The sequence below is a fragment of the Pseudonaja textilis genome, chromosome Z, assembly GCF_049901715.1.
Source record: "Pseudonaja textilis isolate UNSWEBS1 chromosome Z, rPseTex1.2, whole genome shotgun sequence".
Taxonomy (NCBI): Eukaryota; Metazoa; Chordata; class Lepidosauria; order Squamata; family Elapidae; genus Pseudonaja; species Pseudonaja textilis.
The window spans coordinates 128,287,822-128,407,462 of NC_142008.1; the positions used below are offsets into that span (position 1 = coordinate 128,287,822).

General features: G+C 40.6%; 4 protein-coding genes and 1 long non-coding RNA gene across 9 annotated transcripts; 1 reads left to right on the plus strand and 4 right to left on the minus strand.

Annotated features, from left to right (window-relative positions):
- Positions 1-304: 304 nt before the first annotated feature.
- On the minus strand, positions 305-21,541 carry KAT8 (lysine acetyltransferase 8). 3 transcript variants are annotated; one of them, XM_087918244.1, is made up of 12 exons: positions 21,127-21,531; positions 17,782-17,856; positions 14,363-14,538; positions 13,539-13,592; positions 12,992-13,156; positions 12,115-12,204; positions 11,088-11,168; positions 8,168-8,308; positions 6,995-7,088; positions 6,530-6,680; positions 5,271-5,425; positions 305-1,874 (listed from the first exon to the last, which is right to left on the minus strand). In XM_087918244.1, the coding sequence occupies exons 1-12, from the start codon at positions 21,386-21,388 to the stop codon at positions 1,810-1,812; spliced, it is 1,509 nt and encodes a 502-aa protein (XP_087774370.1). In that variant the 5' UTR covers positions 21,389-21,531; the 3' UTR covers positions 305-1,809. The 3 variants fall into 3 exon arrangements, with proteins under 3 accessions (XP_087774370.1, XP_026576902.1, XP_087774371.1); XM_026721117.2 differs by lacking the exon at positions 11,088-11,168 and having other exon boundaries at positions 21,127-21,541; XM_087918245.1 differs by lacking the exons at positions 8,168-8,308; positions 11,088-11,168.
- A 5,704-nt stretch (positions 21,542-27,245) lies between these two features.
- LOC113449981 (uncharacterized) lies at positions 27,246-36,584 on the minus strand. Its single transcript, XM_026721118.2, has 2 exons — positions 36,381-36,584; positions 27,246-28,766 (listed from the first exon to the last, which is right to left on the minus strand). The coding sequence occupies exons 1-2, from the start codon at positions 36,433-36,435 to the stop codon at positions 27,571-27,573; spliced, it is 1,251 nt and encodes a 416-aa protein (XP_026576903.2). The 5' UTR covers positions 36,436-36,584; the 3' UTR covers positions 27,246-27,570.
- Positions 36,585-44,253: 7,669 nt separating this feature from the next.
- Positions 44,254-62,131, minus strand: LOC113452774 (apoptosis-associated speck-like protein containing a CARD). The gene is made up of 4 exons (XM_087917117.1): positions 61,756-62,131; positions 52,663-53,064; positions 50,966-51,025; positions 44,254-45,722 (listed from the first exon to the last, which is right to left on the minus strand). The coding sequence occupies exons 1-4, from the start codon at positions 62,024-62,026 to the stop codon at positions 45,439-45,441; spliced, it is 1,017 nt and encodes a 338-aa protein (XP_087773243.1). The 5' UTR covers positions 62,027-62,131; the 3' UTR covers positions 44,254-45,438.
- LOC148124396 (uncharacterized) lies at positions 54,432-60,846 on the minus strand. Its single transcript, XR_015740424.1, has 2 exons — positions 60,677-60,846; positions 54,432-56,874 (listed from the first exon to the last, which is right to left on the minus strand). It is a non-coding gene; the product is annotated as an uncharacterized LOC148124396 (long non-coding RNA).
- An 8,811-nt stretch (positions 62,132-70,942) lies between the features above and the next one.
- TRIM72 (tripartite motif containing 72) lies at positions 70,943-93,849 on the plus strand. Of its 3 annotated transcripts, none has more exons than XM_087918246.1 (7): positions 70,943-71,198; positions 79,370-79,797; positions 81,396-81,491; positions 83,526-83,756; positions 84,424-84,446; positions 89,011-89,129; positions 92,732-93,849. In XM_087918246.1, exons 2-7 carry the CDS (start codon positions 79,393-79,395, stop codon positions 93,301-93,303), a joined length of 1,446 nt encoding a protein of 481 aa, XP_087774372.1. In that variant the 5' UTR covers positions 70,943-71,198; positions 79,370-79,392; the 3' UTR covers positions 93,304-93,849. The 3 variants fall into 3 exon arrangements, with proteins under 3 accessions (XP_087774372.1, XP_087774375.1, XP_087774373.1); XM_087918247.1 differs by lacking the exon at positions 70,943-71,198 and adding an exon at positions 71,329-72,343; XM_087918249.1 differs by lacking the exon at positions 84,424-84,446 and having other exon boundaries at positions 83,526-83,779.
- Positions 93,850-119,641: the final 25,792 nt, after the last annotated feature.

The following is a 119,641-nucleotide window of genomic DNA, read 5'->3' on the forward strand; positions in this document are numbered from 1 at the left end:
GAGTGTTAACACAATTAACATCTTGGTGTGCTGCTGTTAGTCAAACCTTGTGAAAATGAGGAAGAGATGCATTCGTAAACCCCTTCACAACAAGGGTAAGAAGTGTGAACTACCTGTTATGAAAAGGACAGTTTCTGTGACCTAAGCATACTGATACAAATCGGTCTTCATGTCCTGCTATCAGTTTTTCCTCCTTAGAAGGATCTTTTCTCTAGTTTCCTTGTTGCTGGCAGTTTTTTCATTGTGCCACCATTAAGGATCAGCTGTAGTTCTTGTAAATGAGTCATAAAAATGGCACAGCACATGGGTTATGTTTTTTTTTATTAAAATATTTTTTAAGCAGAACACACTATATATATATGGTATACACAATAGAAACTACAGCAACTATGTGACTAGATGTTTCTACCCAAGACATCCACAAGCTTCAGCCTCCCTCCCAAAATCACGGTCCTCAGGACTGAAAGTATGCGAGGACCTCAGCGGAAACGGGTGGTATAGAGACCGGCAAGTTTTTCCCCTTCGGTCCACTTGATCGCTTCAAGAGACTTTTGATCTTTTGGAAAAGTCCCTTCTCATTTGATCACCATCAAATGCGGTTCATACGATAGAAGGAGAAATGTTGAGTAATATCCTACAATATCCTTCTAGACAACTCCCAATCCGGAGTTTGTCTGTTCATCTGGGTAGCCATTTAGAAGGGCACCTAAGTTAAAAGCATGTTTTTTCCTGCCCTAGTTCAGCATTTTGTTCCCAGAGAGAACCATTTCTTTTGAAGCTCTGTAAAAGGAATTAAGTTAATTCCTTTTAGTAACATCATAGAAGCAACACTGCACTATGGAATAGCCTTTTTATTAGGTGCCTATTTCCACTTTTTCCTGAGTCTTAACACCCAAATCCTGACTCTCATGCTACTGGCTACTCAGCTTTCAACTCTAAGAAAGCTTATTTTGGGGGCAGCATTGACCTTAAAAATTGACTCTGGAGCCAGTGATACTACTTCAAAACTCTCTCTCTCTCTTTTCCCACATTGGTAATAGCTATGTGACAGTGGAAGGATTCAAGCTGCTTATCTAGTATACCTAAAAACATGCTTTGATAGAATGTCCAAAGTACTTGCCTCTTTTTGAAGATACGGAGAGTGACAACAGATTTACCAAGAGACTTAAGAGAATTTACAGAAGACCCATTTTTCCCCAAAATTTTGAACCAGGATGATTGTTCAATGTTTCAATGTTGGAGATCTCCAGCATCTCTTTTGGAGAAGTCAATCCTCCTTCCTAGCTTAGTCAATAATCTAGTTTTCAGTATTACTGATAGTAAATGGTGCCTCCGACTTGTGTCGACCATTTGCTGCTCAAATATCCAATCCCTGTGTTTATTTACTGCTCAGATCTTGTTCTACCATAATTCTGCCATATTTAATCACCTGTTAGAACTGTCAATAAGAAATAATAGAATGATTTATCTGCTCCTTTTGTGATAAGAATGAAGGTACCACTTCTACTTTAGAGAAGACACCAGGTTTGGCAAGAAAGAAAAAAACAGTTCTATATCCAGCAACAGAAGAAAACAAAAGGGGGGGGATAAATAAGTAGTTCTTCATTCAAATGAACCCACCTAGGCAGAATTGCTGCAAACTCAAAAAACACCTGTTTTCAGGTGTTTCTCATAACCCCAAACTACCTGTTTCATATATGTTCTTTCAGTACAAGACTGACAGCAATGCTAAATTACTGAACATATTCTAAAATAAAAAAAAGCAGATGTGGAGCCAAAACCTTTCAGTTTTTCAAGTCAGTTTTTCCTTCACTTCTTGGAAATCTTGGCTTGCTTGTGTTTAGGAGGTGCCCATCTCAGGCAGAGAGAATCCACTGGAGAAAAGAGGGAGGAAAAAGGAAATAAGAAAACTCGGTAGGGTAAGGGGGAAAAGAGCAGAGCAGTCAAAGTCCATCACTATCTCGAATGGGCATGGATGTCCCCGCCTCAGCTGAGAATGCTGAAGAAATTTAACAGGTTAACCAAAGTGAGTACTAGAGAAAGCACAACAGATACCACCCTGAATAAAATTATGCCTTGGGTTGGTAACATCAAAAACAAATGCAGGCTTGACTTACAACCATTGAGTGACTGAAGTTACAGCAGCATTAAAAAAAAAAAAAAGACCTATGACCATTTTTCACACTTACGATGGTTTCAGCATTCCCACAATCATCTGAACAAAATCTGGATGCTTGGCAGCTGGCTCATATTTATGACGGTTGCAGTGTCCCGAGGTCATGTGATCCCCTTTTGCAACTTTCTGACAAGCAGAGTCAACGGGGAAGACAGATTCACTTAACAACTGCAGTGATTCATTTAACAACTGTGTCAAGAAAATCTGTAAAATGAAGCCAAACTCACTTAACTGTCTTGCTTAGCAACATAAATTTTGGGATCAACTGTGGTCCTAAGTTGAGGACTACCTGTAAGTGCCATATCAGATTCATTTTAGATTTAATAGATCCTTGCTGGCCATTCAGGCCGTCGTGCAAGAGTTTATGCCTTGTTTGTACCAGCTTCACATCTCTTCAGCTCTGCCCAACAGGCAGTTCCTGACCCAGCCCCCTTCTGAAAAGGAAAGAGATTTGTCCAAATAATCTCCCTGAAGCTCCTGTTATATAAATGACATATTTAGGTAACAGGAGCGATGTCATCAGCTCCCTGGGGGAAAAATAATACTGTCTCTTTCAGAAAAAATTGGCAACATCTAATTTGTTCTAAGATGACTCTTAATAGACACTGGGCATGGTTGCCAATAAACCGAAAGCAAGTTATGTAGCATTTAAATGTTTGCACTCATAATATACAAATATTTGAGTTTCTTTGCGTTTTATGTATATTGGCAAGGGAGGACTGACCACGCTTTCTGCCTAAAACAACCTTGTTCTATGAATGTCTATCACTTGAAACATGCTTCAAATGAAAGGCTAGCCATTTCTCAGCGTCTCTTCTGCATTCCAATATGGGAACATGAATAAATAATCCTGCCCGGCTATCTTATGGGAGTTAAATATTAACTGCCTAGGCTGGTGCAAGGGAAATGAAATCAGTTGCTTAGCAGACTTAACAGTTTGAAGTCCATTCCTTGGAAGGAATCCAAGTACATCAGTTTAGTTGGGATTAAAGGGCACGGCAAAGACTGGACAGCTGTTCTATGAGTCAGGAAAACTAAAAGGACAAGTTTAGGAGCAAGCAGCCCTCAGCACTCCATAAACATGTAGGTGAAAAATAGAAGACGGAATAGAAGGAGTTGGAAGGCACCTTGAAGATCTTCTAGTCCAACCCTCGGCTCAAGCAGGAGACCCTATACCATTCTCAGACAAGGGGCTGTCCAATCTCTTTGACACTCTTCTTAAAAGCTTCCAGTGATGGAGGACCCACAGTTTTTTAAGGCAAGCCGTAACACTAGTTAATTGTTCTCACTGACAGGAAAGTTTTCCTTATTTCTAGGTTGGTTCTTTCCTTGGTTAGTTTCTTTTCCTGCCTTCAGGACCTTTGGAAAATAGGAGTCCCCCCCCCCCTTTGTGGCAGCCCCTCCAATACTGGAACATTGCCATTATATCACCCCTGGTTCTTCTTTTTACTAGACTAGATATACCCAATTCCTGCAAATATTCTTCATATGTTGCTTAAGAATGCTACTTAAGGAAAAACTGGGAAACTGAAGTCACCACAGGAAGTCCTCAACTTACAACCACAACTGGCACAAAAACTACTATTGCTAAGCAATGGAGTCATTGTAAATTGTGTTCACTTTTATGGCCTTTCTACCATAGTCATTAAGTAAATCACATGGACTTTAGCAGATGTAGCTTCCTCCATTGACTTAGCTTTTGGAAAAGCTAAGGAAAGGGAAAGTCACAAATGGCAATCATACAACCCTCGGACATTGCAACTCTCCTGAAAATATACTGGTAGCCAAATGCCCAAATTTTGATCAGAGGGACCACTGCAATGGTCACATGTGCGAGGACTGATCATGAGTCACTTTTTTCAGCACAGTGGTAACACTGAATGTTCATTAAATGAATGATTGTTAGGGCTTAAAAGATCGATCTCAAGAACTTTAGAGCACTGAAGATCAGGAAAAACTACAGATAGTCTTTGACTTACAACCTCAATTGAGCCCAAAATTTCTGTTGTTCAGTGAGACTTTTGTTAAGTGAGTTTTGCTCCATTTTACAACCTTTCTTGAAACGGTTAAGTGAATCACTGCAGTTGATAAGTTAGTAACTCAGTGATTAAATTAAGCAAAGCCCCACTGGGGTTTACTTGTTGGGAGGTCATAAAAAGGGGATCAGGACACAGCAACGGTCATAAGTATAAACCAGTCTCCAAGCATCTGAATGTTGATCACGTGACCGGGGTGGGGTGGGGTGCTAGAAAGGTTGTAACTGTGAAAAACAGTCATAATTCACATTTTTCAGTGCTGTTGTGATTTTGAACAGTCACTAAGCGAATGGTTGTAAGTTGAGGACTACCTGTATATGTTTTAGAGAGAAAGAAAAACAGACATCTCTACACCCACGCAAGAAAGTTAAAAGACAGGAAGCAACATGCATGAAGACGGTTAAAACTGGGAATTTAAAGAAGTGACAGGTGGCATTAAAAAAGGAAGTAAGATCGAGACAATGCAATTGTAAGACCACTTGGAAGCCGCTTCTGGACTTTGTTCTTGAGGTGGAAAAAAAATGAAACGGTGATTTTGGGTTTTACCGATTAGATAGATTTGCTGTTACAGAAATGGCTAGATTATGCTACTATGTAAAAGTATAAGTTGAGGTTTGATGTTACTGCCTTATCCTACTGCATCAAAGGGAGTTGGAAGAAAAAGGCCTTCCCCCCTTTGCTTTGCCCCACTCTTCTCTTCCCTTTTCCCTTCCCTAATATCCCCACTTACTTTTGCATTTTCTTTGTGTGCTGTATTAAAAACTAATATTGTTTAAACCAGAACTGCATAGGCAAACAAGGTTGCGGGTAGGGGGGGGGGCGGGGGGAGCGCTGCAAGCCAAAAAGCTAAATCTAGCAAATTTAAGAAGCAGGCCGGAGATGATTTCAATTCTGCTATCACTGCAGATCTGGAAATGGTACGCAGGCAGAGAGAGAAAAAGAAAGAGAAAAGGGAAGGAGCGCCATGTTGAATATCCCATACGGATCTCAAGACTTTGAGCGAAAGCGGGATGAACTGCTACCGCATCCTGCCCCCCCATTTTCCCATTTGCCGGTACCTGTGATTGGCGGCTTCTTATACTGTGCACTTTTGAGATGCTCCTCCACCAACTTGGGAGTGACGCAAATGACGTGCTGCCCCTTCCAATACTTGACCATGTTCAGGGACTGCAAGGTGCTGATGATGTCATTCTGGGTGATGCTCGTCATCTGGCTGTGCCGAGGGAAACAACACGGTGCGCGTCAGCCAAACAAGGACCAGATAAGGGGCCCTGTTAAATAGGCCTCATGATGTTCAGTGAAGGCTGCTCCATGGTCAAATGCTACAGAAGGGCTCACGGTCTCAAGGCCTCAACACCCACACCCCTTGCTATAGGCCGTCCTCAGCTTACAGCCAGAATTTCCATTGTAAGTAAGGCAGTGGTTAAGCGAGTCCTGCCCAATTTTGTGACTTTTACTATGGTTAACTGAATTGCTGCGGTTGTTAAGCGAATCATACAGTCGTAAGCAAATCTGACTCCCCCCCAACCCCGACTTTGTTGGAAGTTGACAAATGTTGGCTCCCAATTAATTATGGATCACACGACTGCAGGACTCTGCAGCCGTCATAAATACACGGCAGTTGTCAAGCCCCTGGATTTTGACCATGTGACTGTGGGGAGGCTGTGACGGTCGTAAGTGTAAGGACCCGCTGCAAATCAATTTTTCAGTGCCGTTGTAACATCAAATGGTCACTAAACAAATATCAATTTAAGACTTATATTCCGCTTCACAGCCCTCTCTAAACAGTCTGCCCCCAAGATATACTCCTCATTTTACTGACCTTGGAAGGATGGAAGGCCGAGTCAACCTGGAGCCCCTTCAGAATCGAACTCCAGGCTGAAGGCAGAGTTAGCCTGCAATACTTACAACAGCTCATTTAGTGGCACTGAAAAAAGTGACCTATGAACATTTTTCACACGACTATTGAAGCATCCTCGTGGTCATGTGATTTATATTCGGATATTGACAACTGACTCATATTTATGATGGTTGCAGAGTTCAGGGGTCATGTGATCCCTTTTTGCAACAAGCAGAGTCAATGGGGAGGCCAGATTCATTTAACAACCGTGCGACTAATTTAAGAATTGTACTAAGTGAGAAAAGTTGTAAAATGGAGCAAACTCACCTAACACATTTCTCACTTAACAACATACATTTTGGGCTCAATGGTGGTCATAAGTTGAGGACTACCTGTACTGCATTCTAACCACTGGGGCACCAGGGCTCTTTTTTACATTTTACTGCCTGTATGACTAGTAGCCCAATCTCAACTCACCTGAGATCCTTGATGGAAAGGGTGCCTCGGAAGTCCCGAAGAATCTCGAGTAATACCCAGGACCAATAGCTACGGTAGCTCAGCTTGCCAAGGTCCGAAAGGGGCTTTTCGGGGGATCCTACTGTGCTTTCCAGTTTGGAGAGCTCATAGCCTGGGGAGGAAGAGATCAGAAGTCAAGGCCTCAAAGCACCTCAGTTCAGGATCCAGGCATTTCAAGGGCAAGGAAAATCTCAGACCAGATCAAAACTCACACGTTTTAACCAAGTGACTTCGAAATGTTACGGCTAAATATTCAGAATCGTGATTAAGATTAGGTAGCCCTTAAGTGATCAGGATACCAGGGGTGGTAGAAGTTGTCATCAAGGGGACAATGGGTCTATCTATAAATCCAATATCAAGAAGCAATGAAGAGACTGATAATCAACTCTGAAGTTTATAAATTCATGGCTAAGAAAACAAGCTTACTGAATGCAATGAGGAATTTCCCATAACCCCGTCTCTGGTAAGGGGGCAAGGTTAGGATACAAGCCACATTATTTCCATCTGGAGATTCCTTCTCCTAGAGGGGAAAAGAAATCGCAGGAGTCAAATAAATGACGCTGTGGAATCTAACATTAAGCAGAGAAATCAAGATCCAGAAACATGTGTTTTTTTTTTTTTTAAAGTTACCAATTGCATCCGTTATATCTGGCAAATCTAAAACGCTTGCTCTGCTGTCATGGATGAAATCCCTGCTTCCTGTCCTGCTGCAAACTTTCTGCTAAACTGATTTTGGTATTGATTTATTTACCATTGTCTTTCCTTCCTTATGTATTTTTAAATTACCTATAACATTTGTACCCCATCAATCATCCAAAAGCTCAAGGTAGCCTGCATACCATGTTCTTTTCCAATTTAATTCTAAGAGCAACCTAAGTACAATTTCTTCTCTCCCTTTCTGTCAGATGTCAAATAACAACAATTGAACAAATACTGACATGTTTCTGAAACTGGATTTTCTACTTTTGAGCTTTTCTTACCACACACTAATTTTAAACACACGGAAATAAGATTCTAAGTGCTCACTTGGGAATGCACATAAAAGAAAAAAGCAACAGCACTCTTAGTTTAGAAAATTTGCTGAATTATTTGGATCAGCCATGGTTTGGTAGAACTGAAACCCACAATGCTTGGATGGCTGTGTGCAAAATAAGACAGAGGTGGAGTGAATGGGTCCAGTACAAATGGCCTCTCTTGTAAAAAAAAATTCTGATTTTCATTCAGCCCTAATTTTCCAGAGCTTTTCCTCCTTTCCCTCTCCACAACCATTCTTGATATCATCCTTGCCCCTCCCAATCTTCTTAGGACCATCACTTTTCCCGACTTTTTCCCTGTTCACACGAGGACCCAGATTGTTGGGAGCGATGTGCTGACTATGTAAACCACTTAGAGAGGGCTGTAAAAGCCCGGTAAAGTGATATATAAGTCTAAGTGCTACTGCTATCTATCCCAAAGCCCTTGTACCTAGAACAACTGTTTTAGTCCCTGGGACACCACTAGTGCACAGAATATTTTGCACATCCCTAGGGTTTGTCCAACCCTTAAGATCAGAGTTAGTTACAATTCACTCTCCACCCTGTGAACACCTGCAGCCAGTACCTTGGAAAAGTAGCCAACGATATGGGCTCCTTGCCTGTCCACCTCAGTAAGGATGTAGAAGACAAAGGGCTCCACGTCAAAGTAGAGGGTCTTATGATCCAGGAACAGTTTGGCCAAAAGACACAAATTCTGGCAATAAATCTGGGGGGAGCAGGGGGGCGGGGAAGAGAAATCAAGAGGCAGTAAGGACACAAGCAAAAGAATGGAATCCAGGATCAAAGAGAAGGAACACTGGCTTACCTGAATGTTCGTTTTCTATCTATGTGGAGTGAGTCCAGATAGGATGGGTTATCTCAGCTTAAATCAATAGGACTGAGTCTGCCCAAATTCGAGCTCCGCCCCTTTGCTGTGGCCACCCCCCAGCTTTCGACGAAGCATCAAGGCAGACAAGAAGTGATTCAACTACAGCAAATAAGCAGACACACATTAATGCACCCCCCTAGCCCACCCCTGACCAGACCAATCAGGGTGGGGCTGGACTCACTCCACAAAGACAGAAAATGAACATTCAGGTAAGCCAATGTTCCTTTTCCTGTCTATGGTTACTTGAGTCCAGATAGGATGGGACAAAGCCTCCTAATTCCAGGGAGGGCAAAAGTCTGGTCCTACTTACACCAATGTTCATGTACACTTTGCAGGACTCTTCTGCCGAAAACGGCATCTGCCGCAGCAAAAGTATCAATGCGATAATGGCGGATAAAAGGAGACAGAGAAGACCAAGTGGCCGCTCTGCAAATCTCCTCAATGGGGGCTTGAGTAGCCCAGGCCGCCGTTGTTGCTGCACTCCTGGTGGAATGTGCTCTCAACCCTCTCAGAATCGGAAGAGCCATCGTGTAGTAAGCCTTAGTGATGCAGGTCCTAATCCACCTGCCCACCGTCATAGTCGACACCTTCAACCCCAAGGAATTGGATTGAAATGAGGCAAACAGGGCCTCCATCCTTCGGAACAGAAGGGTCCTCCTGATATAAGTCTTCAAAGCCCTCCACACATCCAGAGTGTGCCAAGATCGCTCGAGAGAGTGGGAAGGATACAGGGCAAAAATTGGGAAGGACAAGTTCCTGTGCTCTATGAAATCTGGAATTGATTTTAGAAATAAAGGAGGGATCTAAGTGCAGCACCAGTCTGTCTGCGTGGAAGACACACAAGTCCTCCTTGACAGAAAGAGCGGCTAACTCCGAAATCCTCCTAGCCGAAGGGATGGCTATGAGGAATGCCACCTTGAGAGGAATTACAAGGTTATGGATTTAAGGGGTTCAAAGGGTGGGGACATTAAAGCTTTTAGAACTTCGAGAAGGTCCCAAGTGGGAAATCTGTGAACCACTGGTGGTCTTATGTTGGAAGCCCCTTTTAAAAAATTACGAATAGTCTGATTGAGACAGGGAACCTTTACGATGCAAAAACACTTCCACTTGCGCCGACCATCTGCCTGCCAACTCTTCAGCCAAAACATTCTACGGGCAGCGATGGATGTAGTGATGGCCTTGGAGGCAAACCTGGCGGTATTTAAAGTAGCGTCTGCAGTGAATTCTGTGGCTGCGGCCAATTTATGAATATCCTGATGAATGCGCATGTCAGATGCAGGGACATGGTCCTGCAATTGGCAAAGCCATCATAGAGAGGATCTTGTGAAAAAGGAGGCGGCCGAAGCCTCCTTAACTGCCCAAGCAGCTGTCAGGTGAGTGCATGCATTGGAGGGATTGCTTGATCCTCTCATCTTCAGCTTTTAGTGCCTCTTCAGGATCTGCTGGATTGGATGAGGCAGAGATCATAGCTGCGACTGGTGCATCAACTGTAGGCACCTGCAGGGAGCTTGTTAGCTTGGGCCCCATTGTAAAGAACGCCTCTTGTTGGCCAACAGCGATGAGGAAGTATCAGGGGCTTCCATCTGTTTTTGTGTAACACTGAGGAATAATCTAGGGACCGGCACCATTTCTGGTCTTACAGCTGGTTCATCGAAAAGTTGATCAGGTGGCACCTTGCCATCACCCTGTTTCACCAACATCAGCCTTAGGCCACAACTTTGCAGTTTTTTTGGCTTTGAATAATAAAGCCCTAAAATTCTGTGCATCAAAAATGCCAGTAAAGGAAGGTCTCTCCGGGGCCATATCCTCATCCTCTGAGAAATCAGATTCTTTCTTCTCTTCTTCAAGGGCTCTGCCAGCAATGCTGGATAACAAAGGCACTGGTGAACCTCTGTCTCTGAAGGAATAGGTTTCTCTAGCATGAAAAGACCTGTCTGGATCTGATTGACTGAGGCCTCAGAGATATTTCCTTTGGACACTCGAAGAGCCTCTACCACTCCCCTTCTGATAGCCTTAGCAATAATGGCTTCCAAATGGGCTGGAACAGCCTCTTCCTCTGAATTGTAAGGTTCAGCAACAGGTCTGGTCCTTTTAGGGGGAGGAGGAAGCAGCTCTTCCACAATTGAAGGCTCCCTATCATCCCTCTCAAGGTCTCCCAAGGGAGTTGGATTCCCAACTGCAGAAGAATTATCAGGACACCAAATCCCAGGGCGAGGGGGCCCAGTAAAGGCAGAAGGCCCTACTTCCAGTTGTATAACTGGGGGTTGTGCAGACTGATCTAAACCAGCATCAGGAGGAGGAGATCTCCTGCCCTTCCCCCCAGCCACATGGTGGCGTTTTTCAGACCTATTTCCAGAAGCCTTTGTTTCCTTCTGGACTTCTGGTTCAGCTCTGGCTTCAGGAGCCTTCCTCTTCTGGATTTTCCTTTGGAAGTGGAAGGGCTTGGTTCCCTTTCTTGCTCTTTATCAGCCATCTCACCCGGAGAATGAATTAATTCACAAGAAAGAGGCAGGGAAGGGAGGGGACTTGCTGGAAGGAGGAAGAAGAATTAATAAATCCACCACAAGTAATTAATGCAATAAAAAGGCCAGATCTAGAAACAAAATAATCATCTTACCTGGTAAGCCAGCTTAGCAAGCCTGTGAAGGCAACTGCTGGGCTGCAGCACACCCTGCCGGTCACACACCAGGTTTTGGACCTGCAAAGAGGTCAGAATGGCGCCCACGCCGATTTCCTCAGTGCGGGAGACTCCCTGACGCTGGTCTGCAACCCAGCACTGGCAACCTGGCTGATAGCGCCCTTCGGCTAGGGGTAATCCCTGCTAGCTGGGATCGGGCCGATGCCCAATTAAGCGGCTACTTTGTTTCCTCCAAACATTCAGCAAAGCTCTCGGTGGCTTCTCCCAGATCTTCAAGCCGCTGCTGTAGGCTGCTGTGCTGAGCGTTTTGCAGTCAAGGCGATCAATACAGCAAGCCAGAAAGTGAAAGAGAAACCGCAAGCAGTTTCTATTGCTGCCGCGCTGCTGCGCCAATCAGCTGGCTGCCCTTATTAGGCTGAGTGCCCAAGAGCCGTCCCACGTGGTCTGGCCTCCCTGCACTGAGTCTGAAGCCCTTTGCGCTGTTTCCCGGTTCTGGGAGCTAAAATTAGCTCACTCACCAGTCTCCATCAGATTCCAAGCCTCAAAGATCTGTTTAAAACTTTTTTCCCCTTTTTATGATCAGGCTCTAATTAGAGCTATATGGGAGCCTTGTAAAACACGTAGAGTCCTGGCTAAGACTGAATTGAAAACTGGGGAGTGGCCACAGCAAAGGGGCGAAGCTTGAATTTGAGCAGATTCAGTCCTATTGGTTTAAGCTGAGATAGCCCATCCTATCTGGACTCACATAACCACAGACAGGAAAACTACCTGTAGTTTGGCTTATTTTAAAAGGGACTTGCAAACGTGGGGAGAAGTAAATTATATAGTAGTTAATGTCTGTTTATGACTGTTGAGAGTGACTGGCTTTGTAGCTGAAGAGCCAGATGTTCCAAACAGCGAAGATGGAAAATGCAGGTTCCCAAAATAGCAAACTAGGCACTTAGGCCACAAAAAATGAGCACAAGGAACAGCCAGAAGAAACCCTGCAGCTGAAGTGAACTCTTACCTTGTGATCTTTCCCATCCACCTCATATACTGAAATGTTGTTTTTGCGATAGATTTCTTTCCCTGGAGGTTGCCGCCACTGACATTGGCCCTGGAACAACAAGACGACAACCTATGAGTACCAAAATTGACGTTGTTTTTTTTCCCCTGAGGAATTCCACCTGATGACTTGTTCAATGCAGCTTCTGAAGCATTTATTTGGCTTTTGACCAGGTTATTATTCTCCGGTTTCATTTTAGCTTTGTTCATTTAGATTTTTCCAGCTGATAGCACTGGAAGTACTGAAACTAAATACAGGTAACCCTTAACTTGCAGAAGTTTGTCTAGTGACCGTTCAAGATCATGACAGCACTGAAAAAAAAATGACTTACAGCCATTTTTCACACTCATGATCACTGCAACACCATGGTCTTGTGATCAAAATTCAGCTTCTTGGCAACTCTTGACCTTGGCCTCTTGACTCGTATTTATGATGGTTGTTGGGTCCTGCCATCATGTGATCGCCGCTTGCAACTTTTTGACAAAGTCAATGGGGAAGCCAGATTCGCTTAACAATTGTGTTATTAACCTAACAACTGCAGCGATTCACTTAACAACTACAGGAAAAAAGGTCGTAAAACAGGGCCAAACTCACTTAACAACTGTCTTCACTTAGCAACAGAAAATTTGGGTTCAACTGCGGTTGTAAGTCGAGGGCTACCTGAACGCCAATTCAAATGTACTGATATTCACAGATCCCTGATATTCAACGCAAACACAGCTTGCTCTGCTTTCTGATACTGTCCCATTCCACTTACAGGCTCTCTGGTGCTCAATTCTCTCCCACCCCAACCTTCCCCAGCCTTAGGCCCCTGGCAACTGTCCTCCCCGTTGCGTACGAGGTGATAGCGGTAAGTCTTCTCAAACTTCATATACTTGAGGCAGTATTCGCAGATCCACAGCTTGGGCTGCTTCCCGTAGTCTTCTGGGAATGGTGAGAAATACCAAGCATCAATCTCATAGTTCCCGATATGGATTTTGTCCACGTATTTCACTTTGGTGATCTGAGAAGAGACAAAAGTAAGTGGTGTTCTACAAGCACAATCGGAGCAATAGCACTTAGACTTATATATCAAACCCCTGGCAGTGGGAAGAGACAGCTATAGCAATGGCACCTAGTCTTATATACTGTTTCCCATGCTTAACAGCCGCTCTCTAAGCGGTTTACAGAGTCAGCCTATTGTCCCCAACGATCCGGCCCCTCATTTTATCAACCTCAGAAGGATGGAAGGCTGAGTCAACCTTGAGCTGCTCAGAATCGAACTGGTCAAGTGAGCAATGTGTTAGCCTGCAAAACGGCATCCTAACCACTGTGCCATCACGGCTTGTAATGCTCCCTTTTCCGAAACTCTTTGGGTTTCAAGCCAGGTACGGATAAACACTCACTGCCTCATGTTCCTTCTCCAAAGCTGCTGTGGTGGGGTCCATCTCAGCATACGTCTGTGGTGGGGGAAAAAACAAACTGAGTACCAACAAGCATTTCCTGGAAAAACCACCTTCTACTGCCACCATAAAGATAGCAATAGCATCAAAAGTACAATTGTGTACAGGTAGTCCCCCACTTACAACAGTTCATTTAATGATCGTTTGAAGTTGCAACAGCACTGAAAAAAGTGATGTATGACCATTTTTCACACTTATGGCCATTCCATGATCACATGTTCAAAATCCAGGAAATTGGCAATTGGCACGTGACGGTTGCAGTGTCCTGGGATCATGTGATCCCCCTTTGCGGCCTTCTGACAAGTATAGCCAATGGGGAAGCCAGGTTCACTTAACAAATGTTCCACCTTCCCTAACTTAAGAACTGCAGTGATTTGCTTAACAACTGTGGCAGGAAAGGACGTAAAATGGAGCAAAACTCACTTAACAATGGTCTCATCTAGCAACAGAAAATCGGGGCTCAACTGTGGTCTTAAGTCGAGAACTGTGTTTTTTTTTTCCACCCCACCTCTGGAATGGACAGAGGCAGTCCTCAATTTACGACCGTTCATTCAGCAACCACAGCCTCTCCACTGCCTGAGGTGCCCCATGCTCCACATGATTACAATGGGGAGGCTCGGGATTCCAAGGGTGCCTTGCTTAATGAGAGCAGCAATGGAGTGATTGTAATAATGGGCACAACTGTGGTTTTGTGAGTTGAGGGCTACCTTCACTGTGTAGCACAGCACAAGTTCCACCTTCCCAGCCATCCCTCCCTTGCACATCACCTTTTGGACATGGTTGATCTCATCATGCTTGCGCTTCTGATTGCGTGTGATCTTGCGCTCGGGCTGCTCAGAAAGCTCATTCATGTATTGATCGGTATTCTTTTGCACAGCATCTTTGACTGTCTTGGTGAGGGCCAGGCGGTTCTTATCCACCCACTCATCCAGACGTCGGTTGACTGTGAGAGACGGAGGAGAGATAGGAGATTGCAAAAATCTCACCATTCCCCCCACTCCCCTTCTAGCCATTCCATACAAAATGTTCTTTAGCTAACAACTGAATTTATGGGAACGAGAAGGTCGATCCACCCTGCCTTCCTCTACTTTGAGGTGAACAGAATCTACTGATGGACCTCTAGATCAGGGGTGTTCCACCTTGGCAACTTTATGACCCGAGGACTACAATGCACAGAACTCTGGCAGTTGAAGTCCATAAGGCCTTGTTGGACATCCCTGATCAAGATGATCAGCAAGGATTTCTGACTGCTAGGGATTTATCAACAACAAACAAAAATCATCACTGGAAACAAAGCTTTGGCTGTTGTCCAAAGTTGTGCACAGCAGCTTCAATTCTGGTATTAGAAAAAATTAAAACCCACAATTGACATTAAGCAGAGTCTTCATCCTAATTTCCATCAATAAATTCTCCTTCAGCTTCTTCCTTGAGTTCATTATTGAACTGAAGGCATACAATTTTTTCTTCTGCTTTTTTCTTTCCTCCTACAAACTGGGATAATTGGCACAACATGAGTTATATCACACTGTGCTAAGGCACACTATGATGGTTCTTTATCTAACAATTTATCATTAGTGTGCAGAAAAAATACAACTTTACTTAGAAAGCTACCTAAAGCTACATCTACACTAAATCTCCCTATGCTCATCTAATCTCAAAGTCAACTTAATTTATGGAACAACGGTTCTTCCAGTGGAGCTTCCATCGAGGAGACCATGATCGTGTGTGGCTTTGATCCGTGCTTACCCTGTTGGAAGGGGTCCCTACAGGACTGGAACCATCAGACCCTCCTCGGAGGGGTGGGGGAAGAGGGGGAGACCGACAGCCGGGTTGAGGGGAGCCGCATCTCCCCTCCCTGGCTTGCTATACTACCCTGGAAGACAGGGAGAAGAGGCAGTTTTAATGGCTGCCCTGAAGACAGGAAGCTATCAGGACTTAAGTGTGTGCTGGAGTGGTGAAGTGGTGAGCGGCGTGTAACCAGATAAGAGAAGCCGAACGTTTTGTTTTAATAACCCTGAAAAGCAGAAAGGATTCCTTGCTTGAGAGTGTAACAGCAGCGAATGGAAAATAGGACAATATAAGGTAAATAAAAACTGAACTATAGAAGAGCTATAATCTTCGGGGGATGGGATTGGGAGACCTTGTGCTGTCTTCGTTCACTTCCTTCCTCTGCGGCCACTCTCAGTCAGTGTTGATAGGAGGGGAGAGATCCAACCCTCGCCCACTGCTTTACGGGGTTCCGCAGGGCTCGGTACTCTCTCCGCTCCGTTCAACATTTATATGAAACCGCTGGGTGAGATCATCCGTCACCATGGACTGAGGTATCACTAATATGCTGATGATACTCAGTTGCATGTCTCAGCCCGTGGTGAGTTAAGTGTTGCTGTGTTCTCCCTCTCACAATGCCTGGAGGCTGTTAGGGGCTGGATGGGGAGCAATGGCTTGAAACTAAACCCTTGCAAGACCGAGTGGCTCTGGGTCTGGGGTTCATTGGTTCAGGGAGAATTGCCACCTTTAGTCTTGGATGGGGTGGAACTACCCTAAACAGACCCTGTGCGTAATCTAGGGGTTTTCCTGGACTCACGATTCCTGTTCAAAGACCAGGTGGCGGTCTTGGCCAGGAGGGCCTTTGTGCAACTGTGGGTTGTGCACCAGTTATGCCCTTTCTTGAACCAACACTCCCTACTCACAGTCACTCATGCCCTGGTCACTTTCTGTCTTGATTATTGCAATGCGCTCTATATGGGGCTCCCCTTGAGGAGCATCTGGAAGCTCCAGTTGGTGCAAAATGCAGTGGTCCGCATGGTTTTATGCAGACCCCAGGGTGCACATGTGTCACCTCTCCTGCAGGAGCTGCGTTGGTTGCTGATTTGCTGCCGGGCGCAATTCAAGGTGCTGGTTTTAAAGCCCTTCATGGCTTGGATCCGGGTTATCTGAGGAAACATCTCTTGCTAGTGACTTCTACCTGACCCATTAGAGGGAGGAGGCAGGGAATGCTGCAGGTCCCACCCCTGAGGGAGATACATTTGGTGGGACCTAGAAGAAGGGCCTTCTCTGTGGTGGTTCTGTCCCTCTGGAACAGAGATTAGAATGCCCCCCTCATGAATACTATTCCGAAAGGAACTGAAGACCTGGTTTTGCCAACGGAACCAGGAGAAGGATGGAACCCATCAAATAGCTAGTGTGATCCGCTTTTGTCAGGGTAGGGGGTGGGAGTTGTTGGTTTTTCCCCCCAAATTTTGTTCTATTGTATTTTACTAATTTATTTGATTCTTTTTGTTAGTTCTTATTGTTTTTATTTTTGTTTTAAATATGACTTTACATTGTGTAAGCCGCCTCAAGTCACCATGGCCGAATAGGCAGCAATATAAATCAAATAAATAGATTAATTAATTAATTAATTAATTATTTTAAAAAAAGAAATTAAAACTTTGAAAAGTGGAAGTGATATAGAGCCCCACCTAATGGTACAAGACATTGTTTTCCTGGTTGACTTTATGGAAAATTACTGGTCTTTTAAATGCGTGAATGAGAAAAGATATGAAATAAAAGACTTTAACAGAACAAGAACCCCGGAAGCTTTAAAGAAAAAAAAAGGGGAGATTGCAGCAAGAGGATAAATGAAGGCAATATCTTGGGACTGTTGAGGGTTGATGTGCAAAGGAAACAGAAAGTCCAATAAGGAAAAGAGAAATAAGTGGAGCCTCTTGGCAAGGATTACAATTAACTTTAATAAAATAAAAAATAACACAATTGATTAAAAAATGGAAGAAGCAAGCAAAGAATTTAAGTCGGAACTGCAATCTGTGAAAGAAATTTATCTAAAGATTAGTTGAATGGATAATAATTTGAGATGATATTAATTAAGAAAGTTGAAAATGTAACTATGACTATGTATAAATACTGTAATCTGGAACCACGTTGCTCACGTGAAGAGATGTGTCAAAAATAAAAATAAAAAACTTTGGGAATAAAAAAAATTATGGAACAACTTAATTTATGGAAGACTGCAGGAAAATAAATAAAAGCACAGTTATATTTAATTAGATTAATTCAGATGGTTAGGAATTCAAGGAATCATCATTCCAGTTTATCTGCAGGGCATGAGATTAGGGAAGACTGAACTAGATCAGGTATTCTAATTTTCTCTTTGTTATTCAGATCAGAATCTTAAAACACCACTTACATCCTACATAGTGAACATAAAATTCCTCTCTGGCTTCTTGTTCGTTGAGCCGAGACTGAATCACCTCTGCAGAATCTGAAGGGGAAGCAACCATAAATCTGGTTAAAGGACATTTCAGTTATGAAAAGTGAGAAATATAAGTCAGTAAAAAGACTACAAAGCACATCTTTTTTTTCAAAAGGCAGCAAGCTAGCAAGGAAAAAGCCTATAAAAATTTACTTCATTCTTACCATTCAAGCTTGAGGCATTGATATGGATCTTGTGTACATGTAGTCCTGGACTCATGACCATTCAAAGTTACAACATCACTTGAAAAAAGTAATTTTTTATAGTTCTTCTCACTTACAAACATTTTTCATACTTACAAGTCAAGCATCCCCTTGGTCACACGATGAAATTTCCGTTGCTTGGCAATGCATCTTGGGGTCGTGTGATCACCCTTTGCGTCCTTCTGACAAGCAAAGTCAATGCCCAATTCACTTAACAGCCATGTTAGTAACTTACTATGATTCACTTAACAATTATAAGGTCGTAAAATGGGGCAAAACTCATTTAACAAATGTCTTGCTTAGCAACATGGGCTCATTTCTGGTCATGTTGAGGACTATTTTTAATTAAATTCAGGAATACGAAGAAGTTTCCCCTTATTTCTATAATATGTACAAGGATACTTTAGAGAAGTATAATAGAATAATGAGAAGGCATTTAGTCCATCAATGTTCAATTGCAATTAAATTATAAAATGTTCAGTATATTAGAGGTAATCCTCAACTTACAACTGAGCCCAAAATTTCTGTTGTTAAGGAGACATTTGTTAAGTGAACATTTGCCCCATTTTATAATCTTTCTTGCCACGGTTGTTAAGTGAATCACTGCAGTTGTTCAATTAGTAACAGGGTTATTAAGTGAATCTGGCTTTCCCATTGACTTTGCTGGTCAGAAGTTTGCAAAACAGCATCACGTTAACCCGGGACATTGCAACCATTATAAATAGGTGTGAATCAGTTGCCAAGCATCTTGATTTTGATCACATGACCATGGAGATGCTGTGGAAAATGGCAGTAAGTCACTTTTTTCAGTGCCATTAGAACTTTGAACAGTCACTAAATGAACTGTTGTAAGTCCAGGACTACCAGTATTGTTAATCAGATGTAATAAGGATCACAATCTTAAATGACTGTACTGACACTTGAAGCTGGAAGAACAGACAGAGGCAGCCGTATCAGTCTAGCTTTGTGTATGATGTAATTGTTTATATGAAAATGATCCTTTCATTGGTGGCTCCAAAACCGTGTTATCTGCTTCAGAACCCAATATGATAAGCTTCCTTCTTCTCCTTGTGGAAATGGATTAAATGAGGACACCCGAGCATTTCACAATTATGTGCAGCTCATCTTAATGCTTAACCCTACACAGAATGAATTTGGCTTTAGATATTTTGTGGCATTTTACGAATCTTTAAAGTAATTTGAGATTCTAAGTTTAAATCAATAATTGTCTTTATAAATAATAACTACTATGCCAGTGTTGGAGTTCGAGGACAACTAGTAACAAATGGGCTACAGCAGTTTTGTGGACGGGCACCAGAAGCGGGGTGGGGGGGAGAGGAAAGAGGGGATGATTCTGTGTGACTACAGCTCCATTTACAAATGGAGCTGCACATCTGAGCACACTTGCCACCTTATGAGACCCGATACTGAGCCATGGCCCTTGGACCTCTGGACTATAGGCTTCAGGACTGTTGGCTGAGCAACCAGACCCGGCAGCTGTAGGACAACTGGAAAAAAAGGAGTCTACCCGTCATAAATATACAAAGATTGAAAACAAAGAAATAATGACAAAACCAGTCAATAGCAAAAGGCAGTGTTACTTACAGCGGCTTACAATCTGTGATGATACTTTTAATACCTCATAAAACATCATCATCTGCCTATTCCAGGGTCTTGGGAAGGATTCATAGGTAGACAAAAATGCCAAATTGGGTCTGAATATCTGGCTGATTGGGCAATCAACAACAATAATAACTTTAGAATTCAAACAGGTAAGCACCTGCCACATAACATCCCAGAATTAATAACTATCAATAAGAAAGACATAAAATCTGGATAGTGATTGTTGCAGTACCTGGAGGCTGCAAGAATAGAAGAGAAAATTACAAAATGCAAAAAAACCCTGCAAATAGAGTGACTAGCGACTAGCATAGAAAGCAAAAATGGTATTAATAGTAATAGGCACAAGTAAAAAAGAGGCCATCTTTCCTCACCTCTGGCAGAGGGTCTCCTGTTTGAGCAGAAGGTTATCGGATTAGTAGACCTCTAAGGTCCCTTCTAATTCTGTTATTTTGTCAACACAAGGCAGCATTCACAGCTGCCTTGTATTTTTCTCCACAACAGTCATTCACTAAACTTCCATGGACATGGGTAGGCTTGAATCTGGTCCTCCTTGGCCATAGTCTAATATTTGAACTACAGGTAGGTCAAAAGACCAACATTGAGCCCACATTTCTGTTGTTAAGTGAGAAATTTATTAAGTGAACATTTTCCCCACTTCACGACCTTTCTTGCCACTGTTGTTAAGTGAATCTCTGCAAAGTTGAAAAGTTAGTAACAGAGTCATTAAGTGAATCTGGCTTCCCCACTGACTTGGTTCATCACAAGGTGGCAAAAGGGGATTATGTGAGCCCAGGACCCCACAACTGTCATAAATACATGTCGGTTGCCAAGTGTCCAAATTTTGATCACATAACCATGGAGATGCCGCAAAGGCCATAACTGTGAAAAACAGCCTTAAGTCACTTTTTTCAGTGCCGTTGTTACTTTAAATGGTCACTAAATGAATTGTTGTATGTCAAGGACTGCCTGTACATTTAGTGACTGTTCAAAGTTATATTTGAAAAAAGTGACTTAGGACTGTTTTTCACACCTAATGACCATTGCAGCATTCCTATGATCATGTGATCAATATTCAGATGCTTGGCAAGTGGTTCAAATTTACGACCGTTGCAGTGTTCTGGAGTCACATAATTAGTTTTTCGAATCCCCTGGTCATATACATTTTTGCAACCTCCTGACAAGCAAAGTCAATGGGGAAGCCAGATTCACTTAACAACCATGGCCAGAAAGTCGTAAAGTGGGGCAAACTCACTTAAACAACTTAGCAACGTAAGTTTTGGGCTCCGTAACGGGAGGACTTCCTCTGCTTCAAACCCCGGGACGTCCTAATCGTCGATCAAAGCGCAGTGCGGCAAGCGTTAAGACGACGCGAGTCCTCTCCGACGTGGAATACACAAACGCACGCAAACAGAGCGCTGAAACACAAAAGGGAGGGCGGGGAGGGGGCACTTACGCCACGTCCCGTCCCCTCGCCGACATAGGTAGGTCTCTCCGATCTCCACGGTGACTTCAGCCTCGCGAGAGGGCGGCGACGAGGACGGGCGGCTCTGGTGGCCCAGGCCTCCCGCGCTGCCTTGCCTCGGCGCCTCCTCTTCCTCTCGCCCCCCCGGCCCCAGGCGTCGTGAGTCCGAGCCGGGGGGGCTACCCCGGTCCCCTCCGCCTTCGTCCGCAGCGGATGCCGTGTTGCCTCCTCCGGGCCCGCCCGCCGCTGCCATGACAACCGCCACAGCGACAACAACTCAGGCGCGAGGAAAACACCCCAATCGCATCTAACGGCTCTCCCCACACAACCACCTTACAGGCCCAAACCGGAAGTGCTTTCCCTAGGTCATCATAGATAAAACTTCCAGGCGAGGGCGCATACGTGTGACGTCAACCAGCCCTGGTCACATGATGCCACTCCTTCCTCTTGAACTGTACTGCTGGGAGACCGAGTTTCCTGGCGGTCTATCTCATGGTTGTCTCAAAGGTGCTTTGTTTTTAAAGGCAACTGGCCTTTTTTTTTTTTTGCTAAAGTCCAGTTGCCTTCTGGAAAAAAAAGCACTTTTGGGATGAGTTCCCTGACATTTGATTCACAGTGATATTAAGGTGGAGAAACCTGTGCTTTCTTTTCCAGGGATACCGTGTCAGACACTGATGGACCTTCAGATATTAATTTACAATTCTCAGAAGTTCCAGCCATTATAGCTAATGAGGAGGAATGATGCGAATTGTAGTTCAAGAACATCGCTGCAGCATTGTTTAGCACGGTGGAGGTTGTGCTTCCCCAGCTGTTACCCAAATTAAGTGGGATGCCCTTTTGTTGGCCATAGGGATTATTTTATGTTAAAACTGCTCAATAAAGAGTAAAGTGGGTATAATTAATTTTGCCACGGGCCATTATAGTTATTATTATGCATCATGTCTAGTGAAAAGGACATGATAGCAATGTTCCAATATTTGAGGGACTGCCACAAAGTTCGCATCCAGTTTTTGGTCACCACATTACAAAAAAGATGTTGAGACTTTGGAAAAAGTGCAAAGAACAACAAGTAAGACGATTAAGGGCTTGGAGATAAAAACATGAGTGGTTGCAAGAATTGGGAATGGTCAATCTAGAGGAAAAGAAGGACTAGGGTGGACATGATAGCAATGTTCCAGTATTTGAGGGGCTGCCACAAAGAAGCGGGGATCAACTTATTTTCTGAAGCACCAAAACAAGAAATAAGACAAGAAACAAAGGATGGAAACAAATCAAGGAGACAAGCAACCCAGAAGTAAGGAGAACAATAAAATCAGTGGAAGGGTTTGCCTTTAGGTGCTCTATCACTGTTAAGGAGAGACTGGACAGGCATTTGCCTGAAATGGTATAGGCTTTCCTGCTTGAGCAGGGGGTTGGACTAGAAGACCTCCAAGGTCCCCTTCCAACTGTATTGTTTTGTTATATTGCAAGTATTTAAGATAATTAAATTGAAGGGACTGAATGATCAAAAGATACCACATATCAAGATATACAAAATAAGACAAAGATTAATTAGGAGATAAGACTCATAATAATCTCATGGTCATGTAGGATCCTCTGAATATAAATATTTGGAGTTCCAAAGGAACTTAATTAAAAAAAAATGTCATGCTTCCTATGAGAATTGGGGCTTGTGAGAATATGGGGCTTTTAAAGAAAAGTAATGTAAGTTGTATAATACTACATCAGAGATGCTATAGAAGGATTTAATGCATTTGATTATCTGAAACACTTTCCACTGAAACTTTTTTTGTAAACTTTGATGAAAAGAATATTTTTTAAAATTTTCATAAACCTGATGCACTGCAGACAAAACTTGAGGCTGTATGAAATTACATTTTTAATGAGCTGTTATTGAGAAACACTGATGAAAGCATATGATTAACAATAAATCTTAAACACCATCAGTACAAAATTAATAAAATGCACTAGGGCAAATATTCTATACACAGCCTTTTACTCAATTGTTATTCAAGAGTAACACTAAGGAACTTACTTAACGTACAAAGGACAGGAATGTTTCTATTGTTCTCTATGAAAAGAGCCAGCATAAATGAAAACAAGGCTTTTAAACAATCTTTGATTTCAGACAATTTTTTGATGCCCTATTTGGTGAGTTTTAAGTTAAGAGCTATCATGGCAAGTAAAGCAATGTTTTAAATTTAACATTGCTCTTCAAATTTGTTGTAGAAATTGTTTTATCTTATATTCTAACCAGTGGTGGGATTCAATTTTTTTTACTATCGATTTTGTGGGCATGGCTTGATGGGTGTGGCAGGGGAAGGATACTGTAAAACCTCTAGTCAGAAGTGGTATTTGCTGGTTCTCAGAACTACTAAAAATTTCTGCTTCCGGTTCTCCAGAACTGGTCAGGACCTGCTGAATACTACCTCTGATTCTAACTCAGTTTTTGGTATGCTATTTCCCCATGAGTGCCAGTTTGGTATAGTAGTGAAAGCATCACTACTGAGACTAAGTTCTAGTTTCATGGCTCCTGCCTTAGATACAAAGCCAACTGGATGATCTTGGGCCAGCCACCTACTCTCAACCCTAGGAAGGAGGCAATGGTAAATCACTTCAGAAAAACCCAAGAAAACCATACAGAGTTGACCAGTCTCCAAGAATTGGACACGACTGAAAGGAAAAAAAAAGTATTTCCCATGATGTAGAGTTTTGGAATAACTGGGCTACATCAACTTATTGTTTTGACCCTGTGGGCAATAACATTTTCTTAAAAATTGAGAATGGATTGACATAGAAAAATTGGATGAATGACTTCTAAGAATTGTGCAAGATGTGATGCGAATAATTCATGAAATAGAAGAATGCAGGAGGAATTAGTTAAAGCTTTGAAACCATCCAAAGAGATCTACAGATAGTCCTCAACTTACAATTCATTTAGTGCCTGTTCAAAGTTACAACACTAAAAAGGAAGTGACTTATCATCTTTTTTCACACTTACGATCGTTGCAGCATTCCTATGGTCATGTGAAAACAAGACATTTCTTGACACAGATGTTAACTGAATTGCTGCAGTTGATAAAATTAGTAACCTGGTTTTTAAGTGAATCTGGTTTCGCTATTGACTTTGCTTGTCAGAAGTTCCCAAAAGGGGATCTTGTGACAGTAGGACACAGCAACGGTCATAAGTATGAACCAGTGGCCAAGCATCTGAACTTTGATCACGTGATCATGGGGATGCTGCAACGACTGTGTGAAAAACAGTCATAAGTCACATTTTCCAGTGCTGTTGTAACTTTTTCCAGTCACTAAATTAACAGTTATAAATAAAAAACTACCTGTATTTGTCATACCCCTAGGATTTTCAAGGCTTTTGTTCTACTGTTTAGATGGTTCTCAACGTATGACTCTTAAGTCTGGCCGGTTGTTAAAAGGTCACAAGACTGCGCTCAATTTTACGACTTTTTGTGAGGTGGTTGTTAAGTGGATATGGTGGTCATAAAGCAAGCCATCTATTGTGAAGTGAATCCACTGCCCACAATGGGAGTATTTTTTGCTGAAATCTGGAAGTAAATGCCAGTTTCTAGCACCCCCCCCCCTATAAATCCAGGCCATGTGACCGCAATGAAGGGCCTGGCTATCAGAACTTCAGATCTGGGTTATAAGCACCCCTGGGGCCTGCCCATTAAGCAGTCATAAATTGAGGACTACCTGCCTTCTTTCTGCCCGAATCCATGAAACTCACAATTCACACTACCTTGCAAATATCCCTCCCGTCGATTTTGTTTCGAAAAAGAGTGTGACTTCACCACTGGTATGATTCTCCTGCCCTAACATGCAACTGTCACAATGAAGCAATCAAGCTGAAAACTGGGCTATTCCAACATTGTCACATAGTACTAGGACCAGATCACACCCTATTTTCAAACATGTTATCTGATAGGGGAAATTCAGTCTCAGTGATTGAAACACTAGTTTCTGTGGAAACGACTAAATTACAGGTATGTGTATCAGATAGGCTTCTGGGTTATTTAACTGTAGAATAGCATTCAGATTCATTTTGTTTTCATCCTGGCTCTTACAAATGGAGTTCTGAAGCTAATTCAGGAATATTGACTAAAAAAATACCACCCAAATTTGTCAATGATCTGATGACTTAATTAATGAGACACTCATATGTGACTTTTGGAGTTCAGTACTTCATCGACTGTTCACTTCTTGAGATGAGTTCATAAGATGTCATAGGTCACCACTAACAATGGTTCCTCCTGTCCATGGTTTTTGTAGTAGAGGGTACACAGAGCTTGAAATGAATCCGGTACAAGTCATCAACAGAAAAAGTGAGCAATCCTAGAATTCTGAGCAGTTACACCTCTAAAAAGATAGGTCTGTTCCATAATGATAAAAGGGCATTTAGAAGTTTTTACAATTATTCTAAAATCCAGTCAATAGTCAAAATGTCTCAGTTCTCAGATAGAATTTTACAGTCTTGACAGTGAAAGGAATTCCTTTGAATAAGAACTGGTAGACGCATCAGTATGGAGTTTTAAATCATTTTGTAGTTTTCTTGTAGTTATCATAAACATATCATCTGAATAATGTCAACATTAAACTTCTTTAAAGGGTTAATAGATGTTTTCTAGATAATACTGTGGTTAGCTCAATGAAAAAACATCAAAGTACAATTTTACCTTTACTTCGGATTAAAAAAACACAAAAAACCCAAGGAAAATAATCCAGAAAATAAATTCTACTATGATTTCCTTGGCTATAGAGTATAAACAAAAAAACCCAAGATCCTTAGAAAATCCTTTTGCTTTTCCTCAGAGCAGATGGGAAACTGAAACTCCACGTCATGAGCTGCATGGTAGCAAAAAAACAAAGTTAAGCAAAGTAATTAGCTTTGAGTTTCATATACCAGATAAAATAAACTTGCTCCATGTTGTGTCCGAAAGGTGCTTTTTTCAGGAGGCAACTGGATTTTCTTGTTTTTCTTTGAAGAGGTTTCACTTTTCATCCAAGAATCTTCTTCAGCTCTGACAGAATGGGGAATGGAAGGATTTACATTCCTTACAGACAGCTGTTCATTTGCATCCTTTTAAATGGTTGTTGAAGTACTCCCACACCATTGAAAGAGTGTCCATCCCAAATTGTATAGCTAAGAGACGATTCTCAATTTGGGATGAACACTCTTTGAATAGTGTGGGGGGTAGCAATGAATTTCCAGAGAAAAAAAATGCGGACTATAGGAACCAGGAGCACTACTCAAGTAGCCATAAGGACACTGATAAACCTCCAAGTGGCCTCAACGACCCTCTAAAAGGATGCAAATGACCAGCTGTCTGTTAGGAACATAAATCTTTCCATTCCCCACTATCCAGTCAGAGCTGAAGAACCTTCTTGGATGAGAAGGGAAACATCTTCAAAAGAAAAAACAAAAATCCAGTTGCCTCCTGAAAAAGCACCTTTGGGACAACCACAAGTTGGATGACAGAGAATCTCTACAGATTCTTATGTTGTGTTAGTTAATATATAGGTAGTCCTTGACTTACAACCATAATTGGGACTGGAACTTCTATTTTTAACCAATGTAGTTGTTAAATGAATTATGTGACCACTCCCCATTTTACAACCATTTTTGCCAGAGTTGTTATGCAAATTATGCATTCATTTGGCAAATCTGTCTTCTCTCATTGATTTTACTCGTCAGCAGTCAGCTGGGAAAGTTGCAGAATGGCAATCACTTTAACACCGGGAACACGGCAACTATGTTAAATAAATGCTTGTTGCCAAGAACCTGAGTTGTAATCACATCACTGTGGGAACGCTGTAATTAATCATCTTTTATTCAGCACCATCGTAACTTCAGGGACTACCTGGAATAAGATGTCAAGTTGTTAGCTCTTACCAACTATTGTAAACTGGCTATAATGGGAGCCTTCCGAAATGACATGGCCTCTCTCACAGGGACATTCAAGTAGTCCTCGACTTACAACAATGCATTTAGTAAAAATTCAAAGTGCCTAGTGACCATTTGAAGTTATTACATGAAAAAATTGACTTGTGACCATTTTTCACAATTACGACTGTTGTAGCAAGACCAAAGTACTAGACCAAAGTAGTATTTTTTTAGTTGACACCACCGTGTTACTAACTTACCAACTGCAGTGATTCACTTAACAACTGTGGTGAGCAAGATCATTAAATGGGGCAAAATTCATTTAACTTGTCTTGCTTAGCAACAGTCATTTTGGGCTCGATAGTGGTTTTACATCAAGGACTATCTTTGTAAGTTGGAGCACTTCAGAAATTGCTTGAATCATTCAACAAAAGATGCTATTCTAGGGATCAACCATATTTGGCAACGATTCTGCCTCTGACTGGGAGTAGCCCCCTGGGACTTAAAGGCTAGCCACTGGGCCCTGGGGTTACACCCTAGGAGAGTAGCATATTAACACTGGTCCCCAAGTTAAGGACAGAAACCTGCTCTTCCCCTGGGTGGACGTGGGCCAGGTGACGGGGAAACTGCTGCTTGTATCGGAAAGTTTTCCCACAGGCCGAGCAGGCGTAAGGCTTCTCCCCTGTATGGATCCTCTGGTGTTTGACCAGTTTGGAGTTGACATAGAAGCCTCGGCCACACTGGGGACACTTGTAGGGTTTTTCCCCAGTGTGGATCCTCTGGTGCTCGATCAGAGACGAGCTTTGGGAGAAGCACTTCCCGCACTCCTCACACCGGTAGGGACGTTCTCCAGTGTGGACGCGGTTGTGTGAGACAAGGTGGGTCTTCTTCTTGAAGCGCTTCCCGCAGAGTGGGCAGGGGAAGGGCTTTTCCCCCGAGTGTGTGCGCTCATGCTTCAGCAGGTTGGAGCTGAGCGAGAAGCGCTTCCCGCAGAGGGTGCAGCTGTACGGTTTCTCGCCGGAGTGGGTGCGCAAGTGCTTCACCAGGTTGGAGGTGCGGCTGAAGGCCTTCCCGCACTCCCGGCAGGGGAAGGGGGTCTCTCCTGTGTGGGTGCGTTGGTGCTCGGTCAGGGCAGAGCTGCGGCTGAAGCCCCGTCCGCATTCGGGACAGGCGAAGGGCTTCTCACCCGTGTGGATCCTCTGATGGCCCATCAGGGTGGAGCTCTGGGAGAATCGTTTTCCGCACACATTGCACACAAAGGGCCTCTCGCCTGTGTGAATTCTCTGGTGCTCAATGAGCACGGAGCTCTGCGAGAAACACTTTCCACACTCCGTGCAGTGGAAGGGCTTGTTCACCACCTTCTGGGGTGGGGAGGGCAGAAGAGGAGGTGGCGGTTCCAGAATTCCCAGGAGGTTGATGAAACCTGGCGGATCCTGGGAAACCTCTTTTGTCCGGCGTCTTCTCACCTGGCTTCTCCACCTCTGGTCTTCCACCTTGGCTTGGTTTTGGCAATCCTCAGCTCTTGAATAGCTATTGGGGACATCAAGCTCTGCCTGCTCTTTCTCACCTGCATTAAGAACACCTCTTGGTCTCCCTTCTCTCTCTAGGCTCTCCAGCATTAATGCTCTCTGCTCCAGGCTCAGAGTGGCTTCTAGGTCCTGCTTCTCTAGCCTTCCTTCTGGTGCTTCCTTCTTGGGATCTTCCATCTCAAGAAGACTTCCAACCCCAACACCTGCAGAGAGTAGGAAAAAAGAGTACAGGTAGTTCTCAACTTGCAACATTCATTTAGCAACTGTTCGAAATTACAACGGCACAGAACAAAGTGACTTACGACCAGTTTTCACACTAAATAACCATTGCAGCATCCCCATGGTCACGTGCAAGGGTGGAATTCTACTGGTTCTGACCAGTTCTATAGAACCCCTTGTTAACTTTCTAAGCAGTTCGGAGAACCGGTAGTTAGAAGCAATTTCCTTTTGTTTTTTTTCCACCCTTATTACATTCTTGCCAGAATGCCTAGACTTCTTATCTCCGGATCTTCTGAGGCTTGACTTTCTTAAAGGGGAAGGGTTGTTTTAAGATTTTTACACTGCTGTTGGGAGAAAATGCTTCCCTGGACAATCAGCACTTTGAAGAAATAATTGAATAATGAAGCAAAGCTGTCAGAAAAAAGCTTTTAATGACAGGAAACCAAGATGAATGACATTCAGCGAGGCAGCTAGAAAGATAAACATTCAATCGTGAGTTTATAAACCCTTTCTGAGTTTTGGTCTAAAACTGGTTTTTGGTGAAGGTTAATTCTGTGCTTGGCGACATTTAATCCTATGTTTATTGATGGGATAATTTTCTCTATTCAGCTTCAACAAGCAATAGCTACTGTTGTGATTTAATTATTTGTATTGTGTTTGAATTTTTCCCTGCCTCATAGTTTCTTTTCCTATCTGGGGAGGGGGTCTTCCTTCATTGCTTTAGTGGTATCTGGCACTGTCCTTTTGGGGTGTACTTCCAAGAGGCAGGATGTAAGCTTGGCACTGATTTTTTTTATTGCCTTTCGGGGGTGGGGGGCATGTGACCTTTCCTTAAATTTGGATGATTTCCTGAGGATATCTTGTGAGGTGAGACCAGCTGGTGTATTTAATTGGTGCAAATGGATCTAAGGATTGTTTCACTTTATGAGCAAGAGTTGGCTGCTGATAGTTATCAATGCATTTTAACTACTTTAATTCCTCAAGGTGATCTGGAACCCTGCCTCATCTGTAACTCCGGCTTGCAGGTATTTTTAATCTAATGACTAGTATTTAGGGCAGCTTTTTGCAAGCAAAGAAGCTTTTTGTATTTTTGTACAGGTAATCCTTGACTTACAACAATTCATTTAGTGACCATTCAAAGGTACAATGGCACTGAAAAAGTGACTTATGACCATTTTTATACTTATGACCATTGCAGCATCCCCACTGTCATGGGAGGCCAGGCGAGGAGAAAGGACATGAGTGATGTTGAGTTGGCCACGCCCACCTAGTCACATGACCACCAAGCTACACTTGCCACCTAAGCCACGCTCACAGAACCAGCTGTTAAAAAAATGAATCCCACCCCTGGTGACGTGATCAAAATTCGGATACTGGGCAACTGCCATGTACAGGTAGTCCTAAACTTATGACCACAATTGAGCCCAACATTTATGTTACAAAGTGAGAAATTTGTTAAGTGAATTTTGCCCCATTTTATGACTTCTTATCAAAGTTGTTAAGTGAATCATTGCAGTTGTTAAATTAATAATATGGTTGTTAAGTGAATCTGCTTCCCCATTGACTTTCCTTGTCAGAAGGTCACAAAAGTGGATCACACGACCTCAGGACACTGCAACCATCATAAATGTAAGTCAGTTGTCAAGCATCCAAATGTAAATCACGTAACTGTGGGATGCTGCCATGGTCATAAGTGTGATAAATGGTCATCAGTCACTTTTTTAATGCCATTGTAACTTTGAACGGTCACTAAACAAACTGTTGTAAGTCAGACTACCTGTATTTATGTCAGTTGCACTGTCCTGGAGTCATGTGATCCCATTTATAACTCTGTCAGCTGGCTTCTGACATGCAAAGTCAATGGGGAAGCCAGGTTGGCTTAGTGACTGCATGATTCACTTAACAACTGCACACATCCCTTTAACAACTGCGGCAAAAAGGTCATAAAATGACCTGTCTTGCTGTTGTAAGTCAAGGGCTACCGGTATATAGATATCCCTTTCTCCTAACTGGAGCCATTTTTTGCATGGAAAATAATCTCGTATCCAAAACAGGTGTCTATGATGTACTTGCTGCCTTGACACACAGGGAGCTTGCCATTCAAATCTTCCACTCCAGTATTCATTGGCCAAATCCCATAGTGTTCCTAAATAGGGGCCTATTTGGGAGGAGGGTAGACTGAGGCCTCTCTTTTTAAGACACAAGGAATGCTAGAACAACCTTCAGAAAGCTGTTGTCCCCAGATATGATTGGCTGCATTTCCATAACACCAGCCAGTATGGCTAGTGGCTCAGATGCCTGAAGATTATGGATGTTGTATCTGTGGAGTCCTTGGTGCTCTTTGAGCTTGGTGGCTTTCTTACAGACAATTCATTACAAATTTCATTAAAATAAATGAAATTTCATTTCATTATCAGTATCCTCATAGCAGAGTTCCAATATCTGAGGAGTTGCCAAAAATAAGTGTGGGTCAATCTATTTTTCAAAGCACCTGAAGGCAGGTCAAGAAGCAATGGATGGAAACTAATCCAGGAAAAAAACTAACCTAGAACTAAGGAGAAATTTCCTGACAGCTAGAGCAATTAGTCAGTGGAACAACTTGCCTCCAGAAATTGTAAATGCTCCAATGCTGGAGGTTTTTAAGCAGAGATTGGACAACCATTTGTCTGAAATGGTACAAGATTTCCTGCTTGAGCATGGGATTAGACTAGAAGAACTCCAAGGTCCCTTCTAACTGTTATTCTATTATTCTGCACCAATGATGTTATCTAAGTAGGTAATTAAATGTCTGCAAGAAAACACCAAGATCAGAGAGCATTTAAGGACCACACAGTTCGACTTCCGGTTGCTCGTTGTCAGAGTCGGAGCGGAATCTGCAATTGTGCAGTTTCACTCTGAGCTCACTTGTTGGAGGGTCCTGATTGGAACCTGAACCGCCCTAGAGGGGTGGTGAAGAAAGGGGGGATTGCTTGGAGGGTTAAGGGGAGCCGCATCTCCCCTCCCTGACAAGAAAAACCCCTTCCAGAGACAAGTTGCAGCGGTGGTCTAAAATGGCCACCATGAAGATGGGAAGCAGTCCGGGAAACTAAGACTGTGCTGGAACAGTGAAGTAGTGAGCAGAATGTGAACCAGGCGAAAAACATGGACTTTAAGGTACCTAGGAATTAAGAAACAAAGAACTATTTAGGAGGAAAGTGTGTAGAGGCAGCAACCAGAGAGAGTGGGAAGGAAATTGAAATTTATAAAATTGGCTTGAACTGTTGCAACCAATTAACTTGGAGGAGAAAATTCAGAGGAAAATATTTGACCACAAAAGGCTTGGAAATTAAGTTGGATAACTATTGGACTTTTGGCACTAAATAGGGATAAGTAAATGCTGGAATTGAATGTGTTGAAAAGAAATAATAGCTAATAATTGAAACTAGTGAATTTAACAAAAGTTATATAATAAAAAAAGGAAAGAGTGAAAGAAAGAGTGTAATGTGGAAACAGAACTAAGAGCGCCACCTAATGGTACAGGAAAAAATTCTGTGACTCTTTGAAAAGTGCTTGGTCTTTTTAAAAAATTGGACTTTGGAACTTAAAAGAAAATAAGAGAAACTCCATTATAATAAAATGAAATAAAAATCCTGAAAAGTGATACCAGAATATTACAAGGGGAAAGATACTTGAAAAAACCATCCGATGACTTTGGCAAAAAGTTGGAAAAGGACCTAACAGAAGATCTGGAAACAAAGACTTATGAACTTTGATTGCTGAAAATAAATACAGAAGATGCTGGTTGAAATGACATACTGGATTTTTGGATTGGGTACATTTATTAAGGAAGAAGGGGAAAAAAGGAGCAGGCACAATGAGGGAATTATTTGTTGAAATAAGACTGGATTTATAAGATATGAAGGAAATGATGAGTCTGGAAATGTGCAGCAATATATTACAGAAACTAGAATTGGCGATTCAGCTTGAAGAAGAACAAAGAGAACCAAAGGGGGAGGAATTAAACAAAGAGGAAACCAGTTTTGAAGATCAAGGGGAGCACCGATCATTTAAGCAGGGCGAAAAAAGATTAAAAATTAAAAATTTGTGGTTTGATGTGACAATGAAAGGGGGAATGGTTTGGAAAATGAAACAAAGGAAAGGGAAAAAGCAGAAGAAGGAAGTATAGAAGAAATATCGAGAGAGGGAGGGGGATAAAATGAATAATTGGAATGAAAAATGGAGGGAAATAATAATGGGAAAAAAGGGAATTAAGAGAAAGGACCAGAAAATAAAGAGAAACAGGAAGCAGACAAGAATGAAACAAAAAATTACATTGTTAAGAGGGTGAGAAACAGTGGTGAGATTCAAATATTTTTGACACCGGTTCGGTGGGTGTGGGTTGGTGGGCCCTGCTTTGCACGCGTGCACACACTTTGCGTGCACGCGCACGCCAAACACGTACTTGGTGCAGGTGCAGAGGCATTCTGATTCACCTCCTGCAAGCCTGCACGATCCTGGTCACTTCAGCAGCTGCCGTGTGGCACTTTTCTGTGGCGCGCAAAGCAGCTGCACTTCAAATTCAGAGGATGGGAGCCCAGATGGGCAGGTGGGCTCAACAGCAGAGCAGCAGAGAGAACTGTTTTAGTCTCTGCTGCTCATCGCTACTACCAGCTTGTCAGAACCAGGCCAAACTGGTAGAATACCACCACTGAGAGAGAATGGGTAAAAAAGGATAGGAAAGGAGATTCCGCAAGGTAATCTGTTGTGATATATAAGAATAAGTATTGAAAATAGATAAGATTAGAACTGATATTGTTTTTTCCCCTCTTTTCTTCTTCTTTTTAAGGATTATCCCTGTATTAGGTATGGAATTTAATGAAATAAATATGGAAATGGGAATTAACAATAAGAATATTATATGTTAATTGATAATCACCAATGTATAAAACTATGGGAATCATTATGGAAATATTAATATCAGTTTCTATAATTAATTGATTAGACTAATATTTTTGCAATGTATAGATGATCTATAAGGTGATTGAGAAAATACTATGCGGAAGTTGATTTAAAACATGTGTATATCTGATATGTAGTAGATAGGAAAATATTATTAAAGTAGAATGGTGGTAAGCTCGAATTATCAACTAAATGGGAGAAGTTTTAGAACTAATAGAATAAGGATTGGTAAAATTGCACATACGACAGATAAAGGTAATATGGGTAATGAATATAGAAATGAGACAAGAATTTTAGATAATATTGTAAAGTAAGATATGAGACTATCCTAAGAAAAATGAAATAAGATATGAACTGAAATTGGATAAAATAAGCTTAATGAACTTAATATCAATAAGTAATAATGTGATAGGGAATTGAATAAATAAGATGAATAAGTAACTATGGTCATGTTTGTATTGAGATGTAAAAACCTGGAACCACAATGCTTGCCAAAAGAGAGGGTTTTTTAATTTAAAAAATAAAAAATAAAAGAAGAAATTGAATAATGAAATTATCATATATGTTTAGATAATATGATGATTGGCACTAGAAGAAAGTATTGAAATATTGAATGATTAGACAATGAAGGATTATAATTTAATGCAAATATATATATCAAGAGATATGATTAATGTTATTATTTTTGTTTGCACTAAAATATATGATGCATAGATGCCACACTGTTTATATATTGATGTGTATATGCAGATTAAAATAAAAAAATAACCTTGATTTTCAAAAAAAGGACCATACAGTTCAATCCTGGGCTACAAATATTCTTGTCAAGTTTCCAAATGATGAAACAATTCAAAAAGAAATATGCAAAGTCCATCTTCCAAAACAAATTTATTTTATTTAGGTAAGCATCAAATTGGCAAAGTCTGTTGTAATTCCGGATCTGACACAAACCGGAATTACATCACATAATATTAATATTAGAAACAACCCACAAAAGTCACATTCCTCAATAAAAGGAAATCAACAATGCTTGATGTCTTCAAATTCCACATCCAGTTCTCAGCAGGGAAAGTCTCCGTTCCCACGGGAAGGAAAATCATTTAATCAAAACAATCCTCACTATCTATTCATTCCTCCCACTTTAAGAATGTGGCCAGCCCCAAACCCCTCCCCGTTACACAAGTAAAGAGAAAGGAAAGGAATATATGATTAAAATATAGAGCTGAATAAAATGGCTACACATGTCAATTTTGGGCTCGACAATTCTCTTCTATTGCTCCCATAATCTTTTTACAAATCTACATATTTTTTGTCAATTGTAGAAAGCACAAGGCTGCAGACTGTCAGACAGGGAATCTTGTAACTAAGAATCCAATGTAGGAATCCTTCATTAGGAGCAGAAAATAGAATTACGGAAGGTACATCTCAAACTGGTGGCCGGATGTGTCATGTGTAGACCATGACCATCCCAGCTCCATGAATGGCAAAAATATTGCAATACGTGCAATTGCAATGTGATGCCGCAAGTTTGACACCCGTGTTCTACAGTAAACAGAAGTCAGTGTGTGGCATCATTTTGCTACCATCTTATATTAGCCAATCTAATTTTTGGGGCCTGTACAACAGAGTGAACTGCTGCATTTCATGCCAGGCTGACATGTCATGTTGTGGCTCAGTGCATCATGCTATCAAGAGCTATGAAATTCAGGTCATCTGTAGCTGAAGGCAGCTGCCACCTGGCCTTAAGATGTTGATTGGGTTGGTTGAAAGCGAATGCAAGATGAGCACTGAGCCTGCAGAATTTAATTTATGGGGCTTGGAAAAAAAGCACTTAGTATAGCAATTAAACAAGCAGATGCTAAGAACCATTCCTGAATCTTTTTAGCATAGTGCAGCAACAGGGATAGGTTTCAAAAGAAAAATTTGCAAATTTTGAAGAGCTGCATCTTTGCAATTCCAGGCATGCTGGAGCCTTGGGCAACAAAACAATCTACTTAAATGTTTTCCTGTGTTCAGGTTTTCTAACTGGCCAATTGCTCTTCCACTGTGGTACAAAGACTGTATAAAGAAAGAATTCTAACCCCACACCAAGAGTATAAATTTAAAATATATTATAAATTAATTAATCTGCTGCCTGTCGCCTTTGTTTAAAACACTCAAGTTTTAAAATATCTCTTCCATCTCCATTGTTTCATTTCCTCATTTCTCAATACTCCCCAAAATGCCTTCCTGAAGTTCCTGTCGACTATAGAGCTTAAAACCTCCTAGATAACACTGAGATGCATATTATTCTGATTTCCACTTTCCTGACTTTTTCAAGACTGCATCAAGTTTTCAAGCTGCACATAACCAGCCCGAAGAATAGAGTCCCATATTAAATAATAATAATAATAATAATAATAATAATAATAATAATAATAATAATAATAATAATAATAATAATAATAATAATAATAATAATAATCTTGCATGATTAAGATACTAATAAATTGCACCAGCCTGCTCGGAGTTTTTGCCTTGCAAAAACAAGATAGGTGCTCTTAAAACTGATCTGTTATTTTCAGAAGTTACGATTTCGTCTAAAATGAGCAGCTTCTGGCTGTTTTCTCCGCTCCTCTTCTAATGGCTTCAGGCTCATTAGATGAGATCTTTCTTCCTACCTTTGTCTCTGGATTCCTCCCTTTCCTCCGTCCCTCCTAAAGGCTCCTCTTCCATCTTAAGACCGCCCTCGTATCCTAGAAAATGGATTTTGCGAAATCCTTACACTTTTGCTTTTCGTTTCCTAAGGCGCAATCAAGAGCAGTTGCAAAACACCAGGCAGTTATAACAATCCTGCGGCTTGCAAATTGGTTATGCCGAAGGATAAGAGGGAACCCAGTGATGACGTCATATCCTTGAAGTTCCCATGATGCAGGGGGGAATTAGAGAGGGACGGGGGAGAATCTTGGGGGCAGTTGCTAGGATACCAAAGGATACCAAGAAAAGGACCTAAGGGGGAGGGGTGAAACGAGGACTTTACTTCGGTTACATTAGGAAGGATGAGAACAGCCCCTCCCTTCCACCCTTTTTTTCCTTTTCTTTTCATACAACTGGCAGAAATTCAACAGAAGAATTTACACGGCACAGCTTCGTGGAGGAAATCTGCCTACCTCCATACCCTGCCTGTTTTTGCAGCTGTCAGAAACAAAGTATCGAAAAATAAATGTGTCCTTTTAGAATGTGGGGGAATTTTAAGAATCTGCAGAATCTTAAAAGTTTTGGAGACTTTAATGTGTCTTGCTTGAATAGAGGAATGGACAGACCCAAATCTCTGCACTGCATGGCACAGAAGGAAGAAGGGTATCAGTAAAGGAGAATATTTGTAACTCAGGGTTGCTTTTATTTACTATCTCTGACTATCACTGAGTGTTGTATCTTATAATTTATGATGATTGTATTTTATGATTATGATCATGATTTATGACTTGTTGCTTTTATGTACATGGAGAGCTTCTGCACCAGAGACAAATTCATTGTGTGTCCATTCACACTTGGCCAATTAAAAATATTCTTCTCTTCTCTTCTCTTCTCTTCTCTTCTCTTCTCTTCTCTTCTCTTCTCTTCTCTACTCTACTCTACTCTACTCTACTCCTGTTCTATTCTATTCTATTCTATTCTATTCTATTCTATTCTATTCTATTCTATTCTATTCTATTCCGATTCCGATTCCGATTCTTTCCTTGGTGCTCTCTGAGCTTGGTTGTTTTGTTGCAGACATTTCATTACCGAAATTAAATAACACTACAGTTGCACTGATGATGTAACCTCATTTGGATAATGAAATGTCTGCAATAAAACAACCAAGCTCAGAGAATACCAAGGACCTCTCAAGGAAGAAGAGTTCTGGAGTTGTTGTTTTTTTCTTCAACAGTTGCTGTTCCACAGTTGTAGACAGCTCATTACCGGTAAAATGCTGGTTCAAAATATCCAACACCCTTATTCGCCTATGAATTATTTTTTTTTAAAAAAAATATCCTAGCGCAGGGATGTCAAACACAAGGATCTAGCCCACAGGGCCGGCCTGGAAATAGTAGAGGACTGGTATGCGGTGCCTTTGCTAGCAAAAACAGGGCACAGCAGGGCTACTTGTGCCCTGTTTTCAGACTGGATGGCCTCCTGCAGCACTCTGCCAGCTAAAATGGGATGTAGGGGGGCCTTCCAAGCCAAAAACAGGCCCCATTTTGGCCAATGGACTGGTGTAGGAGGCGTTCATCCCATCTGCCATCAGTCCCGTCACCACTCCCCATGCCAGCCCACAGTAGACAACTACAATATTGATCCACCCCTCGAAGAAATCCAGTTTGATACCCCTGTCCCAGTATGTAAGTTTGTCCTAGTGTATAAGTTTGCTATAAACCTCTGGAACAATTACTTTCTAGTAGCATATACCAACTTATTGATACGATTGTCCCTTATTTCCAGCCTGGGTTCCACACCAGGGGAAGCTTATTTGTTTATTTATTTAGTTATATTTATTTATTTATTTGATTTCTCAATTGCTTACAAGATAATAGGTATAAGTATAAACATGAGTAAGAATACAGAAAATAGGTACGAATAAGTGGGGACATTAGGACAGGGACGGGAGGCACGATGGTGCACTTATGCACTCCCCTTACAGACCTCTTAGGAATGGGGTGAGGTCAATAATGGATAGTTTGAGGTTAAAGGATTTGGGGTTTGAGAATGTAGCTACAGAGTCAGGTAGTGGATTCCAGGCATTGTCCACTCTGTTGCTGAAGTCGTACTTTCTGCAATCAAGTTTGGAGTAGTTAGTTTGTATCTGTTGTGTGCTCTTGTATTGTTGCGGTTGAAGCTGATGTAATCATTGACTGGTAGGACATTGTAGTAGATAATTTTGTGTACTACGCTTAAGTCCAACCATAGGCGGCATAGTTCAAGATTGTCCAAGCCCAAAATTTCAAGTCTGTGATATAGGGTATTCTGTTGCAAGCAGAGGAGTATAGTACTCTTCTCATGAAATACTTCTGGACTCACTCAATTGTATTAATGTCCGATATACAGTGCGGATTCCAGACAGATGAGCTGCAAATTAGTTCTGGTTCTTCATTTATCAAAGCCAGCTTCCAAAAAGAACAAGAACCTGTAACCGGCTCTCAGATTTGTCAATTTATCAGGGTATTAATACACATTGATTAATACATATTGGTCAATAAGATGTTGTATATTGTATCATCACATATAACTACAATTTATGTTGACCTCCCACCATTTTATATAAAATTGGCATGATAAAATAAGGCCAGTAGTCCCATTATGAAATGAAAAGATAAAAGTTATCTTTGATGAGTTGCACAAAGCATATAAATAAATGAAGCAATAATCCCATTTGCAACCCTATAGATTACAATGGGCTATTATATTGCAATGTATTATAATAACACATTGCATTCCACTTAATTAAAAAAAGGAAATCTGTACCTAGCAAAAGGTTGCTCCAAAACTCTTTTTATGCCTTATACTGTTTAGGTTCAAGGCTAGAAAGTGGGAGACTGAGTTCAAGTCCTGCCTTAACCATGAAAACCAGCTGGGTGACTTTAGGCCAGTCACTCTCAGCCCATCCCAACTGCACAAGATTGTTGTTGTGAGGAAAATAGAAGGAGGAAGATGTGCTGGATATGTTCACTGCCTTATTTGTAAAAATAATAAAGGTGGGATACAAATACATAGATAAGTAATATAAATATTGCAACTTGTTGAGATTGAGACACACTGGTTTGTATCACAATAATATAAATAGCAGCTATTGCTGGTACTGATTTTTCGGAGTGCTTACCTAAAATGTCAACTAATAATGTGATAATATTGTCCTTTTATAAAACCAGATTGCCCAGTTGACAGCACAGTAATATCTAGGTTAGGGTTGTTTATTTATTAATGGAATTTCTTCCCTCCCGCCCCCTGGAAAATGAATTTACTCAAGACAGCTCCAGAGACCAACATTTTCTAAACAGTCCTTGTTTGACCCCCTCCCATGTAGCTTCTGGTAGATGAGGACCCTCAGCAGTGGCTCCCTAATTATAGGTAGTCCTCAACTTACAATGCTTTGTTTAATGACTGTTTGAAATTACAACAGCATCAAAAAAATTGAAATATAACCATTTTTCACACGTGTGATTGTTGCAGCATAGCCATGGTAACATGATCAAAATTTAGAAATTTGGCATCTGACTCATATTTATGATGGTTGTAGTGCCCCAGGGTCATGTGATCAACTTTTGGGACCTTCTGATAAGCAAAATCAATGGGCAAACCAGATTCACTTAACAACGGTGTTACTAATTTAACAACTGCAGTGATTCATTTTAAAACTGTGGCAGAAAAATCATAAAATGGAACAAACCTCATTTAACAAATGTCTCAAAGAGAAGTTTTGGGCTGAATTGTGGTTGTAAGTAGAGGACTGCCTGTACTTGGGTAGGATGAGTAGAAACCCAAGTAATGTTCAAAAATGCTAAACAGTATTTCAAGGAAGTAGACGTAATATAAAGTCAATTCTTGAACATTTTTATTTAGTTTTACCTCTATTACAATGACTATAGTTGATCAGAATGTTAAAGGTGAATAATTCTTTTTTTGATCTGATTCAATAATTAAAACGTTAAACGCTGCTATTTTCCAATGTATGTAATCAAATCTTTCTTCAATGCCAAGTAATTGTTTCAACCCATTGTCTTCTGTTTTCTAACAACTATAATGATTCTAAGGCACACTGGACTTATAACAAATACCTCCAGTTAAAGTTCTTTCTGTTATTGGGTTTGTTTGGGTGAGATGTTTCATTGCCCATCATCAGTGCTGGTGGGAATGGCTTTGTGCTGTCCAGACAGTTTATAGGTAATAGGAATTGAGATAGTTAGGAATTGAGAGCTGTCCCCTTAAGGGAATGCATCATGGAAAATGTAGTTAAGGTAACCTGGGAAATGTAGTCCATGTCATGTGGCCACATCTGTAATCCTGATTGGTCACTGAATTGACCCTTGGTGGGTTGGGGGAGGTTCCTTCTCTCTTGCTCAGACCCCAGCAGCATGCTGGCATCTCTCCCCTTTGCTCCACTATTATGGGATGAAAGATCACAATCCTTTTACACCAGAAAGTCAGCTATGCAAAGAGTTGGACATTGAGATGAATCTTGATGTAACTGTAAGTTATATTGAGGATGCCTGATGAACCAATAAAAAGACTTCGTATGGATGCTTTGTGGAGTTATCTATCTGCCCTTATACATTCAGTCAGTAATTATGAAGAACAGAATAGTAAAAGGATGGTGATCTTTTCAAATTCCCAAGACAAGTAAAGGGATGGTGCTTATCTGGGCTCCCTCAGTATAAAGACCATGAGGACAGAATAGGCTTGTTCTGTCAGTGTTATAATAGTCTTTGAGATTTTTGGTTGGACTGTTGGCAGAGGTGGGATGGTGTGGCTTGGTGGGCATGGCTTGGTGGGCATGGCAGGGGAAGGATACTGTAAAATCTTCATTCTGTGCAGGGCAACAAAAGAAGACCCAACCGATCAGCTGGGACTCAGGGGGCAGAGAATAGATGGGGGTGGGGCCAGTCAGAGGTGGTATTTGCTGGTTCTCCGAGCTACCCAAAATTTCCATTACTGGTTCTCCAGAACTGGTTAGAACCTGCAGAATGCCACCTCTTGTTTGACAGGAATTTGCTGACCTCTTGAGTGTAAGTCTGATATTAATATTGGTGTTAATCTATGCTCATGTGGGTGTTGTTTGCTGGTGGAAAGGTGTTTTGGTCTTTTTGTTCCTTTTTTTCCCCTTGTTGGTTGTCTCTTTTGCAGTATGTAAATGTTGTTGACATCTATCTGCCCATTGATGGCCAATTTGTCAGCGTGCCAGGCTTCAAGGAATTAGCTAGGGTTTTTGGATCTGGCTGGGCCTAAGATGATCAAAATTTCCCATTGGAAACTATAGTTAAATCTGTCCATACTTTGCAAAATTAAAGTTTTCATCGTGTGTTCTGACTGCTAATTGGTGCCAGGGGATGCATCCTGTTGGTTTTCTGTCTGTTTGTTCTTGTAGCGACTATTGCGGTCATTACATTGTTTTTTCTTCTGGGGCTGCTGGGTCTCTTGGTTGGCTTAGGATATTTTGGAGGACTTTAGTTGGTTTATGTGCCGCAATGATTCCATTTGCTTGTAAAGGTCTGCTGGGGGTTTCTGAGATGTTTTTGTTACCGTGATGTATCCTTTTTATAGCTTGTGTTAGTTATGCTATATCGGGTTGAGTGGTCAGGCACTTTTTAAATTTTTATTTAGTTATTAAGTTTGTATGCCATGCATCTCCCCTACAAGATGTCTCTGGGCAACTTTGATGAAGTTGTGTGGAAATCAATTTGATTGGAAAATGTTGTATAGATTGTCCGTTTCCTCCTTTTGCTGCTCAGGGATGCTGCAGTGTTTTGCTTGCCTGAGTAGAGATCTTACACAGATCCTTTCGTGGGAAATTGTTATTACTCTGACAACTAGGTTTGGTTATTAAAAAAGTAATAATAATTTATTTATTACCAAAATAATAACCCAACCTCCTATGAGATGCGTCAGTCCACCCAGCACAGGCTGTTCTCGGGAAATCTCAGCCTGGACCCAGGACAGCAGCATGAAGGCTTTCCTTTCACACGGCGGGGCAAGCCAAGTGAGAGGTGCTCTCTCTCCATGGACACCCTGGGTTGCAAGGTATGCAAATGACTCCAGGCCTTTCCCACAAGGCGCCTTCAGCCCAGAGAGGATCCTGGCCAGGTAATACTGGTTTTCTAAGGGCCCCCAGATCTCCAAAGGTGTTTTTATTTTTCTCTTTTCCAGGAAGTGGGAAATCAGAGTTGCTCTACTCCTGAAAAAAATATCCCCACAGTTCCACATGTTATCCCTCCCTCCCATGGAAAATGAGAAGTGGAATTGCCCAGGAGGGAAGGGAACCGGCAGCCATAGTGTTGTCTCCAATTTGGATCTGAGCCTTGTGTTGAAGCCGATGAAGAACTCCAGACTCGAGGTGCAGTTTTTGTTTCCTTTTATTGAAGCGCTTCAAGAAAAGGGGTCCTGGCCAGAAAATGCCTAGGAACCCTGAACAATAGAATTAGGAAAGCATTATACAATTTCACTAAAGCAGAAGGTGGGATGAGGCAGGATATAAGAAATATTATCTAATAAACATTTTAGTAATGATCTAACTGTTGTTCTATTGGTTTCTAGCCGTCTCTATTCCTAAAACTTGACTAGTTAATTCTCTAGGAGTTATCTAATACATGTTATTTCCTCCAGGCTATCCATATTCTTAACTTCTAGCTGTAGTATGCAGGATGTCTAACTTTTGGTACTGTTATCAGACCTTTAACCACCCAAAGTTGTTGCAAGTTTTACACGTTCATGTTCTCTGTGAATAAGCATTCTTTGTTCTTGCCTGTCAGGCTGCATAATTACAGTAGAACCTCTGGTCACCAACGCTTCTGACCACGACCAAATCGGGTGACAAGTAAAAATTTCAGAAAATGTTTGCATCTGGTCATGAACAAATAATCATGTGGCGATCAAACACAGCCGTGGCAATTTCCCCTTCCACGGCATTTTAAAAAATGCGCATGCGCAGTCAGTCTCGCTTTTGGTCACGACCAAATCGGGTTACGACCGAAGTCATGGAACAGATTACGGTTGAGACTGGAGGTTCTACTGTATAGGCTTCCCAGTTTTCTTTCAAGTGTATGCCATAGCCTTGCTTTATTTTAGAAGACAGCCCATCAGTAGCTCCATGGCATGGCTTTGGACCTCTGAACCAATTAAAGACCCTTTCCAACAGCTTCCTGAAGGTGTTAAATAAGAGGGATTAGAGCCTCAGTCCCGAAGCACTTTGCAAATTAAGGACTTTAAGCTTAGCCTTTCTCACCTGTTTGGAACCCTGTTACACTATAATATCATCCTAACAACCCACTCCCCAAAACTGAGCCAGAACAACCATAAGTGATCAATGTTATGGAGAGCTGCTAAGGATCAAAGAGAACCAGGATGGTGGTATCATCTCAATTTTGGATCTGCTACAAGTGATCAACAAGCATACTCAATGCTGAGTCAGTGCTAAAATCATCCTATGTTATAGCAATAGCACTTAGACTTATATACTGCTTTATAGTGCTTTACAGCTCTCTCTAAGTAGTTTACAGAGTCAGCATATGGCTCCTCATTTTGCCCACCTTGGAAGGATGGAAGGCTGAGTCAACCTTGAGCCTGATGAGATTTGAACTGCCAAACTGCAGGCAGCTGACTGCAGCAGAAGTAGCTTGCAGTACTGCACTCTAACCACTGCGTCACCGAGCTTCAGTCATTATCTATAAGGAATCAGGAATTTTCTTTTGTCATACCTTAAGAAGCTTTATTGTGCATTTGTAAATATGGTGAGGTCCTCAGGAGATCCATTTCAGTACTGAACATATCCAAGGAAATGTAAGTGCAGCTCTTTTATCCAGGCCGGATTGATGAATAATACTTTGCTTTATTCTAGGAGAAACAGTAAAATGCTAAAGGAAAGTGGAATAAATTTTTGTTTTTAGACCCCAGAATCCATATATAGATCCCCAAATAGTCTGTGTTTGTGATTTCGAAGAAAAAGTTGCTTAAAAATGTAAAACATCTCAAGGATATCTGAACTTTCATGTTCATAAAACAAGAGAGTCCAAAGGACCGAGAAGCTGGTCAAAATATATGGATTTATCAGTTTGCTCTATAATTGATCAGTTGCCTATGGAATAGAATGAGGTAAGTTTAACGCAATAATATTCTCCCCCAGAAGAGGACGCTCCTAAGGTAGGATTTAATATTTGTTTGACAGTCTTTCTGTATCTTTCTTTGCAGTAGTAGATGATCTCCTACAACTGAGCAAGCTGGTTAGGTTTTGAATGGATTTGAGGATCCCAGTTTCTTATCCTAGTGTGGATCAAAGGAGTTACATGGCGCATAGATCTTTTTTGAGTCCTGAAATGTGTGATGTCTTCCTTGGATGACTCTTCAGATTCTTCTCAGGTCAGTCCAAGGGAGGATGAGCTCATTCCTGGCATATCAGGAACTAGGTTCTGAATGGCTGGCTGAAAGAGAGGGCTTTGGCTGGGGACACCTTGCAGGGGTGGACGGTCAATGAAAAGGAGGAGGAGCTACCTTCCATGGTTGATCTGAGAGCATGCAGGGCAGAGAAAAGATAAGAGCAATGGAGATCTGCCACATTACTCAGGAGAAGGCCTTGCCCATTTTCATGGGTTGCACTGGAAAGCTATTTATCACAGCAGACAGAAGGAACGTGTTAGGTTTCTGGCTGGGTGTGTTTGTTCCTGGTACTTTGGCCTTTGGAGACTTTGAACTTCTCTTGCCAAGTGAACTTCTGTGGGTGTATTTCAGTTTGGCCTGGTGGATTTAAGTTTGTTTGGTGGACTTATTTGCTGGAGCGACTTTCCACTGTTTTATGGACTATTGGCTATTGCCTTGTGGATTAACCTTAGCCTGCTTGTGGCTGGATTTATTTGGGATAGTTCTGAAGCTGAGTGAAGGAAATTGCTGGGGAACATTAATAAACTCTCCAAACCACATTTATGTGTGTCTGTGAGAGAGAGAGAGGGGGGTGGGGGGCAGCACAAAATGGTTTAATTTTCCATCTTCCTTGTTGCTTCATTCCCCTTCTAGGTCTTTGATGAGACACGGATTTACATCCTTCAGTGCATTTTTCAGTTGATCTTTGCACTGGTCGTTCCAGCTAGGAACTAACTTATAAAGCTTTCGCATTTTGTCTTGATTAGTTTCCTGTGAGCAGATTTTTTGGTATTGTTCTTCATTTACGATGGACTTGTGCAACAACTTATCCAACACCTGTTCCACTGTGGCAGTTCGCTGGATCAGCTGCTCCCTGAACTGGTCGATGAAATGCCGGTGAGAAGAACTAGATGGTTGATTCCCTGTCAAGAAATGACAAGAAGAAAAGAACTCTTAATATGCTCAAAGGATAGTCTTAGACTAGCTGCAAACTCCTTCTCTTTGCCTCAAGGCTAACATTCATCCTAAACAGCTCTCAGATGTGTGATCATCCACTCCCAGAATTATCAGTGAAGGCCATTCTTGGCGGCGGCATTTGGGATGTTGAAGTGCACACACCTGGAAGTTGCACAGATTGAGAAACACTGCTGTAGGCTTTGGGAACAGGGAGAGCAAGTTAATGATTTCTAACAGCATTTTAGGTCCTTCCCAAATCGTAGAATTGGGAGAAGACATTCTAACATGTTAAGAAGCATAAAACAAATGTCTTCAGTATATGTACCAATACAGAGGAAGTGTTTTAGAGGAAGTGGTCACTGCAAGGAGAAACAGGCTGTGCAAAACAGCATTCTAGTACATGCTGGCTCATTGCTTGAGTTTGACTTAATGCCTGTGGAAACATATCTGAATTGCTCTGCCTTGGCCAACTTTTGTTATATAGAAATTAGCTTGGAGAAACACCAGGTATTCCTACCTAAACATGCCAGCTCTTGTCCCTTGCTATAGCTGACCGTTATAGCAGTAAACCTTTTTTTTTTTTTTTTAAAGGAGAGCAACTTCTCATTTTTAAATATAGTACATAAAACTTCTTAAAGTTTCTAAGAAACTTTCACATTACTATTGTACCAGTTATTTATGAATGAGTGATAGCAAGCACAATGAGTATGTAGGTCAGGGGTGTCCAACCTTGGCAACTTTAAGACTTATTGACTTCGACTCCCAGAATTCCTCAGCCAGCAAAGCTGGCTGAGGAATTCTGGAAGTTGAAGTCCACAAGTCTTAAAGTTGCCAAGGTTGGACACCCCTGATGTAGGTCATTTTTCATTGGGACTATTCTGTTCAGATAGTGCATAGAATGTACGTGAATAAGTAAGATTTAACGTGGGTACCATTCCAAGAAAGAACACTTTTCTGACAATTGAACTACGAGTGACAGAAAAGGAAAAGAATGCTTTAAAAATGTTTTAAAATCCTAAATGCCACATCCAGAGCAGATGTTGCCAAGAAATCTGGGAAATCCTTCTGAGGCAATTTTGTTCACAAATATTACACACATGTAATCCAGAAGGAGAACAGATTAAAATAAAATAAAAAGCCAGATAAAGTTCCATAGTTCATAAACAGAAAAGAAATGATGTAATAAGTGAAAATAAGAAGGTGAGATTTTACAAAAAGTTTTAAAAAAATGTTTTTCAAATATGATAGGGAATGGTTATAATACTGTAATACTGAATACATTAGCGAAGAATGTCTATACAAGAACTTCAGAAGATAACAAGGGCCATAAGCATCTAAGGAAAAATATTATAAAATATGTGAGAATAAGGGAGCCCACCAAACTTTAAGAAGAGTAAGCAGAAGCCAAGATGATTTTAAAGTTATTTTAGGAAAAAGATGCATACTTTTGCTGTGCTTTTTTTTAAAAAATACGACTTTTTGAACACCTATAATTTTAATGTTTTCTATAGAAACAGAAGGAAGACAGCAGAACTAAAAAAAAAAAACCCTTAGGCGCCAAAACAAAGTATACCGCCTGATAAGTTTACTTGTTTCATTTTTGAATAAGCTTTACCAGAAAAAGTTTTCAAAAGGTGATTTCGGAAGATTTGGCGCTTCGGTTTGCAACAAGAATGGCCACGGGGACAAGATCCTGCAAATGATTCCTCTGCTATCAACCAACCCGGAACAGATCTGGATTAATTCTCTCCCCCCTTCAATCCCTCAGCTTTTACCGATTCCAGAGGCAGCCGCTAGTTTTTCGGCTTGGGGATTGCAGTGGCAGCGTCTCAACACCGCGGCTGTCACCTCTACGGCGTAATCCTGGGTGTAAGAGTCGAGCAGGAGCTCGCTCAAATCCAGCACGTCCGCCTTCTGCAACTGCCCTCGGGGGATATTGTCGTAGCCCGGTTTGACCGGGAATTCGTGGAGGTTCGTTTTGAACTTTCGGAGCTCGTCCTCCGTCAAATCCTCCAGCGTCTTCTCCAGCCGTTGAAGGATGGATTTGGGCATATTTGCTCCCTTCCGGGATCAGCCCCAAACCACGAGTGGTTCGGAGGGTGGCAGGGAATTAACACAGGGAGGAAGTATTTTCGGTTTCGCGCAGTTCAGCGAGTCTTCCTGATGCGACCTCCGGAAAAGGGAGGATCCATCGCTGCCCTGGAAATGCAGATTAATCAGCCTCTTTCAACGTCCAAAAGGTGCTTTTTTCAGGAGGCAACTGGACTTGTTTTTCTTTGGAAGAGTTTTTTCTTTTCATCTGAGGAGCTTCTTCAGCTGACTGGATGGTGGGGAATGGAAGGATTTATATTCCTTGCAGATAGCTGGTCATTTGCATCCTTTTCAGAGGGTGGTTGAAGCACTGGGGTGTTTATCTGTGTCCTCAGGGTCACCTGAGTGGCACTCCTGGTTCTTATAGTCTGCAATTCTGCCCCCCCCCATCCATTTCTACTCCCAAACCATTCAAAGGATATTCATCCCAAATTGTATAGCTAAGAGGATGATTCCCAATTTGGGATGAACACTCTTTGAATCGTGTGGGAGTAGAGGGGAAAAAAATGTAGGCTACGGGAACCAGGTGATCCTGAGGACAAAGATAAGCCTCCAGATTAAAAAAGTGACATGAGAGTTTTTTACACTTATGACAGTTGCAGCATCCTCATGGTCATGTGATTTACATTGGATGCTTGACAACTGATTCATATTTATGATGATTGCATTGTCTCAGAGCCATCTGATCTCCTTTTGGCAAGTAAAATCAATGGGAAAGGCCAGTTTCACTTAACAACTGGGTTACTAACTCTAAGGAAACCAGGCCTGTCCTGTAGAATCAGCTTGAAAGTTTATTTTGGAGGAACTCCTAGAAATAGGACCCAAATTTATAAAGAAAATGGAAGAGTTTGGTGCGGTGGCAGGTCTTAAAATAAACAAGGAAAAGACCAAAATATTGACAAAGAATCTTACAAATAAACAGAAAATCGAACTGACAGAAAAGATGGACATGCAGATAACTAAAAAAGTTAAATACCTGGGAATTTTGCTAACAGCAAGATATACATCCATTAAAGAAGACTATACTAAATTAATTCAGCAAATAAAGATGGATCTGGATAAATGGAAAAATCTACAGCTGTCATTGGTCGGAAGGATAGCTATAACAAAAAATGAATACTCTACCGAAATTGCTATTCTTATTTCAAGTAACCCTGATAAAATTAGGAAAAAAGTTTTTTGAGGACTTAAATAGACTGATGTGAAAGTTCATCTAGGAAGGCAAAAAACCAAGAATCAAATTGAAAATACTACAAGACACCAAAAACAAGGGAGGGTTTGGGCTCCCGGATTGGGAACTATACTACCAGGCTTAAGTGCTCACATGGGTGAAGGAGTGGGTAAACTTAAAGAACAAAAGAATATTGATGATAGAAGAGCATAATCTACAATTGGGGTGGCATGCATCTATATGGTATGGGAAAAATAAGCCACATAGATACTTCCAAAGGCACTATAGTAGAAGTGCTCTGTTGTCAGTATAGGGAAAAAAATCAAACAGAATCACTATATGAAAATACCGGTCTGACTATCTATGATGGAAGTGCTAATATACTCTAATGTTTTAGATCCGGATAAAATTGTAAGATATAAAGATATACATAATGAACAAGGGGATTTAAAATCTAAACAGGAAATTAAAAAGCAGGGAATTGACTGGCAGCCACATATCCAAATTCAAATGAGAGATAAAGAAGATACAGAAATATATATTCTATAAGGAACTCCAAGAACTGGATAAAATATTGTTAGGGATAGATGAAAAATTAATAAAGAAAATTTATAATTACTTATTGAATTTCAAAATGGAAGAAGAATGTGTATGGTAGTATAGGCAATTTTTTTTGGATACACCGTAGAATTAGATAATAGCCAAAAATTGTGGGAAAGAACTTATAAATTAACAATATCAACAGCTTACAAAGAAAACCTGTACAATTTTTTTTTTATAGAGGGTACTTGCCATCAGCAAGAATGACAAAAATGTTTCCAAATATGTCACCAGAGTGTTGGAAATGCAAACAGGTCCTAGGATCCTACTATCATATGTAGTGGACTGTCCAGCGGCAAAAAAATATTGGTCAAAGATAAAAAGATGATTAGAAGACAGTACAGCAAATAGATCTAAAACCAGAATCATTCTTATTAGGTATATTACCGGGGAAATATAATAAAAGAACCACTTATGTAATGTGTAATAACACCAGTTAGAATTACACATGCACAAAATTGGAAAAACGGAAAACCTACAGATGAAAAGGTAATTTTAAAAAATTAGAATATGCCAAATTGGATAGTTTAATGATGGAACTTAAAGAGGAAAGAAACTACTACTTAACATGGGACAGATTGTACAAATGGTTAAATAACAGGTGCAGAGATTAGTAACCGTAACGAAAGAAAAATAAACACAGGTATATAGATATATGTAAGAATATATGTCGTAAGCAACTATCAGACTATACGTGAATATAGATTAAAATGTACAGAGTGATAAATGTAATAGAGTGTTATGGTACAACTATGAAAACAATAGTTATAATGATGATGTACAATACTTGGTATTTAAAAGAGACTACACCGTATGACTATGAGAATAATGGTTATAACCAGAGGTTATTATCTGATGTATATTTTAAAAAGGACTTGAATAGCCAGTACACTGCCATTGCAAAACTGGAAATGTGATGTATAATAAAGGAAAATGTACAATAAAAATATTATATTTTAAAAAAGTCAGGATAGAGTTGGGATGACTGGATGCTACCAAGCATTTACTGGCCAGATACCTTTCCTTGCACCATGTGGAGTTCACAGCAGATATTTTTTCTTTGGCCCTAGGAGAGAAACATCTGCTCACTATCTAGGATTGAACTCTCAACCTTCCAAGTGGGAGGCGAGAGTCTTAATCATGTGTATACACAAATACGTTCTTTATCAAGGTTTTCATATCATCTCCCTGCCATTCCTTGGAGTTTAAGGGAGAAATCAAATGGTTGTGAAACTGAAATTCACTTAAATTTGTTCTAAGCCGCATGCGTTCCAAGTGAGAGGATACGGCAAGTCAATAAATGGTCATGCAGGCTAATTCCTATCTATGGATGGAGAAGGAACTCACCAGCTTGTCTTGAGTGGGTGCTCAGCTGGGGCACAGGTTCCTGAACAGAATTGGAGGCATCTGGAGGGGAAAAAATGGTTACTGTGCAAAACCAGCAATAAATAGACACTGCACAGAATTTTGTCTGTCCTGTAGAATCAGCTTGATGGACCTTGGTGAGTTCGATTGGGGATTATACCTGAGGCTGTAGTACGCAATTTGATTTAGTTCTTCTACTCCACCAAGAATGAAGCTGTGCTGGCAACTTTAGACTTGATTGCATTTATGCAGACACTCTTTATGTGAAGACTCTGCTGTGCTCTCTGGGTTTTGGAGAACCTCCAGAGAATGAGGCCTAGAAAGAGCGAAACTGACTGGAAACAGGCAAGAGTCTTTATTATTGTGGTGATAAGAGCAGCAAAACCGGCTTCATTCTCTGCTCTTATTGTGTCCTCTGACTGCTGGCCAGAGGCTTTGTTCAGGGCAACAGCCCTACCTGGATAAGAATAAACTTGCTATGATAAATTATGTCCTGGCAATTTATATCTGGTTCTTCTGCCCCTGAAGATGACTTGTAATGTCAGCTAGCACAATTTCTGAGGTAAAAACAGAGACTGGAGTTTGATTAAATGAGTGCATCACACCAGTACCTCTTTATTCCCTTTTCAATTGTTTTCAGACACAATTTAATGTGTACTGTCAAAATATAAAATCCTTTATGGTTTGGGATTATTGTATCTGAAGAAAACGCACCTTCATTTCCATTCTTACCTCTGCCTTAAGCAAATACAATAGAAGCTTTATTGCTTTATCCTTTGACCATATCCAAATACTGCAGGCCTAACAATCTTCAAAGCTTTGGGTACCCCACCTGCCAAGGGACACCCAAAGTGGTCTTTATTGCTTTTGGAGCATCAAAGAAAGCCTTTTTCTTCCAGGCTTCCTTAATACAGAAATAAGTTTGTGATGCTCTGATATTTCTAACTTTTTAGGGCTGCTTTTATTTTCTGTTACTAGGTTACTCTTTATTGCATTATATTTATTATACACGGCATTTTAATGTCTCATATCTTTTATAAAAGGTATCAACTTTTAGCTTAATGCTTTCATTATTTTGATTTTATGGCTGTGCAGGTGTGTATGTGTGTATGTATATACACACACATATATATACGTATACATATGTGTGTGTGTGTATTTGTGTGTGTATGCATATATATGTGTATATATATATATTGTGTGTGTGCATATGAATATATAGAATATTCATAAATATTAGACAAATGCTTAAATAAATAATTGTGCCTGGAAAATTAGCATGCACTGAAACACTGATAAGCAATTGTGTGTAAAACTGGGCTTGGTTTCCATAGAAATTACAAAATATATTTTATATTATAAAATATATTATATATAAAATATAACATATGAACAAAGGGGGTAGATCTGTTTCATAGCCAACTTTTGGAAAGAGAAATCAGAATCCCAGCAAAGAAAGCTGAAAAGTATTCAAAACTTTTCTGAAGTTGAGAACTTTTCAAAGAAATCATAATCCCAGCTCTGTGGAAGCTGAAAAGTTTTTTCTTCCTTTGGCTGGTCAGTTGAGATTGAAGTAGCTCAACCTCCTCCAAAGTTCTGGCTTGGGAACTAAGATCCCACCCATCCGGGGCTTGCTGGAGCTGCCCCGGGTCAGTCTTTCTTCCGCCCCTCATCTCTACCTTTCCCGGTGTCCCTGAGAAGCTTCTGCGCTTGGGGCTTGCAATTGCTGTCCGACAGCACCTTGGCGGCTACTTCCACGGCGTAGTCCTGGCAATAGTAACTGACCAGGAGGTCGCTGAGTTGGAGCGCGCCCGCCTTCTGCAGGGGTCCTCGGGGGATGTTGCTGAAGCCTTCCTTGACCGGGAACTCGTTGAGCTTCGCCTTGAATTTTTCCAGCTCGGGGTCCGTTAGGTTCTCCAGGGCTTCTGACAGGCAGCAGCGGACGCTCTTGGCCATCGTGCTCCTTCTCCTCCTTCCGAGAACACGGGAAGGGACAATTTCGGAAGGAAGAGAGAGAAAGGCGCGAAGCGGAAAAGGCGCGCAAGGGGGAGGGGGAGGGAGCTCGGTCTCCGTTACTTTCGCTTTTTAGCCTTTTGTTTCCCGTTCCGGACTGATGTGTTTATTGCTGCAGAGAATCTGGAGATTTCCGGAGGATCTGGTAGAATTAAGGATTCAGACGTGCAGTTTGCGCAACGCCTGAATTTTACAGTGACAGTGGAGCATATAAATAACATTGGGTACCCATTGAAAAAAAAGAGACTTAGGACTAATTTTTCATACTTATGACTATCGCAGCATTCCCAGGGATCGTGTGATTTACATTTGGATGCCGGACAAGTGGTTCATACTTATGATGGTAGAAGATCCCCTTTTGCAACCTTCTGACAAGCAAAGTCAATGGGGAAGCCAGATTCACTTCAGCTACTGAGTTACTAAGTTAACAACTGCAGGGATTCCCTTAACGAACATGGCAAGAAAGGCCATAAAATGAGGTGAAACGCACTTAACAAATTTCTCACTTAGCAACATAAATTCTGGCCTCAATTGTGGTTGTAAGCCAAGGATTACCTGGAATGCAAATTGGGTCTATATATAAATAGCAATAGCACTTAGACTTATATACCGCTTCACAGTGCTTTAAAGCTTTCTCTAAGCAGTTTACAGAGCCGCCTATTGCCTCCAACAATCTGGGTCCTCATTTTACCAACCATGGATGGATGGAAGGCTGGGTCAACCTTGAGCTGGTCAAGATTAAACTTCTGGTTCTGGACAGAATTCTAACCATTACGCCACCATGACCCCTAATGCTAACAAATAAATTCAATTAGCTTGTTTCAGCCCAGTCTAACGTTGTGTTTATCCAGCAAAATTTGAGCCAATAATTACACTGAGAGATAAAACTAAGGTTTAACCAGAGGTGGCATTCAGCAGATTCTGACCAGTTCTGGGGAACCAGTAGCAGAAATTTTGGGTAGTTCGGAAAACCGGCAAATACCACCTCTGACTGGTCCCACCCCCATCTATTCTCTGCCTCTGAGTCCCAGCTGATCGGCTGGGTCTTCTTTGGTTGCCCTGCACAGGAGAACGGAGCTGGAAAGCAGATTAGTGGGATGGGGAGGGAATGGCGATTTTGCAGTAACCTTCCCCCTGGAGTAGGGAGGGAATGGAGATTTTACAGTGTCCTTCCCCTGCCACGCCCACCAAGCTACACCCACAGAACTGGTTGTAAAATTTTTGGAATCCCACGACTGGGTTTAACTCTTTACTTCTGGTACTCTGCTTGGCATCGCATTGCATCCTCAGACATGTGCTGCTGCAACAGAGTAATGCAAATTGGGTCTATCTATATATGCTAACAGATAAATTCAATTTGTTTGTCTCAGCCCAGTCCAACAGTGTTCCTTTTATCCTGCAAAATTTGAGCCAATAATCACGCTGAGAGGAAAAGTGAGGTTTAATCATTTATTTCTGCACAGAAATAAAATGGATGCTTGGGACCCAGAAACAAATCAAGCATGACTGCTGACATTCGACAAGTTGTGTTTATAGCATAAAACCTGTATTTCCAGAAATACCAGAAGTGATGAAACGGGCCCATTGTTTGGCCTGCAAAAACTGCAGAGGCTTTCCTCAAGCCTCTGGGAGGCTGAAAAAGGCCTCAAACAGGCTGAAAATCAGCTGGGAAGTGCAGTGCAGGTAAAGGGGCAGTGTGAGGGGAGGCGGGGATTGCACACACATGTGCAGGGGGTGTGGGGTGTGGGGTTGCATGCATTGCCTTCTGGGTGCTGGCATGTGAGTGCGTGCACAATTTTTGGCACAGGAGACCAAAAAGGTAAGTCACCACTGGCCCAAGAGGTCCTCTTTCCCTGGCCATATAGGAGAGGATAAGAGATATAGTTTGGCACATCTGTAGGATACCAGACTGGATAACAAAGTTTTATTGTATCCTAATTTTTTTTTAATGTAAAGCTTGAAGAACTTGGAACAGCTTGGAACTTTAGTTTACTTTGAGCAATTCATTACAAAATCTTAAAGCCTGCAAAAAAAAAAAAGGTATGTAATCAACAATTATTCCCTTGGTACAATTAATGGTTTTAAAAACAATCAGTTTTGTTAGTTGTGGCTCATTTGATGGATAATACAAGCCAACATTTGTATAGTCAACATTTGGTCTCCTGAGAATCAGAATATTGAGGAAATACAATAGTGGACAAAGAAATGGTAGGAAAGAATACCATGTTTAAAGAAAGTCTTGCCAAGAAGATTCATATGAGAAAATTTTACAGTGATGGCACAGTCAAAGGCGGAGGGGGAGAGAGAATTTGTGGAGAATCCCGGAGCAGCTGCTCCTCCACCCGGATGCACCGGCCTACCATGGACTGGAGGAGCTGCTCCGGGATGACCAAAGGGCCAGTCTTGTAACTACTGCAGCTCTGGAATATGGGATCAACTTTCCCACCAATGCCAGCAAGCCACCATCAGTTAAAATTCATATTAATGGTCCACAAGATTTAAAATTATGAGTTTGGTGGTCCCTGAGGTCCAAAAGGTTGGTGACCCCTGATCTACTCCAACCTCACCCCCCCATCCAAGCAGGAGACCCTATACCGACAGATGGCAGTCCAGTCTCTTCTTGAAAGCCTCCAGTGATGAAGCTCCCATAACTTCTGAAGGCAACTTCTGTTCCATTGGTTGTTCTCCATATTTCCAGGTTAAATCTCTCCTTGATCAGTTTCGATCCATTATTTCTTATTTGGCCTTCAGGTGCTTTGGAAAATAGCTTGACCCCCTCCTCTCTGTGGCAGCCCCTCAAATATTGGATTATTGCTATGTCTCTTTTGGTCCTTCTCTTAACTATACTAGCCATGCCCAGTTCCTTCATGTTTTAGCCTTCAGTCCCCTAATCATTTTTGAAGGCAGTTGAATTTGGTAAGGATAGATGATTTGAGTCAAATGGCCAGGCTCAAATGGCCAGGCTCAAATTATCCTACTCTGAACACACAATGAGAAATCCCAGCTTTCTGGGGAAGGCAGTATGGTGGAATGACAGAAGACCAATGAAGACCAAATGGTGGAATGACAGAAGACCAATGAAGACCAAATTGTGGAATGACAGAAGACCAGTGAAGGAGAGTATTTGCAGCTCAGGTTTGAAATGAGGAGTCCCTGGTGCTTCTGTTAGCTTGGTTGTTTTCTTGCAGACATTTCATTACCTAACTGGGTAACATCATCAGTGCTAGTCCTGATGATCATTGCCAGCACTGATGATGTTACCTAGTTTGGATAATGAAACGTTTGCAAAAAAAGCAATCAAGTTCAGAGAGCACCAAGGACCCCTCAAGGAAAAAAGAAGAAGAAGAGGACAACAAGCAGCAAGATGGATGGATTGGTTGAAGCAGTGATGGCTGCTTCATTGGAGGAACTGAATAGCCATGGAGGAACCATCTGGAGAAGATCTGTGTGATCATTAATTACGTATAACAACTTGATGGCACATAATAATAATTTCCTTGGTTCATCTCTCAGTTGTGAGTTAGAACAAAATGGCAACATTTCCCTTGTTTTTAAGGATTTGAAGGCCATGAACTTGAAATTCTGCCATGGTAGAACTTGAAGAAAGTTTCGGATCCATCCAGATTGAGTTGCTTGAAGAAGAGGGTCTTCAGAGGGTTTGAAATTGTGGACATCTTGGTGAGCAGCTTTTGATATTCAATTAATGGAACATGGTTGAAGCAGAGGTCTTGGAAACAGAGTTATGTACCGGTAGTAGAAGTCAAAGACTCTAATTGATGGAAGAAGAAGAATGATGTAGAATTTCTTTATTTTTTTATTTAGCAGATCTATTACAGCCACCCCAGGACTCTGGATGACTTATACTTCATTCTTGGGTCCTAAAGGAAAAAGCAAAAATATTTTACATCCAGTAGAACAAAGGATTCAGTACAGGTGGCCCTCAACTTATAAAAGTCGAGGTAGTGACCATTTGAAGTCACAATGGCAAAAAAAAGAAAGAAAGGTGACCCTGATCCCTTTTCACATTTAGAACTGTTGCTGCAACCCCATGATCACAAGATCAAAATTCAGACACTCGGCAACTGTTTCATACTTATGACCGTTGTGTGTCCCAGAGTCACGTGATCACCTTTTGCGCCCATCTGACAAGTGAAGTCAATGGGGATTCACTTAACAACCGTGTGACTCGCTTATCAGCTGAAGTGATTCACTTAGCAACTGTGGCAGGAAATGTTGTAAAATGGGACAAAACTAACAACTGTCTCACTTAGCAGCAGAAATTTGAGACTCAAAAGTGGCCATTAGTCGAGGACTGCCTGTAATCATACTTTAAAAATAAATGCAGATAAAATAAAACTCATTGTGACAGGGTAGGGATGGATAATTTGTGGAGAAATAGAGCTTTCAATAGAGGTAGTCCTTGACTTACAACAGTTCATTTAGTGACTGAAGTTAAAATGGAACTGAAAAAAGTGACTTATGACTGTTTTTCATACTTATGCCTGTTGCAGCATCCCCATGGTCACGTGATTTACATTCAGATGCTTGACCACTGACTCATATTTATGATGTTTGTAGCATCCTGGGGTTGTGCAATCCCATTTTGCGATCTTCTGACAAGCTAAGTCAGCGGGGAAACCAGATTCCACTGAACAATCATGTTCCTAATTGAACGACTGTGGCAAGAAAAGTCGTAAATTTCTCACTTAGCAACATAGTGGTCGTAAGTCGAGGACTACCTGCACTCAAGCTAAAAAAGAAAACAAAAAGAGCAACATGTGTTCTTTCCGACAGCCCTCATTCAAGTAAGCAACGATCAACACAATTTGATAAACCATCTGGCAGAAAACGATACTCCAAAGAATCACCAACTCCTTGGAGTCTTTGGGGAGAAACCAGCAGGTCATGAAAGCCAGGTTTCATTGAAATGTGTTCTAAGCGAGATGTGTTGCACGCAGTGGTGGGATTCAAATTTTTTTACTACCGCTTCTGTGGACACGGCTTGGTGGGTGTGGCAGGGGAAGGTTACTGCAACATCCCCATTCCCTCCCCACCCCTACTAGCCTGCTTTCCAGCTCCGTTGGCAGGGAATAGAGGTAGGCAGGCCAGAGGTGGTATTTGCTGGTTCTCCGAACTACTCAGCATTTCTGCTACTGGTTCTCCAGAACTGGTCAGAACCTGCTGAATACCACCTCGGGCTGCAAGTGAGAAGATATGGCAAGTAAATAGCCATGCCGGTTGATTCATAGCTACTGATGGAGATGTCAAGCAACTTGCCGGCTTTTCTTGAGTGGGTGCTGAAATGGCACCCAGGTGTCTATTATTGTGGTGATAAGAGCAGCAAAACATGTTTTATTTCTCTGCTCTTATTGTGTCCTCTGAGCTTTGGCCAAGGACTTCATCAGGACAACCTGGTGATTCCTGGATCAGGAAGAACCCGGGGAGAAATTTGAGCCAATTAGTCCGGTGGAAGTAAAAAGATCCCCCCTGTTGTGGTTACATCTACCTGCAAAGCTGGCTGAGGAATTCTGGGAGTTGAAGTCCACAAATCTTAAAGTTGCTAAGGTTGGAGACCCTGGTACTGCTCATAGCTAGTTGGTTGAAATGCCCCGGAGGGGGAACGTGCAGATGGATATACAGAGGGGTTCCTGCTTTTTTAAGAGGGTTTTTTTTACCAGCTCTTAAAGAGGCAGGGGCCTGTCCCCTCTGCAACCCCCCAACTCCCTTGCTGGAGCCTATTAATCAAGTCAGCTTTCCATCAATCTTTCCATTTTAGGGCATGTGGTTGAAAGGATGTGACCCTACAGTTCCAGGGGACTTTGGGGGAAGTAGATAATTTTTACCCCTTTCTGTGAGGCTTCAGGTTGGATGATGGTATACTAAGATAGCTTTGGTTGCCTTACTGGTAGTCCTTGACTTACAACCACAATTGAGCCCAGAAATTAGGTTGCTAAGTAAGAAATTTGTGAAGTGAGTTTTGTTCCATTTTACGACTTTCTTTGTCACATCTGGATAAATGAATACAATATTTTGGGACTGTTGAGCGTTGATTGCAACAAAGAGATAGGAGGATTAATACGGGAGATAGAGACAAACGGAGACTTTTGGCAAGGATTGCAATAAAAAACTTTAATAACTCAATTGATTTAAAAAAGTGGAAGAAATAAGCAAAGAATTCAAGTCGGAATTGCAAATTGTGAGAGGAATGTTAAAAGAAAGAAGGAGATTATTGGCTATACTGGCAAAAAAAATAATGGCGATGCAGCCCGCAGAAGAACAAAGGAAACCCAGAGAGGAGAAGTTAAAGGAAGAGAAAAGTGACTCAAATGAACATGGAGAACAAGTGACATTGCCAAAAGACATTAAAAAAAAATAAAATTGTGACATTGATGACAGAGGTAATACATAAAAGAAAAAAACTTTCCAGGATTAAACAAAAGAAGAAGAAATCGTAGAAGAAGAAACTTCAAAAAAGAGAACAGGAAAGGCCGGGGGAAAGATAGGTGACTGGCAGATGGAAATAAAAATAATGTTAGAGGAAAAACAAGGGATAAAGAAGAAAGATTTGGAAAACCTAGAAAAGAGAAAGTTGGTTAAAACTAAGAGAAATGGCAAGGCCGAGAGATTTCGTGATAAGGGTTAAAATGGTATAAAAGGGGGATAGTGTATTTTGGTATTTTTTATTAGAAATTTAGAATGGGGAGTTTTGAAGCTTAAAATGTATTGGGAACTACCCTAAGAGTATTACATAACTATATATGAGAAAAGTGAAGGTGGAGTGAGAGATATTAAGAGGGTTTTGTTATTATTAATCAGGTTTTTTTATTTATATGCATATCCTAAAATATGAAATTGAGTATTTAAATATAATTAGGACAACAGAGATAAACTGGATGAAAATATGGTATGATTAAAAAGTGTGACTTATATAAACTTTATAGATTAAAATTTATTAAAGGGAAGTAAAAAGAGAAAATCAATTTTCTGTTTTTCTTCTTTTCTGATTTATACATGAACTAGAAAATATAATTGATTAAACAAAGGATATGAGAAAATAAAAATGATGAATTAGAAGAGATCATATTGGAATGTTAAATATTTACAATGAGAATACTATACTATAATTAAAATAGGGGAATGAAGACTTATTTAAATTACATGGGTAAATGTTGGTTATGTGGAAATAAAGAAAAAATATGAAATGGATATGTGAATATTGCTGGTATAAATATAAAATATATTGTAGATTGGGGAATATACCATGTGGATCCTAAACATATTAATTTTACTTTATTTTTACTCTTTTTTATTATTTACTATATATTGGTCTTGAGAAAGTTAATGAAGATAATAATGTATAATGTAAAATAAAATAGGTGGTAAGCTGAAAATGGAAATAAGAGGGGATAAAAAATTGAAAAAACCTGCTGAATACCACCTCTGTTCTGGATCCTGCCAGATGTACCTTCAACATTCCCTACCTCCCTCTCCGGTTGGTCAAGTAGATGTAACTGGGAAGAGATGGTCCTTCAGATAACCTGGCCTCAAGCCATGTAGGGCTTTAGCAATTGCAATAGCACTTGGGTTTATAAACTGTTTTACAGAGCTTTAGAGCCCTCTTTAAGTGGTTTACAGAGTCAGCATATTGTCCCCAACAATCGGGATCCTCATTTTACTGACCTCGGAAGGATGGAAGGCTGACTCAACCTTGAGCCCCATCAGGATCGAACTCCTGGAGTTAACAGGGAGTTAGCCCTGCAGTACTGCATTCTAATCACTGAGTCACCAAGGTTCTTTCAAAGCGACAACCAGCATCTTGAATTGTACCTGGAAGAAAACTGGCAGCCAATGCAGCTCTGGGAGGAGAAGTGACATGTGCACACTTGTATCAGCAAAAAAACCCAGTACAAGCCACTGCATTTTGAACCAATTAGAGCAGAGTTCCCCAAACTTTCCGGCTTTGTGGCCCATGGGGTGGGATGGGATAGTTCCATGCCAGTGGTGGTCCAACCTGTGCATGCACCTCTATCGCTCGTGCCAATGAAGCGTGCACGCTCACCATTCGCGCAAATGGAGCACACATGCGCTCGACTGCTGCCAGTATGGATGTGCATGTACACTCGCCTGCCACTTCCATGGATTGGTTTCGAACTGCTTAAGGCCTAGTAATGGGCCATGGCCCAGGGGGTTGGGGACCCCCGAATTAGAGCTTCTGGATGCTTTTCAAGAGCAGCCCCATGTAGAGCATGTTGGCATTAGCCAAGACAGGAGGTGACCAGGACTTGAGTGACTGCAAGCAGGTATTCTTGCAAACTGACTTAAGCTTGGGCTGAGGCCCAGTCCATCTGAGGCTTACTAGGTTAGAGAAGAACCCCCTATGAGCACGGAGCTGCGGTGGCACAGTGGTTACATTTGGCAGTTCAAATCTCACCAGGCTCAAGGTTGACTCAGCCTTCTGTCCTAAAATGAGGACCCAGATTATTGAGGGCTGTAAAGCTCTGTGAAGCGGTATATAAATCTAAGTGCTATTGCTATAGCTAACTCTTCCTACTGCCACAAGTTTGATCCTGAGCGGCTCAAGGTTGACTCAGCCTTCCCAGGTGGGTAAAATGAGGAACCGGATTGTTGGGGGCAAAAGGCCGACTCTGTAAACCGCTTAGAGGGGGCTGTAAAAGCACTGTGAAGCGGTATGTAAGTCTAAGTGCCATTGCTATTGCTATGGTGGCTGAAACCGCTCATCCCACATGCTACCTCTTTCTAGACGGCTCTGAGAAGCCTCTGAGCTTGAGGCTTGCAGTTGCTGGCCATCAACACCGCGGCGGCCACCTCCACGGCGTAGTCCTCGTTGTAGAAACTGACCAGGAGGTCGCTCAGATCTAGCGCGTCGGCCTTCTGCAGCTGCCCTCGGGGGATATTGTTGTAGCCCGGCTTGACCTGGTAGTCGTGGAGGTTCGCCTTGAATTTTCGGAGCTCGTCCTCCGTCAAGTCCTCCAGGACATTTTCGATGGTGGAACGGACGCTCTCGGCCATCGCACTTCTCCTGGACAATACCGGGCGGCTGAATTTCAGGGGAAACAAAAAAAAAGGAAGTGGCTGGTGTTTGCACGCCCGCGCGCCCCGGAGGCGCAAAGTGGAAGGACTTCATCGAAGGGCGTCAAGCGTTACTTTCGCTTTTCGCTTTCTCCTTTGTCGCTTGGGGGGAGGGGGCGGCGGCGGGATTTCAGGAGGGTCCCGCGGAGTTTAAGGACTCAGACGTGCAGTTTTGGCGACCCTTGAATTTTTCAGGATAGGAGAGCGCGAGTGATTGGTATTTGCAGCACCTCGTTTGGCGTGACGTGGCATCTTCGGATGTATGAGGCTAACAACGGAGAAATGCAAATTGTGCCTCTCTCTATAAACACGAACCAAACAAATTCTTAACCTCCCTGGCCAGAGAGGTGTCGTTTCCTACATCTGTGGGATACCTGACTGGATAAAGTAGATTTAATGTCTCTTTAAGCAACTTTAAAGCACTAGCTTGGAACTTCGAGGCACAGGTAGTCCTCTCATAACAGTTCATTTAGTGACCATTCGAAGTTACAGTGACACTTAGAAAGTAATTTATGGCCATTTTTCATACTTAACAATGGTTGCAGCATCCCCATAGGCACATGATCAAAATTCATTGACCATTGACTCATATTTATGACGGTTGCAGTCATATGATCCCTCCTTTTTGCAACCTGACAAGCAAAGTCAATGGGGAAGACATTTACTTAATGATCATGTTACTAATTTAACTGCAGTGATTCACTTAACAACTGTGGCAGGAAAGGTTGTAAAATGGGACAGTCTTCACTTAGCAAATGTCTCAGTTAGCAATGGAAATGTTGGTCTCAATTGTTGTAAGCCAAGGACTACCTATACTTTGAACAATTCACTACAAAATTTAAAAACAATTGTCATGCAAACAAGTGTTCTCTTGGTACAATTAATGTCTTTAAAAGCAATCAGTTTTATTAGCTGTGACTCATGGAGGTATAAAATATAAATGTTCAAGTAGAATGCAATACCCTAATCTAGCAATTAACAAGAAGGACACCTCAGCCCTGCCAACACTGGCAGGGAAAGCTACTGTATATAAACAAGAAACTTCATACCCACTAGCAAGGAAGATGTTACCTAATTTGGTAATGAAGCATCAGCAAGCAAGAAAAACCAAGTTCACAGAGCACCAAGGATAGCAGTAAAGCAATTAGGAAAAAAAAACTGGTTCCAGCCATTATAAACAAATGAGTACCTCATATAACAAAACCTATAGAAAAGAAGACGTATATCATACATAAAGAAAAACATACACAGAATAACAGAGTTGGAAGGGACCTTGGAGGTGTTCTTGTCCAACCCCATGCTCAAGCAGGAGGTCTATACCATCCCGGACAAGTTCAGAAGCTTCTTGGAAACTTCCAGTGATGATGCATCTACAACTTTTGAAGGCAAGGTATTCCACTGATTAAATTTTTTCACTGCTAGGAAATTTCTCCATAGTTCTTGATTAGTTTCTATCCTTTCTTCTTATCTTGCTTTCTGGTGCTTTGGAGAATAGGTTGACACACACCCCCCCCACTTCTTTGTACAAATATTGGAACACTATTATCATGTCATCTCTAGTCGTTCCTTTCACTAGATTAGATTGTAGGAAGTTAGCACCCACCCCTCTCCTAGAAAATTGAAATATCCTGGGAAATATTAAAAGGGCAGAATATTTCCCCTAAAAAGAGTAGAAACTCAGAAACAGAAACTCACCTCAGAAGTAGAAACTCACTCCCACCTTTGTTAATGGGTGGGCCTGGGCCAGAATACTTTACATAACAAAGATCTCCAGGTAAAGCTACAGCAATTGCCCAAAGCCCTTTTCAGTGCATCATCATCCAGCAAGGCTCAACCAAGCCTGGGACTCAGGGCAGCCTACAGAGTTGCCCCTGCATGGCCCCATGGGAGTCTGACCACCAATCAGAATGCAAGCTCCAATTCAAATCCCAACAAAGGTTATAAAACCCAGGCACTCTCTGCATATCAGCCCTTCTTGATCTTCTCTTTTCACTTTGGAGCTCCAAGCCATGTGGTCCTGTCCACCATTAAACCATCTTCCCAAACAGCCTCCATGTTTCCAGTATCTTTTTCTGCACTGGGAACTGAACCCAGAAGGATAATTCTTCCAACAAGATAAACCCAATTCCCGCAACCATCCTAAATATGTTTTAGCCCCCAGCTCTCTGATCATCTTTGTTGCTCTTTTCTGCTTCCTTTCCAGAGTCTTTGCATCTTTTTTATAATAGGGTGACCAAAACTAGATGTAATATTCTAAATGTGATCTTACTAGGACTTTATAAAGCGGTACTAATACTTCATGTGATCTTGATTCTCTCCTTCTGTTAATGCTAGCAAGGACTGCGTTTGTTTGTTTTTTAAACTACCGCCCCACATTTCTAGCTCATATATAAGTGATTGTCCTCTAGGATTCCAAGATCCCTCTTGCAGTTACTGTTATTGAGAGAGGTTTCATCTAATCTGTACCTATGTATTTGGTTTTTCCTGTCTAAGTTTATAACCTTACTTTACACTGAATTTCATTTTGTTACCATAGATAAGGCCTAGTATCCAAGTAAAAAAGAATAAAATAAAATGTTCATTTAAGGGGATATTTGTTTTAACCAAGATATATAGACATATGGTTTACTATAAATAAGGAGGCATCTGTTTTAGCTCTTAGATAAGGAAACATTTAATTATCTTACCTATTGTTAAGTTATAAACTAATGCATTCCATTCTATTGATGATTGGCTATGTCTTTAAGTTAAAAATAAACCTATACAATGTCAATGAGGAACAGTCCATAGTGCCTGTTTCCCAATGTTACTTTACAATTATGGGTTAAATAAACATATTTTCAATGTTCCTGCTTTAAGCAGGGGGTTGGACTAGAAGACCTCCGAAGGTCCCTTCCAGCCCTCTGGAAACATGGGTCCTTTTTTTGCATTATCAATTAGCCACTAGATGGCGCTGTAGGATCCTTAAAGGGAACAGCAAACTCTCACAAAATTAGAGAATGAGATTTCAAAGTGAATAAGGCCAGCTGTAAAACACTTTATTTCATTGTGGCTTAGTGTGAAGACAGCCATGGTTTGTAACCCATGGCTCGGAGTTTAGTATTTTGTGTGAACCAGACCTCTGTGATTTCTCCAAAATAATAAAAAAAAACTAGTGGTATAAACTCCGGATTAGTGTGATATATATCCCCAACATCTCTACATAATTATTATTTGAGCTGTTACCTGTTAGATACAACAACACCTGGAAGTCTCAGCCATAGAGAGGCCAATATGGATTTAAATCTAAGTTTAGGAAGTGACATTTCCAGCAGTTAATGTATTAGCCCTCAACATGGTCCTTGGCAGGTTTTGGAACTGAATTTGAAATGGTGATCATGTCATAATGGATTGCACAAAAACAGAGTGATTAGCAATGGAACGACAATGAAGCCATACCAAGTGTGCAGAGAAGAGCAACACAAATGATAAGGGGCCTTGAGGCTAAATTGTAAACTGTACATCTAAGGGAGCTAGGTATGTATGTTTAGTGTAACGAAGAGAAGGCTTAGAGGAGACTTGATAGCAGTCTTCTAATAGAACAGAATAGAATAACAGAGTTGGAAGGGGCCACAAGCTGGAGACCCTACACCATTTCTGACAGATGGCAGTCCAGTCTCTTGAAATCTTCCAGTGATGAAGCTCCCACAACTTCCAAAGACAACTTCTGTTCCATTGGTTGATTGTTCTCACTGTCAGAAAAATTCTCCTTATTTCTAGGCTGAATCTCTCCTTGTCAGTTTCCATCCATTATTCCTTGTCTGTCCTCCAGGGGCCTTGGAAAATAGCATGACCCCCCCCCTCCTTTTTGTGGCAGCCCCTCAAATATTAGAAGACCGCTATCATGTCTCCCCTGGTCCTTCTCTTTACTAGACCAGCCATGCCCAGTTCATATGTTTTAGCCTTCAGTCCCCTAATTTTGGTTGCTCTTCTCTGTACTCTTTCTAGAGTCTCAACATCTTTTTCGTACTGTGGTAATCAGAACTGGATACAGTATTCTAGGTGTGGTCTTACTAAGATTTATAGAATGATATTAATGCCTCATGTGATCTTGATTCAATCCCTCTGTTAATGCAATTTAGGATTGCGTTATACTTGAAAGGATGGAACAGGAAAGAGGTACAGATACATTCTGTGACTCAAGGTTGACTCAGCCTTCCATCCTTCCGAGGTCAGTAAAATGAGGACCCCGATTTTGGATGGGGCAATACACTGATTCTGTAAACCGCCTAGAGAAGGCTGTAAAGCCCTGTGAAGTGGTATATGCTGTAAGTCTAAGTGCTATTGTTATTGCTAACTCTGCCCACTCGCAGCAGTTTGATTCTGACCGATTCAAGGTTGATTCATCCTTTCATCCTTCTGAGGTTGGTAAAATGAGGACCCAGATTATTGGGGCCAATACACTGACTCTGAAAACCACTTAGAGAGGGCTGTAAAGCACTGTGAAGTGGTATATAAGTCTAAGTGCTATTGCTGTTATTCTCCATAGGAGCTGAAAGCAGGACAAGAAGTAATAGGGGAAAACTTGTCAGAGGGTGATCCAACCTGGAAACAAGGAGGAATTTACTGACAGTGAGAATGAGGAATCAATTAACGGATCAATTAATTAATCAGGGGGATGATTTGCCTCCAGAAGTTGTGGATGCTCCAACACTGGAGATTTTCAAGAACAGATTGGACAAGCATTTGTCTGGGATGGTATAAGGACACTTGTTTTTGGCAGGGCATTGGGCTAGAAGAGTTCTGACATTCCTTCAGTTCTATGATTCTATGATAGAACTGCTCCCCAAAGTCTACAGATGATCCTCAATTTATAACCATTCATTTAGTGACCATTCAAAGTTACAACAGCACTGAAAAAAATGACTTACAACAATGTTTCACACTTATGACCATTGCAGCGTCCCCGTCATCACACGAGCAAAAAAATCAAATATTTGGCAATTGACTTGCGTTTATGATGGTTGTAGTGTCCTGGAGTCATGTGATCACTTTTTGTGATCTATTGACAAGCAAAGTCAATGGGGGAGCTAGACTCATTTAATAACCGTGCTACTAACTTAACAACTGCATTGATTCACTTAACAACTGCGGCAAGAAAAATCATAAAGTGGGGCAAAACTCCTTTGACAATTCCCTTGTTAACAAGAGATGTTTTGGCTCAACTGAGGTTGTAAGTCAAAAACTATCTGTAGTTTTTCCTGATCTTCAGTGCTCTAAAGTTCTTGAGATCAATCTTTTAAGCCCTAACAATCATTCATTTAATGAACATTCATTGTTACTACTGTGCTGAAAAAAGTGACTCATGATTAGTCCTCGCACATGTGACCATTGCAGTGGTCCCTCTGATCAAAATTTGGGCATTTGGCTACCAGTATATTTTCAGGAGAGTGTCCGAGGGTTATGCAATTGCCATTTGTGACTTTCCCTGGTGACTTCCAAAAGCTAAATCAATGGAGGAAGCTACCTTTGCTTAATATTCATGTATTTTGCTTAATGACTATGGTGGAAAGGTCATAAAAGTGAGCACAACTCACTTAATGACTGCACTGCTTAGCAATAATAGTTCTGGTAACTATTAGCAATAATAGTTCTGGTAATAATAGTTCTGGTAAGAGAGTATTGCTTACTCTCTGGAAAGCAGAGATAGAAATTTCTAGCAGTTAGATAGCAGGCATCTAGAACCCATTGCAATGATATCAGGATTCATAAGCTGTACATGATGATATTAGCAATAGCAATAGCACTTGGACTTATATACTGCTTCACATGGCTTTATAACTCTCTCCAAGTGCTTTACTGGGTCCTCACTTTACCGACCTCAGAAGGATGGAAGGCTGAGTCAACCTTGAGCCAATGAGAATCGAACTCCTGACTGAGGGCAGAGTCAGCCTGCAATACTGCATTCCACAGTTCTTCCCCTACTAGAGATTGTAATGCAAATACTGCAAATGCTGTGTTAAATGATAGTGTGGGAAACAGAGTGTACTGTTTTTACAGAATTGTAAGAAGACATGCTGTCCTGTGAAGAAAATACATTGCATACATTTCTAATCTCATGAGCTAGGCTGAAGCTTGAGAATTGTGTGTAGGGACTAGGATCAGAGGCTTTTGCTATGCCACAAACCAATCTTAACCAGAATTTACTGATATGATAGTTACTCTAGAGACAACCCCTAGGAACTAGGGCCATAAAAGGTAAATAAGGGCAGGTGGGGCTGATAGAATTAGAGTAATGGGAGAGGTAATCAGGGGAGGAGATAATGTATTCACTTTAGATTCTTGGGATAGGTTGTGACGGCATGAGTATTACACCAATGAGAAAAAGTTGGGGGTAATTTTGTAACGGCAATAGGGAATATAAGGCAAACATATTGATGATATAAGGTATATCCACTGTACCCACATGCGTGGGGGCACCTTCTTTGCAAAGCAGTAAATAAAATTACCATTCTTTTCTCTTGGAAGTTTTGGCTGGCGATTGTTTATTTCAAAACTAGACAGTCAAATCCCACTATAGTAGGCAATTCATAGCATTTGTGGGTGACCTCTAATATTATGCACGCTCTATAATTTCCCCATCAGTAATTGCTGATGGTGAGAAACGAGGATTCCTCTATAGCAGGGGTGTCAAACTCAATTTCATTGAGGGCCACATCAGGTCTGTGGTTCCCCTTGGGGACCAGGTGGACGTGGCAGACTAAGTGGGTGTGGCTGACTGGGTGGGCATGGCCAGCTTGACGCCACTCACTGGGCATGGCCGACTGGGTGAGTGTGGCTGACTAGGTGGGCGTGGCCAATTTGACGCCATTCCCCAAACTGCTGGCATGTTTCTTCTTTGTACTGGGTAGACCAGGCCGAAGCCATGCTGGCTCGATGTTTCCTCTTCGCATTGGGTAGACCATGCCCTTACATTTTCCAGGATGGCCCTGTGAGCTGGATCTGACCACATGTTTTTGACACCCCCAATCTATACGTACTGGAAAAGGGTTTAGTTTCGAAACTGCTTCTTCCTCTAAAGTAGCTAAATTACTGATCCAGTTCTCCCCAAAAGGAGCAACAATTAATGCAGTGAAATAAATGTATTTCCTATAATCACACCTAACAGTGAGGATATTTCGCAGCGGAACACATTGCCTTTGGAAGTTGAGGATTGCCTCATCACTGGAAGGTTTTAAGAAAAGACCGGACAACCATTTATCAGAACTAGAATAGGTCACCTGTGAGAGCAGGGGGTTGGACTAGATAACCTCCAAGGTCCCTTCCAACTCCGTGACTGTTACTGGAATAATATGTAAACCTTTATATGACTACATGGCACCTGAACAGTGTCTAAGAGCAGATGGTTTTTCAAATTATAAAAAGGACTGATGGAACTGTCTTAAGTAGAAAGAAAAGGGATTAGTCTCCCAATGAACAGATAACCTCCACCCTGTAACTCGGTACATCGCTATGCCGCTACTTCAGATTAATTCGCCTTGTCAAAAAATAAACTAAATTCTGAAAATCTGTCAAAATTTCTCACAACTTAGTTATACCCAACAAAATCAAGGCAGGGGTATTTTGAGTTTCTTTCTCGTGTTTCTCCTTTCTCAGGGCTAAGTAACTCTCCTCCCCCCAAAACTCTTCATGGGTCTATTCTCAGTCATTCAGTCATGGTTGTCCCAAAAAGGTTTCTTGGATGAGAAGCGAAATGTCTTCAAAGAAAAAAACAGAAAGAAAAAAAAACAAGGTCTAGTTGCCTCTTGAAAAAAGCACCGTCATGGTGTTCATGGGTCATTCATGCCTTCCAAATTTCCCAGGGCCTGACCTACATCCCATCCCTCATCAGCCGCCAAAAAAGCTAATGCAATCCTAAGTTGCATTAACAAAGGGATACAATCAAGATCAAGTGAGGTATTAATAACACTCTGTAAAGCCTTAGTAAGATCACACCTAGAGTACTACATGCAGTTTTGATCACCGCATTATAAAAAAGATGTTGAGACTCTAGAAAAAGTACAGAGAAGAGCAACCAGGATGATTAGGGGACTGGAGGCTAAAACATACAACGGACGGTTGCAGGAACTGGGCTTGGCTGGTCTAGTGAAGAGAAGGACCAGGGAAGGCATGAGAGCAGTCTTCCAATATTTGAGGAGCTGTCACAGAGAGGAAGGGGTCAAGCTATTTTCTAAAGCGCCTATAGGCCAGACAAGGAATAATGAACAAGGAGAGATTTAACCTGGAAATAAGGAGAAACTTTCTGACAGTGAGAACAATCAACCAATGGAACAGAAGTTGCCCTCGGAAATTGTGGAAGTGCCATCCCCGGAGACTTTCAAGAAGAGATTGGACTGCCATTTGTCAGAAATGGTGTGGTGTCTCCTTCTTGGGTGGGGGTTGGACTAGATGACCTACAAAGTCCCTTCCCACTTTGATTATCTGTTTATCTGTATGGAATGATACAATTTGCTGCAGGCACTGTGACTGCCTCTGTAGGTGAGCATTCAGTCTTCAGTCATGAGTCTCCCTCCAATACTCCCCATCATTTCTTGTAAACCAAGTCTGTTCACCTGTCACCCCATCCTTGGCCACCTACTCATTTTTCTCCAGTTATTACGCCCTTCCCCCCACATCCAGTTACAAGCTGGTAGTCCCTTGCAATTTCATTGGCTAGGAAACTGGATAGCTTCCTTCCGCAGCTGTTCTAAGTACTCAGAAATCCAAAGGCTGCCTTCCAATGGAACAGAGTCAGGATTTTCACAGGATGAAGTATAAAATTAATTCCTAGAGGGGTCTTGAGAATCTGAGTAAATAGAAGGGTGCATCCCCAAACCTAAGCATTCCAATAATGTGTCTGGTGGGAGTAAGGAATGACCTTACCATAGCAATAGTCACCTCTACCTCCTCCTATTGAGAGATGCACGTAGAAAATTGAATGCCATTCCAGAAATATGATGCATCATTGGGCTATATATAGGAAGATCTGGGGTGGAACCAAGAACCACTCACTTGCCTTCTACATCTGTCCTGGGATGGTCACTGATCTTTCAGTCCTGGCAATCTGCTCTACCTTGAATAATCTTCTGCTCTAGTAAGAATCCTTTCCTTTCCTTTCCTTTCCTTTCCTTTCCTTTCCTTTCCTTTCCTTTCCTTTCCTTTCCTTTCCTTTCCTTTCCTTTCCTGTCCTGTCCTGTCCTGTCCTGTCCTGTCCTGTCCTGTCATTCTCTCTCAGTCTAGGAAGAAGGCAGAGGCAAACGCTTTCTGAAAATGTTGTCTAGAAAACTGCAGGGATTTGTGCATGTAGTCATATATAAAATGCATCTTTTGCAAATGCTTGAGGGAAGGATAGAAGTAAGTCAAATTTTGCAGAGAATGGCTCTTGTTAAACAGTCCAGTGGATCAGAGGAGAGTAAGGTCCATCAAGAAGAGTAGCAACAATCAATAGGTCTATTCTTTTATAGATAAGGTCTATCAAGCATGAAGGATATCTTCTTTCTTTCTTTCTTTCTTTCTTTCTTTCTTTCTTTCTTTCTTTCTTTCTTTCTTTCTTTCTTTCTTTCTTTCTTTCTTTCTTTCTTTCTTTCTTTCTTTCTTTCCCCCCTCTCTTTCTTTCTTAAATTTATTTGCTGTCTATCTTGTGTTTCAGGTGATTCCGAGCAGCTTCAATCCTATTCAAACCTTGGTTTAGCATAGTGTATTTAATAGTTTGTTGTTGGCTTGTGTTACAAAATTTTGAGTTCTGCAGGGTTTTTCCTTGATTATAAAGGTAGAATTCAGTATCATTTTATTTTCTGTTTAATTCAAATACAATGAGTTGCAGTGGCGCAGTGGTTAGAGTGCAGCACTGCAGGCTACTTTTGCTGACTGCCTACAACTTGGCAGTTCAAACCCCGCCAGGCTCAAGGTTGACTCAGCCTTTCATCCTTCTGAAGTGGGTAAAATGAGGACCCAAATTGTTGGAGGCAATAGGCTGACTCTGTAAATCGCTTAGAGAGGGCTGTAAGGTATTGTAAAGCGGTATATAAGTCTAAATGCTATTGCTATAAGGCAGGGGTGTCAAACTCGCAGCCTGCGGGCTGGATGCTTCACGTGCTTGCACTGCCCCCATCCGGTTTAGCAAAGGGGGAAAAAGTTCCGTATACATCATTGCCATGATGATGTGAGTTTGACATCCCTGCTGTAAGGCAAGAAACCCCTGAAATGAGTATGATGTGGCTCAGCATAATGCAAGTATAGGTAAATTATAATTATATATGGTATGTTACAACCCAAATGATTTTCAAATCTCTGCAAGAAGGGTTTTTTTTTTTCACAATGCCTAGAATTTCTATAATTGGCTGGTAACTCTAACTAATCTACATAAATGCTTGTTGATCCAGCCAATATATTATACTATAATAACTAGAATGGAAGGCAGAAGAGCAGAAACTATTGTAGAATTTCTACAATACATTAATAATTAATGTGTTATATTTGGGGGTAAAGAGTCCCATGTGGATATTAATCAGGCATAAAGTGGATTGCAATTTTCTTTCTTTTTTAAAATAAGTTTTTAAACAGAGAAAGAAATGATTATGGGAGTTCTTTTCAATTAATTGAATGAAAGATTTTCAGAAAGAATACTTTAATATACAGTATATACAATATTCTGTTAACAAAATTCCCTTTAATACTATAAACATCGATTCTAAGCGTGAAGTATTTGCACCAAGACAAATTCCTTGTGTGTCCAGTCACACTTGGCCAATAAAAAAAAATTTAATTAGTATACTATAGACAAAGAGTACGGTAAAAATCTTTTAAAATATGTGGCAAATAAAATTCACATCCTGATATGAGTCTTCATTCAAACATGTAACTTTCTGGTGATCTTCAAACAACCAAGAAAGAGATAGAAAGAAAAAGAGAAAGAAAAGAAAGAAAGAGAAAGAGGGAGAGAGAGAAAGGAAAGAGGGAGAAAAAAGAGAAAAAGAGAGAAAAGAAAGAAAAAGAAAGAAAGAAAGAAAGAAAGAAAGGGGGAAAGAGAAAAGGAAGGAAAGAAAAAGAAAAAGGGAGAGCAAGAAAAGAAAGAGAAGAAAAGAGAGAAAGAGAAGAAAAGAAGGAAGAAAGGAAGGCTGGAAGAGAAAGAAAGAAAGAGAAAAAGAAGGAAGGAAATAAGAAAAGATAGAACATTTCTTCACATAAATTCTATGGTTGAATTTACAATTTCATGCAGTGCAAAACATTCCAAACCTCTCTCTTTAGGTGCAGATTAGATTAAAATGCACCCATATATTGCTGAGAATGAACAGAAAGGAGAGGCAGCCATCTCTCCAGATCACAGCACTGTTTTTCAGCTATCTCAATGCTATTACCTTCTGAACTATTTATAGAAAATTTCCACCCTTCTTGCAAACAGCAGCTGCGTTGCAAGTTTAGCATTCCTCTCTTGCTTAAGGCAAACCAGACTAAGTCGGTTTCTCGTGCAATGAAAGCAACCATTGTGGCACAAAGGGAAAGCGGTCAGGAAAGCGGGTTAAGTCTGTCTCCCCAAAGTCAGAGGGCTGGGCACATTGGGTGACTTCAGCATGGCACTGCCTTGCAGGCAACCTTCAAAAACACGGAGACTAAGAAGGAATGATGCTTCAAATGCCATCTTCTGAGCTTTTTTTTTAAAAAAAGAAGGCAAACTAAACATCAAAACCCAACCATCCTCTTCCATACGAAAAAAAAAAAGAATGAAAATAAATACCTTAATCCATATTTAATCCCCACATCTTGTGTGCCATTAAAAATTAGACCATTGGCAAATACATCCAGGCAGTCCTCGATTTACAATCATTTGTTAGTGACCGTTCGAAGTTATAATGGCAGTGAAAAAAGCGAGTTATGAACGTTTTTCACCCTTGTGAGCTTTGCATCATCCCCGGGGGTGACCTGATCAGAATTTGGATGCTTGGCAACTGGCATGTACTTATGACTGTTGCAAGTATCCCAGAATATGGTTACCTTTTGCGACCCTTATTAGGGAAGCCAGATTCACTTAGCAACCAGGTTACTAACTTAACTGCAGCAGTTCACTTAACCACTGTGGTAAGAAAGATTGTAAAAATAGGGCAAAGACCCTTAACAACTGTCTCATTTAGCAATGGAAATTTTGGACTCAATTGTGATTGTAAGTTGAGGAACGCTTATTGTTTGCCCTCAGAAATGCTTGCCTTCAGAAGCTGAGAGCGCTCCATCACTGGTGATTTTAAAGATGAGGTTGGGCAGCCATTTGCCTGAAATGGTATAGTCAGGGGTGGGATTCCACCAGTTTGCACCTATTCGCTAGAACCGGTTGTTAACATTCTAAGCAGTTCGGAGAACCGGTTGTTAGAAGAAATTACTGGCCTAATCCTATAAGGAACGCAGGAAGGAAACATTCTGATGTTGCTTACAGAAACTGCCTCTCCGTTAACCGTTATTACATTCTTGGCAGGACTAGACTTCCTGTCTCAGGAACTTCTCTGGAGTTTTTTTTCCCCTCCTTTGCTGGCACTTTGCTTGTGTGGAGTGACCATTCAAAGTTCCAATGGCACTGCAAAAAGTGACTCATGACCATTTTTCACACTTACGACTGTTGCAGCATCCCCACAGTCATGAGAGGCCAGGCGAGGAAATGTCAATAACATGACCACCAAGCCATGTCCACCTGGTCACATGACCACCAAGCCACGCCCACCAAATAAGTCATGCCCACAGAACTGGTTGTTAAAAAATTTGAATCCCACCCCTGGGTATAATCTTTTGCTTGAACAGAGGGTTAGACAAGAAGACCTCCAAGGTCCCTTCCAAGTCTACTATCTTTTTGGCACAAAAAAACTTCTATTTGTCATTCTCAGCACGGGATGAGATAGCTTCTGGAGAGCCTCCAGAGCCCAGGGAGGCCATTTTCGCCCTCTCGGAGGCTCAAGGTAAGCCTCCGGAGCCCGGGGAGGGTAAAAACAATCCCCTGCCGTGGTGCAGGAGGCTGACTAGACCATGCCCACCATGGCCACACTCACCTAGCAACCAGGCAGAGAACTCCTTGCTAAAATTTTTGAAGCCCACCCCTGCCTCCTTCCTATTCCTTCTTGGCACTGTCCTCTAATCCTGTCATAGAAATTATTCTGGGACATAGCTTGATTGGTTTTCCAGAGGTTTGGTAGATCCATGTTCAGAGAAATCCCAGTTAACAGAAATGGTGGAGGTGTCACAAGGATCATCCCTAGAGAGCTCATCTCACTCACGTCACACCCTTCCACATGACGACAGGCAGACATGGAACAGAGAAGGACCAAGAGATCAAGATCTTAAATAAATTTTGCCTTGAGTTCTCTGGAAACCTTGTTTCAAAGGTAGATTCCCCCCATTTTAGCCAGACTCCCCGAATCTGGTCCTCTGTAAAGGAATTCTAGGAACTGAAGTGAAAGAACTGAAGACCAGCAAATGAAGGAAAGCTGCTTCAAATTGATGGGAGCCATGCAGCAAAGATGTTCTTGGCCATCTCAGTTTATTGCAAGGGAACAATGTACAGGTAATCCTCGATTTACAGCTGTCCACTTGAAGTTACAATAGCACTGAGAAAAGGGACTTGACCTTTCTTCAGGCTTACAACAGTTGCAGCATCACCCCAGCGATGTGATCAAAATTCAGATGCTTGGCAACTGACTCATATTTATGACAGTTGCAGTATCCTGGGGATCATGTGATCACTTTTTGTGACCTTCTGACAAGCAAAGTCAATGGGGAAGCCAGATTCATCAAACAACCATTTTACTAATTTAATAACTGCGTGGTTCACTTGACAACGGTGGCTGGAAAGGTTGTAAAATGGCAAAACTCAGTTAACAAATGTCTTGCTTAACAACAGAAATGTTGGGCTCAATTGTGGTTGTAGGTTGAGGATTATCTCACTGGAAATAATTTAGGCAGTTGGATTCACCATAACCCGAGGCTGAATCTTCCATTCCTGGCATAATGTGGTTCCTATCCTAAAACTCTTAGCAGCTTTTTTAAAAAAATTGTGTATTCACATTAATCTGTAGGGGCAAACAACTGTGTGCTCAGGACTTTTTTGAGGCACCAAAACGTATCTAATTATTTTTATACCAATAAACTATGCGAGTAAAGCCTTGCTGATCAGAATCTGGTGCAGGGTGGAATGGAAGCATAATTTTTGCTTTGGTCAACAATTTAAGCTTGTAGCACAACCCTTGTTTCACAACAAGAATGCCACATCAAGGGGAAACCAACCTGGCGCCATCCATCAGTCAAAGGAGAAGCAGCTGCAGTAGAGTCTACATCATAATCTTGGCCAGAAAGAGAACTCTGCTGGAACAGTTGCGAGTTGACCTCTGATTGTAAGAAAGACACATTCTGCCTTATCTACTGACTCAGTGCTAAAGGCTGTTGTGTTGTTTCAACATTTTCTAAGGTGTTTGAGAACAGTTTTATTAAAAGCCAATATATGCATTTTCAAAATGTATATTTTCTTAAAATTTTCACTGTTTTCTATTGTGAAAACTCTACTGAGGATTGATTTTAACAAGATTTGCTTGAAACAGTTCTACTTTATCCTTCAGTTTTTAATTTCCAGCTACTCAGATAATGTTACTTTTTTCTTCTTCTTGTTTCATATCCGTCATCGGATGTTGGTGATCATGTTGGCGATGCTATTCTTATCAATAGCCGTACGAAAAAGTGCTGTTGAGTTTTGTCCAAAACGGTCCCCTAGATTTTGAACCCATGATGTTGTTCTTCTGCCTGGACCTCCTTTGCCTTCAATCTTTCCTTGGAGGATTAAGCGAAGTATGTCGTATTTTTCTGGGTGTCACATCACACGTCCAAAATACTCTTAACTTCCGCTTTTTTATAGTTTTGATGATTTTCCTTGACTTTCCCAAGTGGCTTATCACCTCCTCATTTCTGATTTTGTCAACCCAACTTGTAGGTAACATCCGCCTGTAAATCCACATTTCAAAGGAGGAGGAGGAGGTCTGTCAAAGTGGAAATAATAGGATAACAGCATTAATTGGGACTCTCTAAGCTGTTACAGATTTGACAGACAGATAATACTAGACACAATATTTAAAAGTTGAATATACAGTTCTCGATTTACAACCACAATTGAGCCCAACATTTCTGTTGCTAAGTGAGACATTTGTTAAGTGAGCTTTGCCCCATTTCACAACCATTTTTTGGCCACAGATGTTAAGTGAATCACTGCAGTTGTTAAATTCCTACCATGGTTGTTTAGGGAATCTGGCTTCTCCATTGACTTCGCTTGTCGGAAGGTTGCAAAAGGGGATCACATGACCCTCAGGACACTGGAAAAGTCATAAGTATGAGTCAGTTGCCAAGTGCCTGAATTTTGATGATGGGGACGTTACAACCGTGTGAAAAATGATCATAAATCAGTTTTTTCAGTGATGTTGTAACTTTGAACAATCAGTAACTTGACCTTGAAGACTATCTGTAGTTACGGCTGCCATATCTGGGCTGAAAAAAATCTGAGCCTTCCCAAGGTAACACTGAAGAGATTCAGAAAACTAACCCACTACAGATAGTCCTTAACTTACAACCACAATTGAGCCCAACATTTCTGTTGCTAAGCGAGACATTTGTTAAGTGAGTTTTGTCCCATTTTACGACTTTTCTTGCCACTGTTGTTACCGTTACAGTTGTTACAGGTAGTAACATGGTTGTTAAGTGAATCTGGCTTCCCCATTGTCCTTGCTTGTCAGAAGGTCGCAAAAGGGGATCATGTCGCCTCAGGACGCTGCAACATGAACTGGTTGTCAAGCATCGGAGTTTTGATCATGTGACCATGGGGATGCTACAATGGTGAAAAACGGCCTTAAGTCACTTTTTTCAGTACCGTTGGAATTTTGAACAATCACTAAATGAACTGTTGTAAGTTGAGGACTACCTGTACTGTCATTGTGGTAGCTTGCCAGATTTTATAGCACCAATATGAGAGTCATCATTAGCCCTGTCAGGAAGCCCTCTTCAGGGAAGGAATTAAGGAACTTGACCCCAATAGAAATCTGGAGATAAGGAGAAAGAATTTTTGGTGGAAGGTCAAAAATACTATTCTATGCATTATTTTCAGTCTACTAACCCCTACATTTCTTGAAAGTTAACAGTGGGAACAACTGAGGGGTGGGGGTGAGGTTGAGATAATTTAACAAGATCTATAAAGAGGGATGAAATTTCATAGTAGGCCTGTTTCTGGCTACATGATTCTGGGATGAAGATATGGATCTCCAACTTCGCTGATGGAGACTCAGAAATGTTCTTGTCTTCTTCTGATAAACCTCCTGTATTTGTTCACTGCTGCTTTTCTTAGCAGGAGGGAAAGTACAGAAGGACCAATAGTGCTAGGTAGAACCAACCGAAATTTGGCAGAGCTGGAAGTTCACTTAACCTGAATCTCATGCTAAAAGGGAACCACAAAGTTAGAAAGTTTCTTTAAAAAGTTATAACCAATATTGAAAACATACATCATCTTATTGGGACATGTGCCTCCCCCCGTTTTTTTACTGTAATTTCATAATTTCAATTTTGGCCAGTGATCTCAAAAGCTTGAGGAGATCTAGATTTTGGAGAAGGCCTGGAGTTAGGACAACTTTATGTTATAACTACCAGATGTAGAATGCAAAGTTCCAGACCACCATTAGATGGCACCCTTAAAGTGCTGAGAACAACACTTTCCTGCCCTCTAATGGCCATTTGGATATTTGCAGGCCAGTTTTGATAGCTCTACTCTCTTTGGAAACCCACATATCTCTTTCCTCAAACAAAACATTCTCTACCCTTGTATCCCAACAGGGCCAAAATGTTACACAAGATGGGTGGGGTCTAAATTTCACATTACTATTATCTTCTACATCTTTCTTGATAGGGGGTGGCATAGTTAACACTGCCTAATCTCTATGGAGATTCTCAGTCATCCAGATCATGGTTGTCCCATAGGTGCTTTTTCAAAGGCAACTGGACTTCCTTTGTTTTTCCTTGAAGACATTTAGCTTCTTATCCAAGAAGTTCTTTTCTGAAACCCGAAGAAGCTTCTTCAATTGTCAAGAATATTGTGAGGAAGTAACCACGAGGTCATCATGCATTGAGCTCTTTATTCATATTTTCTATGTTTGGTGTTGGTTGCGCTGCAGAAAATAAGGCGACCCTGGTGTTTAATGGGGGCAGTAGTAGAAGTCCAAGCAAATGAGATTCTGGGTTCCCATTGTCATTCTTGGTTGCCAGGTTCCTGTCTCTCCATCATCACCATGTCCAGCTCTAAACAACGCCTCATACAGGGCATGCACCAGGACCTCAGCTGCCCCATCTGTCTCCAGCTCTTCCAGTCCCCTGTGACGACAGAGTGCGGGCACACCTTCTGCCAGGCCTGCTTGGCCCGTGTGGCCACCGAAGAGTCTGAGGGCAAAACTGCTCCCTCGTGTCCCACCTGCCAAGCCCTCACCAAGGTGGAGCAGCTGCGGATCAACCAGCAGATGGAGCATTTGGTGCAGTCCTTCCGGCAGGTGCCTCGTGATCACTGTGAAGAACACCTCGACCCGCTCAGTGTTTACTGCGAACAGGACCGGCAGGTGATCTGTGGGGTTTGTGCCTCTCTAGGCAAGCATAAGGGGCACAACATCATTACTGCTGCTGAGGCCCACCAGAGGATGAAGGTAAGAGGTTGAGATGGAACACAGTCCTAAGGGCTTGGTGTCTTGTTCCTCCATCAGTGTCAGTCCAACAGGCACACCTAACGTGGATTCAGTCAGGCCATTGGTCAACCCAGCAAGAACAGGCTACAGTGGGATTGCAAGCAAGAATTTTGCCGGTTGAAGAAATACCAAGGGTTAAACCTGGTACCATTCCTGCAAAATATATGCCTTCCCTCTGAGCTAAAGTCTTTGTCCTAAAGCAGGGATCTTCAAACATGACAGCTTTAAGACTTATGGACTTCAACTCCCAGAATTCCTTCTCCAGTCATATTAACTCAGGAATTCTGGGAGTTGAAGTCCATAAGTCTGAAATTCGCCAAGTTTGAAGACCCTTGTCCTAAAGTATGGATCTCAGGGATGGGATCCTACTGGCATAATAACTGGTTTGGTAAGCGTGCGCTTTGTTGCTGCGTGTGTGTTTACAAATCACTGGCTCCTGCAAGGATTCACCTTCTCCTGTTGATACGTGGCACTCGGTTGTGCCACGCAAAGCAGCTGAGGTGGAAAAAACAGGGAATAAAGCACAGCCTAAAGCCCAGGCGGGTGGATGGGCCGAACAGAAGATCAGAAGATCATAGCAGCAAATCAGTTTGGTCTCGGCTGTTCTTCCGAGAACCGGGCTGAACCGGTAGAATCCCACCCCTGATGGTTGGGCATGTTATTGATTGATTCTCTCAAGCTCTGACATTTTATGAAAATTTACAAGAAAATTACATTAGCTTCCAATAAGCTTCCAGTGTGACTAAGGTGTGGCTGTCACTTATGAAGCCCTGTGTAGTTAATACTCAACTTATGATCACAACTGAGCCCAAAACTTCCATTGGAAGGCAGTTGTTAAGTGAGTTTGGCCAGATTTTATGACCTTTTTTGCCTTGTTTGTTGAGCAAATCACTGCAATTTGTTGAGTGGTCCTTCAGTGAATCTGGCTTCTCCCATTGACTCTGCTTGTCGGAAGTCGGTTGGGCAGGTTACAAATGGTGATCACATGACCCCTGGACAGTTAAACGTCATAAATACATGCCAGTTGCCAAACACTTTAAACTTGTTTGTTACTCTGAGTCACCTTGGCAAGGTTCATCTGGATGGATGGGTGGGTGGGCAGATGGGTGGATGGATGGATGAAAGAGTGAGTAAAAGAGTGAATGAATGAATGAATGAAACTACCGGTAGTCCATAGGTGAATCACTGCAGCTGTTAAATTAATAACACAGTTGTTATGTGAATCTGACTTCCCCATTGACTTTGCTTGTTGGAAGGGAATCACATGACTCCAGGACACTGCAACCGTCATAATGTGATTCAGTTGTCAAGCATCCAAATGTATAGCACGTGAACATGGGGATGCTACAACAGTTGTAAGTGTGAAAAATGGTCATGGCTCACTTTTCTCAGTGCCAACGGTCACTAAATGAGCTGTTGTAAGTTGAGGACCAACTGCACTGTTTCCCTGAAGATAAAACAGGGGATTATGAATCTCCCGGAATATTTGCTCCAAATTACTTGTCAAATGAAATTTCTGTGTTTCGTCTCTCCTTGCTTACCATCTGGCCTAATTGCAGAAGCAGCTTCCCCAGCAGCAGGTCCAGCTCCAAGAAGCCCAAATACGCAAGGAGAAGACAATTGCTTTGCTGAATCGGCAAATAGCAGAAGTTGAGGTATCAGTCCTGGATGTTTGTTTGTCCCTGTGTGAGAGACACTCCGATAGGTAGGTAGTAGAAAGACCACGTGGTGATTTACAACGTACAAGATCTATAAAGATACAACATTAAAACGTTGGCTCACCAATTGCATTGCTCCATGCTAAGTAAACACACGCCTATCTTACATGTACATGTATACAAACAACATACACAAACACATGACACAGGTATTGTACGGACCTACATCTAGTTTATAGTGTAGAACTTATATTCTACAAACTTTATATTTAGGGAGAATATTCTTATCCTATGTTGCCTGTTCTCTTAGTTTTTCCTACTTGATCTTAATTTTAATAGTTCTGTATTTACCTTTTTATTATTTTATAAGCCACCCAGTTGTTAAAAAAATGAGAGGGTGGCATATAAATTAAATATACATATTGCACAAACATAGGGATGTGCACACGAAATATTTCAAGCATATGCTCAGTAGGATTACAGTGATTGCTAGATTAATTACATTTTTTTTTCTTAATACTATTTAGGAACTGTAGTTTAGTGTAAATCTGTGACTGTTGTGATATTTCACACCGGACTCCTTCATAAGAGAAAATTACTCTAAAACCAGATTAAATTCATATAATGGAGATGCTCTCTAGGTGGGTATAAGCAAGTTTTAGAAACACTGATTACAGATAAACATTTTTCATCAACTCATCTGTGTACTGTTTAAGGATCAGGCCACACAAGCAAACGAAGAACCCTTCCCACTTGTCCTTCCCTTGTGTTGCTAGAGTCAGAAGAATAATTTCAGCTTCCAACTCAAGCAGGCGTTGTTCAAGAATAAATCATAATGAAATCCAGACAACTGTGAGGAAAGGAAATGTGTTTATTCCCCAAAGCAAAGAGGTTCACCTGTGGGAGTAGCTACAGAGAACATGGGGTACAAAGGGCTGTTTTATAGGGAAATTTGTCCTCAGAATGGCTTGAGGAATGTGGGTGGGTGTACATGTTGATCCAGAGGAGGTGTTGATTAAATCAAATGATGTGGATTGCATTTCTTCATTTGAACTGTGAGCGTTATAATTATGTTTACACTGTGTTAATTTAGTTTTGTGTGTTTGCTTATGTGTGTTTACAATTTGAAACAAATGTTTAATTAATTCTTATGTTTGCTATAATCTTAAAGGATTTTAGAGGCTGTTAATAAATAACTTTGTTGGGGACCTTGCTTAGTTAAAATTTGATTCTGTACACACCAATGGTCAGAATCTTTTTGGCTTGGTGGATTGGCCATGAAGTGAAGGGATAGTTCTCTATGTGTGGCAGGTGCGTGTGTGAATGTGCACAACTCCATTTGCGCAAGCAGTCGGCACATGTGCCTGCCACTTGCACAAGTGGAGCTGAGTGCATGCGCACACTCACCCACTGCATGTACAGGCCAGTTCCGAATGAGTAGTGGTTAAGGCTCGGAGGTTTGGGATTCCTTGCTATACCATTGTTGGAAGTTAAAACCTACCCCTCTCCTAGAAAAATGAAATATTTTAGGATCTATTAAAAAGGCAGAATATTTCCCATAAAAGAGTAGAATCAGGCAGAAACGCACCCCCCCCCCCCACCTTTGTCAATGGGCCATTAAGGCCTGGGCCAGTCTATTCTATATAACAAAGATGTACCTCCTTCGAGCAGAGCTATAGTAGGAATTGCCCAAAGCCCTTTCATTACCCAGCAAGAGTCAACCAAGCCTGGGACTCAAAAGACAACCTACCAAGTTACCCCTGCATAGCCCATGGCAGTCTGACAACCAATCAGAACACAGGCTCAAATTCAAAATCCAGAGAGGGCATAAAACCCAGGGATTCTCAGTACTTCTCCCCTTTTTTCTTTGCCCAAGCCATGTGGTCCTGTCCACCATTAAAGCATCTTTCCAAACAGCCTCCATGTTTTCAGTGTTTTTTCCACCACTTGGAACTGAACCTAGAAGGACATTTCTCCCAACACAATATTTCTGACACAATTACATAACTTTATATGATCTTCCCACACTAGGAAACGGTATCACGGTTCAAACACCAAGTAGCAGAGCAGCTGGGGGTCATGCGGTCTTATCTGGGAGCGCTGGAATCTTCCCTGGGCCAGGAGGCCGAGAAGGTGCAACAACAGGCCTCTGAGGCCTTGCAAAATGAACGCAAGACCATGGCCCGCTACCTGGACCAGCTCAAGCAGATGGAGATGGTCCTGGGCGAAGTGCAAGACGAGCCACAGACTGAGTTCCTGAGGGTGAGGCCACCTCCATTTTGTTTGTTTTTTCCAGTCTCGATGACACTAAAAACCAAACCAAAGCCTGTTACGCTTCTGAATTGTATGCTCAACCTTATTGTAGGCATACGCGGTGTACAAATAGTCCTCGACTTACAACCATTTATTTAGTGACCGTTCAAAATTACAACAGGTGGCTTATGACCGTTTTTCACACTTAAAACCATTGCAGTATCCCCATGGTCACATAATCAAAATCTGGATGCTTGGCAATTGTCTCATAATTAGGATGGTGGCAGTGTCTCAGGGTCACATCATCCCCCTTTTGTGACCTTCTGACCAGTGAAGTCAATGCTGGTCAGCCGGATTCACGGGAAGCTGGATTCACTTAGCAACCATGTTACTAACTTAACAACTGCAGTGATCCACTTAATAATCATGGCGTAAAATGGGACAAAATTCATTTAACACATGTCTCGCTTAGAAATTATAAATTTGGGTTTCAATTGTGGTTGTAAGCCAAGGGTTATCTGTATTTGTATTTCAGTTTTTCATTTCCTAACCATGTCGGTAGGAATTCAAGAAGTCATGACCCTACAAACGGAAGGGCACTAGTTGTCAAAATCTGCTCTAATGATGGAAAACTACATGAACTTTGCTAACTTCTGCTTTTTTTTTTCCTCTACAGAAATATTGTCTGGTTGCCAGCAGGTGAGCAACTATCCATTTAAAACAACTCACCAGCCAACCCTCTTCTCTGAATTGTGTGCATCTCTGAACTGGAGAGGGGGGGTCCTTGGTTCTCTCTGAATTTGGTGGCTTTCTTGTAGATGTTTCATTATCCAAACTAGGTAACATCATCACTGCTAATAGGGAGTGGGCTTTGCACTCTCTATACTCTCTGACTCTCCCTATTAATACTAAAAATGTTACCAGTTTGGTAATGAAACTTCTAAAAGAAAACAACCAAGGCCAAAGAGCACCAAGTACCCTTCACTTAAGTTCTTCCTTACCAGAAAAGATGTTCTTAGAGCCCAAAAGAAGAGGACAGGGACAAATGATGACACGTACGTGACAATATGACATAACTGATACTTCCTATGTGCGTGCATCAGACATTAGAATAGGGGTACACAATTTCATCCTTTGCGCAGCGATGACACACCATCAGTTTAACTTCAATGTTACTTGTTGAAGATGCTCTTAATGCAACCTGCAATTCACTTGCATTTTAAAGGAACTGATCGTAGAATTCCTGTGTAGTTCTGAAACTACAGAAACAAAGCCTTACTAGAATCTCAACAATTAATTAAGTTTGTCTGTGTACAAGAAGAACAAGAGGACAATGCTCTGAATTAAAAACACCTTCCTGCCATTCACCAAAATCTCCAATGTTCCTTAATATTAAATTAAATATTAAATTAAATATAAAATAAAATAAAATAAAATAATAAATATTAAACTATATAAACGCAGAGGTTTTCTTAGTATATATGATTTATCATTTTCTTGTTTGTATGTACCCCGAGAGCTTATGCACCAGAGACAAATTCCTTGTGTGTCCCATCACATTTGGCCAATAAAGAACTATGCTATGCTGTGCTGTGCTATTCCATTCCATGTTACTCTCTTTAATTTGAGACCTGATCTCCCAGAGTTTGATTTGAATTATAATTCTTTTATTTGGCTTTTGTTATGTTGCAGTGATATGTGGCATTAATTACTCAACTTTGTATATCTTCCTTTGGGATCTTCCCTTCCATTTCTCCCTTTCTCATCCAGCCATTGCTCTATTTCCCTGGAGCCCATTCAGTCTTCATCTGTCTCGCCTTGATTCTGTCTTTATACTTTCCCATCCCAAAGATTCTTCTCTAACTATTAATTGTACTAAGGCTAATCCTCAACTTATGAACCCAATTGAGCCTAAAATTTATGTTGCTAAGTGAGACTGTTGTTAAGTGAGTTTTGCCCCCATTTTACAACCTTTCCGGCCACAGTGTTAAGAGAATCACTGCCATTGTCACATTGGGAACACAGGTGTAAAGTAAATTCAACTTCCCCATTGATTTTGCTTGTCAGTAGGTGGCAAAAGGTGATCACATGACCTCAGGACACTGCAACCATCATAAATACGAATGAAGAATTTGGATCATTTGATCATGGGCATGCTGTAACTATTGTGAAATAGATATATATTTGTTTTCTTATGTTTTCGCATATGTATGGTATTTAGGTTTCTTCGGGTATTTTTCCATGTCTTAATATTTGTGCTTTTATTATAAGCGATGTTTTGGCAGAATCTCATGTGCCATCCTCAGGCTTGTGTTGTTAATCTTGTGTATCAGGCTTGGCAGCCGTTTTTTGTTTGAGCACCAAATTCCAACAAAAAACAGCTGCCAAGCCTGACACACAAGATTAAAAAGAACCCAGTACACAAGCCTGAGGATGGCAGATGAGATTCTGCTGAAACGTCGCTATAATAAAAGCACAAATATTAAGACGTGGGAAAATACCCGAAGAAACCTAAATACCACACACACACACACACACACACACACACACACACACATCCATATGGTGTTTAAACAGTTAGTTCTGGATATCATTCATATTCATCCAATTCATCATATCAATATTAGTAAACTCTATCACATTTGTCAAATTTAAGTAATCCTCATTATATTGTTTAAACATATATAAACAAAAATGCCTAACTCCTCATCTTTATCTGTATCTTCATCTATGTCTTTTTTGTTCAATCTAAACATTTCTCTATTATATATAAACAAAATTAAATCTATCATTCATATTGATCCAATTCACACTAACAATGTTGGTAATCTCTACCACATTTATCAAATTTAAGTAATCCTCATTATATTATTTTAAAAAGCCTAACACCTTCTAGTCTTTCTATCTATTATTTTTATTCATTCTATATAAATTTATGTTCTAATATTTCTCCCATCTAATTTTGTTTCTTCCTCCTTTAGCTTACAATCAGGCTACTTAAATCTTTAAATGGCAATTCTTTCTATCCATCATCTCTTCTGCTCCTTAATGCTTCAATTCTTATCCATTTTTAAATTTGCCTCCCCCACTCCTCATCTTTATCTCTATCTTCATCTGTATCTTTCTTGTTCAATCTAAACATTTCTCCCAATACAATCTTATGCTGCCAATTCTCCCAAATGTCTGCCCATGTCCCAATCTCCTTATCAAAAGTATATTCATGTCTCTCCAATTGTCAATTTGTCTGTTCTATTTTCTTTGGTCTTTCTTCCTTTATAAGCTGATTTGTCAGCTCCATCTATCTGTTCTTTCTGCTTCTTTTGCTTGCCATTTATCTGGTCTTCCTCTTCACTGAGCTATTGCTTCATTTGTTGATTTTTCTGATCCATATTCTTTTCCGTTCATGTTCCCTTTGCTGGCTTAAGTAATCCATTTCACCCAATCTTTCGGTTGATTCCACCAATCCACGGGAACTTTTCTTGATTCATTGTTCTTTGTGAGATGTTTTTCATTTTCTCATCCATCCCATCGGTCAAATCCATATTTTGGAACAACAAAAATGTCTCATTAATCTTTTTTTTTTAAATGTCTCATTAAAAAGTCCTTGTCATTTCCACAGCTGTTCCCTCAGCTCCAGTCATAGTAATGATAAAGTGGAATAAACAATCATGCCTCAATCTGATTCAGAGAGTCCAAAATCATAAAAGTATGGTTTATTTGGTTTATTTTCTAATCATTAATAGATGACGCTCTCCTTTCAATTTTTTTCCAGCAGGTGTTTATTTCACTCAATCTCCATTTCTTTCAAAACAAAATCAATCATTTAAACGAGCCAATTCCAGCATTTACTCAGTACTCTGATAGTTTTATTCCAGCTTCCCAGAGTCTCTTTTATAAAATGTCTTTCTATTTTTCCACCTCTGGTAAGCACAAGGCAGTAAACAGTTAAAAGTCCCAGCCACTAGCTATCAAGTTTCCTCCTCTGTAAATTTCTAAGAGTTTAGGGGTCACATTTCTTTTCTTCAGCAGATGGCACTTTCAATTTACTTTTCAGCATGTCTCTTTAAAAATATTTTCTTCTGCCGCTTAAACAGTTATAGTTTTAGACCCTCTTCTCTAGGTTTTTTTTTCTTGGAGTAATTTTAAAAGAAAAAAGAATAATTTCATCCAGCAACAATCTCTGTTCACTGCTTTTTCACTCCTGAACTCTCTTGGGTATTTTGGTTGTCCCCAGCTTCATGGCAGCCATATTGACTGCTGTTGTTCCTCGTCTTTGGATGAGGGGGATTTTCCAAGTCAGGAAGGAGAGATGTGGCTCTCCTTGACCTGCAAGGTACCCCCCTTTACTTCACAATCCCTATAGCGGGGCTATGGCTTTCTGAACTCTCCGATGGGGAAAGCTAGGAGCGGGCCTGCGGAGCTCGTGGTCCTTGTCTCCAACGGCACTGGAAACACAGCTTTTTTCAGTGCCTTTGTAACTTGAATGGTGACTGAACCATAAGTTGAGGCTTATCTGTACTGTAAACCTTTAGTTTCTCTGGCTCTGCTGCCATTGTAAATAAGCCTTCCCATTCTTGCTCTGTAAGTGGCAGCATTTGGAGAATGATTTCTATATATTCTATATATAAAGATATGGTGAATGGTTGCAGGAACTCGGCATGGCTAGTCTAGTGAAGAGAAGGACCAGGGGTGACATGATAGCAGTGTTCCTTAAGGGGCTGCCACAGAGAGAAGGGGGTCAACCTATTTTCCAAAGCACCCGATGGCCAGACAAGGAATAATGGGTGGAAACTGATGAAGGAGAGATTGAACCTAGAAATAAGGATAAATTTTCTGACAGTGAGAACAACGAAACAAGTTGCCTTCAGAAGTTGTGGGAGCTCCATCACTGGAAGTTTTCAAGAAGAGACTGGACTGCCCACTGTCAGAAATGGTATAGGGTCTTCTACTTGGGCAGGGGGTTGGACTACAAGGTGCTTTCCAGCTCTGTTATTGTATTCTATCTGACCATCATCCAACTTTTCTGTATTTCACCCTGCTCTCTCCAGATAGGTTAGATTGTAACAATTCCCTTAAAATATGGGTCTTATCTTCCAGAATATGTTGATGGGCTGTTTGTTTGGGAATCTTGTTTTAATAAACAATTAACTATTGTTAAATTTTATTAAATTTAATAAGGGGGAATCTAAAAGAAAAGTAGGGGAATCCTCTCCCCTGCCGCCCTCTGTGATAAAGCTGTCTCCTCCTTTTCTTCTTCCTGTAGATTACAGAAGATCCTGGGGGAATCTCCACCTATTGCCCGCATGGACATCCAGCTCCCCATAATTTCTGATGAGTTTAAGTTTCAAGTATGGAGGAAGATGTTCCGTGCAATAATGCCAGGTAGAGATCACCACTTGCAGGATAAGGCTGCATATGGATTTTTTTATAAAGAAGTTGGCCCTTTGTATCCTTTTGCATGCAAGAGTTGACGTAGGGGCTCCAATTTACCTTACTCCAGTCTATATATTGCCATTACAAGTACAGGTTATTATAGCCTCTCACCAGTGGTGGGAAGCAAAAATTTTCACTACCGGTTCTGTGGACGTGGCTTGGTGGGCATGGCTTGGTGTTCATGCGACTAAGTGGGCGTGGCCAACTCGATGTCACTCATGGCAAGGTGGGGCAGCAGAGACAGGGCAATTTCCTACATACCTTCCCCCACTTCCACCCTTGGGCTGACAAAATAAAAGCCCATCTAAAGATTGTGACTGCCTGCTAAGTTTGCCTTGCTGAATGGGTTTTGTTTTGGAGTGGTTTTTTTTTTTTTTTTTGCCAGAAGCCCCTTGGAGATGCACTATATTTTTTATGGAACAATTTCTGCACCGCCAAATCTTACTGTATGTCATTGTTGTGGCGCTGCTTGTTGCTGCTGCAGGCACTGCTGCAGTCGTCAGGCTGCCCAAGTAAAGAACCACTGCACTGGGCAACTGGGAGGAGCAAAGGGGGAAGCCAAGGCACTTACCCCATAGCAGCCAACTTCACACTCTCTCGCTCCTGTGTGCACTTTTTCACTCCAGCTCGGCCCTCCCGGCGAGCACAATGAGTACAAAGGGAGGCAGATACCATGCCTCTGAGGAAAAGAGGAGGCAGCAAAGCCCTGGCTGTCGCCCTCACCTCCCCTACTTTTGCTCTTGGCTTCTTCCATGGGGACTGAGGAGTGACAATGAACAACCATCAATGTCTTTCAAAGAGGGAAGCTTAGCACGAAGTAATGGGGAAAGGAGGGGCAGCAAGGGTGGGCGTACCTTGATGTACAGTGGGGAAAAAGGAACAATGGCTCGGTCTCTTGCCTACAAAAGCGAGGATGGAGTCTTTCCAAGCAAGCCACAACAAGCAGCAGAAGATCTAAAACTTGGGTGCTCTTAAAGTAGATCTTGAAGAGCTGGAAGACATTTTGCTAGATTGCCACCAAACTCATCATTGGGAGAGTTGTAGACCCTGAATACATGAGAAGTGTTGGGCAGAATTCTTCCAAAGTTCAGCCAAGCCTCCTCTTCCTTCTCAGCCTCAAACATACACACAGAGCAAACATGTACACACCTCATGGTGCTGGAGGGACTTGCCCAAGCATTGTCTCCTTGTAGAAGATCCCGGTGCTATGAGGTGTATGCTTGTTTGCTCTGTCTGTATGTTTGAAGCCGAGATGGAGGAGACCACTTGGTCAAACTTTCCCTGCCTCAAAAGCTGCTTGGGAGGCAGCTGCCATGGCCTGTCACTTTATGGTTCCTCCCCCTCCCTTCTGCCATCTGGCTTCCGTGTGTGAGTGATAGGGACTGGGAGAGTCAATCCCTTTTCCTTTAGCAGCGGCAGCCCCGCTGGGCTGCCTTTGCACAGGGTTGGATGGCAGGCGGCGTTGAAGTACCTTAAAGGGACAGACTGAGGCAGCTGCCTTCTGAGCAGCTCCACTGCAGAGGGAGGCAGAAAAGTTCAGCCAAATCTTCTCCTTCTCGGGCATTCACACAGAGTGTACACACATCTCATGGCACCGGGATCTTCTGTGAGAAGATGGCATGTGGACGAGGCTGGTGCAAAGAACAGGGTGGCAATGGCGGTGATGGGACTGCAGGTAGTTTTAGGTGCAAGAAGCTTGCAGCCACCAGTCTTTTTTGGCGTGAGAAGCCTCCAGCCACCACCTCTTTGCCAGCCGGAACCGAGCCAGCAGAGGCAGCTGAAGGCTTCTTGTGCTGAAAACTACCGGTGGCTGGAGGCTTCTTGTAAAAGGCAGCCAAGCCTCACCATGTCCCCCAGCACCACTAAGGCAGTCCTTCAGAATGGAAGGTAAGCAAGGTGAATGGGTGGCATGTAAGCAGGAAAAGGCCTGAGCCAGGAACTGATGTGTCCCCTGAACCAAGGTGGAGGGTGAGTGACCGGGCTGCATATGGGTGGAAGGATGGTGAGAGCCAGGTCTGAAAGGTGGCCGAGTCTCACCATGTCCACCTTAAGATGGCGGCCTAGGCCAATCCGGGAGTCGGACCTCAACTGGAGGTTGCGGCAGCAGAGGCAGGTAGGTTGGGCAGGGAGTCGACTTGACCGGGGCTTGTGGTGGCGGTGCCCTAGGCCAGCCTGTTAAGTATGGTTGGTGGGTCCCATAGAGACACGAGGCTCAAGTAGTGAACAACAGCTCTTTATTAAGGAGGCAGATTCTGAGACAAAAAAACCCCCAGCCGCGGCAGCCCTTTATATAGAGCTGGCTGAGGCTAGGCAGCCTATGACAGTCTTTTAAGCTTGCCGTGCTTGGTTTCACCCAATCGCGGCAAGCCCTGTACGAACCAATCAGGGATGTTTATATCATCCAATCACGGCCTGGGTCTTCCGGACCAATGGGAATGCAGGTCTACAGCCTGCTAGTTTGGAACACAGCCCACAAGTCCAGTCGACTGGGGCTTGCTTGCAGGCTTACACACGCAGGGAGATCAGGGCCATGGCGGAAGGCAGACAGCAACGGCGGGCGAAGGCAGGCTAGCAATGGCAGCTGAGTGGGTGAGATGAGGAGTGACTGGGCAGGGCAGAGTGGGGTGGGATGAGAAAGTGGGCTGGAGTGGGGCCAGCCAGAGGTAGTATTTGTGAGGTCTCCAAACTAGTTAAAATTTTCACTACCAGTTTGCCCGAACGGGTCTGAAGCGGCTGAATACCACCTCTGCTTGTCACATGACTCAACATAAGGTAACATGGCTGCTCTGAGAGCTAAGCTAAAAGTGGATTTTCTAAAGATAATCCAGGTAATTCTCGATATACAACCACAATTGAGCCCAAAATGTCTGTTGCTAAGCAAGATAGAGATTAAATGAGTTTTCTCCCATTTTACAACTTTGCCACAGTTGTTAAGTGAATCACTAGTTGTTAACTTAAGAACATGGTTGTTATGTGAATCTGACTTTGCCATTAACTTTTATTGGCAGAAGATCACAAAAAGTGATCACAAGACCCCAGAACCTTGCAACTTCATAAATATGAACCAAACATTTGAAATTTGATCATGTGACTGCGGGATACTGCAACAGTTGTATGAAAAATAGTGATGTCACTTTTTCAGTGCTGTTGTAACTTCAAAAGGTCACTAAATGAATGGTTGTAAGTCAAGGATGATTAACTGTATTCAGTATCTGTGTTACTCAACTCTGTTTTTCCAAAATCAAATCAATAATTTGTTGGGAAGACTTAATTCAAAAATAAGAGAGACTGAGGCAAATATTTTGCAGTGGGTGCATGACTGGGAAGCTTCATCCAGAAAAGCAACTTCTGTTCATTTCACAATGAAATATCTTTGCATGTTAAGGAATGAATAATGCAGAATGAATAACTGCAATCATTCTTATGCTATTTTTTTTTAAAATGTGTAAATTCCATGCACTGATTAAATCCTCTCCATGAAAGAAAAGAAGGGAAAAAAGAAAAAGTCCTTATTTTCATATTGCCTTTTTCCCCCCCCTGTCCTCCTGAAGCTTTGGAGAACCTGACCTTTGATCCAGCCACTGCCCAAGCCAACCTGGTGGTGTCCGAAGATGGGAAAAGAGTAGAATGTGTTGAACATAAACAAGCCGTGAGCACGGATGACCCACAACGGTTTGACAAGTCCAACTGCCTGGTCTCACGCCAGAGCTTCTCACAAGGAGAACACTACTGGGAGGTGACCGTAGATGACAAGCCCCGTTGGGCTCTGGGCATCATCTCAGCTGAAACTGGGCGCAAGGGCCGCCTTCATGCCACCCCGTCCAATGGCTTCTGGCTGGTGGGTTGCAAGGAAGGCAAGAGCTACGAGGCCTATGTGGAGCACAAGGAGCCCCGGTCTCTGAAGCTGGAGGGAAAACCCAGCCGAATTGGCATCTACCTGAGCTTCGACGATGGCCTCCTGGCCTTCTACGACGCCAGTGATGAAGACAATCTAGTCCAGATCTTTGCTTTCCGCGAGCGCTTTACAGGCACAGTCTACCCCTTCTTTGATGTCTGTTGGCACGATAAGGGCAAGAACAGCCAGCCTTTAATCATCTACACCCCAGAGTCACAAGAGCGATAACTAACCATACTCTGGTATCTTCTAGACCAAGGGTCTCCAACCTTGGCCTCTTTAAGATTTGTGCACTTCAACTCCCAGAATTCTTCAGCCAGCAAATCTGGCTGAGGAATTCTGCAAATTGAAGTCCACAAGTCTTAAAGTAGCCAAGATTGGAGACCCCTGTTCTAGACCAGCCTTCTAGACCTAGGTTCCTCTTAATATGCTGAGAATGCATCATCTAGCATCCTAAAATTCTAGACAATTGTAATCCCAAAGGCTCTGGGGTACATCAAATGAGCAAAGGCCGCTATAAATTCACCCATTATCAGCTCATATGTATAGTAGATGATAATTGCGGTCTTCAGAGAAGCTGTTTCTTACTAAAGCTGCACATTACATTGTCCTCCCCAGTTACTGGCAATTTTAACTCCATTGCACCCCGACTCCTAAATCATAGCCACGTTCAATTTGATGAAAGAAATGTCACTGTATCAGCACCAGTCTGCCATCTAAAATTTGGAATCTTGACAATTTTCTTGGTTTAGAAATAAAGGTTTATTATCCTTGTACCGTGTTCAGTAAAGATAAAACACACAAATGTCTGCAGACTTAGGAAGGAGAGGGGATGACTGGGGCTCGCCAAATTCCAGAAAGACAGACTAGTGTTTCTCAACTATAGTAACGTTAAGAGGCCTGGACTTCAACTCCCAGAATTCCCCCAGTTAGCATAGATTATAAGGGATTGGAGATCTAAATAGCTCCCTGTCTATAGCTGCTTTTTCTGTCCTATTACATCAGGAGTGTTGAACTCGATTTCATTGAAGGCCGCATCAGGGTAATATTTGACCTCGGAGGGCCAGTGGGTGGGCAAGTTCGGGCGTGGCTGTGGCTGTGGTGGCCATGGGCATAGCCATGGTGGCTGTGACACGGGACTCATGTCGGAGGCATCTGTGGTGGCCAACTTCTCTGAGACCCTCCCTCACTCTCATTATAATCTATCTCCCTTCCTTCCCTTTTTCCTTCCCCCTTCATACTTCTTTTCTCTTCCTTCCCCTCTTTCCTTATTTTTCCTTCCTTGCTCTCTTTTCATCTTTCCTTCTTTTTCTTTTTCTTTCCTTTCCTTTCTCTATTTGCATGCTTAAATGCAAAAGGGGAAACATTTCTCCTTTTATTTTGTTTTTTTAAAGTTTGTTTTGTTCTACCAGAGAAAATGGAGCTCTGTTTTTGCTGGCAGAGGCACCACGGGCCAGTCCTTTGCTATTTTCAGGCCAGTCCTGTGGTCCAGATCTATGTACCCCATGGGCCAGATCCGGCCTGTAGGCCTTAAGTTTGACACTCTTGTATTATGTAGTCCTTATTCTATCGCTATAGTCCTCACTGGAAATTGTCACTTAAAGACCAACCATTTTAAAAATACAATTTTTTGTCATTTTTTAAACAAACATGTCAAATTGGTTGAAAATTGATAAATATCAATAAATAAGGACAAGGCTGAGTTCAAAGATGGAATTTACATTTAAATTTCTTTACATCGTTAGGGTTGCTAACAAACACTCAGAAACTACTAGGCACAATGGATTCATAGCAACCTATCAAATTTAATCCATTCTCATCTTTCTTAAAACTGAAGGCAAAATACAGGGGCCAATAGTTTTGTGAGCTTGTTCGGTGAAAAAAAAAACTTGTATAAATTAATCCAAATCTCTAACAATGCTACATCAAAATTAAAATAATGGGTAAAGCAAATGATTTCCAATCAACTAGCAGCTCCTCTTCTCGGAGACTTCAATATTTAGGAAAGAAAATACTATTTTCCATGTGAAATATTTATTTATTTAGGTTATTGGAATTATAAGGTCATTCAACTCAAAACATTAGAATTGATGCTTTTAAATTGTGATGGAGAAGATTCTCAAGAGTCCTTTGGAGCAGTGGTGGGATTCAAATATTTTTACTACCAGTTCTGTGGGCGTGGCTTAGTGGGCATGACAGGGGAAGGATACTGTAAAATCTCCAGTCAGAGACGGGATTTGTTGTTTTTCTGAACTATTCAAAATTTCCGCTACCGGTTCTCCAGAACTGGTCAGAACCTACTGAATATCACCTCTGCTTTGGAGTGCAAGGAGATCAAATTAGTCAATCCTGAAGGAAATCAACCCTGAATATCCTTCGGATGGACTGACACTGAAGCTGAAGTTCAAATACTTTGGCCACCAAATGAGATGAGAGAGGACATTTTGGAAAAGACTCTGAGGTTGGGAAAGATGGAAGTCAAAATGAGAAGGATAAGAGGATAAGGTCATCAATGCAATGAAAATGAATTTGGGACACTCTGGGAGACAATGGAAGATGGGGAGCCTGGGTCACAAAAAGTCAGACGAGATTTGGCAACAGAACAACAGAACAACTGGGTAGTGCACATTAACAAAAACAGATACTAAACTGCAAAGACCTTCACATAATATCAAAGCATACAGTACGCATAATGAAAATGGGATATACAGAATAATACAGGTAATCCTCATTGTACGACCACAGTAGAGCCCCAAATTGTGGTTGCTAAGTGAGAAATTTGTTTAGTGAGATTTGCTCCATTTTATGACTTTTCTTGACATATTTGTTAAGTGAATCACTGCAGTTCTTAAATTAGCAACACGGTTGTTAAGTGAATTTGGCTTCCCCACTGACTTTGCTTGTCAGAAGTTCACAAAAGAGGATTGCGTGGCCACAGGACACTGCAACCATCATAACTGTGGGTCAGTTGCCAAACATCTGAATGTAAATTACGTGACCATGGACATGCTGCAATGGTCATAAATGTGAAAAATGGTCGTAGGGCACTTTTTTCAGTGCCATTGTAACTTTGAACAGTCACTAAATGAACTGTTATAAATCAAGAACTGCCTGTAATGGCTATGGAGCGCCGTAATAATAGCAATGAAAGGGGGGCTCCACTTAACACCTTGACGCAGATTAGTTTTCAAGCAAAGATGTTGATATTTAAAGGAGCAATATTCCTCAATGCAAGTCACAGAATACACCAAGTAGAATAGAATAGAGTAGAGTAGAATAGAAAAAATAAGAATAGAGTAGAGTAGAGTAGAGTAGAGTAGAATAAGAATAGAATAGAATAGAATAGAATAGAATAGAATAGAATAGAATAGAATAGAACAGAATAACTTTATTGTCACTTTGAATTAATCAGCATACATTAAAATGAAATTTTGTTGCATACACTTCTGAAAAGGTCACCACCTCCAATATACACTACATATTTTATTTTATTTTTATTTATTTGATTTGTCAATTGCTTACAAGACAATAGGTATAAGGATAAACATAGTTATGAATACATGAAATGGATACATATAAGAAAAATAAAAGAAACAATAGGATGGGGATGGTAGGCACTTTGGTGCGCTTATGCACACCCCCTACAGACCTCTTCGAAAAGGGGTGAGGTCAATAGTAGAAAGTCTAAGACTAAAGTTTTTGGCGTTTGGGGAAGAAACCACAGAGCTAGGTAGAGTATTCCAGACATTGACCACTCTGTTGCTGAAGTCGTATTTCCTGCAATCAAGTTTGGTGCGGTTAACCTTGAGTTTTTATCTATTGTTTGCTCTTGTATTGTTATGCTTTAAGTTGAAGTATTCATTGACTGGTAGGACATTGCAATGTATGATTTTATATACCATACTTAGATTGGACTGAAGACTGCATAGTTCTAGGTTTTCTAGGTCTAGAATTTCGAGTCTGGTGGCATAAGGTATTCTGCAACGAGTAGAGGAGTGTAGAACTCTTTTGTGAAATATTTTTGGACTTTCTCAACTGTGTTAATATCAGATACGTAATGCGGGTTCCAGACTGATGAGCTGTATTCAAGTATTGGTCTGGCAAATGGCCCTAGTTAGTACCAGATATTACCAGAGAAAAAGCTATGTAGGATTAAGTTAACAACTCTTAATGCCTTTTTGGCTATGTAGTTACAGTGGGCTCTAGCACTTAGATCATTAGAGATGAGTACTCCAAGGTCCTTGACAGAGTTTGGATCATCAACAAGTTATATAAATATAAACAATATAATCAACAAGTTATATAAATATAACAAAATAAATAAATACAGAATTATGCATATATCCACATATATTATATGACACAGAGAAACAACACAGTCTACTTCAAATGTACTGTATACCTGTACATGACAAGAAAAAATAATCTTGCTAGTTTACCAGATGAATGGCATAGGGAACAAAACCCTTACAGAATCTGGAGGTTCTACTAGAAATACTTTGAAACCTCCTCCCAGAGGGGAGCAACAGAAACAGGCTGTGAAGTGGGTGTGTGGGGTCTCTAATGATGCTTTGAGCTCTAAGCACATAGTGCTTATAAGCAGTATCCTGTGATCTTCTTGGCTGTCCTTACCATTCTCTGTAGATACTTTCTGTCTGAGGCATCAAACCAAACAGTGATGCAATATAGTCTTCCTCTCCACATTTAAAGAGAAAAAAATCCCCATTCTAGAAGGGTCATTTGCTCACACAGTATCCTATTTTTTTGCTTTTCTGCTGAATTTGCCTATGCTATTTTCTCCATCAAATATTTATTTTTAAAGTTCTCCTCTTTATAGTTCCTCTTTGAACTTCTAGGACAGAAATGCCTTTTCTGTTTTTGTGTTTCTACTTCAAGAATTATCTTGAATTATCTTACACTTTGGAATATTATGAGGCACATCCTAAAAAACAAATGGCTTTGATATTCCTAGATGCCCAAAAGGCATTTGATAATGTGACTGGAGATTTATGTTACTACTACTGGAACAGATGGGTTTTGCCAGAAAATTTATTTAAGCAATAGAAGCCATATACTATAAGCAAACAGCAAAATTAATGATAGAGGGAGAACTTACAGACTCTATTAACATAAGAAAAGGCACAAGACAAGGATGCCCATTATCACCTTTGCTATTTGTATTGACTTTGGAAGTGTTGAATAGAAATATTAGAGAGGACCAAAATATAAAAGGAATGAAAATCAAAAAGGAGGAATTTAAACTACAAGCCTTTGCGGATGATTTGGTTTTCAATCTGGAAGATCCTCTAGAGACAGCTTTAAAACTGTTGGAAAAGATAGAGACATACAGTGAGATGGCTGGTTTGAAAATAAATAAAGATAAAACAAAGATTCTGACAAAGAATCTTCTTAATGTTAATCATTCTTAATATTATTAAGACAAAGAGAAGAACTGGCAGACTTATTGAAAATTCAAGTTATGAATAAGGTTAAGTATTTGGGGATATACTTGACGTCAAGATGCACTACATTGAAAGAGAATAATTATATTAAACTCAAACAGCAGATAGCACTTGATCTGAAGAAATGGGAAAACCTACAACTGTCATTGATAGGCAGAATTTCAACAATCAAGATGAATATTTTACCCAGAATTTTATATCTGTTCCAAACAATACCAAATGGCTTGGCAAAGATTATTTTGAAGATTTAAATAAAATTGTGTTAAAGTATATATGGCAAGGTAAGAAAGCGAGAATAAAATTAAAACTTTTACAAGATGCTAGAACTAGAGGAGGATTTGGCCTTCCTAATTGGGAGTTGTATTATCAAGCTGCAAATTTGATGTGGGCCAAAGAATGGATAACATTAAGAAAGACTAGATTGTTGACACTAGAAGGACATGATCTATTACTTGGCTGGCAAGCTTTTCTGTGGTATAAGGGAACTAAATCGCAGGGCTATTTTAGAAGGCATTATATACAGGAGTATTTATGGTTAAACTGGGAGAAAATTAAGAGACAATATTATTTGAAAATCCCAGTTTGGTTATCAACTATTGAAGCTTTTTCTTATCCTATAACATATAAGAAGGAACAAACAGTTAGATATGGGGAAATATTGGATGAAAAGGGTGAACTTAAAACGATGCAAAATTTAGAAGAACAAGGTATAAAGATGAATTGGTTTTCATATGCGCAAATACATTCAAGGTATGATGAAGACTCTAAAGCAGAGGGATTTTATGATAAATTGACTGACTTAGATAGGATTTTGACAGGTACTGATGAAAAAGTGATTAAAAAATTATATAGTTATTTACTGGAAATTAGAGGAAGAACAAGTTAAAGAGACGATGATTGCTTGGGGGAAGAATTTTGGATATGGGATTGATTTAGAGAAATGGCAAAAATTGTGGTCTCAAAATTATAAAATGACAATGTCAACAGCATATAAAGAAAATCTGTATAAGATGTTTTACAGGTGGCATTTCCCCCTGACAAGAATAGCAAGAATGTTCAAGAATAAATCTGAAAAGTGCTGGAAATGTCATCAGATACTTGGCTCATATTACCATATATGGTGGCCTTGTGAGGACGCTAGAAAATACTGGACTAAAATTCGCATATGGTTGGAAAAAATGACAAAGAAACATATAGATTTAAAGCCAGAGATTTTTTTATTGGGAATCTTACCTGATACATACAATAAAAATTTGAAATATTTGATTGTAAATGTATTAACAGCGGCTACGATTGTATTTGCTAAACATTGGAAGAGTGAGAAAATACTATCACAGGAAGAAATTATTAAGAAAATATTGGAATGTGCTGAAATGAGTAGATTGACATTTGAAATTAGAGAACAAGAAGATAAACAATTCTATGAAGTTTGGGACCTTTTCTATCAATGGCTAGATAATAAAATATAATAATAGAATATTTAGAACCTTAGGAAACAATGAATACATATTTCTTTTATTTTTGATGCTATCTTTATAAAATTCTATTAAGATAGACTTGGTATGACTTTATGATTTGCTATAAAATAAATTAAGTAAACTATAGTTAGCTCATTAAAGTATGAACTAACAAAATTATAGTCAAATGATTGTTTAATAATGATATCAGGCTATATAATTGTTGATTGATAATATGAGCTATTATGTAATATAACTACAATGGAGACTATGAAATGGATGCACAAAAAAAGTGGTAAACCAACCGACACACTGTCTGTAAACTCATGGAAGGAAAGGATGATGGTTTTATGTTTTATGTGTTTTTGTTTGTTGTTAATATTAATAAAACTGTTTTCAAAAAAAAAAAAGAATTATCTTTGGGCTGGGCCATTTAAAAACCATATGTACAATAGTTACAATAATTATTCATGAAAAATAGGACAAATTTCCTGTTGTATTCACACTCAGAACTACAACCTTCTATTCAATAAGTGTGTCGAACCAATCATTTTAGCACTGGTGAAATATTAACGTGAATTATCCTGAATTACTCTGTTCTTTACTTTTTAAAAAAACATCTAAACTCAAAATGAGAAAGGATATAACCCATGCAGTTAAAAAACCAAAATATTTTGACTTCCTATGAAAGGTTAGATGTAGCACCTCTCCAGTTTCAGAATAAGTCTGTAGGAAACAAAACTTTCTTTCTTTCCTTTTTTGAGAATAGATCCATCAATGGTTATTGCATGCAAGAATGCATTAGCATGTTCCAGTTTCAGAAATAATGTAATTCTGACAGGCTGGTGTAAGAGAATTACAAAAGAGCTTTGCTGCCATTCCTATGACCTAGCTCTGTGAGAAGTTTTATATCATAATATATTTTATTCTTCATACTATTTCCATCTTTCCTTAAAACATTAACAGAATTCACAATGGATTGAGAATCAGTGTTTCCACTAGATAATTGACAGTCAAGCTAAATTAATCAAGTAAAAATAGCAAAAGGGGAAATTCCTTTATTTCCTCAAACCCCCAAATAAGTTACTCAGACCTAATCCACATATCAAAGAATAAGGTCATGCAAATAGTGTTAATTAAATTAGATCTCCCAGCTGAAATGCATATTTACAAGAATAAACATCACAGACGTACTTATACACATACACCTCAAATGTCACCATAGAATCAGCACATAGACATTTTGACACTAGGATACGCTCCCCTTTAAAAGTTTGCCACTGTATGCCATTTCTCTGCAGCTGTCACTAAAAGCTAACTGTTTGCTTTTAAGAAAAAAATATTTCTTCTTTCCTCAGAGTTGTCTGGATTTCATTTTTTATTTATTCTTGCACAACCTGGGCTCGAGTTGGACCCTCAGATTATTCATCTGACACCTCATTTGGTAGAGGAAACTTTCTGAGATCTTGTACCCTTTCTATCTCTCCCAGCCTGGCTGATGTTTTTCTTCTTCTTCATCAATATTATTACAGTTCATCACATAGTCAGTCAGATGTTCAGATTGGATTTGGCATTTTTATCCACCTATCAAGTACTTTCCCAGGACCTGGGATAGGCAGAAATGGATGTTTGATGGTGTTACAGATATTGTTGCAGGATGTAAGCTGTTCCGAATAAAGTTTCCTTTTGCAATTGACTGCTGGTGAATATATCAATGCCAATGAAATTCAAATGGTGACAAATTCACCGTCAGTTAATTGCAAATGGTAGCTTTACTTGGAACAGTTTACATCCTGCGACAATATCTGTAACACCATCTGGCTGATTGTGCGATGATATTTGTTTGCCACCTATCTCAATGCAAAGCAACTCGGGTGGCTTATGACATCAACTCTGGGCACTTACAACATTAAATATGAATGTGGTGGGTTACCTTTTACTCTGTCAACATTGCCCTAACCACTCATATTGGGCAGGAAGAATAATTTATCATTGGAATCTCTGCAGGGACAATAGATTTCCATCCTAATCTTCTTCTATTAGCTCCTCTATGATTGGACTACTATCATCTAATCATTTTTTAAAATTTTTATTGGTTTTTAAAACAAACATAAACAAACAAAACATAAAAACATCAAGCCATCTTCCATATATACAGTGTGCCGGTTGGTTTACAAATTGTTTTGTGCTTCCATTTTGTAGTCTTCAATTACACTTACATTGTATATATTCTTGTATTTTCAATCAAGTATTAAATAGATTAATATCATTATTAATCAATCATTTGACTATATTTTTATTCATTCATGTTTTACGAAATAATCATATTTTACTTAATTTGTTTTATGACAGTTCATATTATCATCTCAAATCTATCCTAGAATCATTTTGTAGATATAATAAGAAAAGAATACATCTTTATATAATTATTATTTTCTAAGAATCTACATAATTCATTACTATATTTTATTGTCTAACCATTGATAGAATAGATCCCAAATTTTATAAAATTGTTTATCATCTTGTTCTCTGATTTCAAATGTCAATCTACTCACTTCAGCACATTCCAATATTTTCTTAATGATCTCCTCCTGTGATGGTATTTTCTCATTTTTCCAATTTTTAGCAAATACAATCCTAGCCGCTGTTAATACATTTACAATCAGATATTTCAGTTCTTTACTATATATTTCAGGTAAAATTCCCAATCAAATATCTCTGGTTTCAAATCTATATGCTTTTTTGTCATTTTTTCCAACCACGTGTGGATTTTAGTCCAATATTTTTTAGCATCCATACATGTCCACCCCATATGGTAATATGAGCCAGGTGTCTGATGACATTTCCAACATTTTTCAGATTTATTCTTGAGCATTCTTGCTATTCTTGTCGGGGGAAATGCCACCTGTAAAACATCTTATACAAATTTTCTTTATATGCTGTTGACATTGTCATTTTATAATTTTGAGACCACAATTTTTGCCATTTCTCTATATAAATCCCATATCCAAAATTCTTCCCCCAAGCAATCATAGTTTCTTTAACTTGTTCTTCTTCTAGTTTAATTTCTAATAAATATCCATACAATTTTTTAATCACCTTTTCATCAGTACCTGTCAAAATCTTATCTAAGTCAGTTTATCATAAAAACCTTCTGTTTTAGAGTCTTTATCATACCTTGAATGTATTTGTGCATATGAAAACCAATTCATCTTTGTACTTTGTTCCTCTAATTTTTGTATAGATTTAAGTCCACCCTTTTCATTCAATATTTCACCATATCTAATTATTTGTTCCTTTTTATATATTATAGGATAAGAAAATGCTTCAATAGTCGATAGCCAGACTGGAATTTTCAAATAACATTGCCTTTTAGTCTTCTCCCAGTTTAACCACAGAGACTCCGTATATAATGTCTTCTAAAATACCCCTGTGTTTTAGTTCCTTTATATCATAGAAAAGCATGCCACCCCAACAACAGATCATGTCCTTCTAATCTCAACAATCTAGTATTTCTTAATGTTGCCCATTCCTTAACCTACATCAAATTTGTAGCTTGGTAATACAACTCCCAATTAGGCAAACCAAATCCTCCTCTTATCCTAGCATCTGGCAAAAGTTTTAACTTTATTCTCGCTTTCTTACCTTGCCATATATATTTCAACACAATTTTATTTAAATCTTCAAAATAATCTTTTCCAAGCCTAATTGGAATTGTTTGGAACAAATATAAATTTCTGGGTAATATATTCATCTTGATTGTTGATATTCTCCTTATTAATGACAGTAGTAAATTTTCCCATTTCGCCAAATCTAGCTCTATCTGCTGTTTAAGTTTAATATAATTATTCTCTTTTAGTGTACTACATCTTGCTGTCAAGTGTATCCCCAAATACTTGATCTTATTCGTGACCTGGATTTTCAATAGGTCTGACAGTTCTTCCTTTTGTCTTGATAGCATATTTTTATCAAGATCTTTGTCTTATCTTTATTTATTTTCAAACCAGCCACATTTCCATATGTCTCTATCTTTTCTATCAATTTTGATGCTGTTTCTAGTGGGTCTTCTAGAATGAAAACCAGATTATCTGCAAATGCTTGCAACTTAAATTCTTCCTTTTTAATTTTCATCCCTTTTATATTCTTTTCGTGTCTAATATTTCTGTTTAGCACTTCCAAGGTTAACACAAACAACAGAGGTGATAGTGGGCACCCTTGTCTTGTTCCTTTTCTTCTATCAATAGAGTGTCAGTTTTCCCTCTATTTGCCATTTGCTTATGATATATAGCTTCTATTGCTTGAATAAATTTTTTTGCAAAGCCCATCTCTTCCAGATATAATAACATGAATCACCAATTCACATTATCAAATGCCTTCTGTGCATCTAGAAATATCAAAGCCATTTGTTTTTCAGGATGGTCCTCGTAGTATTCCAAAGTATCCAAGATTACTTTCATATTGTCTTTAATTTGTCTCTTTGGCAGAAATCTATTTTGATCAGAATGGATAAAATTATTTAAGTATTTTTTAAGTCTTTCTGTCAATATTGAAGCAAAAATTTTATAATCTGCGTTTAATAAGGAAATAGGTCTATAGTTCTTGATTTGTAATGGATCGGCCTCCTCTTTTGGGACAAATGTATTGGCCTCCTCTTTTGGGACAAGCTTCTGACCATGATTTAGGTATCCTCTTCTTTAACATAACTTCATTCATAACTTCTAGCAATAGAAGATTCAATGGTTCTTGTAATGTTTTGTAAAATTCTGCCGGAAGTCCATCTGGGCCTGGTGCCTTTCCATTATTTTGCTTCTTGAGTGCTTCAGTTAACTCCATCATTATATTGCTTTCTAACATTGTTTCAATCTCTTTAGGTATCTGGGGTAGATTAGTATTCTGTAAATACTATTTAACTCTTTCCTCATCAATATTCTCTTGTGTGTATAGTTTCCCATAATAGTCTCCTATGATTTCCTTCTTCTCTTTGCTACCATAGCAAACTTGGCCTTGGTCATCTATTAATTGCAAAATTTTCCTTGATTCTTTCTCCTTTCTCAATTTATATGCTAACCATCTACCTGGTTTATTTGCATCTTCAAAGTAGTTCTGTTTAGCACCTCTAATTTTCTGAGCTAGTTCTTTTTCTATTAGACCCATTTTATGTTTAATTATATCCATTTTTAACTTAATGTTCTTTTTCTGTGGCATTTTCTGTAGCCCTTTTTCAAGTCCTTTATACTCATCCACTAATGCCTTAGAGGCTAATCTTTTCATAGTATTTCTTTTCCTTGTATAGTCTATTATCAAGCCTCTGGCATATGCCTTCATTGTATCTCATACGTTCTGGATTGATGTATCTTCATTTTTTTTTCTCTAAAGAAAAAGGCCAGTTCTTTCTCCATCCACTGTGTGAAGTCTTTTTCCTTTAATACAGTATTATTTAACATCCATCTAGATCTTCTTCTTTGTCCTTTCCATTTAATTGTCATTGGATTGTGATCTGCCCAAGTACTTGTTCCAATATTTATTTCTTGAATATTAGTTAACAATTCTGTTGACATCTATATCATATCTATTCTGGACCATGATAAATGTCTATTTGAGTAGAAGGTGTATTGTTTAGTTTTAGCATTTCTGTCTTTCCATGTATCTTTTAAGTTTATTTCATCTACCATTTAAAAGAAAGATTTAGGGAGAGTCTATTTTGCTTTGTTTTCTGTGCTGTATAGTCCAGTTTGTTGTCTACAATTCCATTAAAATCTCCCATCATAGCTATATTAGCATAGTCCAGTTCAATTATTTTCATATGTAATTTTTTATAAAATTCTTCTTGATTGTCATTCAGGGCATAAATTGCAATCAGGAGTGTTTTCACATTATTGTCCATTATTTCCACCATTAGTATTCTTCCATTGTCATCAGTATAAATCAATTTTGCTGGGATAATATCTTTAATATATAGAACCACTCCTCTTTTCTTGCATTGTGTCAAAGAAGTAAATATTTTCCCTAATTTTGGCTGGATCAAGAATTGTTCATATTGCTTTTTGAGATGTATTTCTTGTAGGCAGATTATATCAAATTTTAATTTCTCTAATTTATGGAAGGTTTACCTTCTTTTAACAGCTGAGTTAAGTCCATTTATATTAATTGTAATCAGTTTTTTCTCTTCCATGGTTATATTTTGTAGTTAGGTTTAGCAGCTCTTATAGAGCTTGGTTCACGTTGTTCTTTGGCTTCCACCTTTCCACCTACTGCACCTTCTTCTTTTTCAGTCGTCATTTGGCAGTCCTCTTGGAATTCAATTAGTGAAATTTCTTTTTCTGCCTCTTTCTCTTTCCCTCCAAAAAATTCTGTGTAAAATGATTCAGCTTTCTCAACTGAGTCAATTCTATATCTCTGTTCTTGCCATGTGAACATTAAACCTTCTGGAATCAGCCATCTATAATTCACCTCTTTTTTAAGTAGCATTTTGGTCAGGAATCGGTATTCTCTTCTGACCTCTCTCACTCTTCTGGGTACTTGTTTCAAGACCATAATCTCCTTGTCTTTATATTTCAATGTTTTCTCTTTTGCCACTTGCAATATTTGCGTTTTAATGGCTTTCTTTGTAAATCTAATATGAACTTCTCTTGGTAGGCTATTTCTCATTGCATATCTTGTGAAGATTCAATAAACCTCATCTATTCCATCCATCATCTTCTCTTGAGTTATTTCCAAAGCTTCAGCCAGTATTTCTATCATTCTCTCAGCTCAATTTTTTCTTTTAGCCAGTAGAAGAAGAATAACCATCTCTAGAAAATCCTCCTGCTGCTGCAGCTCATTGTTCCTGATTGTTTCAATTCACAAAATCAAATAAGAGAGTAACTTTCTAAATTGATGCTTTTCAAACATTACAAATTTAAGATGGGTGTCTTCAAAGAATTTCCCAGACAGCCTTCTGGTTGGGGAATTCTAGGAGCTGAAGTCCATATATCTTAAAGCTGCCAAGTTTGAAAAACACTGCTCTAAATGGCCCCACTTACAAAAGAATTACCTTTGATTATTAAATAGTAAGATTTGAGTAAATCTGGGTTGACTTTCCCCTTATAGCCAGCATTTCCTTCTGCACTGATAATGTTACCTACAGAGGTGGTATTCAGCAGGTTCTGACCAGTTCTGGAGAACTGGTAGCGGAAATTTTGAGTAGTTCAGAAAAATGGCAAATACTACCTCTGACTGTAAATTTTACAGTATCCTTGCCCTGCCACGCCCACCAAGCCACGCCCACAGAACCAGTAGTAAATCTTTTTGAATCCTACCACTGGTTACCTAGTCTTGTAATGAAACATCTGTAGGAAAATAGTCAAGTTCAGAGAACACCAAGGACCCAATAATTACACTCTGAGCTACATACATTCTTCAAATTTATAATATCCATAATTTTTGGATGGATAGAATCCATGACAACTAAAAGTAGAATAAAACCAATATAATTTTCTAATCAACATTCACAGAAACTGAGATTGTGTGCTTTATGAAATTAGAACAATATTTAGATTATCTTCAGGAACCAAAGTTTAGCCACTAGAAATAGGAGGACGGAGTATTTTGAAGTAAGTTAGCTGTAACCAAACCGTTTCCTGACTAGGTTCTGTTTTATTTTTGCTAAGAAAAGATCCACACATTCTTTACAGAGAAAAAAAAGCAGATTAAAACAAGCTGAAGGCAGTGTGATAATCATTGGGTATTCCATTGTTATATCTCTAGTGGCATCCTGTTTTGAGGGCCTGTTTTCACACCTTTTTTTATTCAGAAGAGTCAGATCTTTCTAAAACCTTAGTTCCATCACAGTTTTTTTTTGTAAATTTTATTTGAGTTTTCACAAAGAGAAAAAAAATACAAATAAAACATCTTTTTTGAAAGCAGCATAATCCTGGGTTACATTTCTTCGTACAGACACAAATTCAGTTTCATGCTCATTTTTATATTCTATTCCATATCTTATTACTATTTTACATTTTCTGCATAGCTTTTCCCCTCTTTTAATTTTCTCAATTTTATTTTAATTATCTCATCTCAATTCAAATCATTGTATTTATATTTTTTGTCTGTCCTGTTTCAATTATCTATTATCTTTTCTCATTAAACAAAATTTCTCCTGTAGTTACTGATTGGAGTATGACGCCTTTATATCTTTTCCCTAAAGTTGTAACATTCAATATAATGCATAACTTCCATTCGGATTCTGCTTGGTACATTCTTAAAATACACACTGTATTCTTAAAAAAAGAAAAAAATATATAAATGTATATAATTAAAACAACATTCCATTCCAATTCAATTCTATCATTAATATTAATATTCATTAAAGTCTTAACATCTTTAACATTACTTTTCAATTAAATATCATACTTCTATGGGAACAATTATAAGCTTTCCGTAATTCCCCCCTTCACTTATATTTTATAAAACATTAACTAATTAAAATGTTCCCGTTCCTTCCTAATTCAATTTTCTCATTTATTTTATTTCACTTATTTTATTCACAAACATTTCACTAAACTACACTAACTATTTTATCCCTCATTTTAATCATACGTTGTTTCCAATTTTCTAAAGTTAGTTCTATTATTAATATAACAATACAATCATGTACTTTTACAGAATCCCTTTTTCAGTTAGATTTTCACCCATTATCTTTAAATAGGTCCTGTTTCTCTATATCTTGCTCTGGTCCTTTGTAACTTCTTTTCCTTACCCTCTTCCCTCTCTTCTCTCTCCCCTTTTTACCCCCTTGTCTCTCTACCTCTATTTCTCTCTTCCGTATTACCCTTTTCTGTTGCTTTCCAGTATTATTTTTTGAATTATTTTTCTTTTCTTTGGTTGTTTTCTTAAGTCTTAAATTCTCCATTCTCTTTCCCCCCTTTCCTTTTTCTTCCCCACATAAAATTGCTTGTTCATTAAGATGGCTTCTTCTTTGTCCCAGTCTTCTTGTTTTGCAGTCTTTTCTTGTTGTTTCTCATAGTTCCAAATCTTCATTTCTAAAAATTGAGAACCCTTCCCTTCTTGTGCATCTTCTTTGTACTTTTTAAGTTCCATTTTCAATTCATCCAGAAGTGGTGCCATTGTATAAATTTTTAAACAACCACCCAATTGATTTTAGTCATTCAAATATAATAACCAAAAATCCAAAGATCACCAAATAATCCAAATACACGCAAGCTGTTTCTTTTTTTGCTCTTTTTTCCACTTTCTCTTCTCTTCCTGGGGTTACTATTTAGTTGCAAAGTTTCAGTTATAATGTATCTTTGAGAAGTCTTGTTGAAGTTTTACTTTAGATTCTTTTTAATACCAGGCAGTCTCCTCCCTCTTCCAGATCCTGCCCTTATTCTTTTTCTCTCCCTTCCTTTCCCTGTTCCCTTTCCTTCGTTGCTTCCAACTCTTCTTTGGGAGAGATGTTATTTTTTGTAAGTTTAAATTCCAGAGCACCTTGGCTGTTGCCAAAACTTTCACTTCTTATCTTCCTCCTGCATGTTCTTTTCCGGTCGAATTCTTCTTTGTGGTGGCCATTTCTGACCACCACTGCAATTGCCTTCGGGAAAGGGAGTAATGGCCAGCTGAGAAGGAGAGATGTGGCTCTCCTCGACCCTGCTGGCAGTCTCCCCCCTCTTCACCACCTCTACAGGGTGGCTTAGCCCCGAAACCAGCCAGCTTGGGGCGCTCCAGCAGCGAGCCCAAACAGAAACCGTGCACAATTGCGGATTTCTGTCTGTCGCCAAAGCCCTTCAAACCGGAAGCTCAGTTCCATCACATTTTATAAAACAAAGGTAGGACTAACTTCAATCACATTCACAGATAAGAGAATGAATATCATGCACTATGGATATATCTTTGTTAAAATCAGAGATAGGATTAGAGGCTCATGTCTATCCTCCTATCCATATGTGTTTCAGACAAAGCATTCCAATATACAGAATTTGTTAGGTGAAGAATAAACATTTCTTTCTATAAAATTTTTGGTACAAAAATCAATTGTTTGTGAGAAAATTGTAAATGTGGATGGTATGGCATGGTGGCACTCCAAAATTTTCATCACGTACAGTGTTGGCATTCACAGAAGGAAGATATACTATTTCAGTGACCTGTCTGAACAAAATGCTAAGCGATTTTCAGGACCAGCTCTTTGCCAAACCTATGGTCACTAACCAGGGTCATCCCCATCTTCAAAAAGGGAGACCCCAGCCTAGTTGAAAATTATAGATCAATCTCCTTATGCTGCGTCACCTGTAAAGTCATGGAATCAATTATTAACTAATCCATTATCCTCCACTTAGAGACAAACAACCTACTCTCTAATAAATAATTTGGTTTCAGGAAAAAACTATCCTGTAATCTGCAACTCTTATACTGCAAAAACATATGGACTACACAACTTGATTAGGGCAAAGCAATAGATGCAATCTTTATAGACTTCTGTAAAGCCTTTGATTCAGTGGAACACGACAAACTACTGCTAAAACTGAAATCTTATGGTATCTCTGGACACCTGCATAACTGGATTCTGCATTCCTGTCAAACAGACAACAAATGGTCAAAATTGGGAGTGTCCTATCAAATTCTGTACCTGTCAACCATGGTGTCTCCCAAGGCAGTGTTCTAGGACCAACTCTCTTCATATTCTACATAAATGACCTCTGCGATCATATTAAGAGTAACTGTATTCTTTTCGCTGATGATGTAAAGCTATTCAACACCACTGACAATACTGCTACCCTTCAAAAAGACCTTGACTATGTATCAGAATGGTCAAACAAATGGCAACTTCAAATCTCAACAAATAAATGATTGGCACAAAATAAATAAATCAGAAAATAAAACACAAGCTGAATAGTCAAGACTGTTGATGATCCAAACTCTGTCAAGGACCTTGGAGTACTCATTTCTAATTATCTAAGTGCTAGAGCCCACTGTAACTACATTGCCAAAAAGTCATTAAGAGTTGTTAACCTAATCCTGCGTAGCTTTTTCTCCGGTAATATCACACTACTAACTAGAGCATACAAAACATTTGCTAGACCAATATGCGAATACAGCTCTTCAGTCTGGAACCCACATTACGTATCTGATATTCACACAGTTGAGAAAGTCCAGAAATATTTCACAAGAAGAGTTCTCCACTCCTCCACTCATTGCAGAATACCTTATGCCACCAGACTCGAAATTCTAGACCTAGACAGCCTAGAACTACGCTGCCTTTGGTCCGATCTAAGTACTGTACATAAAAACATGCATTGCAATATCCTACCAGTCAATGAATACTTCAGCTGCAACCATAACAACACAAGAGCACACAACAGATACAAACTCAAGGTAAACCGCACCAAACTTGATTACAGGAAATACGACTTCAGCAACAGAATGGTCTATGTCTGGAATACCCTACTTGACTCTGTGGTTTCTTCCCCAAACCCCAAAAACTTTAACCTTAGACTGTCTACTATTGACCTCACCCCTTTCCTAAGAGGTCTGTAGGGGGCGTGCATAAGCGCACCAATGTGCCTACCGTCCCTGTCCTATTGTTTCTTTTATTTTTCTTATATGTATCCATTTCATGTATTCATAACTATGTTTATACTTACACCTGTTATCTTAGCTTGACAAAATAAATAAAAATAAAAATAAAACTTGCCTCCAGAAATTGTGATGCTCCCACACTGGAGGTTTTTAAGAAGAGATCAGGCAACCATTTGTCTGAAGTGGCATAGGGTCACCTGACTGAGCAGGGGATTGGACTAGAAGACCTCCAAGGTCCCTTCCAACTCTGTTATTCTTTCCTTATCTGGTTGAGCATGGGATTGTATATGTAAGCATTATGTACAGTGGTTACGATGTGGGAAAAAAAGGAACATTGGTTTGGTAGCCTTCCCCTCCCCCCATTTTGCTCAAGGATTATTCACAATTAATTGAGAAATCGTCTTTTGCAATTTTGGGTTGGCTAGTCTAAAAACTATTTAGGGAAGGAAACTAATCAAGGAACTACCACAGAAAAGTCAGCTAAAGGGCTGGGTGGGTAGATGGAGGAATAAGGATGACAGACTATGGTTTCTTAACCCCCGGATTGTTAGCACTTAGAAGAGGGTGGATTAGATAATGCAGAGAAATATAAATAAAATATTGATTGATTAGATTCAAAGTGATCTTTTGTCTAGTATTCTCTTTCCCATGAATATCAGCCAGATGTCTCTTTAAGCCAGTAGTTCTCAACCTTGGCAGCTCGAAGAGGGGTGGACTTCAACTCCCAGAATGGGCTGGCTGAGGAATTCTGGGAATTGAAATCCACTGCTCCAAGCTAACATGGTGAATCTAGAACACACACACAACACACACACACACACACTACCAGAGAAAACAGTGTGTGGATGTAAATAGTGGGTGGATGTGGGTGTATGTGTATCTATCTATCTATCTATCTATCTATCTATCTATCTATCTATCTATCTATCTATCTATCTATCTACAAAGGTCGTTAACCAACCCTTCTAATCTCATTTTTTTAATGCATTTAAGAAAGCCTTGGTTTATTTACTCTCTGCATTTCTATATTGCCACAACTGTACATGTCTAGGATTTAATCAAATGATAAACCAGATAGAAACCAGCAAGATGGTGTTTTCTAAAATCAGAAATGGGGAAAATGGGGAGAGCTATGTTGAAACTACCTTTTCAAAGATGACTAATGTAGCCAATAAACAAATCTTAGCTAACATAGTCTACAGAGTTGAGATCTTCTGGACGGAATTAGCTGGAAAAAGTTTGCATTAATTAGTGATTGTATGTGCATCATTTAGGAATCATCTAAGGATCAAGAATCCATCAGAAATTTTACAATGCTCAGGTTTAAACAAACAGCAATTGTAGGCAAGAGAGATGTGCTTTGTATGATGAACAGATACAATCCTACCCCCATGTTTGAAAATTGGGACTCATCCAAGGGGCTTTGCATGTCTGTGGCTTGGAAGATTCAAGCTAATATGTTCAGATCCTAATAAAATCTTCATTTTTTTTCACGTTGATGTTTGCAGGTAGTCTTCAACTTATGACCAGAACTGAGCCCAAAATGTATGCTGCTGAGAAATTTGTTCAGTGAGCTTCGCCCCATTTTATAACTTTTATAACTTTTCTTGCCACATTTGTTAAGTGAATCACTGCTTTTGTTAAATTAGTAACATGGTTGCTAAGTGAATTGGGCTTCCCTGTTGACTTTGCTTGTCAGAAGGTTGCAAAAGGGGATCATATGACTCAGGGATGTTGCAACCATCATAAATGTGAATCAGTTGTCAAGCATCTGAATGTAAATCATGTGATCATGGGGATGCTGCAATGGCCATAAGTGTAAAAAAAATGGTCATAATTCACTTTTTTCAGTGCCATTGCACCTTCAAACAGTCACTAAGTGAACTGTTGTAATTTGAAGATTGCATATGTAATCTTGGACTCTTCCAAATTGGGAGTGGGCAGCACCAAGAGCCACGGTGGCGCAATGGTTAGAGTGCAGTACTGCAGGCTACTTCTGCTGACAGCCAGCTGCCTGCAATTTGGCAGTTCAAATCCCACCAGGCTCAAGGTTGACTCAGCCTTCCATCCTTCCAAGGTGGGTAAAATGAGGACCCAAAATTGCTGGGGGGAAATATGCTGACTCTGTAAAACCACTTAGAAAAGGCTGTAAAGTACTGTGAAGCAGGGGCGGGAATTCAAAAATCCCACAAAAACCAGTTCACTGCCCAGTTGCTGGGTGGGTGTGGCCATGGTGGGCAAGGCCTATTGGAACTTCCTGTTTCCAGTTTCCGGTGGGCCTCCAGAGCCTGGGGGAGGCCATTTTCGCCTTCCCAAAGATCCGGAAGCCTCCCCTGGGCCTCTGGGAAGGCAAAAACGGCCTCCCCTGGACTCTGGAAGCTCACCAGAAATTAGAAACAAGCCCGTTTTGGACTTCCAAGAGGCCCATTTTTCACTTTCCCATGGTCCAGAAGCCTCCCCCAAGCCCCTGCAAGGGCAAAAGCAGCCTCTCCTGGGGTCTGGAGGCCCTCTGGAAGCAGTCCCATTTCTAGACTTCTGGAAGGCCCATTTCCACCCCCCCCAAGGCTCCATGCAGACCCTGCACTTACCTCCGTCAAAAATAGGCCGCGTGGAGACTCCTGGGAGTAGAGGGGTGGGATGAGAGGGGCCAGCCAGTCTGTTCAAATACCGGCTCGGTGAACCAGATGTAACTTTAATATCCTGTTTGCCCGAACCGGTCCTAACTGGTAGCATCACACCCCTGCTGTGAAGCGGTATAAGTATAATAAGCACTCTAAGTGCTATTGCTACACAACATGGCAAGAGAGGAAAGAGTATCTCTACCAGCCTTCCTCGCTATTACAGTTCCCTGGGAAGCTTACCAGCAGAGTAGACTTCAGAAAATGTGTTCTATATTAACATACTCCAAACGTTGAAATCTGATTGGTCCATACGGACCGTTTTCCAATTGGTCCACTGAACGGCTGTGATTGGCTTTCTAAGAATCAACCGCGATTGGCTGAGCCGATTGCGGGAGATTCAAAGCCCTGTCATTGGCCAGCAAGCCGTGAGCAATCCCTATATGAAGGGCTGCCGCGGCTCCAAGATTTTGTACAGGTCTTAACTTTAAATAAAGAGCTTGAAGTTCACTGGTCTCACATCTTGTCTGTACCCGATCTAACAAAATGTGTGCTATATGTTTTGCCATACTGTTTGCTTAGCAACAGAGGTTTTGGACTCAATTTTGGTCATATGTCAAGGGCTCCTGTATCCTTTTTTGTGAACGATGAATTCAACACTGAGCTGTGTCACTGTTGAAGTGTTATCCCTCAAACTCTTATAAGCCATCATTTTTAGCTGTTCCTTGGAATATTTAGTCTATATCTCCTCACTCTGCTCAACCTACAGTCAGTGGACCAAGGGCCTCAAGCAGAACGCATGTTCAAGCACCTAGTGACCTATCCTTCCAAAATGAAGGCCATTTCAAGCAAATCAGAGGTTCTTATAATCTGGGAAACTGGAAAGTGTGAACACTTGATGTCTGATAAAGCAAGAACTCAAGTTCACTGTGTATTTTTTTTTCCTCCTGTTTAAACTGGATCAGATTTCCATTTCTCAGGCAACAGTCCAGCTAGATTGGAGAGCTGCATGATTCTGCCCATTCGATCTGAACATCTAGAGAAAATATACTGAGAGTTCCGTCTGTTCCAGCCCCCCTCCCATGACAAATAGAGTCTGAGCCAGGGGTGGGATTCTACCTGTTTGAACCTGTTCTATAGAACCGGTTGTTATGGTTCTGCGCAATTCGGAGAACTGGCAAATCATGCCCTGGGTGGCTCTGCCCCTCTCCACCCACACCTCCCCTCCCTGACCAGTCTGTCCTCCCCTCCCTGACCAGTCTGTTTTGCGCATGCCCGACATCGTTGACTGCGTTCTTTCCTGCCCAGTCACTCTTTAAAGTATTTCTTTTTTCCCTCTCCCAACAATCAGCTGTTCCTATGATCAGCTGTGCCAGGATTCCCCTCGCTGTCTTACTGCTTCACCTAGGAGGCTTCCCTGAGGCCCAGGAAGGCAAAAAATGGAGGGGGGTGTCCATTTTTTCCTTCCTGGGTCCCAGGGAAGTTTCCTGGAAACAAAAATGCCCCCCAAGAGGCTTCCCTAGGGCCCAGGAGGCCCCAAAATGGAGCATGGGAGGAGTGCTGCACACCCCCTCTAGGTTCCATTTTTTTTCTTCCTGAGCCCCAGGCGAGCCTTCTGCGAGCAAAAACACCCCAAAAGGGCCCCCAAAACGGGGGAAGTACTGCAAAAAAAGAAGAAGCCATACCCACCCAGTCACATGCCTTGCCCACCTAGCCATGCCCACAGAATTGGTTGTTATAAAATTTGAATCCCAACCCTTGTCTGAGCCCTTTCCCAAGGTAGGACAAGGGTGGAATATGCTGTCTAAAAACATATGCTTGCTTCTGGTCCTTTTTGTCCCAGTACATTTTCGCCCAGGGGTGGGATTCTACCAGTATAACAACTGGTTTGGTGATTGTGCACCTTGTGCGCGTTCGAGACAAATGTGTGTTGTGAGCGTGCGCTCCATGTTTTAAAAAGCTAAAATTCCTACCTTGTAATGTACTTCCTGTGAATCAAACAGCTGAGGCACAGCAAACCGTTCTGCCGTGCCAATCAGCTACTTTCTAAAACCAGGAAATAAAGGACAGGAAAGAGCAAGAGTGGGCGGGCTCACATGCAAGTCACAGTGAACTGGTTCAGAGCCAGCTGATCGTCAAAACAAGGGATTCGCCCAATCCGATCCAAACCAGTAGAATCCCACCCCTGTTTTCACCTGTACTGAGTATTACTTCTAGTAAGTGAAGAATGGAGGTGCCACAGTGGTTAGAATGCAGTATTGCAGGCTGACTCTATCCACTGTCAGCAGTTTGATTCTCACTGGATCAAGGTTGACTCAGCCTTGTATCCTTCCAAGGTTGGTAAAATGAGGACCCAGATTGTTTGGGGGGAAGTATTCTGACACTGTAAATTGCTTAGAGTGGTCTGCATAAGCACTATGAAGCAGTATATAAGTCCAAGTGCTATTCCTAGTGCAGTTTATGATTTAGCATCTAGTGATGGTGTGTTGATTTGTTCGATATGGGCTTTGCTGCAATGGGTTTAATGTAATCTTTTTTTTTTTTTGCATTGTTTTGGATGATCAAGGGAGGTCCTAACACCACTCTATAAAGCCTTAGTAAGACCACACTTAGAATACTGCATCCAGTTTTGGTCATCACACTATAAAAAAGATGTTGAGACTCTAGAAAGAGTGCAGAGAAGAGCAAACAGGATGATTAGGGAACTGGGGACTGAAACATATGAAGAATGGTTGCAGGAACTGGGGATGTCTAGTATAGTGAAGAGAAGGACCAGGGGAGACATGATAGCAGTCTTCCAATATTTGAGGGGCTGCCACAGAGAGGAAGGGGTCAAGCTATTTTCCAAAGCATCTGAAGGCCAGACAAGGAATAATGGATGGAAATCAAGGAGAGATTCAACCTAGAAATAATGAGAAATTTTCTGACAGTGAGAACAATCAATCAAATGAACAGAAGTTGCCTTCAGAAGTTGTGGGAGCCACATCACCGGAAGCTTTCAAGAAGACTGGACTGCCGTTTGTCAGAAATGGTGTAGGGTCTCATGCTTGGGCAGGAGCTTGGGCTTGATGACCTACAAGAGCCCTTCCAACTCTGTTAATCTGTAAAGCTATTTTAAACTTGCAGATCTTTGGCGTTGAGTATTTTTTTGAAGCTGTAAAAGGATATCTGCCTGGGGTCTACCTTGATTTGTGTGGGGGGAGGGCACATATAAATCTTGTGAAATAATGAACACTGTGAAATAAATGAGAACATTCTGTGGATTATCCTTGAACTTTAGACAACCCCAGATCTACGCAAAATGGACTATCTTAATAAACTTAACAAAGTGATAGTATGGTGATATGTAGTTCCTGAAATTTTAGCATGCTTCCTCCGTTCCAGACACCACCATAAGATGAGGTAATGCAAATAAAGCGTCTCTACGACTTGGTGAAAAATGGAAAGAAAGACACCAAAAAAGGTGAAGGCAAGTGAGAACTGGCAACGGTATCAAGTAGGCTTGACGCAAAATAGGGAGGAGGTGTAGGAAGTTGAAATTGCTTTTCTTCTTAATCTGCAGCCTTGCCACACTTTTTTTTCACATAGTTGACTCTTCTGTCCTTGCAAAACACAGCACGTGACTAGTTTCTTCATTAGACACGACTATTTCTCCACTCCCTTTGGGTAAAGGATCAATAGGCAATATATTGTGGCTTAGGGATAAAATTAGGGCCTAAATATTTCCACTGTTCACAGGGCAGAAAAGAATACTTTTGCCCAACTATTGTGGCCCACCAGTGGCCAGCAGAGCTGGCGGCAGACTCAGACAGTGAGGAGGTTGTGGGGGGAACATGGGCCAGTCCTGGAGTCTGGGGAAGTTCTGATGAGTGCTCTACATCGAAGGCAGAGATTGGGCCAGGGCCACCCAACAGTTATCAGCTGCCTTCGGATTCGGAGGTCAGTGGGGCAGAAGAACAGCTGGAGCCTGTTCCCAACATGCACTTGTGCAGAACTGCCAGAAGAAGGGAACAGTTAAGGAACAAGGGTCAACTCGGAAGTAAAGACACAGGTGGATGGTGAATGCCCCTCTCGTAGGGAATAAAGAGGAGCGAAAGGGGAGCGATGTTTGCAGGAGACAATTAGTTCATTTAATTAGGGAAAAGATTTGTTCCTGACTCCTTGCCAAGTATTTTCTGGTACAGCCTTGCGCTTGGAAGCTCTCGGCCTGGCAACTCTCCAAGACTGATAAGGTCTGTAGTTGCAAATCACTCTTGAAAGACTGTTTGCCGGGACTTTGCTGGATGTGAATGAGAGGAATTCACATTAGACTAATAAAAAGGGGTTTTGTCGGGATGAGGAGTCTGCTTCATGATTTTGTGAAGCCTAGGGGTCAGAACACCCAAGTGTTATTAGGCAAACAAGGAATTTGTCTCTGGCGCAGAGACTCTCCATTGCCAAGTTTGAAAAATCACTGAAGTAAAAGTACAGGTAGTCCTTGACTTACAATAGTTTGTTTAGTGACTGTTGAAAATTACAACGACACTGAAAAAAGTAGCTTATGACCATGTTTCACACTTATAAGTATAGCAGCCTCCCCATGGTCATAAGATCAAAATTCAGATGCTCGGCAATTGACTCATATTTATGATGGTTGCAATGTCCCGGGTCTCATGATCCCGTTTTGCTACTTTCTGATTAGCAAAGTCAATGGGAAAATCAGATTCACTTAACAATTGGGTTACTAATTAAATAACTGCAATGATTCCCTTAACAAATGCGGCAAGGAAAGTCGTAAAATGGAGCAAAACTCACTTAACAAATGTCTCACTTTAGCAACAGAAATGTTGGGCTCAGTTGTGTCAAGGACTACCTGTATGTCCCTAATTTTTTTGTTATTGAATATTGTAAGTCTGTTGGAGCACGAAGAAGATGGAAGCAATCCATATCATATTTTAGATCTGTGAACCCCATGGATAAAATGGTAGATGGGAATGGCCTTGGGAGACAGGAGGAGAAATGTTAGTAGACAATAGCCAGAAAAGAGGAAACTCAACCCACAAAGCAATGCAGGGGTAGCAAAGTCTGAGAAAGGACTTTGTATCCTTGACTGGAAAGGCAAGAGGTGGAGGTGGGGGGAGATGTATTTTCAGTCTTGAAAGATTCTGTTAATGTAACCATACAATAAAGTTGGAGCGATTACTTCTGGGTATGCTTCTTGTGTGGGCTACCTCGTCAAGCTGACAATGGAGCGTAGAACTTTCCCGGGGAGGTCAACTAACGAATTGTAGACCATATGCAACCCAGATCAAACCACCAACAATAATTTGAATGCTTCTATTGTTTTCTTTTTTTAATTATTGTTATTTTATTGCTTTAAAATGTTTTGAGCATGTCAGCTTAATATTTTTTTTAATTGTGAACCACCGAGAGTAATTAACAGAGATAGGCAGCTATGGAAATTGAAAAAAAATATATGAATTAATAAATAATTTGG

What these genes read in the sequence shown, in the direction of transcription:
- KAT8 (XM_087918244.1), bottom strand. Translation starts at nt 21,388, where the DNA reads ATGGCAGCGGCGGGCGGGCCCGGAGGAGGCAACACGGCATCCGCTGCG. An exon ending in TGGAGAAGGAACATGAGGCA is followed by an intron (nt 13,157 to 13,538) that starts GTGAGTGTTTAT and finishes GTCTCTTCTCAG; the next exon opens with ATCACCAAAGTGAAATACGT. An exon ending in CTTTCCATCAAGGATCTCAG is followed by an intron (nt 5,426 to 6,529) that starts GTGAGTTGAGAT and finishes CCCTCGGCACAG; the next exon opens with CCAGATGACGAGCATCACCC.
- LOC113449981 (XM_026721118.2), bottom strand. Translation starts at nt 36,435, where the DNA reads ATGGAAGAGGAGCCTTTAGGAGGGACGGAGGAAAGGGAGGAATCCAGA. An exon ending in GGAGGAATCCAGAGACAAAG is followed by an intron (nt 28,767 to 36,380) that starts GTAGGAAGAAAG and finishes TACTCTCTGCAG; the next exon opens with GTGTTGGGGTTGGAAGTCTT.
- LOC113452774 (XM_087917117.1), bottom strand. Translation starts at nt 62,026, where the DNA reads ATGGCCGAGAGCGTCCGTTCCACCATCGAAAATGTCCTGGAGGACTTG. An exon ending in GAGGCTTCTCAGAGCCGTCT is followed by an intron (nt 53,065 to 61,755) that starts AGAAAGAGGTAG and finishes AAGGCTAAAAAG; the next exon opens with CGAAAGTAACGGAGACCGAG. An exon ending in CACCCACTCAAGACAAGCTG is followed by an intron (nt 45,723 to 50,965) that starts GTGAGTTCCTTC and finishes ATTTCTTGACAG; the next exon opens with GGAATCAACCATCTAGTTCT.
- TRIM72 (XM_087918249.1), top strand. Translation starts at nt 79,393, where the DNA reads ATGTCCAGCTCTAAACAACGCCTCATACAGGGCATGCACCAGGACCTC. An exon ending in AGGCCCACCAGAGGATGAAG is followed by an intron (nt 79,798 to 81,395) that starts GTAAGAGGTTGA and finishes GCCTAATTGCAG; the next exon opens with AAGCAGCTTCCCCAGCAGCA. An exon ending in AGGCCACCTCCATTTTGTTT is followed by an intron (nt 83,780 to 89,010) that starts GTTTTTTCCAGT and finishes TTCTTCCTGTAG; the next exon opens with ATTACAGAAGATCCTGGGGG.